Source organism: Leptodactylus fuscus, chromosome 1 (genome assembly GCF_031893055.1).
Source record: "Leptodactylus fuscus isolate aLepFus1 chromosome 1, aLepFus1.hap2, whole genome shotgun sequence".
Lineage (NCBI taxonomy): Eukaryota > Metazoa > Chordata > Amphibia > Anura > Leptodactylidae > Leptodactylus > Leptodactylus fuscus.
In genome coordinates this window covers 127,599,920-127,744,098 of record NC_134265.1, presented here as the reverse complement: position 1 = coordinate 127,744,098, position 144,179 = coordinate 127,599,920, and the positions used below count along the sequence as shown (strand labels likewise).

Genomic DNA, 144,179 nt, shown 5'->3' with positions numbered 1-144,179 from the left:
TTCAGAAGATCAAGGATGAGTGGAAAGGGATACTTTTAAACATGTTTGCCATCATGTGTTTACTTTGGGGTCAAAATTGAAGGTGACAGATTCCCTTTAGGCTAAGGCCCCACGTTGCAGAAAAGCTGCTTCTTTTGTTGCAGATTTTGCTGCGGCTTTTTGAGTCAAACCTAGGAGTGGCTACAAAAGGAATGGGAAATATAAAGGAGTTCTCCTTTATGCTCAACCTTGGCTCCTGGCCTTGGCTCAAAAAACTGCAGCAAAATCTGCAACAAAACCAGCTGTGTTTCTGCAACATGGGGCCTTAGCCTTAAGTGGTTATCTAAGGCACAACAGCATTTAGAGTGTTCATACAAATTTGAGCTCTCATTTATAAGCAGGAAGTATCCAATCTTACTTTAAAAGAGAAAACGACTTTAGATTGGTTAAAACAACAGTCACATCTGGTGATAAAAAAGGCCGACAAAGGCGGCAATGCCGTCATAATGAGTCGGGATTACTATCTAAAAGAGGCCGAAAGACAGCTAGGTGACCAGCGTACATATAAATTATTGGATAAAAATCCTATTCCTGCCATAAATAAAAAAATACATAATCTTTTAAGATATGGAGTTGATAAAAAGGTCATATCGAAAAAAACAGCTGAAAAGTTATTTGTTGTTTTCCCTAAAAAACCATCGTGGTATTTTTTACCCAAAATACACAAAAATTTAAAACATCCGCCCGGTAGACCTATTGTGGCAGGTATCGGTTCTGCTACTGAACCCGTTTCACAATTCTTAGATTGGTTACTTCAACCCCTCCTCCCTATGATACCTTCCTATCTAAAAGATACTAATGATTTTCTTAAACGAATTAACGAAGTCTCTCTTGAGAGCAATATAAAACTGGCGTCTATCGATGTAGAAAGCTTATATACCCGTATTCCACAACAACAGGGGGTTAATTCAATTATTAAGATCTTGAAACATGCACAGAAAGATGATGATTTAATAGAATTTATCAAACGGGGTACCGAAACTGTATTGGGTAATAATGCGTTCGTGTTCAACGAACGCTGGTATGCCCAAATTAATGGCACGGCAATGGGTACGCCCTTAGCTTGCACTTTTGCAAACATTTTTCTTGCTGATTTCGAGGATGAGTATGTGTACTCCATAAAGAATAGATTTTTAAAATTTATTCGGCTCTATCTACGGTATGTGGATGATGTTTTTTTATTATGGTCAGGCTCAGAAGATGATTTTTTTGAGTTTGTTAACTATCTCAATACTAACCACATGAATATGAGATTTACAAAATTAATAATGACACCCTTGAATTTCTAGATGTTTTGGTCAAAAAAACTAAAAACGGTATTTCTACGGAAGTTTATAGGAAACCCACAGCGACAAATGCATTGTTGCACTATAAGAGCTTTCATGCACAATCTGTAAAAAATTCCGTTCCTTATGGCCAATTCATCCGTTTGAAAAGGATAAATAGTGAGGTCGAAGTTTTTGAAAAACAGGCTGAATCTCTAAAAAAACGCCTGAAATTAAGAGGTTACCCCGACCATGCTATTGAAAAAGCATATACTAAATCAAAAGATTTGGACAGAAGTAAATTATTGAAAGGTCCAAATAAATGTAATAAAACTCAGAATAGGTTCACCTTTACCTTTAAGTATAGTCCTATGGAAAAACAGATTCGATCAGCCATCTATCGCAATTGGAATATAGTTCAGAGTGATGCCACCTTGGCATCAAAAGCAGGAATGAAACCTCTGATTAGTTTCAAGCGGTGTAGAACTGTAAAAGATACATTAGTGTCTAGTCGTCTGTCGTCCCAAAAAGACCTCAATTGGCTGGAGAAATCATGTCCAAAAGGCAATTTTTCATGCGGACAATGTAAATACTGTCGCTATAATTTAAAAAAACGTATATTACCTTTAGGCAAAATGGAATATATAGTAAATCAGTTTTTGACTTGTAAAACAAAATTTGTGGTTTATGTAGTTTATTGTCCGTGTGGGCATTACTACATTGGAAAAACTATTAGACCTCTCTATGTGAGGTTTCGAGAACACTTTAAATCCATTTCTACTAAAAAAGGCTCCCCACGTTTAATACAACATATTACTGATTCACATAATGGGGATGCAAGCTGTTTGAAGTTTGCTGGAATAGAAAAGGTGAATTTACCCCCTCAGGGAGGAGATCATAATAAATTATTGCTTCAATGTGAAGCAAAATGGATTTTACGAACTAATGCGACTGGCCCTTTAGGGTTAAATGATAGACTGGATATGGGTATCTTTTTGTAAAAATATTCTAAAAACGACCTACCTAAACCATTGTCATTTACTTATACACGATTTTCTTTCTTATCACGTTCTGTATGAAATTGTTTCATTACTCTTGAAAAATGTCATGAAAATATTCTAATTATATTCAGCTGAAAAATTCTTGAATTTTCTTGTTTAGAAATAATAATCAGGCATAGGGGATCTTAATATATTAACAATGTTCTCTTTTGTGAATTTGGTTAGCATAAGTAACTATAGTAACCAAAGAACATATTAATTAAATAACGCAGCAATAGTTTATTAAAAAATATAATATTAACGATTATTAAATATACCAGTATAATGAAACATGATATGTATTGGCATATACCGCAAAAGTAAGCTTATGCCGATGTGTGTTAATGCGCATGCGCATCGGCACTTTTCGTATTGGTTCCTGGCTTCCTACGGCAGTCAATGGACTGCTTATATGTGAGGGATAGTCCTTTATGCTCCAATGCGCATGCGCATCGGCGCTTCTTTAATAGGCGGACTGCCTTAAATCCATATGCTGGAGTATCGTATAAAAGGCGGAGGCGCGCTTGCGCGTAGGCCTTTCTCTTATTGGCTACCTGTTTCATTTGCTGCTTACCCGTGCTTCTCCCTGTTAGATGATTGAGAAGCACGGAGGTTCTTATGCATCACTCTGGCAGCATTTACGCATGAGCATCGGCTCATTGCTAATTGGCTGGAAGGTTTATGAAGTAGTCTTCACTCTGGTCCGCTTGTGCTGGTGTGAGCTCTCAAGGGAGACATTGTGTGCTATTGGTAGAACCCGAAGCTTTTCCAGGAGATTCCTATTATGCCTGATTATCTTAACAGTACTTAGGGCCGTTTTTCTGTCCATCTGTTATTGCATCTTGAGGCTTGAGAAAGCGCACATAGCTGCGCGAAACGGCTGTTGCCTACTTGCCTATATGCTTCATTCCCTCCCTGCACTATTTGTTTTTAAATCATATTGTTACCTTAATAAAAGAGTATTTTATGAAGATGAGCCTGGATGTGGGTGAGTGCCCTTCCTAATTTTTCTACAATTTTTCTACTTTGCTTATATTGCTTTTTTTGGTTGTTGAGCACCCCCACGACGCTCTATACATAGAGTTGTGATCCTCATGTTTACCTTCTGTTTATTGGGACTTTAATTGATGTTTTCCTCAGTGCCATCCTATATTTTCTTTTTTTCTGTTTTTTTCTACATGACTTCTTCGAAAGGATAGAGCACGTGGCACAAAATATCTTGTTATACAATATCGTATACGTTTCCAAAAAGGATTCGTTTTCCCATATTTCCCACATTTTTTGTGGATGTTTTTTTGCATTAAGCTAACATGGAGGTTGATAAGGAGGCAACCATGTGCAATTGGAGGGAAGATGCTTTGGCATTTTTTAATTTATGCAACCAAAAGGACGAATTGCAAGTCCTAAGTGTTAAGACGTTAGAACAAAAAATTCTAACACTTGCTGAACGTGAAACAAGATTATTTTGGACAATTAATTCATTACATTCTTACGATGCTTGTGGTCGTGTTCCAAGAGGTTTACGCATATACAAAGAACCTTCCATTTTTCAAAATGACGATAAGTTTATGAATGAGTGGAAACGTCTACATTTAGAGCATTCACAAAACATCCTCAGATTGGTTCTGAAGAGAAATGAAGTGGAGTATGAAACAGTCACCTCAGAACTCTGTAAGGCTAAGACAGAATTAAGAACTCGCTTGACAGAACAACAATATACTGTAACTTCAAAAAAAAATTTGATAAAAAAATCTCAACAGTACAAGCTGAGGTTAAAGAAAGAAAACGTGATAAATATATACGTGACAAACATGATTTTGAGCAAGGAAAAATATTTAATTGGAATGACAAGAAAAAACAACAACAGCAACATCATTTTAGAAGAAGAAGAAGACCCTCCGGTCAGTCCATTAATGAGAAATCTGGATCAGCTACCCCTGTAAAAAAATCGAAAGTAAAAGAGTACTGGACTTCGGATACAGAATCTAACACCTCAGATGATCAAGCCAACGTTCCTATTGTTAATATGCAACAACAAAAAAAGTTCAGTCAAGCCGTCCCTTTAGAAAAAGAACAGTCCGAAGAGGACGCCGTGGAAGAACTACGCATCGGGACGAAAAGGAAACACGTATCCTGGAAGACCTAGAAGCAGAGAAGAATAAAGTGGTTAATCTGACGGACACTCCATTGAATGACGCTTGCGTGTCCCTTTTGTCAAAGGGCTTGAATTTTTGCCTCGTTGACCCCTTTGATGAGGTCGACTTTGAGGTCGACCTCTTCAGAGGGGTCAGGAAACTTGCTCTGTTTAAACATTTTTCAGATAAGTCTAATGATAATATAAACTTAGAGGAGTATAGTGGTGAAACACCTTGCACTATTGGCCCTTTGGGTTTTTTCGTTAATCACCCATTAGAAAAAGAAGAGGAAAATATACTTTTAGATTTAGCTGATTGGTCCGATGATAACCCTGTAATCTCTGATAATACGAAAAAATTTTTTGATAAAGGGGTTAAATCTACTTTCAATCCACCTATTCAACCGGGTAGCGCAATAGATCTGTTCTATCATCAAGTACTTAGGGACGTAAAAGCTCTCATTTATAAGCAGGAAGTATCCAATCTTACTTTAAAAGAGAAAACGGCTTTAGATTGGTTAAAACAACAGTCACATCTGGTGATAAAAAAGGCCGACAAAGGCGGCAATGCCGTCATAATGAGTCGGGATTACTATCTAAAAGAGGCCGAAAGACAGCTAGGTGACCAGCGTACATATAAATTATTGGATAAAAATCCTATTCCTGCCATAAATAAAAAAATACATAATCTTTTAAGATATGGAGTTGATAAAAAGGTCATATCGAAAAAAACAGCTGAAAAGTTATTTGTTGTTTTCCCTAAAAAACCATCGTGGTATTTTTTACCCAAAATACACAAAAATTTAAAACATCCGCCCGGTAGACCTATTGTGGCAGGTATCGGTTCTGCTACTGAACCCGTTTCACAATTCTTAGATTGGTTACTTCAACCCCTCCTCCCTATGATACCTTCCTATCTAAAAGATACTAATGATTTTCTTAAACGAATTAACGAAGTCTCTCTTGAGAGCAATATAAAACTGGCGTCTATCGATGTAGAAAGCTTATATACCCGTATTCCACAACAACAGGGGGTTAATTCAATTATTAAGATCTTGAAACATGCACAGAAAGATGATGATTTAATAGAATTTATCAAACGGGGTACCGAAACTGTATTGGGTAATAATGCGTTCGTGTTCAACGAACGCTGGTATGCCCAAATTAATGGCACGGCAATGGGTACGCCCTTAGCTTGCACTTTTGCAAACATTTTTCTTGCTGATTTCGAGGATGAGTATGTGTACTCCATAAAGAATAGATTTTTAAAATTTATTCGGCTCTATCTACGGTATGTGGATGATGTTTTTTTATTATGGTCAGGCTCAGAAGATGATTTTTTTGAGTTTGTTAACTATCTCAATACTAACCACATGAATATGAGATTTACAGCGAAAATTAATAATGACACCCTTGAATTTCTAGATGTTTTGGTCAAAAAAACTAAAAACGGTATTTCTACGGAAGTTTATAGGAAACCCACAGCGACAAATGCATTGTTGCACTATAAGAGCTTTCATGCACAATCTGTAAAAAATTCCGTTCCTTATGGCCAATTCATCCGTTTGAAAAGGATAAATAGTGAGGTCGAAGTTTTTGAAAAACAGGCTGAATCTCTAAAAAAACGCCTGAAATTAAGAGGTTACCCCGACCATGCTATTGAAAAAGCATATACTAAATCAAAAGATTTGGACAGAAGTAAATTATTGAAAGGTCCAAATAAATGTAATAAAACTCAGAATAGGTTCACCTTTACCTTTAAGTATAGTCCTATGGAAAAACAGATTCGATCAGCCATCTATCGCAATTGGAATATAGTTCAGAGTGATGCCACCTTGGCATCAAAAGCAGGAATGAAACCTCTGATTAGTTTCAAGCGGTGTAGAACTGTAAAAGATACATTAGTGTCTAGTCGTCTGTCGTCCCAAAAAGACCTCAATTGGCTGGAGAAATCATGTCCAAAAGGCAATTTTTCATGCGGACAATGTAAATACTGTCGCTATAATTTAAAAAAACGTATATTACCTTTAGGCAAAATGGAATATATAGTAAATCAGTTTTTGACTTGTAAAACAAAATTTGTGGTTTATGTAGTTTATTGTCCGTGTGGGCATTACTACATTGGAAAAACTATTAGACCTCTCTATGTGAGGTTTCGAGAACACTTTAAATCCATTTCTACTAAAAAAGGCTCCCCACGTTTAATACAACATATTACTGATTCACATAATGGGGATGCAAGCTGTTTGAAGTTTGCTGGAATAGAAAAGGTGAATTTACCCCCTCAGGGAGGAGATCATAATAAATTATTGCTTCAATGTGAAGCAAAATGGATTTTACGAACTAATGCGACTGGCCCTTTAGGGTTAAATGATAGACTGGATATGGGTATCTTTTTGTAAAAATATTCTAAAAACGACCTACCTAAACCATTGTCATTTACTTATACACGATTTTCTTTCTTATCACGTTCTGTATGAAATTGTTTCATTACTCTTGAAAAATGTCATGAAAATATTCTAATTATATTCAGCTGAAAAATTCTTGAATTTTCTTGTTTAGAAATAATAATCAGGCATAGGGGATCTTAATATATTAACAATGTTCTCTTTTGTGAATTTGGTTAGCATAAGTAACTATAGTAACCAAAGAACATATTAATTAAATAACGCAGCAATAGTTTATTAAAAAATATAATATTAACGATTATTAAATATACCAGTATAATGAAACATGATATGTATTGGCATATACCGCAAAAGTAAGCTTATGCCGATGTGTGTTAATGCGCATGCGCATCGGCACTTTTCGTATTGGTTCCTGGCTTCCTACGGCAGTCAATGGACTGCTTATATGTGAGGGATAGTCCTTTATGCTCCAATGCGCATGCGCATCGGCGCTTCTTTAATAGGCGGACTGCCTTAAATCCATATGCTGGAGTATCGTATAAAAGGCGGAGGCGCGCTTGCGCGTAGGCCTTTCTCTTATTGGCTACCTGTTTCATTTGCTGCTTACCCGTGCTTCTCCCTGTTAGATGATTGAGAAGCACGGAGGTTCTTATGCATCACTCTGGCAGCATTTACGCATGAGCATCGGCTCATTGCTAATTGGCTGGAAGGTTTATGAAGTAGTCTTCACTCTGGTCCGCTTGTGCTGGTGTGAGCTCTCAAGGGAGACATTGTGTGCTATTGGTAGAACCCGAAGCTTTTCCAGGAGATTCCTATTATGCCTGATTATCTTAACAGTACTTAGGGCCGTTTTTCTGTCCATCTGTTATTGCATCTTGAGGCTTGAGAAAGCGCACATAGCTGCGCGAAACGGCTGTTGCCTACTTGCCTATATGCTTCATTCCCTCCCTGCACTATTTGTTTTTAAATCATATTGTTACCTTAATAAAAGAGTATTTTATGAAGATGAGCCTGGATGTGGGTGAGTGCCCTTCCTAATTTTTCTACAATTTTTCTACTTTGCTTATATTGCTTTTTTTGGTTGTTGAGCACCCCCACGACGCTCTATACATAGAGTTGTGATCCTCATGTTTACCTTCTGTTTATTGGGACTTTAATTGATGTTTTCCTCAGTGCCATCCTATATTTTCTTTTTTTCTGTTTTTTTCTACATGACTTCTTCGAAAGGATAGAGCACGTGGCACAAAATATCTTGTTATACAATATCGTATACGTTTCCAAAAAGGATTCGTTTTCCCATATTTCCCACATTTTTTGTGGATGTTTTTTTGCATTAAGCTAACATGGAGGTTGATAAGGAGGCAACCATGTGCAATGGGAGGGAAGATGCTTTGGCATTTTTTAATTTATGCAACCAAAAGGACGAATTGCAAGTCCTAAGTGTTAAGACGTTAGAACAAAAAATTCTAACACTTGCTGAACGTGAAACAAGATTATTTTGGACAATTAATTCATTACATTCTTACGATGCTTGTGGTCGTGTTCCAAGAGGTTTACGCATATACAAAGAACCTTCCATTTTTCAAAATGACGATAAGTTTATGAATGAGTGGAAACGTCTACATTTAGAGCATTCACAAAACATCCTCAGATTGGTTCTGAAGAGAAATGAAGTGGAGTATGAAACAGTCACCTCAGAACTCTGTAAGGCTAAGACAGAATTAAGAACTCGCTTGACAGAACAACAATATACTGTAACTTCAAAAAAATTTGATAAAAAAATCTCAACAGTACAAGCTGAGGTTAAAGAAAGAAAACGTGATAAATATATACGTGACAAACATGATTTTGAGCAAGGAAAAATATTTAATTGGAATGACAAGAAAAAACAACAACAGCAACATCATTTTAGAAGAAGAAGAAGACCCTCCGGTCAGTCCATTAATGAGAAATCTGGATCAGCTACCCCTGTAAAAAAATCGAAAGTAAAAGAGTACTGGACTTCGGATACAGAATCTAACACCTCAGATGATCAAGCCAACGTTCCTATTGTTAATATGCAACAACAAAAAAAGTTCAGTCAAGCCGTCCCTTTAGAAAAAGAACAGTCCGAAGAGGACGCCGTGGAAGAACTACGCATCGGGACGAAAAGGAAACACGTATCCTGGAAGACCTAGAAGCAGAGAAGAATAAAGTGGTTAATCTGACGGACACTCCATTGAATGACGCTTGCGTGTCCCTTTTGTCAAAGGGCTTGAATTTTTGCCTCGTTGACCCCTTTGATGAGGTCGACTTTGAGGTCGACCTCTTCAGAGGGGTCAGGAAACTTGCTCTGTTTAAACATTTTTCAGATAAGTCTAATGATAATATAAACTTAGAGGAGTATAGTGGTGAAACACCTTGCACTATTGGCCCTTTGGGTTTTTTCGTTAATCACCCATTAGAAAAAGAAGAGGAAAATATACTTTTAGATTTAGCTGATTGGTCCGATGATAACCCTGTAATCTCTGATAATACGAAAAAATTTTTTGATAAAGGGGTTAAATCTACTTTCAATCCACCTATTCAACCGGGTAGCGCAATAGATCTGTTCTATCATCAAGTACTTAGGGACGTAAAAGCTCTCATTTATAAGCAGGAAGTATCCAATCTTACTTTAAAAGAGAAAACGGCTTTAGATTGGTTAAAACAACAGTCACATCTGGTGATAAAAAAGGCCGACAAAGGCGGCAATGCCGTCATAATGAGTCGGGATTACTATCTAAAAGAGGCCGAAAGACAGCTAGGTGACCAGCGTACATATAAATTATTGGATAAAAATCCTATTCCTGCCATAAATAAAAAAATACATAATCTTTTAAGATATGGAGTTGATAAAAAGGTCATATCGAAAAAAACAGCTGAAAAGTTATTTGTTGTTTTCCCTAAAAAACCATCGTGGTATTTTTTACCCAAAATACACAAAAATTTAAAACATCCGCCCGGTAGACCTATTGTGGCAGGTATCGGTTCTGCTACTGAACCCGTTTCACAATTCTTAGATTGGTTACTTCAACCCCTCCTCCCTATGATACCTTCCTATCTAAAAGATACTAATGATTTTCTTAAACGAATTAACGAAGTCTCTCTTGAGAGCAATATAAAACTGGCGTCTATCGATGTAGAAAGCTTATATACCCGTATTCCACAACAACAGGGGGTTAATTCAATTATTAAGATCTTGAAACATGCACAGAAAGATGATGATTTAATAGAATTTATCAAACGGGGTACCGAAACTGTATTGGGTAATAATGCGTTCGTGTTCAACGAACGCTGGTATGCCCAAATTAATGGCACGGCAATGGGTACGCCCTTAGCTTGCACTTTTGCAAACATTTTTCTTGCTGATTTCGAGGATGAGTATGTGTACTCCATAAAGAATAGATTTTTAAAATTTATTCGGCTCTATCTACGGTATGTGGATGATGTTTTTTTATTATGGTCAGGCTCAGAAGATGATTTTTTTGAGTTTGTTAACTATCTCAATACTAACCACATGAATATGAGATTTACAGCGAAAATTAATAATGACACCCTTGAATTTCTAGATGTTTTGGTCAAAAAAACTAAAAACGGTATTTCTACGGAAGTTTATAGGAAACCCACAGCGACAAATGCATTGTTGCACTATAAGAGCTTTCATGCACAATCTGTAAAAAATTCCGTTCCTTATGGCCAATTCATCCGTTTGAAAAGGATAAATAGTGAGGTCGAAGTTTTTGAAAAACAGGCTGAATCTCTAAAAAAACGCCTGAAATTAAGAGGTTACCCCGACCATGCTATTGAAAAAGCATATACTAAATCAAAAGATTTGGACAGAAGTAAATTATTGAAAGGTCCAAATAAATGTAATAAAACTCAGAATAGGTTCACCTTTACCTTTAAGTATAGTCCTATGGAAAAACAGATTCGATCAGCCATCTATCGCAATTGGAATATAGTTCAGAGTGATGCCACCTTGGCATCAAAAGCAGGAATGAAACCTCTGATTAGTTTCAAGCGGTGTAGAACTGTAAAAGATACATTAGTGTCTAGTCGTCTGTCGTCCCAAAAAGACCTCAATTGGCTGGAGAAATCATGTCCAAAAGGCAATTTTTCATGCGGACAATGTAAATACTGTCGCTATAATTTAAAAAAACGTATATTACCTTTAGGCAAAATGGAATATATAGTAAATCAGTTTTTGACTTGTAAAACAAAATTTGTGGTTTATGTAGTTTATTGTCCGTGTGGGCATTACTACATTGGAAAAACTATTAGACCTCTCTATGTGAGGTTTCGAGAACACTTTAAATCCATTTCTACTAAAAAAGGCTCCCCACGTTTAATACAACATATTACTGATTCACATAATGGGGATGCAAGCTGTTTGAAGTTTGCTGGAATAGAAAAGGTGAATTTACCCCCTCAGGGAGGAGATCATAATAAATTATTGCTTCAATGTGAAGCAAAATGGATTTTACGAACTAATGCGACTGGCCCTTTAGGGTTAAATGATAGACTGGATATGGGTATCTTTTTGTAAAAATATTCTAAAAACGACCTACCTAAACCATTGTCATTTACTTATACACGATTTTCTTTCTTATCACGTTCTGTATGAAATTGTTTCATTACTCTTGAAAAATGTCATGAAAATATTCTAATTATATTCAGCTGAAAAATTCTTGAATTTTCTTGTTTAGAAATAATAATCAGGCATAGGGGATCTTAATATATTAACAATGTTCTCTTTTGTGAATTTGGTTAGCATAAGTAACTATAGTAACCAAAGAACATATTAATTAAATAACGCAGCAATAGTTTATTAAAAAATATAATATTAACGATTATTAAATATACCAGTATAATGAAACATGATATGTATTGGCATATACCGCAAAAGTAAGCTTATGCCGATGTGTGTTAATGCGCATGCGCATCGGCACTTTTCGTATTGGTTCCTGGCTTCCTACGGCAGTCAATGGACTGCTTATATGTGAGGGATAGTCCTTTATGCTCCAATGCGCATGCGCATCGGCGCTTCTTTAATAGGCGGACTGCCTTAAATCCATATGCTGGAGTATCGTATAAAAGGCGGAGGCGCGCTTGCGCGTAGGCCTTTCTCTTATTGGCTACCTGTTTCATTTGCTGCTTACCCGTGCTTCTCCCTGTTAGATGATTGAGAAGCACGGAGGTTCTTATGCATCACTCTGGCAGCATTTACGCATGAGCATCGGCTCATTGCTAATTGGCTGGAAGGTTTATGAAGTAGTCTTCACTCTGGTCCGCTTGTGCTGGTGTGAGCTCTCAAGGGAGACATTGTGTGCTATTGGTAGAACCCGAAGCTTTTCCAGGAGATTCCTATTATGCCTGATTATCTTAACAGTACTTAGGGCCGTTTTTCTGTCCATCTGTTATTGCATCTTGAGGCTTGAGAAAGCGCACATAGCTGCGCGAAACGGCTGTTGCCTACTTGCCTATATGCTTCATTCCCTCCCTGCACTATTTGTTTTTAAATCATATTGTTACCTTAATAAAAGAGTATTTTATGAAGATGAGCCTGGATGTGGGTGAGTGCCCTTCCTAATTTTTCTACAATTTTTCTACTTTGCTTATATTGCTTTTTTTGGTTGTTGAGCACCCCCACGACGCTCTATACATAGAGTTGTGATCCTCATGTTTACCTTCTGTTTATTGGGACTTTAATTGATGTTTTCCTCAGTGCCATCCTATATTTTCTTTTTTTCTGTTTTTTTCTACAAATTTGATGTAACGTATTGTGGACTGAAATGACATATTTCTGAAAAAATTGCCATTTCTACTTTTCACAATCAGCTGCGCATTCATTTCTGTAAAATAAAAGAATGCAACCCTTGAGGGTTAAACATTTCACTGTACTCCAGGATATATTCCGTGAGGTGTGTAGTTTCCAAAATGAGGTCAAGTGTCACCACCTAACTCACCTAACCCACATATCACATTGTTAAGTACACTATTCTGGGTACAACAGCGTCATAAATATGGGCATACACTGCTGGTAGGCGTACAGCAGGGTGCAGATGTGAAGGATCACTATGTGGATTTTGTAATGCAGATTTACTGTACCTTGTTTGATTTTTGGATACCATGTCACATTTGCAGAGCCGATAAGGTGCCCGGAAAGTGGAATCCCCTAGGAAACGACCCCATATGGAAACTGCAACCCTTAGGGTATGTTCACACGGTGGAAAATGGATTCCGTGAGTGAACATTCCGCACGGCTAGCCGCGACGGAATGCCGATGCAGTGCAGCAGCCTCCCCTCACTGCATTCTGCTCCGGATTAGGCCCGAATGAATGGGCCTAATCGGGAGGGAGTCTCACACTGCAGACGCCGCAGCTGTGTCAGCCGCGGAATCCGTGACAAGATAGGTCATCTCGCTTATTTTTTCCGCTACTAGCTAGCAGAAAAAAGAAGCTAATGGCTCCCATTGAAGTCAATGGAAGCTGTTTTAGCAGGCGGATTCTGTGTCAAAATCTGCTGTCAAAAATCTCTGTGTGAACATACCCTTAAAGAATTTACCAAGGGGCATACAGAGCAGATGTGAATGCACAGCGAAAAGTGAATATGTAAGCTGTGTGGAGTACATTGGGTATACCAAATTCCCTATAATTTCCCCAGCAGGTCCTATCCTGCTCCACGAATACAGATCGGAATGGAACAGAACCCCCATTAGATAGCGCCCTTGGGAGTGGAACAAAGTCCGTCTAGTTAGATGGAAAAGTGACTCCATAAGCCGCTGTCCGTTGTACTATTGCTCTTTATTAATATTTACTCTCGCTTAGCGCAATGTCCTCTACTTTCTTTAGCTTTCGAAAGGATCCCCGGGATGGTCATGCAATAGGCAGACTAACCTGCTGATTCACACAGCAGCCAAAAGTCACTTTTATTAGGTAGGTCTTTGAGATTCTGAATGTTACTTTATTATAGACTTGCATAGAAACCAGGGATGTCTGACTGATGTGGATCGCATGGTCAGTCTGCCAAACACATGACAAGCCATGGGAACCATTTGGAAGCTAAAGCAAGTGAAAGCTGAACTGGGTGAGTGATCTCATCCTTCATTATACTACTATATGCTCTTAACTATAGGGCTGGAGGTGAAAAAAATTAAAAGTGGGGCTTTAATAAAGCTTATGAATTAATCTCATATGAGATCTGGGAGTCCTGAAGTCCTACATACAGCACACTTTCTATCAAGCTAAAAATTACTTCCCTTTCTTCCTTGCACCATCCAAGATGCACTTGCTTCAAAGTAGAATGATTGTCTACTCATGTGGATTACTTTAATAATTTATAATTTGCTTCATATGAAATGTGATGTCAATGTATAGGTGGTTGAAAGAATCAATGGACCATAGGGCAACACATATTAATAAATAATGTTTATGTTATTGACTTACACAGTAATGAATAATTAATGCATAAAGTAGTTCTTACTAGAGATGAGCGAACAGTGTTCTATCGAACTCATGTTCGATCGGATATTAGGCTGTTCGGCATGTTCGAATCGAATCGAACACCGCGTGGTAAAGTGCGCCATTACTCGATTCCCCTCCCACCTTCCCTGGCGCCTTTTTTGCTCCAATAACAGCGCTGGGTAGGTGGGACAGGAACTACGACACCGGTGACGTTGAAAAAAGTAGGCAAAACCCATTGGCTGCCGAAAACATGTGACCTCTAATTTAAAAGAACAGCGACGCCCAGCTTCGCGTCATTCTGAGCTTGCAATTCACCGAGGACGGAGGTTTCCGTCCAGCTAGCTAGGGCTTAGATTCTGGGTAGGCAGGGACAGGCTAGGATAGGAAGGAGAAGACAACCAACAGCTCTTGTAAGAGCTAAATTGCAGGGAGAAGCTTGTCAGTGTAACGTGGCACTGACGGGCTCAATCGCCGCAACCCAGCTTTCCCAGGATCCTGAATGGAATACACTGTCAGTGTATTCCCGTATACCCGATATATACCCCGATACCCGTTCCAACGGTGTGCCCCCCCACCTTCACCCCAGAAATACCCTGCAAGTCCCCTAGCAATAGAATTGGGGCTATATACACCCACAATTTTTACTACTGGTATACAGTGCCATTGTCTGACTGGGAATTCAAAGAATATATTGGGAATACAAATACCCTCATTTCTTGCTACTGCCATATAGTGCCAGTTTCTGACTGGTAATTCAAAGAATATATTGGGGTTACGTGCACCCACAATTTTTACTACTGGTATACAGTGCCATTGTCTGACTGGGAATTCAAAGAATATATTGGGAATACAAATACCCTCATTTCTTGCTACTGCCATATAGTGCCAGTGTCTGACTGGGAATTCAAAGAATATATTGGGGTTACGTGCACCCACAATTTTTACTACTGGTATACAGTGCCATTGTCTGACTGGGAATTCAAAGAGTATATTGGGAATACAAATACCCTCATTTCTTGCTACTGCCATATAGTGCCAGTTTCTGACTGGGAATTCAAAGAATATATTGGGGTTACGTGCACCCACAATTTTTACTACTGGTATACAGTGCCATTGTCTGACTGGGAATTCAAAGAATATATTGGGAATACAAATACCCTCATTTCTTGCTACTGCCATATAGTGCCAGTTTCTGACTGGTAATTCAAAGAATATATTGGGGTTACGTGCACCCACAATTTTTACTACTGGTATACAGTGCCATTGTCTGACTGGGAATTCAAAGAGTATATTGGGAATACAAATACCCTCATTTCTTGCTACTGCCATATAGTGCCAGTGTCTGACTGGGAATTCAAAGAATATATTGGGGTTACGTGCACCCACAATTTTTACTACTGGTATACAGTGCCATTGTCTGACTGGGAATTCAAAGAATATATTGGGAATACAAATACCCTCATTTCTTGCTACTGCCATATAGTGCCAGTTTCTGACTGGGAATTCAAAGAATATATTGGGGTTACGTGCACCCACAATTTTTACTACTGGTATACAGTGCCATTGTCTGACTGGGAATTCAAAGAATATATTGGGGTTATAAATACCCTCATTTCTTGCTACTGCCATATAGTGCCAGTTTCTGACTGGTAATTCAAAGAATATATTGGGGTTACGTGCACCCACAATTTTTACTACTGGTATACAGTGCCATTGTCTGACTGGGAATTCAAAGAATATATTGGGGTTATAAATACCCTCATTTCTTGCTACTGCCATATAGTGCCAGTTTCTGACTGGTAATTCAAAGAATATATTGGGGTTACGTGCACCCACAATTTTTACTACTGGTATACAGTGCCATTGTCTGACTGGGAATTCAAAGAGTATATTGGGAATACAAATACCCTCATTTCTTGCTACTGCCATATAGTGCCAGTGTCTGACTGGGAATTCAAAGAATATATTGGGGTTACGTGCACCCACAATTTTTACTACTGGTATACAGTGCCATTGTCTGACTGGGAATTCAAAGAGTATATTGGGAATACAAATACCCTCATTTCTTGCTACTGCCATATAGTGCCAGTTTCTGACTGGGAATTCAAAGAATATATTGGGGTTACGTGCACCCACAATTTTTACTACTGGTATACAGTGCCATTGTCTGACTGGGAATTCAAAGAGTATATTGGGAATACAAATACCCTCATTTCTTGCTACTGCCATATAGTGCCAGTTTCTGACTGGGAATTCAAAGAATATATTGGGGTTACGTGCACCCACAATTTTTACTACTGGTATACAGTGCCATTGTCTGACTGGGAATTCAAAGAATATATTGGGGTTATAAATACCCTCATTTCTTGCTACTGCCATATAGTGCCAGTTTCTGACTGGTAATTCAAAGAATATATTGGGGTTACGTGCACCCACAATTTTTACTACTGGTATACAGTGCCATTGTCTGACTGGGAATTCAAAGAGTATATTGGGAATACAAATACCCTCATTTCTTGCTACTGCCATATAGTGCCAGTGTCTGACTGGGAATTCAAAGAATATATTGGGGTTACGTGCACCCACAATTTTTACTACTGGTATACAGTGCCATTGTCTGACTGGGAATTCAAAGAGTATATTGGGAATACAAATACCCTCATTTCTTGCTACTGCCATATAGTGCCAGTTTCTGACTGGGAATTCAAAGAATATATTGGGGTTACGTGCACCCACAATTTTTACTACTGGTATACAGTGCCATTGTCTGACTGGGAATTCAAAGAATATATTGGGGTTATAAATACCCTCATTTCTTGCTACTGCCATATAGTGCCAGTTTCTGACTGGGAATTCAAAGAATATATTGGGGTTACGTGCACCCACAATTTTTACTACTGGTATACAGTGCCATTGTCTGACTGGGAATTCAAAGAATATATTGGGGTTATAAATACCCTCATTTCTTGCTACTGCCATATAGTGCCAGTTTCTGACTGGTAATTCAAAGAATATATTGGGGTTACGTGCACCCACAATTTTTACTACTGGTATACAGTGCCATTGTCTGACTGGGAATTCAAAGAGTATATTGGGAATACAAATACCCTCATTTCTTGCTACTGCCATATAGTGCCAGTTTCTGACTGGGAATTCAAAGAATATATTGGGGTTACGTGCACCCACAATTTTTACTACTGGTATACAGTGCCATTGTCTGACTGGGAATTCAAAGAATATATTGGGGTTATAAATACCCTCATTTCTTGCTACTGCCATATAGTGCCAGTTTCTGACTGGTAATTCAAAGAATATATTGGGGTTACGTGCACCCACAATTTTTACTACTGGTATACAGTGCCATTGTCTGACTGGGAATTCAAAGAGTATATTGGGAATACAAATACCCTCATTTCTTGCTACTGCCATATAGTGCCAGTGTCTGACTGGGAATTCAAAGAATATATTGGGGTTACGTGCACCCACAATTTTTACTACTGGTATACAGTGCCATTGTCTGACTGGGAATTCAAAGAGTATATTGGGAATACAAATACCCTCATTTCTTGCTACTGCCATATAGTGCCAGTTTCTGACTGGGAATTCAAAGAATATATTGGGGTTACGTGCACCCACAATTTTTACTACTGGTATACAGTGCCAATTTCTAACTAGGAATTCAAAATGCGCAAGGCTCCCGGAAAGGGACGTGGACGAGGCCGTGGGCGAGGTCGGGGGAATGGTTCTGGGGAGCAAGGTAGCAGTGAAGCCACAGGGCGTCCTGTGCCTACTCCTGTGGGGCAGCAAGCATTGCGCCACTCCACAGTGCCAGGGTTGCTTGCCACATTAACTAAACTGCAGGGTACAAACCTTAGTAGGCCCGAGAACCAGGAACAGGTCTTGCAATGGCTGTCAGAGAACGCTTACAGCACATTGTCCAGCAGCCAGTCAGACTCTGCCTCCTCTCCTCCTATTACCCAACAGTCTTGTCTTCCTTCCTCCCAAAATTCCGAAGCTTTACAGAACAATAACCCAAACTGTCCCTGCTCCCCAGAGCTGTTCTCCGCTCCTTTCATTGTCCCTCAACCTGCCTCTCCACGTCACGATTCCACGAACCTAACAGAGGAGCATCTGTATCCAGATGCTCAAACACTAGAGTCTCCTCCATCTCCGTTCGATTTGGTGGTGGATGACCAGCAACCCACCCTCATCGACGATGATGTGACGCAGTTGCCGTCAGGGCATCCAGTTGACCGGCGCATTGTGCGGGAGGAGGAGATGAGACAGGAGTTGGAAGAGGAAGTGGTGGATGATGAGGACACTGACCCGACCTGGACAGGGGGGATGTCAAGCGGGGAAAGTAGTGTGGATGTTGAGGCAGGTGCAGCACCAAAAAGGGTAGCTAGAGGCAGAGGCAGAGGTCAGCAGCTTAGGCGAAGCCAGGCCACACCCGGAATCTCCCAAGATGTTCCAGTTCGTACCCAGCCCCGAAAAACTCCCACCTCGAGGGCACGTTTCTCGAAGGTGTGGAGTTTTTTCAAGGAATGCGCCGAGGACAGATATAGTGTTGTCTGCACAATTTGCCTCTCGAAATTGATTAGGGGCTCTGAGAAGAGCAACCTGTCCACCACTTCAATGCGCCGTCATTTGGAATCCAAGCACTGGAATCAGTGGCAGGCAGCAACGGCAGGACAAAGGCCGACTGCCGTTCACGCCACTGCCACTGCCTCTGCCTCTGCCTCTGCCACTGCCACTGCTGACTGTGCTGGCGATGCACTCCAGAGGACGAGCCAGGACACCACTTCATCTGCCTCCGCCACTTTGTTGACTTCTACCTCATCCTCCCCTGGTCCTGTCTTATCTCCTTCTCCTGCACCATCAAAGGCACCATCAGGCGTTTCTTTACAACAACCCACCATCTCTCAGACATTGGAGCGGCGGCAGAAATACACTGCTAACCACCCACACGCGCAAGCCTTGAACGCCAACATCGCTAAACTGCTGGCCCAGGAGATGTTGGCGTTCCGGCTTGTTGAAACTCCCGCCTTCCTGGACCTGATGGCAACTGCGGCACCTCGCTATGCCGTCCCTAGCCGTCACTACTTCTCCCGGTGTGCCGTCCCCGCCTTGCACCAGCACGTGTCACTCAACATCAGGCGGGCCCTTAGTTCCGCGCTTTGCACAAAGGTCCACTTGACCACCGACGCGTGGACAAGTGCATGCGGACAGGGACGCTACATTTCACTGACGGCACACTGGGTGAATGTAGTTGAGGCTGGGACTGCTTCCCAAACTGGCCCGGTGTACCTCGTCTCCCCGCCTAACATTCCTGGCAGGGACACGAGAAGAACACCCCCCTCCTCCTCCTCCTCTACCGCCTCCTCCTCCGCCACCGCCTCCTCCTCCGCCACCGCCTCCTCCTCCGCTGTTAGATTGACCCCAGCTACGAGTTGGAAACGTTGCAGCACTGGCGTTGGTAGACGTCAGCAGGCTGTGCTGAAGCTGATCAGCTTGGGGGACAGACAGCACACTGCCTCCGAGGTGAGGGATGCCCTCCTCGATGAGACGGCAATATGGTTTGAGCCGCTGCACCTGGGCCCAGGCATGGTCGTTTGTGATAACGGCCGGAACCTGGTAGCAGCTCTGGAGCTTGCCGGACTCCAACATGTTCCATGCCTGGCCCACGTCTTCAACCTAGTGGTGCAACGTTTCCTAAAGAGCTACCCCAATGTTCCAGAGCTACTGGTGAAAGTGCGGCGCATGTGCGCCCACTTTCGCAAGTCGACAGTAGCCGCTGCTAGCTTAAAATCTCTCCAGCAACGCCTGCATGTGCCACAACACCGGCTTTTGTGCGACGTCCCCACACGCTGGAACTCAACGTTTCAGATGTTGAATAGAGTGGTTGAGCAGCAGAGACCTTTGATGGAATACCAGCTACAAAACCCTAGGGTGCCACAAAGTCAGCTGCCTCAGTTTCACATCCATGAGTGGCCATGGATGAGAGACCTTTGTGACATCCTACGGGTCTTTGAGGAGTCCACAAGGAGGGTGAGCTCTGAGGATGCGATGGTGAGCCTTACAATCCCGCTCTTGTGTGTTCTGAGAGAATCCCTGATTGACATCAGGGATAACTCAGATCACACAGAGGAGTTAGGGATAGCATCCGATCCGTCACAGCTGGAGAGTAGGTCCACACATCTGTCCGCTTCACTGCGTTTAATGGAGGAGGAGGAGGAGGAGGAGGAGGAAGAAGAGTTGTCCGATGATGTGATGGTGATACAGGAGGCTTCCGGGCAACTTCGAATCGTCCCATTGTTGCAGCGCGGATGGGTAGACATGGAGGATGAGGAGGAAATGGAGATTGAACTTTCCGGTGGGGCCAGAGGAGTCATGCCAACTAACACTGTGGCAGACATGGCTGAGTTCATGTTGGGGTGCTTTACAACCGACAAGCGTATTGTCAAAATCATGGAGGACAACCAGTACTGGATCTTTGCTATCCTTGACCCCCGGTATAAAAACAACATCTCGTCTTTTATTCCGGTAGAGGGGAGGGCCAATCGCATCAATGCTTGCCACAGGCAATTGGTGCAGAATATGATGGAGATGTTTCCAGCATGTGACGTTGGCGGCAGGGAGGGCAGTTCCTCCAGTAGGCAACCAAGTTCTCACCGGTCCACACAAACGAGGGGCACACTGTCTAAGGTCTGGGACACCTTGATGGCACCCCCTCGCCAAAGTGCCGCCACGGAGGGTCCTAGTGTCACCAGGCGTGAGAAGTATAGGCGCATGTTGCGGGAATACCTTTCCGACCACAGCCCTGTCCTCTCCGACCCCTCTGCGCCCTACACGTATTGGGTGTCGAAGTTGGACCTGTGGCTTGAACTTGCCCTATATGCCTTGGAGGTGCTGTCCTGTCCTGCCGCCAGCGTCCTATCTGAGAGGGTGTTCAGTGCAGCCGGTGGCATCATCACTGACAAGCGCACCCGTCTGTCAGCTGAGAGTGCCGACCGGCTCACTTTGATAAAAATGAACCACCACTGGGTAGAGCCGTCATTTTTGTGCCCACCTGTGTAAAGCACCCCAACATGAAACTCCATGTCTGTACTCAACCTCTCCAATTCCTCCGGATCCTCATACTCATCCACCATAAGCGTTGCACAATTCTGCTAATACTAGGCTCCCTCCACCCTGATTTCCCCCAACTCTGCTGGTTAGAGGCTCCCTCCACCATGAATTTGCCCAAACTGGGCTGTTTAGAGGCTCCCTCCACCATGAATTGGTCCAAACTGGGGTGGTTAGAGGCTCCCTCCACCATGAATTGGTCCAAACTGGGGTGGTTAGAGGCTCCCTCCACCATTAATTGGTCCAAACTGGGCTGGTTAGAGGCTCCCTCCACAATTAATTGGTCCAAACTGGGCTAATTAGAGGCTCCCTCCACCATGAATTGGTCCAAACTGGGTTTTTTAGAGGCTCCCTCCACCATGAATTTCCCAAAACTTGGCTGTTTAGAGGCTCCCTCCACCATGAATTGGTCCAAACTGGGCTGGTTAGAGGCTCCCTCCACCATGAATTTCCCAAAACTTGGCTGTTTAGAGGCTCCCTCCACCATTAATTGGTCCAAACTGGGCTGGTTAGAGGCTCCCTCCACCATGAATTTGCCCAAACTGGGCTGTTTAGAGGCTCCCTCCACCATGAATTTGCCCAAACTGGGGTGGTTAGAGGCTCCCTCCACCATGAATTGGTCCAAACTGGGCTGGTTAGAGGCTCCCTCCACCATGAATTTGCCCAAACTGGGGTGGTTAGAGGCTCCCTCCACCATTAATTGGTCCAAACTGGGCTGGTTAGAGGCTCCCTCCACCATTAATTTGTCCAAACTGGGCTGGTTAGAGGCTCCCTCCACCATGAATTTGCCCAAACTGGGCTGTTTAGAGGCTCCCTCCACCATGAATTGGTCCAAACTGGGCTGGTTAGAGGCTCCCTCCACCATGAATTTCCCAAAACTTGGCTGTTTAGAGGCTCCCTCCACCATTAATTGGTCCAAACTGGGCTGGTTAGAGGCTCCCTCCACAATTAATTGGTCCAAACTGGGCTAATTAGAGGCTCCCTCCACCATGAATTGGTCCAAACTGGGTTTTTTAGAGGCTCCCTCCACCATGAATTTCCCAAAACTTGGCTGTTTAGAGGCTCCCTCCACCATGAATTGGTCCAAACTGGGCTGGTTAGAGGCTCCCTCCACCATTAATTTGTCCAAACTGGGCTGGTTAGAGGCTCCCTCCACCATGAATTTGCCCAAACTGGGCTGTTTAGAGGCTCCCTCCACCATGAATTGGTCCAAACTGGGCTGGTTAGAGGCTCCCTCCACCATGAATTTCCCAAAACTTGGCTGTTTAGAGGCTCCCTCCACCATTAATTGGTCCAAACTGGGCTGGTTAGAGGCTCCCTCCACAATTAATTGGTCCAAACTGGGCTAATTAGAGGCTCCCTCCACCATGAATTGGTCCAAACTGGGTTTTTTAGAGGCTCCCTCCACCATGAATTTCCCAAAACTTGGCTGTTTAGAGGCTCCCTCCACCATGAATTGGTCCAAACTGGGCTGGTTAGAGGCTCCCTCCACCATGAATTTCCCAAAACTTGGCTGTTTAGAGGCTCCCTCCACCATTAATTGGTCCAAACTGGGCTGGTTAGAGGCTCCCTCCACCATGAATTTGCCCAAACTGGGCTGTTTAGAGGCTCCCTCCACCATGAATTTGCCCAAACTGGGGTGGTTAGAGGCTCCCTCCACCATGAATTGGTCCAAACTGGGCTGGTTAGAGGCTCCCTCCACCATGAATTTGCCCAAACTGGGGTGGTTAGAGGCTCCCTCCACCATTAATTGGTCCAAACTGGGCTGGTTAGAGGCTCCCTCCACCATTAATTTGTCCAAACTGGGCTGGTTAGAGGCTCCCTCCACCATGAATTTGCCCAAACTGGGCTGTTTAGAGGCTCCCTCCACCATGAATTGGTCCAAACTGGGCTGGTTAGAGGCTCCCTCCACCATGAATTTCCCAAAACTTGGCTGTTTAGAGGCTCCCTCCACCATTAATTGGTCCAAACTGGGCTGGTTAGAGGCTCCCTCCACCATTAATTGGTCCAAACTGGGCTGGTTAGAGGCTCCCTCCACCATGAATTTGCCCAAACTGGGCTGTTTAGAGGCTCCCTCCACCATGAATTGGTCCAAACTGGGCTGGTTAGAGGCTCCCTCCACCATGAATTTCCCAAAACTTGGCTGTTTAGAGGCTCCCTCCACCATTAATTGGTCCAAACTGGGCTGGTTAGAGGCTCCCTCCACCATGAATTTGCCCAAACTGGGGTGGTTAGAGGCTCCCTCCACCATTAATTGGTCCAAACTGGGCTGGTTAGAGGCTCCCTCCACAATTAATTGGTCCAAACTGGGCTAATTAGAGGCTCCCTCCACCATGAATTGGTCCAAACTGGGTTTTTTAGAGGCTCCCTCCACCATGAATTTGCCCAAACTGGGCTGTTTAGAGGCTCCCTCCACCATGAATTGGTCCAAACTGGGCTGGTTAGAGGCTCCCTCCACCATGAATTTCCCAAAACTTGGCTGTTTAGAGGCTCCCTCCACCATTAATTGGTCCAAACTGGGCTGGTTAGAGGCTCCCTCCACCATGAATTTGCCCAAACTGGGCTGGTTAGAGGCTCCCTCCACCATGAATTTCCCAAAACTTGGCTGTTTAGAGGCTCCCTCCACCATTAATTGGTCCAAACTGGGCTGGTTAGAGGCTCCCTCCACCATGAATTTGCCCAAACTGGGGTGGTTAGAGGCTCCCTCCACCATTAATTGGTCCAAACTGGGCTGGTTAGAGGCTCCCTCCACAATTAATTGGTCCAAACTGGGCTAATTAGAGGCTCCCTCCACCATGAATTGGTCCAAACTGGGTTTTTTAGAGGCTCCCTCCACCATGAATTTGCCCAAACTGGGCTGTTTAGAGGCTCCCTCCACCATGAATTGGTCCAAACTGGGCTGGTTAGAGGCTCCCTCCACCATGAATTTCCCAAAACTTGGCTGTTTAGAGGCTCCCTCCACCATTAATTGGTCCAAACTGGGCTGGTTAGAGGCTCCCTCCACCATTAATTGGTCCAAACTGGGCTGGTTAGAGGCTCCCTCCACCATTAATTGGTCCAAACTGGGCTGGTTAGAGGCTCCCTCCACCATTAATTGGTCCAAACTGGGCTGTTTAGAGGCTCCCTCCACCATTAATTGGTCCAAACTGGGCTGGTTAGAGGCTCCCTCCACCATGAATTTGCCCAAACTGGGCTGTTTAGAGGCTCCCTCCACCATGAATTGGTCCAAACTGGGGTGGTTAGAGGCTCCCTCCACCATTAATTGGTCCAAACTGGGCTGGTTAGAGGCTCCCTCCACCATTAATTGGTCCAAACTGGGCTGGTTAGAGGCTCCCTCCACCATGAATTTGCCCAAACTGGGCTGGTTAGAGGCTCCCTCCACCATGAATTGGTCCAAACTGGGTTTTTTAGAGGCTCCCTCCACCATGAATTTGCCCAAACTGGGCTGGTTAGAGGCTCCCTCCACCATGAATTGGTCCAAACTGGGGTTTTTAGAGGCTCCCTCCACCATGAATTTGCCCAAACTCTGCTGGTTAGAGGCTCAATCCACCCTGATTTTCAAAACAAATGTTGGTGCCAACCTCAACTTACTACAAGGGCCAAATTCACTGCTGGTGACAAGCTCTCCTCACTGCAAGTGCCAAATACACATGTTTCAAGGTGTTTTCCTACTGTCAGAGAGGTGGTATTGAGTGTGTAAAGTGTGTAGTTGTTAGGCTGTGATGTTGGGGTAATAGAGGGTCTTTGGTGTGTTAGATGCCCCCAGACATGCTTCCCCTGCTGTCCCAGTGTCATTCCAGAGGTGTTGGCATCATTTCCTGGGGTGTCATAGTGGACTTGGTGACCCTCCAGACACGGATTTGGGTTTCCCCCTTAACGAGTATCTGTTCCCCATAGACTATAATGGGGTTCGAAACCCGTTCGAACACACGAACATTGAGCGGCTGTTCGAATCGAATTTCGAACCTCGAACATTTTAGTGTTCGCTCATCTCTAGTTCTTACTATACATATTAGAATAATAATCTTGTGAATTATATCATAAGGTGTAATGTGCTTGAGATGCTTTAAGCTATCTACAGGTATGCAGAGCTAATAAGTAACCAATAAGCATAGTGTAGACAGGCAGAGGGAAAAATTGTAGATGGCAGGTACCTTCCATTGAGGTGGCTGGTGTCTACATGGTGACTGGCTGGTGTGTGGGTCCGGGATTTAGGAATTGTTGCAAACCCAGGCCTATACTCCAGTCCTGGTTATGCTGGGTTACCCAAAAATGTTCAGCCATTAATGAGTTGAGACTGCCCCAGGGAACTGGGTATGGCTTTCTCTTGCATGAGGAAGCTGGCGTACACATTGCCCTGTGTGTCTGGAGGAGAAAGACATAGAAAATCACCTTGTGCATTGGTGAGAAAATCTTGGAGACTTACGTTCTTTGTATCATGATGTAAAGACTGTTTATGTTAGTTGATTTTGTTCCTTCTTGCCGAAGAAAGCCACTTTGATTTATCTTTATGCTGAAGCAAGCTATTTTGGTTTATATATTGCTGGACTGTGTGAACTGCTACCAATAAAGCTACAACTGTGAGCTGAAATCTTTGCCTCTGTCTGATTGACCTAGCACCAGCCTACTCTGAAGGTTCTACATGTACAATGGTTACAGCATTTTACATATTCACCAATGTACTTTATTGTGCACATCAACAGTATACACTTACATAGTTACATAGTACGCTTGACAGTGGTACAACTACAGTCTTGTGGGCCCAAGTGCAAACTTTGACCAGGGCCCTCACCCTCTGCCTACAGCGTATTCTTGATAATGACAGTTATGCTTACTGCAGATATCACAGATACTTGAAAGGGATACAACTATGGTACCCAAAACTGCAGTTATCCTATTAATATTATAAATGTGAAATGTTTGTGGGTTTGTGACTTTCAATCATGCAAAACCCGCTCCACCGATTTGGCTGAAATTTTCCACAAACATAGTTAATACACCCGATTGCGCAATAGGCTACTTTTGAACACAATAACACACATACGTTTTTCACATGAACCTCACAAAAAACAAACTGACATCACCATCTCTGCAATCTCACATACTTTGGACCATAGCAAGCCCCTAAACTTCACATTACCCCCTACAGCCTAGCCCCTAACCCCACACACTCACATTCACATATACTTTCCCACTTTCACCCTCACCTTCACCATCCTGCAGGAGGCTACCTCTGTCACTCTCCGGACCAGCCATGTTTGCCGACCCCCACCGCTGGGAGGATCCACTGCACCGACCACCACACTACTCCACTAGCTTCACAGGAGCATGCGCACCTTGCACACATAAACAACGTGTTACTAGCACGCCACCATTTTGCGCCTCCACCTTAGGCCGCAGCACACGAAATCCTGCCTCCAGCCCGCAACAGTACCCGACGCCGCTATCACCTCCCTGCTGTTTCCTCTGCATGATTAATCCACCAGCCCGACACTGGTAAGTTCACGTACCACTCTAACACTGCCAGGACCTCTGCCCTCTCTACTCCGCTGTGCCAACACCTTACACTCCATAATAACCTTACCCTCTCCCTCAGTGCCCTATCCTTCCACTTCTCCTCCGCAAACACACCTCACAGTCACTTGCACCTCACTTCACCCCCCTTGCTACGGCCCATGCCGCTTATGTTCCTATGGCAACCCGCCGCCATAGCCGACGCTTCCTTGCACACCACCACTCACACTGCCTCTGCTCTCAGCCGCCATACCCCCTTGTACTACGGCGCATGCAGGCACTTTCCGTCTGCCAGGTGGCCAGTAGCCGTACGCCCACCATAGCCCTTCCCTTGCACAATCGCGCATACACTGCGCTACCCCTGTCATCGGTTCCTGCCAACTTTGCATCCTCCACCGCCTTCTCTTACCTGTCCCGCGGCTCCCATCTGTCCCTCGCTGCACGGAGGCATCCTCCTGCTCATCTCCGCCGCCTACACTGGGCTAGGCTGCCACCGTGAAGGTTCCTATAGCAGCCGCTAGCTCTGCCACGTCTCCCACACAGCTCAGTGTCTCCAGGCTGCTGCAGGCTATATTATGTAGCCTGCAATAGCACTGGCACGATTATGCAATACATAGCAATACATTACGATTGCAATGCATTGCATTGTTCAGGACACCCCCTGCGGTGTACAACGGTATTGTTTTGTAAGCTGCTGGATGCAGCCTGCAAACCTGATTAGCATTAAAATAAAAAATAAATAAATAAAAAAACAAAAAAAACAATACTGTGAAACACACACATTACCTATCCCCGCCTCCAAAATCCCCCACTCTACTAACTGAACTAAACATTGCGCCTGCATACACTCACACTATTAGGCAATGCATTGCAATACATTACTATTGCAATGCATTGCATTATTCAGCGCACCCCTTGCTCTCCTTCACACCCACTAAACACCCATGTATTTGCTGAAAATACACGTCTACAAATACACGTGTAAGGGTCCATTCACACGGCGTAACGCGGCGCTCATTTTGTGCTTATTTTTACGCCGAGCGCCGCGTTACGGGAGCGTTTGCGCCGCGATATTTACGGTGCGCATTAACGGTCGCGTGTACGTTTACGGTTGCAAACCCGATCGTAAAATTTCACCCACGACTCTATTTACACACTTGTCCAATCAATGCAGACGAAGTCGCGGGTAGCAGCTAGTTAAGAATACAGTGAGTGAGCAGCGTAGCAGCAGCTATGTAAACAATAATGGGAGCTGTGTGCCATAGGAAACATCTGATCTGCAGGGTCCTAACAGTCTAAGAGATCTACGAGATCAGTGGGTATACAACCCCTAAGTACCCTACTGAGCAGCTGTTTGAATGTACTGTGGTGCTTTTGTGTGCACCCTCACCCTTTTACTATTCGCACCCTCGCCCCTTTACTATTCACATTGCAAAGTATCAGTTATATAATGAGCATGTAATGTAATTATAGCCTGTAATAATAGTACACAGCTGCTATAAAACAGATGGCACGTGATGTGGATAGTGAAAGGGCACCACACAGTGTAATATGTTCCCCAAAGCCCCCCCCACACACACACACACACACAATATAATGCTTCACAGTGGTCCGCAGACAATATAATATGATCCACAGTGCCACCTCCCCGCATAGTATAATATGCTCCACAGGGCCCTTACACAGTAAAATACTCTCCACAATGGTTTTCACACAGTATACAATAGTATAATCCACAGTGGCCCTCACAGAGTATGATGCTCTACAGTGCCCTATACACAGTATAATTTGCTCCACAGTGGCCCCCACACAATATAATTTGCTCACAGTGGCTCCCACACAGTTTAATATGATCCTCAATGGCCCCACACATTATGAGCATGGGACCCCAGCACTTGCCCAAGTAAACAGGTTGCTGATGCCAGCCCTGATACATTGCCTGATATATGCAGAGTTATATCTCACACGATACTAAATGACCCTAAATTCCATTCATATAAACTAAGTGCCTGCCTAACAGTATTTCTATCTCTACACTTTTCTGCACAAATACCTTTTCATGAGGAGATTGAAGAGGAAGAAGTTCTTCCGTCTTCATGATCATAGGCAAACCCTTGAATTAGGCCTTCCTACTGAGTACACGGGTGACCACTACAATCTTATGTCTTTGTTAGAAGAGGAGCAGTGCCCTTTGGGGAATGGTCCGTTTTCCACTCTTAAAATACCTCTGCGAGGATACAACAAAAGGGGACGACACTTCCCTCAATGTATTTTTAAAGATGATGATGGACCAGAAACATCAGAAGAGACCACAACATCATAGTAATCCATCTAAGTAGGGAATGCAGGGATTAAAATCCCTGACATCCAATAATGACATCATCATCAAGGAGTATGGTCAGCTACCCACTAATCTCACTGTGGAATTTATAGATTCATCAATTTATCAATAATAGACTAGGCTTCCTAGGGATCTGCTCAGTAGAATGATAATACTAATACATTTTATTTACATAGTGCCAACATATTCCGCAGCAATTTGTAGGGTTCGAATACAGACAAAAAGATACATTACAAAGAAATAGTCATTTCACACACTGGGACTGAGGGCCCTGCTCACAAGAGCTTACAATCTATGAGGTAGAGGGGGTGACACAAGAGGTAGCAGGGGTGGCATCGGAGGTAGCATTGTTTATATAGATAATTTTGTCATTACACAAACATAACGTGCAGATGGTGCCTGGACATAGAAAGTTAGCCTGAAACAGCAACATATCATGTGGGGGAATGTAGGAGCGGGGACAGAGGAGGGTTCATTTTAGGGATTCTAACTATGATACAGAAGGGTTTCACATTAGGAATTGTGATAGGCCTGTCTGAAAAGATGTGTCTTTAGTTTACGCTTGAAGTTGTAGAAATTGGGAATTCATCTGATTATATCTCTCAGATTTGGTGGAAGAACTGAATATGACCAAATATGGCAAGTAACTCATTTACTGAATATCTTTTATCCCAAAGAAACAACCATCACACAATGATGAGGTTGATGAACAAAGCGGTTTCAATATACTGTGTAACAATATTTCTAGAGTTATCCTTGGTTTCTTCTTTAAGATATACTCTAATGGGGTTGGTTATGTGCATAGTATGTGACTGTGTGTGCCTCTTAAGGGGTCCCTAGACGATCAATATTATTGCGCAATATTTTGGTTTGTGCAATATAATTGATCGTATGTGGGCAATATTGAAAGGTTGTGCAATATATTGTGCGATGTTCAAAATCTTGAAAATATATTGTGCAAACGGGATAATATTGTGCCGTCTGTTGGCAATATTGCGCATTTTTTTTGTGTTAGTGTATTTGGGCTTGATAGTGTTCCTTTTACCGATTTCAGGAGTAACCAAAGCGAAGAGTTCATCAAATAATTCTCCGTCCATTCGTACAAAGTTGCGGAAATCATTTGGTTCAATTACTCTCAGTTCATTGAGTAATTTGTCGTGGGTGAACCTCTCCCTATCACTAAACCACTGTTTGGCCCATTTTCTACCTTTCTGCGAGCCTTTTTCTTTCCTTTTTTACGACTTGCGTTCACAGCAATTATCACGCAACACAATTCAGTTTCACTCAACTTGTTGACTTCTGGCAGGGACTGTTTGCACAATGTGGTTGTACGTCTGTGCTCGCATTTGCACAATGTATTGCACAACCTTTAATATTGCCTCCATACGGTACAATCTTTTGTACAAACCAAAATATTGTACAATAGTATTGACCGTCTAGGGGCCACCGTCAAAATACTGTGCAACCCACATTGCACAATAATATTGAACGTCTATGGGCATCTTTAATCTATTCAGGGTCTCTGTCATTTTATTGATCACAGTTTATGTTTTTTAGGCTGCATTCAGACGACTGAAGTGCACAAAGGCCATAAAAAACTTTTCATGGCCATCTTGTGCCTAAAGGGCACCCATTTTCAGGAATCTCCATACATTTGAGTGTCTGGAGGGATCCGTGAAAACAGACAGAAATAGGACATAATTTGTATATTGACAGTCTATGATCTCTTTTGAGGCCTACAAAATAAAAATCCATAAGTAAGGCTTTTAAAATACCAACACTGCATATTAGTGCATAGTGCAGCATATACTAAAGCAATATACATGATGATACATTAAAGGTTAATCCAAAGTAGTTCAGAAAGTCTCAGTCAAGTGAAAAAACTTCAAGGCAGTTTAATGAGATGCCAAGAGGATTCAGCTGTCCCAGTAGAACATGGCTGCAGAATAAGGGGCTCTTAGAATCTTTTTAAGCTGCATTATTCCTGTTCTTCATCTGTGGGTGGCACATCAGCCCCATCAGGATTTGTGGCAGAAGTAAGTCAATTCCATATTCCCAAGAATACACTAAACTATATTTTAGTCAGAAGCTGAAGAGTTTCTCAGTCGCAGTTATTAGATGTATTACATATATTTCGTTTTTTATATCTTAGTCTAGAAATGGCGATACAATATGTAATTTTTCAGAGGCATCTTGGAAATAGTCACAATGGTGTATCGTATTAAGTACAGAAGTTATTATGTAAGATTGTCAGATATAGGAATATAAATACTAATGCTAATTTACATGTGATATTATGCCCAAATACCGTCCTCACGTTGAGAGTTTGGGGATTGTGGCCATACGGAGATGATGTTTGTATTTACACATGAACATAACAATTGCATCCTCTATAAACATCGTACGTATATACACGACAATGTACTCAGCAAGGCCATAGACTGCTGTATGGTGCTGCGAGTGTGTATAGATATATAATCTCTCTTATTATACAGTTCTGTGGAAAATATCAGTGCTATATATATTCCTACAGCTGGGTATTATTATAACACAGCTATAAAAAAGGTGACGTAATGTCGTCCAATATCTGTTTTCCCACATAACCATTATTATTATGATGATCAGAATGTCTTTACCCATCTGGATACTTTACATTAAAACTGAATTATTCTCAATCATTTCCATAGCTGTCTCATATGCTTATATCTTTTATAGCAGAATGCAATGAACACAGTGAGGTACATAATAATCTTTTAGAGTTCATTACATAGACAAAGGAGCCTTTGTCCTGCTGATGAAATAGGCATTAAAGGGGAAAGGGACAGGATGATGGGTATGGTGAACTATAGAACTCTAATGTGTAATAAAACCAAAGGGGAGTATTGGAATAATAATACACAGAAAGCAATGATAGTTCAGGGACAGCGGATTTGTCTTATTCCTCTTCATTTCCTACTCTTAGAATCTGTTTTTTAAAGTCCAGCTGCTATTATGGTTTGGGAATATTGAATATAATGGCTTCATTACAATAGTGTAAGATCACACTGAAAGGGTGGAGAGCGCTGAAGGACTGGAAAGAAAACATTCTTGTTTATGATAATAAAAGGAAATTGGCTTTCAACCAGACGAAGTTTTACAGTAGAGTCGGACAAAGGATGATTTATTCCATGTGCTTGACTCTCTAAATATATTTGTTTCAGCACGGTTTACAACGTACCTGTTACTGCCATGTAAATATATATGGAAAAGTTTAACGACAGGAAATAGTTTTATTCAATGGTGTCATTTTCTGGGAGTTACTAGTAACAAGTTCCACACTCAGAAAATAGAACCATGCATTCCCATGGTAAACGTGCTCTAAAACTAGCACTTAAACCGTATATTCACTTTAGGGCACTATTTTAAACAAATTTGCCTAAAATGTGTGAATAACTTTATGAATATGCTGTATTCCTAGCTCATCCCGCATTACAGCCTGTGGAGAATTCCCATCTCAAGGATCCTATCTATACTTGTAATTTATATAAATTGAAGACTTTTCCTAAATATATTGCTTTTGTAATGCTGCTTTGTTTGCCTGCTATATAAACTTATATATCCCATTGTTTACACAGTGTTTCCATAATGCCAGATCTGTATGATAGGACAAGTAACATCACTCACTGCTCTCAGTGTTATCTACAGCTCTGCCTGCAGGACAATCAGTACAGATAATTGCAGTTTGCTGATAAAGTCCAGTTATCGCTCTATGAAAACACACAGATAACACTGCGTTGTTCTCTACAAGCATGTGCATATTATCTGACCTGCATAATAAGTATGATGATGCTTCATAGTGTCCCATTCAGCAAGCTGTGGGGGGAATAAAGGAAGTGAGAAGAAGAGACAGCAGGCAAACTGCTAAAATAGGGAGATGGAAAAACCCCTTTAATCCAGAGCTGCATTCAGATTTCTGCTGGATAGTAATGGCAATATTTACACAAACCCCTAAAAGTTTGCTTAGTTCCTATAATGAAATTCCTGCAGATTACTGTACTGCGCCTTCCCAAGAAGACAACTATAAAAAGCTCTAAGGGTAAGTTCACACATAGGAATTTGGAAGTAGGGTTTCACCTGAAAATCATCTCCAAATTTTACCCTTTCATTGTTTTCAATGGAGGGCAGCGACAAATAATTGAAATCATTTGACACAAGTTGGCTGTTTAGTCTGCTGGTTGCAGGACCTTTTACACAGGCTAAGGAAAATCACTCCTATGAACACTGGTGTTAAAGATCATAGGGCAGACCTGGGCAATGTACGGCCCGTGGGCCATATCCAGGCCTCTGACTGATTCAGTCCGGCCTGCATAGTTTGACTAGGGAGGCGTGTCTAGGGAGGTGTGTCTAGGGAGGCGTGTCTTAGTGCCATCAGGACGAAGACATGTGTGGTGTGTGTCCTAAAGTACTGAGAGGGGAAGGAGGGGGGATGTGAGATGCAGGGTGGAGAGAGTGTGTGTGTATTTCTCTGTGTGTATCTGTGTGTGTGTGTGTGTGTGTGTGTGTCTGTTTGTAGGTCTCAGTAACCATGGGGCAGAGAGGGAAGGGAAATGTTATACTGGGGCAGAGATGGAGGAGGAGACATGAAACTGGGGACAGATGGAGGTGGGGGCATGAAACGGGGCAGATGGAGGGGGGACATGAAACTGGGGGAGAGATGGATGGGAGACATGAAATGGGTCAGATGAAGGGGGATATGAAACTGGTGGAGAAATGGAGGGGGGACATGAAACTGGGGATAGATGAAGGGGGCACTTAAACTGGGGGGACATTAAACTGGGGACAACTGGAGGGGGCATTAAACCATGGAGGTAGGTGGAGGGGGACCTGTCTGCCTCTAGTTTCCCCCAGTTTAATGTCACCTTCCAGCTACCCCTACAGTTTAATGTCTGCTTCCAGCTGCCCGAGTTTAATGTCCTTCTGTAGTTGCCCCCAGTATAATGTCCTACTTTAGCTGACATTAATTTATTGTTCCCTGCCAACTACCCCTACTGCTAATGTCCCCCTCCAGCTGCTCCAGTTCATGTCCCATCTAGTTTCCCCAGTTTAAACTGGGACACCAGGAGAGGGACTTAATACTGTGGGGCAGTTGGAAGGGAACATTATAATGTGGGGACATATAATGTACAGGTGACTGTAGGAGGATTATACTTTGTGGGGGCACATGGAAGGATGATCGAGAATGGGCGGAGTCAATGTAGAAGTGGGTGGAGCTAAAATTGTCACAGCGCGCATGGCTCTCTAGAATAGTTTCAATTTCTTATGCGGCACCATGGGAAATTAATTGCCCGCCCATGTCCTAGGGGTTATTCGACATAACTTTTATTTTTTTATGAATCTGGGGAAGATGAAAAAAAAACTAAAAACATTTTCACCTGTCTCCAAGCACAGTCCTGCTGCTCTGATGTTTCCTTTGGCCTCAACAGTCAGATGCAGCAGGGGCTTCCACTAAAAGAAGACACCGATGCAGCAGGACAAGCCCGAGCTGGGAGACACCTGGGACAGGACAGTATGTTTTGTTTTGCTTTTTACATACTTAGGTGAATCACATTTGTTTCGATTATGTCTAGAAACTTTATAATGTGATCTAACATATACATTTTATTTCCTAGGTTGAATTGATGTTGTTCACATTTGACGGATTTAACAAGGTAACATTTACTTTCCATTTTGAATTGATAGTTTTATTTCCATAAAATGAACAGATAACATTAGTGATCACACGTAAATAAGTGCAGAAAGCTTGTGTTTTCTAATCTTGGTGAAAGGCCCAGTAAATATCACATCCCTATTCTGTATTGTTCATGCTACAATTATATTAGCATCTATAGGGTTTTATTCATACACTAGGCCCAGGTACATGGTACAGTCATAAATCTTTTAGAATGATTGTGATGGACTAGTACATAAACCTGAAATAAAATAGTATTATTAAAAAATTGCGCTCAATGTAGAAAATAATCATCCAGCATACACTTTTATATGTCATTTTTTTGGCAGGGAAAAATCAGCCATTGCAAGTGTTTGTTTTTTTTCTAGCCGATATGGTCGCTCAGAGTCTAATATGTATGGCCACCTTTAGTCTGAATTACAATATAACGGCAGAAACAAAATAATATTTTCTCCTATGGAGAATCCAAAAAAGTTCATTGCATTCACCCGTCAGAACCGATGTACAAATTCTGCGGTAACACGAAGCCCTGTAATGACCCTGCCAAACACATTCCACCCCACACATGCTACATGGTACTGTACTTACATCTGAGGCCACAACTTAGATATGGCTTGTTGGTAATGGATACCAGGTCATGTTTATTGATACATCTGCTAAACCACTTTTACTGACTCAATAGCAATATACTGTATAGAAGCAATTTACCAGTCTCTGCATTTTCTGTAGTGTGTACAAAGTTCAGCCTGGTTACACGGTCTGCTTTGCATTGTACGCTATGTCCCTGCACATAAGTCATGTACTCATACTTTCCCGCGGTTATAATTAGAATACAATTTGTGCAAATATCAGGTGTCCATCCTGTTTCCTCTCTATTTTTAGTATGGGAAGAGATGTGAAATTCAGGCCATATTCTGCACATAACTCATTGTGCGGGTATTAAGGGGTTTAAGGCCAATGTGATCACTAATCCTAAACCTTTAGGTGAAGGAGGAATATAAAGTGAAAAAGCAACTTACTAGTAAACCTGCATATGCTCCAGAACTACAAGTAATGTCATCTAGGCAAGTGATTGATAAGCTGATATATGGCGTGACCTGGAAGGACACACAGGCTCAAGTGATCATGTTAAATAAACATCCATATTACATGACAGCTATCCTGGGCTGAGAAAGAGTTGTGTGGGTCAGGCCAATATCAGTATTACAGGAAGAGTGAAAGGGAATACAAGTCCATAGAGGTACATAGAGGGAAAATAGAAGGAGAATGAACCCGTAATACTGCTTGCATGGGCCTCTATGATGGACAGTTTTTAGTGATTTTCTGCTTGTGCTGTTAAATGCACCATTTATATGTCTAACTTTTTATCTTTTTATACTATTAACCCTTTAAAGATGGAGGGTAGTTTGTACATTAATATTTGGCGACTTTTTTCATATTTTCCATCAACACCTTCCAAAATTCATAACTTTTTTACTTTTCTGTCAACACAGGGCTTATTCTTTGTGTGACAAGTTGTACTTTCATTAGACACCATTTTGGGGTACATATAATGTTTTGAGTAGCTTTCATGTATGTTTTGTGGGTCCATGTGAAATAACCTACAATTCTCTCATTAGTTTTTGCATTTTTTTTTTACGGAGTTCACAGCTTTGTCCGGCTGGTCATTATAATTACGGTGATACAATATTTATATTGGTTTTATGTTTTACCGCTTTTACAAATAAAATGTCACTTTTTGAAAATTAACGATTTTCCTGGGGTCACTGTATTCTGACACCTATAACTTTTTAATTATATTGGTGACGGAGATATGTCAGGGCTCTTTATTTGCAGGGTGTGTTGGACTTTTTATTGATACCAATGTTTGGTACATATGATTTTTTGATCACTTCTTGTTTATATTTTCCTTGGATAGCAAAGTGACCAAAATATGCGTATTACCATACAGGGAAGGGATAGTGGGGGGTTTCAGCTTAGGGCTCACTGTCTCTTGTGCCCCTTCCTCCAGGGTTCAGCTACAGCACTGGGGAACTGCTGTCCTAGCAATTTCTAACACTGGTGCTCTTTTTTTTACTAAATAAGGCTAAAGCTCCATATAGCGAAAGGCAGCTAAAAGACCCTGCAGAAAAAAAACACAGCAAAATGTATTGCGTTTTTTCCACAGCACTTTACATTGAGTTTTTGCTGTGTTTTTTCAGTTATATACTTACTGTATATCCTATTAATATTATAAATGTGAAAGTTTGTGAGTTTGTGGGTTTGTGTGTTTGTGTGTTTGGATGTTTGCATGTTCGGATGTTTGTTCCTCAATCACGGAAAAACCGCTCCACCGATTTGGCTGAAATTTTCCACAAACATAGTTAATACACCCGATTAAACAATAGGCTACTTTTCGCCACAATAGCACACATACGTTTGTGCCAGGACCCCCACAAAACCCAAACTCACACCACCATCTCTGCAATCTCACACACTTTGGACCATAGCAAGCCACAAAATTCATATTGCCCTCTACAGCCTCGCCCCTAACCCCACACAATCACATATACATATACTTTACCACTTTGCCCCTCACCTTAACGATACTCCAGGAGGCTCTCTTTAGCGCTCCGGAGCAGCCATGTTTGCCGACCCCCACCGCTGTGACAATCCGCGACACCGCCCACCCATGTCAATACCCCTAGGCGGTCTAATAAATGCAAAAAAAAAAAGTTTAAAAAAAGTAAAAAAAATATAAAAAAAAATAATAAAAAGGATTAAAAATTCAAATCACCCCCCTTTCCCTAGAACACATATAAAAGTAGTTAAAAACTGTGAAACACATACATGTTAGGTATCCCTGCGTCCGAAATCGCCCGCTCTACAAAGCTATACAAATATTTTTCCTGTTCGGTAAACGCCGTAGCGGGAAAAATGGTCAAAAGTGCCAAACCGCCATTTTTTCACTGTTTTGATTCTGATAAAAATTTGAATAAAAAGTGATCAAAGCAATAACATTTCCCGAAAATGGTAGAACTACAAAGTACACCCGGTCCCGCAAAAAAATACGCCCTATACATCCCCGTACACGCACGTATAAAAAAGTTACGGCTGTCGGAATATGGCGACTTTTCAAAAAATAATTTTTTAACACCGTTTTGGATTTTTTTTTAAGGGGTCAAAATGTAAATAAAACCATATAGATTTGGTATCCCCGGAATCGTAACGAAACACAGAATACAGGGGACATGTCATTTTGGTTGCACAGTGAACGCCGTAAAACCAAAGCCCGTAAGAAAGTCGCAGAAATGTATTTTTTCTTCAAATCCACCCCATTCTGAATTTTTTCCCTGCTTCCCAGTACATTATATAGAATAAATAATGGTGGCATCATGAAGAAAAATTTGTCCCAGGAAAAATTAAGACCTCATATGGCTCTGGGAGCGGAGAAATAAAAAAGTTATGGGGTTTAGAAGGAGGGGAGTGAAAAAATAAAATAAAAAAATGCCATTGGCGGGAAAGGGTTAATTTCAAATACCTCTGTCCCAAAGTCACTATGTAAAGTTTCTCACAACACCGTATAGCAGCTCTAATACAAATTAACTTCAACACAAAAGTCTCACGTATTCTCTGAAATACAGCAAAAACAAGATACAAAGTTACATTTCATATCCCATCCCTTATACACAGTACGAAAACCTTACCCACGCCTGTATATACACACTTCTACAATCACCGCAGACGAAGTCGCGGGTACCAGCTAGTACACTTATATACGTATTTAAAGGGGCTCTATCATTGGGAAAAGTCATTTTTAGTTTAGCACATACTTGCATAGGCTTTAGAAATGCTATTTCACATCTACCTTTAGTATGTAAATTGCCTCAGTGATTTCTGAATAAGTCTGTTTTTTATTCATATGCTAAGGAGCTTCCAGGCACTACAGGAAGTTCCCAGCAGCCTCCTCTCTGCTATTATTTCCTATGTGTGTGTGCAAACAGGAAGCTGTCATCATCAGCAGCAGCCTGTGCTGTATACACCCATAGGAAACAATAGCAAAGAGGGTGCACGATGCATCATGCACCAGTCTAATTAGCATATGAATAAAAACGGACTTATTCAAAAACCACTGATTCAATTTCCATACTAAAGGTCGTTGTGGAATAGCCTTTCTAAAGCCTATGCAAGGATGTGATTAGTTAATAATGACTTTTCCCAATGATAGAGCCCCTTTAAGATTTCAGTTTTCGAGATGTTGGCTTGCAGTTAGTACATGGAAACCTCTAGTCCAGGGGTAGGCAACCTTTGGCACTCTGGCTGTTGTAAAACTACAACTCCCAGCATGCATACTTGTTCTGCTGTTCTTGGACCTTCCATGGAAGTGAATGGAGCATGTTGGGAGTTGTAGTTTCACAGCAGCTGGAGTGCCAAGGGTTGCTGATCCCTGCCTTAGTCAATACAAATCTGTCCATGCTAATGTAGCGGACACATATACAGAAGGTGCACACTTCATTACAAGGCATAACCTTGATGTTAGATCAGGGGTGGGCAATTAATTTTCCCATGGGGCCGCAAAAGAAATTGAAACTATGCTAGAGGGCCGTACCACGGCAAATTTAGCTCCACCCACTTCTGCATTGACTCCGCCCATTCCCAATCATCTTTCCATATGCCCCCAGAAAGTATAATCCTCCTACAGTCACCTGTACATTATATGCCCCCACATTATAATGTTCCCTTCCAACTGCCCCACAGTATTAAGTCCCTCTCCTGGTGCCCCAGTTTAAACTGGTGGAAACTAGAGGGGACATGAAGCTGGGACAGCTGGAGGGGGACATTAAACAGCGGGGGTAGTTGGAGGGGGACAATAAATTGACAGCTGGAGCGGGACATGAAACTGCTGGCAACTAGAGGGGGACATTAAAATCGGGAAGCTGGAAGTAGACATTAAACCGTAGGGGTAGCTGGAGGGTGACATTAAACTGGGGGCAACTAGAGGCAGACAGGTCCCCCTCCACCTACCTCCATGGTTTAATGCCCCCTCCAGTTGTCCCCATTTTAATGTCCCCCCAGTTTAAGTGCCTTCTTCATCTACCCCCAGTTTCATGTCCCCCCCTCCATGTCTCCCTCAGTTTCATATCCCCTTCATTTGCCTCATTTCATGTCCTCCCTCCATCTCTCCCCCAGCTTCATGTCCCCCTTTCCATCTGCCATCTCTGCCCTAGTATAACATTCCTCTTCCATCTCTGCCCCTAGGTTACTGAGACACACACATACAGATAGACAGACACATACAGACAGACAGACACATACAGACAGACACATACAGACAGACACATATAGACAGACACATACAGGCACACACATACAGACACAGACAGACACATATAGACACACACATACAGACAGACACATACAGACAGACACATATAGACAGACACATACAGGTACACACATACAGACACAGACAGACACATATAGACACACACAGACAGACAGACACATACAGACACATATAGACACACACATACAGACACAGACAGACATACACATATAGACACACACACATACAGACAGACACATATAGACACAGAGACACACATACACATACAGACACAGACAGACACACATACAGACACACACACACACACACACACATACAGACACATATAGACACACACACTCCCCCCTGCATCTCACATTCCCCAGTACCTTATGACACACACCACGTCTCCATCTTCCTGCACTGTCCTGCTGGCACTAAGACACGCTCCCTAGACACACCTCCCTAGACAAGCTGTGCGGGCCGGTCTGAATCAGTCAGAGGGCCGAATATGGCCCGCGGGCCGTGCTTTGCCCAGGTCTGTGTTAGATTGTAATTGTAACATTCTCTGTACCTGTATGGCCATAACACTACCAGAACAGATTTTTAACCCTATCAAGTCATCAATGAAGGATTGTATATATTGACAACAAGCAAAGCTTAAAAAAGTGTTATAATTGAGTCCCAAAGTATATTAGAAAACTTATCATATTCTATATTTTTCTATGATCACCTTCATTTCCTTCCAATCTCACTCTTATTAGTGTGATTACTGTGACATATATTACAAATAATGTAAATAACCTTTAAATGCCCAGGCTTTATTTTAATAGAATTTTAATGCAAGTCTTATCGGTTGTATGCTATAGTAATATAAATGTACTTTATATATTGAATTCATCTCTGCTATGTGTCCAGATGAAAACTGCGAATTACAAGTTTCCAGAAAATCAATCCAATATTGATGAGTTCATCCTCTTGGGATTTACCAATTTTAATATAAAGATTCAGTTATTTCTTTTCCCTCTTTTCCTCTTTATCTACATATTTACTATTCTGGGTAATTTAACAATTATCACCGTGGTCACTCTGGATTCCCTTCTTCACACACCGATGTACTACTTTCTCCGCAACCTCTCTTTCCTTGAAATGTGCTACATTACAGTCACCCTCCCCAAACTGCTCCACACCTTTGTAGCCAAAAAGAAGACAATCTCTTTCTATGCTTGCTGCACACAGATGTATTGCTTCTTCACCCTTGGTGTTACTGAGTGCTTTCTTCTAGCTGTCATGGCATATGACCGCTTTGTGGCCATCTGCAACCCTTTGAGATACTTCTCAGTAATGAACAAAGCTACATGCTTAAAAATGGCCACATTGTCTTGGGTCTCTGGCAACCTTATCTCCCTTGGACAGACTGCTTCTATCTTTTCTCTTCCTTATTGTGGTCCTAACCTTATTAACCATTTCTTCTGTGACATCCCTCCAATGTTGAAGTTGGCCTGCACAGATGTTTCTGCAAATGAGATTGCTGTTTCTGTCACTGGTTTTCTTGTCCTACCGTTACCCTTTTCCCTGGTACTTTACTCCTATGGACGCATCATTGCTGCTATTATGCGCATTAGCACCAGTAAAGGACGAAAGAAAGTCTTCTCTACTTGTGCCTCACACTTTGTCTCAGTCACATTATTCTTTGGAACTGGAGCTTTTACTTATGTTCGGGTGAAGACAAGCGATACACCCGACAATGACAAGCTGCTGTCTCTCCTGTATAGTGTGGTAACCCCACTTCTCAATCCTTTGATATACAGTTTAAGAAATCAGGAAGTTAAAGGAGGACTCAAAAAACTCATACATCAAAAAGTAGGGATCAAGGAAACCAAAACATCTAAAAATGTTAATTCCAAGGATAATGAAGAATGAAATGGTATTTATTTCTAAGTAGAAAGTAATAGTACTACCCTCATACTTGTTTTATTCCAGGTACACCTTCAGTAATATCACTAGGCCTTGCTTGAACATGGGTGCTGTTGTCAGGGAGAATTCACTGCACTCACTCGATATTGCTGCAAACTGAGCATAAATCACAGCCCAACACAGTCTATATACCCAAGATACACCACACCACCACTAGTAGTTTTGATGCATTTACTAGGCATTCCACATTCAGATGCACACGTCTCTCAGTCAGGCCACTATAAATACATACAAATACATTTTTGTATGTATTTAACTAAATCAATAAGAATTGTGTGAAAAATGGTGAATCGGAGAAGTATTAAATAGATATATCTTTTTAAGTACTATATCCTGCAATTTTCACTCTGGCCACCAAGAGTGGGTTCACACTGCTGTTGCTAATGTCCATTGCTGTCATCCATCATAACTGTGCCAGAGTAACTAATGTAGAAAACATGGCACTGTGGTCCGTCAATGTTGTTTACTTTTCTAATAAAAGAAAAAGTCCTCTGCATGCACAACTTTTCTTGGTGTCCTATGATGAATGACAGCAACGGACATTGACAATAGTAGTGTGAACCCACCCTAAGCCTAATAATAGACTGCCAGTTCTGTAAGGATTTTTATTGCGGCAGTTACCTCATTTACATCACAAACAAGAGACATGATCACAATGAAAGATCAATCCTCTGCAGATAACACCACTAGTGACTCATAACATCCACTATTGATAATAGATAATGTCACATCTTATCTACTCCCCTCCCTTCACAGAACATGTCTATCAAACTTCTATTTAAGAGTCAGACTATTGCTGCCTATGGCCATAACTAAATATGTCATGCTGTAAAGCATATCACTAAACGCTGTTATCAGAGCAGAAGATTAGTTTAGGCAAGATGGCAGCCCCCATAATCACGTACAGAACATAGAATAAAAAAATCTAGAAATTTTAAAATACATTAATTGGATAAATAAATTCGAAAAAAAGTGATTTATTTCATCTGCTTTTAATAAATAAATATGGTGATACATTCCTTTAAGGCTAATACATATCTATACTGTATAATACAACGTTTTGCCAACAAATATGTTGGCAAACACAATTTGTTAACAGTAACTTCAAAATGTCTCCCAGCCCATACCACTTGACTGCATCAACCATCACTGCACCAATGGTAGTTCTACTGCATTTAGAACTTATATGGATTCTCCACACTATCCTTGTGCTTTGCTTGTTGGGCTTAGTGGTAACAGTAGCTAAATGTAGCTGATAGAAAATATATCAAATACATTTTTGTTGTTTTCTTTGTCTCAGCAGCCTCAATATCTCCTGCTAGATGGTGCAAAGACACATTTCCAGCATTTCCATTTTTAAAGGCGTTTCTCTTGCTACTATCAGGCTTTGCTCAAAACCTCCATCAGAGATCTTGTCTGATTTGATCTTGTATATCAGTGTATATGGAATCACAATACCACTGTAAATATAACCAGTGTTAGATTGTACATTATTGATCAATACAGAATGTCAGACGTTTTAATATATTATTTACTTAGCCTAATACTATTAGTGTCCCCTTTGTTGAGAATAGCTCCATAACATTCCCGATTCTGACAGGTGGAGCTCACAAACTTACTACATGCTGACAGTTTCTAACCTTGTGTTTGTAAGGGAATTGCTACCCCAGCAATTCCCCAGTAACTGTTTGAATCCTGGGACAGGACACAAGAGACAGTGAGCCCTAAGCTGAAGCCCCCAACTGACCCTTCCTATTGCCAGGCCCTATCCTATGTAATAGGCGGCAACCACAAAGACAGTCCCTCCCTGTATAGGTGAGACACAAAACGCAGACAAGACGGACAACAAGAAAGAGAGGTCAGCTAGCCAAGGGTCAGTAACAGTCGAGCGATGCAGTTCCAAATCGGAGTCAAAAGAATAGTCAGTGAGGAAAGCCAAAGGTCAAGGATAATAGTATAAGCAAAACAGGGACAGTAAGAGCAAGTATGCACACGGCAATAGCAAGCCCTGGTGTGAATGAGAGCCAAGGTTAAATAGGGAGGAAGAACCCGCCCATGGAGTTGACAGGAAGGCAGCTGTCAATCACAGGGCAAGGCCAAATTAACTATTAGAGGAGCAGAGACAAACAAGGGCAGAAGACGGGTGTGGTGCAAATACAATCACAGCATTAGAGCCGTGTTCACACAGTGCGACCAAAAACTTTAAGCCATGAACCAAAGTGCACACGCCTCCTGCGCTGCAGCATGCGAGGGTGGCGCAGAGACCCGAACAGGCAGAGATGTTACAGTGTTCTTATGTGTTCTGATGAGTGGAACCATAAAGTCAGATTCTGAGCTCCAACTGTGAGAGATGTAATTTTTCCATGGCCTTCACCCTGCCATGGAATATGTGATAGAAAAAAACAATTACAGATATGATTATAATGTTTCGCTATCCATGTTCTCACATATTTAAGAAAAATAGCACAAAATATGTAACAAGTAAATCCCCTTAAGGTGTAACCCAGTGACATCCAGTGCCTGGTTAACAAGTATGCTGATGTTTCACTGTAATTTCAGCAATGTCTCGTGACACATGGCATCCAGTATACGGAAACATGATGCTTGCAAAGATATAATACTGTCCTGTCTAAAAGAGAACAATGAGGTTTTTAAACAAACAGTGGAGGAATAGCATGCCAGCGGAGATTATAGACATTAGTACATTAAAGGGTTTTATCATAATTCTAGGTACACACACAACACAGTTATTTAATCCCAGGATCTATTGAATGCTTTCTAATGGAAGTGACATGGGTCCTCAATGCGTTTTGTGCTTGGACTAGGGGTTGTCACTTTCTCAGCCACCTAAGATCTGCCTATGGACAGCAGCGTTGTATGTTGCTGTAAAAATACAACACTGTCTACAACCACATGGAATATTGCCATAGATAAGATGACAGTTTCTCTTTCAAAGATTTTAGTTGTTTTAGAAACCAAAGTTGAATCATATAATATAGAAACATTCTATAAAAAAGATAACTATAAGCAACAAGCGGCAAACTGCAGCTACATGCAGATACCCATGTTCTGAGATTGCAAATAACATCTCGGAGAGAGTCTGACATTTTAAAACATTGAAAGGTAAACCAAGGCCTCAGGAAAATGAAGCCATGAAAAAGTGAACAAATTCAAGTAAGGGCTCATTCACATCTGCGCCCGTACTCCGTTCTGCAGGTTACCATTTCCTGCACAAAGCAGGGGCAGGAGACAGAAACCTGCCGGCATGTTTCAACTCACCGGCGCTTACGGCCGGACTTGGCATGACAGATTTCTGCATGCAGAAGACGGAAACCTGAAAACGGAGATCGAACGCTGGTGTGAACCCAGCGTAAGGCTAGGTTTGCACCTGCTCTTGGATTCCGTTCAGAGTTTCTGACCCCAAATCTGCTTAAAGAGGACCTTTCCCCACTTGGGGCACCTGTGGTTTTATATACTGCTAGAAAGCCGAAAGTGCGATGAATTCAGTGCACTGTCGGCTTTCATGTTCTGTGCCCCAAGTGAAGAGCTATCCATGCCGGTACCGTAGTTATTCACTGTCAGAAGGGCGTTTCTGACAGTCAGTCAAGAATGCCCTTCCTCACAGTAGCGCCTATAGCGCTGTACTGTGAGAGCAGGGAGGAACGCCTCCTTCCCCTCCTGATAGTGCTCGTCCATAGGCGTTCCTCCCCACTCTCACAGTACAGTGCTATAAGTGCTACTGTGAGGAAAGGCGTTCCTGACTAACTGTCAGAAACGCCCTTCTGACGGTGAAGAGCTACAGTACCAGCACCAATAGCTCTTCACCCGGGGCACAGAACATGAAGGCCATGAATTCAGCGCACTGTCAGCTTTCTAATGATATATAAAACCGCATGTGCCCCAAGTGGTGAAAGGTCCTCTTTATGCAGGTCTTTACTCTCTGCACTTTTCTGCATATTTCAGGCGGAAACTGGAGGGAAGCTTATTATAGTCTATGGGGTCCACGGGTTTCTGTGAGTAACTGCTTTATAAGTGGATTATTTTTCGATTCTTCAGGTCCGCAAGAGGACCCGAAGAATGAAAACCCAGATGCAGGTGTGAAACTATAAAGGTAGTCGGCAACGGAGAAAAAGAAATAGAAAAATAAAGAAGAAAGAAGTGGAAAGGTATGGGGAGGTTGCATTTACGGTCCATCCTAGGAGAGGATATTGGAAGGCCAATTTGTGTTGTATGGATAAATTAGGAAAGTATCCATAAAGGTCCTAGAGATGTTAGATTTTTTGATACAAGTGGTGATGTTGCTTACACATTTATCTATTCTAATTTCAATCATGTTAGTGGCAGGACGGCGGCTTCCAAGCTTGTGCTATTGTTTAGTTTGCAGCCAATATGTATGAGAAGTTTGAACTGGGCCTGACTTAGTGATGGGGATTAAAAATGCAACAATGCCATCCAGGGATCCTGTCCCACTTTCTATATTCAACTGTATGAGGTTAAAGAAACATACCCCAGATCGTATTGTTTTTAGACATGTCCACCACATATGTAGAATATCATATATGTAGCAAGTCAAAGGCAACCACTGAAACAATTGGTAAAGTACTCTGGGACTACAAGTGTAGTTCTGCTAGGAATGAAAAATACATTTTCTATTGGCTACTTCTCTGTCAGTTTGAAAGCCAATAGGTTATCTTGTGGTGAGGGGATTTACAATATCTGCCTGGTATATTATAAGTACTGTACTAAGACATCTGAATGACAATAAAGTGTGTTCTCTTCTATGCTTGGAATACTCTAGTATTAAGATGTGCTGGAAGAAGCAGAAACAACCTCACTGAAAGTACAAAACTAAATGATATACCAAGGGTATAATACTTTATTACACCTCTATCTTTATTTGGTAGAGACACCAGTGGCATATACAAACGGATAGTTCTAGAATGAAACAAAACTTATTGGTTTCTCCTCTGCTCCTTCAGCTCTGATGTCACAGTCACTTGGCATTTCTTACTTCAGTGCAGGAGAAGCAGAAGACAAGCAATAACCCATTTTCAGCCAGAAGAAAGGAAAAAGGCTGGAGACCTGACATGAGTTTTAATTTAGACCACTGGGCACTACTACTGATAAATAAGTCTCTTTACGTGATAAAAATATTGATGGCTTTCTGCACTTTTCCCTCCACAGATGATGCTATTTTACACTCAAATGTATAGATATAAAAATAATCCACAGCACACAATAAGGTATAATCCAAATAAGTGAATGCTTTACTCAAGCTGCATATAGTTGCTAGTTCATGTCAGAAAAAGATAGTATATATTCATCCAAAGCTAATACATACAGTATATGTCAGTTTACTTCATTCTCGTATAATGGAATGGAGAATCACTTCCAATGAGCACATTGTAAGAATGTGTGGTACCATCTTAATCGTATCCTAGTCAAAAACACATTTTTGTGGAATGATTGTGTATGTTTCAGAACAAATCCCATTTCTACCTCCAGTTACCTTAATCTTTAGCATATTTGTATCACCTTCTCCTAACTTGAACCCCATGTTACCCATCCTGCTACCAAATAGACTTGTCCCATCACTTTCACTTCTCCGCCATGTGTATGGCACAATCTTCACTTCAATACCTGGAGGTGACTTTGGAGTCAATCACTTGCCACTAGGGCCTATTTCTTATTATTTTGTTCAGAAGTTACCTATTAGATCTTATTAATAATGTATTGAGTGTTCAATGATAACCACAAAGTAAAGCTACATGTTATGTCCAAATGGAGAATGGGCCTCTGACCAATTTTCCGTGGCAGGCCCTTGGAACTCCAGTCCCACAACGTTAGACTGCAAACTCATTTAAGCAAAGATTCCCACCATTGTATTTGTCTGTTTTGCTTATCTGCATTTGTATATTGAATTTTTGTGTTTATGTATTCACCCCCTTTTATGCCACATTGTTCCACTCCAGGGAATATGATGGCACAATACAAAAAACAATAACAATATAACAATATAATAGAGTAGAATGCATTGAGCTGAATAGTGTTCATGCAAGATAATAGAATGATGTATTGATTAACACATCTGATTCTGGTTACAACTTTGGGAAACATTTTCCACACTGGTTAATGTAGTCAAACAAGTACAAAAACAGGTTTCAGAGCCAGTTGAACCGGGCAAAATCCCCATTGCAAAGAAGAGTTTTAGAGACCACCCCCTGTTCCCTCCACCCCTCTCAGAGTTTTGGCATTTTATACAATGGACCAGTTGATGAGATGTTCCAGCTTCTCAATCCCTCAGGATGAGGTTAGCAATGGGGAAGACACAGTAATAAAGCTGTATTGTTCTCTTGCAAATTGTTGACTATGCAAAGAGAATATCATTAGTACAATAGGTTCTGTGCTGAAGAGCTTGCAGTCAATATTTTATGTGTCTAAAAAGTATTTCATATGTTTTATTGCAATATATTCCTACAGTAAATTCTAAAAAATATCAATATCAAATGAAAATCAAAGTTCATGGTTACAAGAGAAATTGTTTTTCTAGTACCTATATAACAGAGCAGAACTAAAAAGAATTTTGTTCCGTAGGTTCAATGTAAAGCTATATAGAATTATATAATAAATTTTATTTATATAATGCCAACGTATTCCGCAGCACTTTACAATTTGTAGGGTTCAAGTACAGACCAAAATATACATTATAAAGAAATAGTCAATTCTCACAATGGGACTGAGGACCAGGCCTGCAAGAGCTTACAATCTATGAGGTAGAGGAGGTGGCACAAGAGGTAGAAACGGTGGTAGCATTGCTTATACAGTGGTCAGAGAGTTCTGTGATAGAGGTTACTTTCATTACACATATTAAAACAGTATGAACCGTCACCAGTCAATGTCCTTTAATGTGCAGATGGTACCAGGACATATAAAGTTGCATCATATCCTTTGAGGTCATGTGGGAGCGCAAACAGAAAAGGGTTTGTTTTAGGGATTCTAACTGTGGAAGGTTTTACATTAGGAATTGTGATAGGCCTGTCTGAAAAGATGTGTCTTTAGTTTGCGCTTGAAGCTGTAGAAATTGAGTGTTAATCTGATTGTCCGGGGTAGAGCATTCCAGAGAAGTAGTGCAACTCGGGAGAAGTCTTGGATATGGGAGGGGGAGGTTCTGATAATAGACAATGTTAATCTTAGGTCATTACGTGAACGGAGAGCACGGGTAGACAGAGATGAGGGTGGTAATGTAGGGATGTGCAGTATTACGGAGAGCCTTGTGGACGAAGGTGATAAGTTTATATTATAATCTGTATTGAATAGGCAGCCAATGTAGTGACTGGCACAGACCAGAGTCACTGTAGTGTCTAGACTGATAGATGAGCCTGGTCGCTGCATTTAGAATAAATTGTAGAGGGGAGAGTTTAGTAAGAGGAAGACCGATTAGTAAGGAGTTACAGTAGTCAAGGCGAGAATGAATCAGAGAAACAATAAGCGTCTTTAATGTATCTCTGGTAAGAAAAGGGCGTATTCTGGAGATGTTTTTGAGGTGGAGATGACATGTGCGTGCAAGTGATTGAATATGGGGGGTGAAGGAAAGGTCTCAGTCAAACATAACCCCAAACAGCGGGCACGTTGCCTAGGAGTTATATTAAGGCCTGAGACTGCAATGGATATATCAGGGACAGATCTATTAGATGGTAGAAACAGCAAAATAAAAAGAGAAAAGTCACCATTAGATTTAGCTGTCAGGAGATCGTTGGAAACTTTTGTAAATGCCATTTTAGTAGAGTGCAGAGTGCGGAAGCCAGATTTGCAAAGGGTCAAGAAGAGTTAGCAGAAAGATAGTTAAAAGTAGAATAGACCAAGTGCTCCAAGATTTTGGAGATGAAGGGGAAGTTAGAAATGGATGTGAAATGTAGAAAACAGGGCACTCACCCGCCACGGGATACATAAAACATTCGTTTTTATTCAATCCTCTTTAAAAAAAAAGGCTTGACGAAGTGCACTAAGCACGAAACGATCGTCGCTGTTTGTTTCTTTGCATCATTCCGTCTTCTGTACCCCGATGGTCAAGGTTTGACCTTTTTTTAAAGAGGATGAAATAAAAACGAATGTTTTATGTATCCCGTGGCGGGTGAGTGCCCTGTTTTCTACATTTCACATCGATATGTCACTGCCTGTCTAGGTTTTTTCAGAGTGAGCACCACCCTGGGATTTAATTTATTCCATGGTTTTTTGGCTGTTACAGCCGGGAATTTTTGCCAATACTGACACAAGATTGTGAATACAAGCGTTGTCGCAGTAGTGCCGCTGACTACTTTTTTCTTTGAAGTTAGAAATGGATCGATAGTTAGCAGCACAGGACGGGTCAAGGGAGGATTTCTTCAATAGCGCGGTTATGACAGCATGTTTGAAAGAAGATGGGAAAAGTCTATAAGAGAGAGGTTGAATTTTTTAGTAAGGTAAGTCATGACAGCAGGCGACAGAGACTGGAGAAGGTGCGAGGGGAAAGGGTCACTTCTGCAGGTCTTAGAGTTAGAAGAAGAAAGTAGCTGGGAGACTTCTTATAAGGAAGTATCGCATAATAATCCTTACCTGTTAGTCCATTTTTGTAAATGAGCTCTGTATTTTAACAGTATAAGAGCAATACTTCTACTTATTTAATCCGTTTCCCTGCTTGTTTTAGAAGTCATAGAGTGGTCAGTAGTAAGAGATAACATCAGCAGCTTCCTATGGAATAAATATTCTGCGCATCCATCAACTACAACTACTGCGTAAATGTTTCTTTTATTTTGCCCTTTGAAAAGCCCCTATCATAGTCCTTTTGGGCGAGAAAGGTTAGGGCTACATGATAACTTGGGGCCACCTAATATTAATATTGCAAATGTTAGGCTGTTTTTATATCTACTATTGCACATAATCATAAATTTTTCTTTCCTAGTTCTTCTGATCACAGGGGCTACATATATTTTTTCAACAAAACATGAGGTTTTATATGGTTTTATATTTAGCGTGACTTATTTTCTGGACCCCCTGCTCCATGTGTAAATTAACCAGTAGGATAGTATAGTAGGGGGTTGTAAACTGCTTGGCTAGGCTCCCTGCTGAGACAGGGCAAATATCCAGGAAGAAGGTAAAGAAACGGGCTGGCAGGGGAGCAAGTTCTGTTTACGCAATTTGAATTGGAAGGCTCATTCACTTTACGATGATCACTATAGGTAAATTTTGTATATAAAATTGGTGATAAAAATCATAAAAGCTTCTCTTATCACAGTATAATTAGGGACAATAACTTCAGCATGGAAATCCTATCAATTATCTCTTATCACTCCTACAGGAGCAGTATTACACACGTAATACATTGAAAGCAATAGGGAAAAAAGCCTCCCATTGATTTCAATGGGGAGCGCACGTATACCGGCTCCCATTCAAGACAATGGGAGCTGCTTTTTATGCGCTCATTCTGAACGTCTTTTTACAATCAGAATGAGCGCAGCGTTACATCGTGTGAAGGCTCCCTAAGGGTTAAGTATGCTATGATCTCTAAAATTACTATTGTTCTTGTACTGGTATATGGTAGATTTATATAGGCACTGATAAGACTAGTGCAAGGGCAGAACTAGAGCTGGACTTAAGGCCCCATTAGACAGGCTCCTAGGAACACTTCATGCCGATAATAGACCTAATAGATCTGTTGACCAGTCGGTCGGCTGACTGCATCTTTCATGCAGATTATCGGCAGTATATCAAACTGTATAAACAGGAACATGCTGCTGACAGTCCATGCAGCCGAATAGGGGAGGAATGGTCGCAGCAGAAATGATTTCTTCCTCATTCAGTTCGTACCAATCTGTCTTAATAAGGCTGATGCAAACAAGTGGCAGTAAAAGTGTTTCTTGTTGAGCAGCACTTGAGGGGCCGAGTTCTAGCTATGTAATATAGCCTTTAGTTTATAAATAAGTAGCATCAGCTTGCTGCCTTAACTTTCCCTGTTTCTCCTCTCCAAAAATGAGAAGGTTTCTGACACATCATATTGGTGCTTTCAAACATAACTGGTGGTCATGTAAAGACTTTGAATGTTAACTTAAGAAATTATGTTTTAATCAAAGAAAACTTTGCCAAAACTTCATTCAACACCTAAACAGGCAAAGTAGTCGTGCTGAGATTACACACATAAAATACCTGGCCAGTTGCCCCATATTGGCAGTAGGACTGCATTGTGTTTGGCTAGTGTTCCAGAGAAAGACAAACATAACTTCACATGTGCATACAATAGAAATGATTTCAGGAAAGGAAAGGCATAGCAGACTTTGCCTCTAGTCTGTATTCATTTCATTACGGGAATGCCTCAGCCATCTCACTATTAACTAATAAGTATACTTTACAAACAGGATTGCTTCAACAAATATAGTTCCCCAGGCTTTGCAAGGGAGTAGTCAGTTTACTTATGTATGTCTACATTGTTGGTGTGTCTATGAGGGCAGATCAAAAATTGGTTTTCCTGATAGACTCTTTTAACTCTGACAAATTAGATTTTATGAAATATAAGACGCACCCAGGTTTTAGAGGAGAAAAATAGGGAAAAAAAATTTTCAGGCAAAAAATGGTAAAATATTTAATATATGGGAGTTGTAGTTTTGGAACAGCTGCAAGACCACATTGACAGGTGACCCTGCAGCTGTACGGGGATGTATAGGGCGTTTTTTTTGTGGGGCCAGGTGTACTTTTTAGTTATACCATTTTGGGGAAATGTTTATTGCTTAGATCACCTTTTATTTAATTCAGAGGCAAAACAGAGAGAAAAACCCCGACGGTTTAGCACTTTTGATTTTGACGTTCACTGTACATAAAAATATTAGTAGACCGGGCATTTTCAGACACAGGGATACCTAATGTATATGTTTCACAGTAATGTTATACTTTTATATGTATTCTAGGGAAAGGAAGTGAACTTTTATTTATTTTATTTTTTATTATATTTTTTTTTAAGTGTTTTTTTTTTTTTTTTTACTATTTTATTATCCCCCGCCTAGGGGGCTTGAACCTGCAATCATTTGATTGCAAGTCCCATACAAGTGTATTGCCGTCTATGGGAGATTCTATACATTACTATCGCGGAGGGTCATAGACCAGCCACGATAGTAATATATATCTATGACAGGCCTGGGAGCCTTCATTAGGCTCCCGGCTGTCATCGGAACAGGTCGGCTCCTGCGGCCTCGCCGTGCAGGAGCCGGCCTGCATCACTGAAGGTATGGGGCCGGTGGGGGGGGGCTAACTGACTGCCGGGACCTGCGGCAGTCAGTTAGGAGGAGCGGATTTACAGCATGCCACCGCTGGTTTTCTTCAGCGGCAGGAACGTGGCAATCTGCAGGCCCCGGCAGCTAAGACAGTCCCCGGCATCTGCTGTAATAGGCCGGCGGATGCCGGGGAGTGTCTTAGCTGCCGGGGCCTGCAGTATTGTCACACTCCTGTCGCTGCAGAAAACCAGCGGTGGCAGTAGCGCGGCAATCTGCAGGCCCCGGCAGCTAAGACACTCCCCGGCATCCGCCGGTCTATTACAGCAGATGCCGTGGACGGTCTTAGCTGCCGGGGCCTGCAGATTGCCGCGCTACTGCCGCTGAAGAAAACCAACGGTGGCAGTAGCGCGGCCATGCTGCAAACCCACTCCTCCACCCACATTCAGACTATAAGACGCACCCTCATTTTCCTCCGAAATTTTGGGGAAAAAAAGTGCGTCTTATAGTCTGAAAAATACGGTATATTCTTATAATTTGATCAAACAAATCAAGCATAGGTCATTATCAGATTGGTGGGTTTATGACACTCGACACCTCCATTGAAAATCTCTTCTCAGCAGCTAATACACAGAGAATTGAGCAGAAAGCAAACAGCTCTCTTCTCTGTGTAAAGGCCAAACCTGTTTACTGCAGGCCAGCTTCAATCCACTGGAATGGGAGCTAAACTGTAGTAAACGAAACAAGAATCCAGCTCCACTCCTTGTGTCCCTTCTGTTTCTTTAAAACATAACTTTTATTTTTTCTTTACATAAAAGTCCAAATTATGTTACAGGCATGATTTATGTAAAGAAAAAATAAAAGTTATGTTTTAAAGAAACAGAAGGGACACAAGGAGTGGAGCTGGATTCTTGTTTCGTTTTGTATGGATTTTCCCCACAGCCGATGGGCAGTATCCGAGAGCAACCTCCGTCCCGGGATTTAAGGATCATCAACTACCAACATTCATTCGTCTGAACATAATTCAAGTAAGTGGGCTGTAGTTTCCCTTCCCTACACCCTAAAACTGTAGTAACCTTGTCTGGCCACTAAACAGAGAACAGAACTGTCTGTTTCCTGCTCCATTCTCTGTGTACCAGGTGATGAAAACACCTGATCAGTGGGGTATTCCCATATTGGAAATTTATGGCATATGTACAGGATACCTACTCCCCCTATCCCAGCAGAATGACCCATGACAAGTCACAGAACATGTCTAGAAAACTTTCCCATAAAAATCATTAAAGCAGTTGGCCACTTTCAGACCAATATTGAGAAACAAATGTTATGGTTGGTATAATAAAAAGTTGTACAATTTTCTGATATATTTTCTTTATCAATCGCTCAGGGTTTTCTAGATCTCTGCTTGCTGTCATTCATTCTGTTACTTCTAGTGGATAAAAGTCTGACCATGGTCATGTGATTTACGGGCCATGGTCATGTGATGAGTACACAGGTGCACAGCTGATTATTAGGCAGATGTCTGATTACTGGGCTGTGACTATAATGAGCGGCACCTGTGTGCTCATCACATGACCATGGGCCGTAAATCACATGATCATGCTCAGAGTTTTATCCTCTAGAAGTAACAGAATGATTTACAGCAAGCAGAGATCTAGAAAACCGTGAGGAATTGATACAGAAAGTATATTGGAAAATTGTAAATCTTTTTATTGTACATTTGTTTCTCAATATTGGTCTGAAAGTGGCCAACCGCTTTAATCTCCAGTCTACTTATGTGCATGGTCCTTGTGGCTGCTGTAAAGCATATCACTAAATGCTGTTAACAGCAGCTCAGGCAAAATGGACACCCATAATAATGTACTGAAAATATAATTTACAAAATAGAAACTTTACAATTACAAGTTAAAAGAATATAGTTTTACTATCTTGTTTCAATTGGTAAAAATGTAAGTGATATGTTCCCTTAAAAGAGGTCCTTCCACCATCTCGACCAACTCCAACTCTTTGTATCCTACAACAGATGCTGTTCCATTGATTCCACAGAAACTATTGAAGAATGCAAAGAGTTGGAGTTGGTCGAAGGTGGTGGAAGGACCTTTTGATGTCTATTAGAGATAAGCGAACAGTGAATTGTTCGAAGTTCGATTCAAGTAGCCACTCAATACTCGATATGCAGGAGCTGACTTTTTCCCATAGGAATGCATTGACCAGCATTGATTGGCTGAATGCCATACAGAGTACAGCATTCGGCCAATCAACTCTGGTTCTGCCGGAGGCTTGTCTGTGAGGAGGCGGAGTCTAAGATCGGACCAGAATGGAGACTGCTGTGGACCGATCTTAGAATCTGCCTCCTCCAGATGAACCAACGTTGATTGGCTGAATGCTGTACTCTGTATGGCATTCGGCCAATCAACGCTGGTCAATGCATTCCTATGCCGAGATGTAGCAGTGCTGGCCGTGCTCTCAGCTCGGCTACTCCAGAGATGCAGCCGAGCTGAGCGCACGGCCAGCACTGCTACACTGGAGATGTGAACCCTGCTGCACACTCAGCTCTGCTGCATCAGAGATGTAGAAAAGCTGAGTGTACGCTGAACCCTGCTGCACACTCAGCTTTTCTGCATCAGAGATGCGATGAACCCTGCTGCACACTCAGCTCTGCTGCATCAGAGATGTAGCAGAGCTGAGTGTGCGCTGAACCCTGCTTCAGACTGAGCTCTTCTGCATCAGAGATGCGCTGAACCCTGCTGCACACTCAGCTCTGCTGCATCAGAGATGTAGCAGAGCTGAGTGTGCACTGAACCCTGCTGCACACTCAGCTCTACTGCATCTCAGCAGAGCTGAGTGTGCAGCACGGTTCGGCGCACACTCCACTCTGCTTCATCTCCAGTGTAGCAGTGCTGAACGCACGGCCAGCAGTGCTACATCTCGGCATAGGAATGCATTGACCAGCGTTGATTGGCCGAATGCCATACAGAGTACAGCATTCGGCCAATCAACGCTGGTTCTGCCAGAGGAGGTGGAGTCTAAGATCGGTCCACAGCAGTCTCCATTCTGGTCCGATCTTAGATTCCACCTCCTCACAGACTAGCCTCCGGCAGAACCAGCATTGTTTGGCCGAATGCTGTACTCTGTATGGCATTCGGCCAATCAACCCTGGTCAATGCATTCCTATGGGAAAAAGTCAGCTCCTGCATATCGCAAGCTGACAGGGATCCCGATCAGATAGAGCCCCAAAGAGCTGGGTGAGTGACACTCCCACCTAAATAAAGGTAATCCCTAGCTAACCCTGCCTTTACATCTGTCCCTGTCTCACAGTCACATAGTTCACAGTCTCATATGAACCGGATGTTAGATCCACTGTTCGTATAAATTGGAGGTGACCTGAATTAGCCAGCCAATTACTTTTTACGATTTTTTTTTCGATGCCTCCACTGTCGTAGTTCCTGTCCCACCTCCTCTGCACAGTTATTGGTGCAAAAAAAGCACCAGAGAAGGTGGGAGGGGAATCAAATTTTTAGTGAGTTTGCCACTTTGTGTTCAACTCAAATCAATATCTGATCGAACATGTACTAGATCGAACGATCATCTCTAATGTCTATCCCTGACTATTTATTTTTCCGATCCTTCAGGGTGCATTAGTGGTTTGCACTGAGAGGTGATAAGAGAGAATGTAGAATGTGGAGACTTAATATGGATCCCAGAACAAGAGAAGATTTGTTTGGGAAAGCTTATTATAAAACAAGTTAAGAGGTATTGAACTTCACTGGTATAGTCAAGCAGTGCAAGACATTAGGAGATCATGTTTTAACTTCTACGTACAACAGGCAGATCTCAGGTTAATGTAACGTACGCTTAATTTGTTTACCAGAGTATCATATTGTTACAAAAGGGAGTGAAGTTTACTTAGCATATACTGGATTGTGTGTCTTGGCTCTTGCAACACAATGTGGAAATAGCAACCCAAGTATACTACAAAATAATAAGTTCTGAAATACACCATATTAATACTGTATAAAGACATGTTAAAATGGTAGGATCCTTAACCTAAATGCTAGATGTAGATGTCTTGCAATGAATGCTTGTATTGCTCCCATTTCCTTCTATTTATTGGAGGTTAAAAATCAGAAAGAAGTAATGATGGCTGTGGGCGCACATAGCTTTCTTAGGAAAACCATGGCATGGTGTGCTGGAAGAACTAGTACTTTCAGAAACAGGTATCTTAAACCTCATGGGTCCCAATGCAAAATCTATAACAGGGACAACATCTACCATATTCCATTTATGACGTTGATGTCATTTTACGTGGGAGATGGGATATTTGAGGTTTTGACCACATAGGTCATGAAATACTTGGGATACTCATGGGCTAGCAAATGGCCATGGTCCTATTTCGCAACCGATGGAGGGGACCATACAGATCAAGCTTTAATACTGTAAAACATATTTTTTACATCTAAATGCTAATAAAGTAACTTCATCGCCCTCATCTCTTTATTATCTGTGGTGGCAGGAATGTACATTTCACCCCCAAAAAAATGCATAAAAACATTTCACATGGATAACAGGAGATGCATATGGAGTGAATATAGTTTAAATGTTGTAAGATTAAGCAAGAAAGAGCAAGATGATGTATTATTTATTATATTTTGTATTATTTCTACTATATGCTTCATTTTTGCCTTTTTATTCAGCACGGATCATGACCTTATATACCCCATGCACTCTTGTTGACTACGGAGAGTTCGGAGGAACGATCTGTACTGACCTGTGAACCCTTACTAGGCAAAACCTTTTCAGGATAAACAAAATTCATTTTTACATAGTAACATTGAAAAAAAATATTACAGATAATTAACAAGATTTTAAGGTAAAAATGAACAGGGTCCTTTTATTGACAGGTACACGAAATAAAATAATCTGATGCTCTACAGAATAATCTATAATATAGCAAATGATACATTTTCAGTGTATTCACCGCACTGGATAAACTTCCTTACTCTTATAGCTGGAGGTCTTCTTGCACCCCGATTAATAGATCTGTAGAGCACGGCAAAGGGACAGAAGTCTTGTTCCTCTGCCTACACTGCTGATGTTCCTACTCTCATTGATATGGTTGACTCTGTTTTACCCTATGTACAAGAAGTAGGGGTTCAACCAGCAGTGTAGCTACTGGGGTGCAGTAATAGCAGTCACTACAAGGCCCATGTGACCCCTCTGCTACATAAAATAAACCTGGACCATGAGTGCCGGCAGAAAAGACTGATGGAGACTTTTGGCACCCCACTGTACAGAAAGGTTTAATTAACTATGCTTTTCTTATGCAAAGGCATCTAGGGCTTTATTAGGCCCGGTTCACATCTGTGTTTGGTATTCTGTTTGGGGAGTCCGCTTAAGAACCCCCCCCCCCCAATGGAATACCGAACGCATTAAAAAGTGGTTAGCAAAGAAACTGCATGGACCCCATAGACCCCATAATGGGGTCTGTGTGGTTTCCGCCCAGTGTCCGCATGAAACATGTGGAGAAAAAAGTACTACAAGAAGTACTTTTCTCTCCGCATGACTCGTGAAGACATCACACGGACCCTATTACAGTCTATGCGGTCCGTGCGGTTTCTTTGCTGTTTTCACATTACTAAAAGATCTACAAAAGATGATCTATTGTACAGTGTAATTTCCAGCAAACAAGTGCAGAGATAGCCAATTAGTAAGTAGTTTATAGCACTTTGTGCGTGGCCTGTGACACAAAGCCATGTTCATAGTTAGTGGGCATTATTCTAAATTATTCAAAATAGATGATTTCCACAAGAAGGACCATTTATTTTTAATCATCTAGATTAGGAAGAAGCTATTAGAGTTTAAAGGGGTTAAGAAGGATTTCAAAACATGGCTGCTTTCTTTTAGTAAAAGCTTCAGTTCCTCTTCCCAGGTAGTGACATAATGTTCATTGGCCACATGGCCATGCTGCAGCCAATCCCATTCATTTGATGAAAATTTGCTGTAAATTTACAGCAAATTTCAAATAATGGCCTCTGAAATTTGCAAAGATGTTCTAATGATAGAAACAATATCTTATTAATAATAAGTGTAAGGTCTTTTATCATACCAGCTCTAGGTTATCAATGGCCTTACTGCTTATTAATGACATAAGACAGTGGGGCCACAGTTCATAAAGATGTGGAAAGCCTCACCTGAAGTCGTGCTCAGCTCAGTTGAAGCACCCCAAGGTACAACACTATCCTCATTCCTATTTGCAGCATACACGTCAGACTTCAGACACGACTCATAGCCATGACATCTGCTGAGGATGGCTTTGTAGTAGTAGGACGCGTACAAGAGCCAGTGAAGAGGAATACATAAAGTCATATCTTTTTTTTAATGTGGATTGTGAGCCCCACATAGAGCTCACAATGTACATTTTTCCATATCAGTATGTCTTTGGAGTATGGGATGGAGATCCATGCAAACATGAGGAGAACATACAAACTCCTTGAAGATGTTTTTTTTCCCTTGGCAGGATTCGAACCCAGGTCTCCAGCATTGCAAGGCTGCAGTGCTAACAACTGAGCCACCAGGAAGTCATATCTGAATTCACCAACTGCAGCAAGAAAAATGAGCTCCAGCTTGATCCCACAAAAACATAGCAAATAGTCATAAGATTCAGCAGGAAACCCCAGGCTGCTGAGCCTATAACAATTGAGGGGCAGGACATAAGGAATAAACTAGACATAATAATGGCACAAAGCTGTCAGTTCAGTGGTCACCTAATCCATCTAAAGTGTGGATCTGGAAGGTTAGACAATCATTTGTACCCACAGCTATAATTCTTTTCACCTCTTTTCAATTCTGTTCAAGTTCTGCAGAAAGGTTAAAGGAGCAAATAGAAACCCAACCACCCATGAAGGTTAAAGATTGAGCCCCAGGAGACAGGGGAACGCAGACTTTCCCAATATTGATTAGGGTGGCCTATCAGGACCCTGAGCCCCCCTCAACAGAGTGTACCCGTGTAATGCCCAATGTAATATCCGTGTATTGTACTCAGCTTTTCCCCCTGCAAACCAATTTCCACTTGGGGTTAATAAAGTTTTATTCTTTTTATAATTGACATATGCACAATGCTGATATAATTAAATAGGTTGTGTCATAAAAAATTATTTATTTTCTATAGGATATAGAATAAATTGTTGATCAGTGAGGGTCCAACCACTGAGACCAACAATGATTCTGAGATCCTCCCATTAAGAACGTAGTGGTGAATGCAGACATGTCCCTGTTCTATTCATCTAAATGAAAGCACTGGAAATAGCGGAACATGGCTATCTCCAGTGCTCCCATTAATGAGGCAAGGATGCATCTAAACCCATATATATATATATATATATATATATATATATATATATATATATATATATATATATATACACTGTATATATTCTTAATGGGTATAAAACACCCCGTTTTCAGGCTCTAAGGTATAACAAAAGGGGTTGTCCCATTAGAGAGAACCCCTTTCACACTGTGGCTCCCAGATGATTTTGTTTGTGGGAAGCCAGGGTCATAGTGGCATTTAGAAGTGTAGTATTGAATGGCTGATGTCTCCTCTGGCTTACACAGGTGAATCTTAAGCTGAGGATTTCCTCTTTGACTTCCACATGCCTAAATAGAATCATGGAAATGGGGTCTCTTCATGACATGATCCTTTTAGCTGCAATTGTGTTTATAATGTCATACTTAAAATAAATATCAAAGTTTAAAGCATACCTCCAGTTAGAAAAACTTTTTAATACATGAACAGTACTGGTTAATATATGAAACTTTGTAATATAGCTTATTAAACAAATAATTGTTACTGTATTCTGAATTCTTTCCATTCTGCTACATTGTAGATAAGAGGCTATAGTACATAGATTGAGGCAAAAAATCAGGAGACTCCTACTCAACCCATCCTTTCTCTACGGAACAGAGGCGTAGTTAGCGGGGGGGGCAGAGGGGGCAGCGGGGAGCCCACCTCTGGACCGCCGCAACACAATTTACATATTAACTGCATTGGCGTCTGCGTGACACAGATGCAGATAAAGTGCATAGTAAAGGAGGAAGCAGTGTGAATATAAGGGGACATTGGGGCAGCATGAATATAAGGGGGCATTGGAGCAGCATTAAAGGGGTTTTCCAGGAAATAATACATTTTACTGGTAAGCTATGGTAACCTTTAATATTCCCTGGATGACCCCCTTAAGGGACAAATTGCAGAAGAGTCCGGGAATGGTGAAACAAACAAAAAAAAAATGATACTCAGTTGTCCCCAGCACTCTGATGTCCACTGCCTGTGTCAAGTGCGTGTTGTGTTTTCCCCACCGTATGTCCTGCTTGTGACCTCAACGGTGGTTGGAAAGGACTTGGTGATGTCACTCATATACATTACTGGGTCCTTTCCTGCTGCCACTGAGGTTACTGTTTGACCTAAGAAGTCACATGTGGCACAGGACTTACAGCAGGAAAGAGATGGCGCATGCTCAAATGGAGAACAGTGCCAGATACCAGAGCACAGGGCACCAGTTTTATTTAGGGAAGTAATATTTATGCACGAGAGCATCAGGGGCATAAGTTATACAAGGAGACATATGACGGTATAACTAATAATAGAGGAATTGGTCAAAATTAAAGGGTTGTCCGCAATGAATAATTACCCTAATTAATAATCTTCTGTGTACCTCCTTAAATCATTAATGCCTGAGTGCCACCTAAAATTAAAGGGATTGTCCGGGCTAACCACTTTTTTAATATGTGGCTGGTGAAGGTGAAAAAGATAAAACCATACTCATCGGTCCTGCTGCGCCAGTGTTTCATTCTGGCAGTCATGTGCAGCAGAAACTTTTTTTTTTTTTCACCTCCCCCAGCCTCATATTAAAAAAGTGGTTATCCCGGACCACTCCATTAATTTTAGGTGGTACTCAGGCATTCGTGATTTAAGGGGGTACCCAGGACAATATTAATTAGGGTCAGGGGCATAACTACCGGGGTAGCAGCGGTAGCGGCTGCCACAGGGCCCGGGACATTATGGGACCTGGCGACAGCCGCTACCACTGTGGTTTTTTTTTTTTTTAATAGGCTGTTAGGGGCCCTATTTACTTACCAATCCTGGCAGGAGCCGGGATCTGTAAGTGACGCCGTGGACCCCACAAGCGGGGGGAGGGCCAGAAGAGGTAAGGGAACATAAAAAAACACTGTTACTTATCTCCCCACAAGCGTGGGGAGGCCCAGAAGAGGTAAGGGAACATAAAAAAACACTGTTACTTATCTCTCCTGTGCTTCAGAAGGCTTCAGGCCTACTAAAGTGACGTCCCGGGTCACATGACGTCCTGGACATCATTGAAGCTGGCTGCCATCAGCAGGGAGTGCTGTGGAGCCAGGGATAGTAACAGTGTTTTTTTATGTTTGTATCCTTCCTGGGTCTCCGATTATTATACTCTGGGGTCTTTGGCGTCGGTTGGGGGGCCCCCTGTCAAAAATTTGCCACAGTGCCATGCCATTCTTAGTTACGCCACTGATTATGGTCATTATTCATTGAGGGGCACTATTATTTAAATAGGGTAGGTGGGGGTATTATCAATTTCCTGGGGATTTTTATATTAAAAATTTTATATCTGGGGTAGCAGCAAGATTGGGACTTTGTGTAGGTAAGAACAATAAGGGTCAGGTGCCTAGAAAAATCAGGAGCCAAAGAAATCTGTACTGCAAATGTTACAGAGACAAGTCATAGCTGGAAGATGTGGTCGTGGCAGTCCAGATGGGAGAGACGGGAAATGTGAACGATCACAGTGAGTGATGTCACCTGTAAGAGACTACATTGTTCTTGTACTGTATTTACCTAAATGGCCTTTACAAACCTGTGTAGAGCCGGTATATACCACTATACGGTCATCCTATAATAATAGTATCGGTATACCTGGGTTGGAGGCCAACTTAGACATGTTCGCCCCCCTGTGCTGATTCCCTAGCTACGTCTTTGCTACATAGCTCTATGTTTAAGGCTGAATACAAAGATGAATATAATGTAAACAATCAGTCAGATTGAAGGTAAGAAGCAGGCTTAATAATGCTGGTTTCACATCTGTGCTCTGAGATTCTGTTCCCCATTCCACTTTAAAAATGTCGAGAGAACAGTCCTGTAAGCAAGACTTTTTCTCTGCATTTTTCAGGCAGAAATCCGGGTAACTGCTTTTCAAGCTGATAGGTTTTCCGAATTTTGGTTCCCCAAGCAGACCCAAAGAACAGAAACCTAAGTGCAGATGTAAACCTAGAGTATGTGGAGAAGGAAACACATCTCCTTAAGAAAATATATTATATCTGAGAAGATGACAGGCAGAGTGCTGTAATCTCGCTATATCCCCCCAGGTTTTTAACTTATATGTGGTCCAGTCCGGGTCTTTATAGGCCTCAGCCCAGGTGAGAGCCCTTGACTCACTACTGGACCAGAAAAAGGCTGCAGATCCTGCACTCATGTGCAGATCCAGGGAGTGAGAGGAGGCAGCTGGGTCTGTTCTGTAACCCTGAGTACAGTGAGACAATATTGTGCTTTTTTTTGTGTGGAGATTGTAAGCCACATGTATAGTTAGGTTATCATTTCTTTTTAGTTAGTTGCTCAGACGAGCAGGATTTTGTTTTGTTTTTGCCTGAAGTTAAGGCTGTATTTTACTTGGCTCATTTTGTGTCTGAAGTCAAGATTTATTTATTTTACTTATTTTTTTCTAAATAAACCTGTTTGCTGCATATTTTGTATCCTTGGCTTTGACTGTTTGGGTCCGCACCTTTGCTGCTACTGAGTTACCTCCCCCACATATATAATAATAATAATAATAATAGTTTCTTATATTCAAATGCACTATTTATTTATGAAAAGTTGTTTATAATTGGTGGTACGCCCTAACTTTCAGCTTTGCTGAGCAAAATTTGTACTTTATGGAGCTACACCAGTTGGCCCTCCTCTGCTACTACAGAATTGAAAATATAACTATTTTGTTAGAATTTGCAACCATTCAAATAGATAAAAACAATCTTTCATATTCATTACTATCATAATTTTTTTTTGTACACTGCCAAAAGTTTCAATTTATTTTGTTTATTTTGTTGGTATTATTTTTGCAATTGCCTAATGAGGTTTACGGTGCTCTTTAAGATATTATGACATCACAGGGGCATTCTGTAAGGCTCCAGTTGGAAGATGATAGATGCACTTGTGTAATGTCACCCCTATTAGTGTGATTTCTACCTTTAGACTTCTCCATTTATGAAAGATTCAGTTGCTGGTTGCTACAACAGACACTTAACACCAATTCATTTCCTTGTAAGTTTGTACATTAGAGTGTGCTTTAGAAAAGGACATCAGCTAAAGGCATGGGAGGAATTTCTGCAGCCAGGCCCCCAGACTATTTAGCATGCTAGCGAAAGCTGAGGCTCCAAAAACCCTTTTGATGGTGGAGAACAGAATGTTAGTCGTACACTTGTACATCAGATTAATTACATAAAATGACTCGCCAAAGGTCAAGACAACTATTTTTATTATGAATAATAGAAGTGTATGTATTAGAATGAATGGTCTAAAACTGAAGAATATGAGCAGTTTCATAAGTCAGTGTCTGGGAGAAGCTGTAACCAGTACTTACATCAGTACTAGTAAATGATATGTGAGGATTATTTTTACTTTTACACCCCCATTATTTCTCTGCTAGTATAATCCTACCTCTCAGTATCACAAAACCAATCCTAGCAGACATGTAAACATGCAATAGTCAGGTGTGCTCTGGAGGGGGCACTGTAACTCTAATGCTTCTGCCAACCTCAATCTATAACATTTCTCTTTAATTGTATTTATTCTGCATTAATGTGTATAACTGTAGTCAATATTTAGATGCCTTACGTGTTTAGGTGTCAGTTTCGCAACCTCCATAACATTAGGAATTTTATTCTATTGTATTCTATTCTATTGTATTCTATTGTATTCTATTGTATAATCTTGTATTTAGTATTTTGTATTTCTGAATGAACAGACATATAAATGATACTTTCAACAGATGAGGACACTTAGGAAATAACTTGTAACTTACTTGAGATGTCTAACTGTGGAATACAGTTATCTGAACAGCATCTTGCATTGTTAGCTGTAACCCTGCTCTTTGCCGATCAGGTTTAAAGGCCTGAAACAGATCTGTGGACAGATGAGTGTCAATGGTTAACTATTTCCAGAGTCAGGTCCTTGCTATGGAGTGAGACGCTGACATACTAGGCAAGTCAAAGCTATTTGCATATGTTTTCCTAGGACTTAGTCCTAACTTCCTTCCACATCTTGCTAGTGTCAGTGTGCCAAAGCATAACGTACCTTAAGTATAAGAAACCTACACAATGAAATCATCACCACAACCCTCATTTTTCTTTAATACTGTTACCTTAGATATCATGCTGAGTGTTTATATGAATATCTAAGGGGTCATTCACATGGAGGAATTTAAATAGGAATTTGAGGTGGTCTTCCAACCCCGGATTCCTCTCCAAATTCTGGGCCCGTGGATCCTACGATGGAAACTTGAAGGAGACCTTTGGCTTCCTGCCACGGGTATGTACACTGACTAGCAAATAGGAGACAGAGTCCAGACAGAATTTGGAGCTGATATGGAGACGGAATCCACCTCAGTATCAGCTCCAAATTTCCCATTGTGAACAGCCCCTAACTGTTTTCTAAAACAATAATAATGGTGGGTTTTTATATTTATTTCATTGTTTTGTGCTATGTTAGATCAAGGTCTTGTATTATTGACCTTACTTAGCTCCTAATTTGTAATCTGTAATGGCACTCTGCAGATGACTTTATGACCAAAAAACATTGGAAGTACATCTGGATTTTTACAAAGATCACAAGATGGAACACAAATACAAGATCTATTAAAACCCATATAGCAGGAATAGTGTTACTTGAAATGTATTGACACCTAGCTTCTTACAATAGAGACTCTCTAGTTTTGTAGCATGTCTTGATTTACAAACTTCGCATTACTTTCTACAGCTCCTATGCAGACAAAGCATTACTGGTGTGCTATGTTAATCTTTTAGTAGGTTAGCAAGAGGTAAAGGGTAGATAGAAGGGATAAACTAGGATCAGGCTGTATGAAGAATGCTGCCATGGAGACACATACAGTACAGACCAAAAGTTTGGACACACCTTCTCATTCAAAGAGTTTTCTGTATTTTCATGACTATGAAAATTGTAGATTCACACTGAAGGCATCTAAACTATGAATTATCACATGTGGAATTATATACTAAACAAAAAAGTGTGACACAACTGAAAATCTGTTTTATATTCTAGGTTCTTCAAAGTAGTCACCTTTTCTTTGATTACTGCTTTGCATACTCTTGGCATTCTCTTGATGAGCTTCGTGAGGTAGTCACCGGAAAGGGCCAACAAGTGCTAAGCATCTCTGGGAACTCCTTCAAGACTGTTGGAAGACCATTTCAGGTGACTACCTTTGGAGGTCATCCAGGGAATGCCAAGAATGTGCAAAGCAGTAATCAAAGCAAAAGGTGGCTACTTTGAAGAACCTAGAATATTTTAATAGAAGATTTTCTGTTGCTTCACACTTTTTTGTTAAGTATATAATTCCACATGTGATAATTCATAGTTTTGATGCCTTCAATGTGAATCTACAATTGTCATAATCATGAAAATACAGAAAACTCTTTGAATGAGAAGTTGTGTCCAAACGTTTGGTCTGTACTGTAGGTCTGTAGTAGAGATGTACAAATAAGATGGGAGGACATTTTTAGTTCTAACCTATGACAAAGTAGTTTTATTTTTCTTTTTACATGCACTAAAACAATTAAACATATGTTTTATATATTTTGCAAAAGTGTACTTATAGTTGCAGAGCTTTTAAAACATACATTATGGAGAAAAAAAAACCAGTCACCGATCCTCTCTTGCACTGGTTTTGTGGAACCTTTCCCTTTATGTGAACCTCACCTTCTATCCTAATCACTTACAAGATGTTATCTGCCATGTTAGAGAAGCAGTGAAGATCCCTGGCCATAGTCAATATGTGTAGAAGTCTTTTAGCTCACAGTATCATATACTTTCCCATATTCCCCCTCCCATTTGTAAATTGCTGTGCTCAGACCCCTCTCACACATTGGAGAGAAATGTCAGCTTGAATCAGTGCCAAATCTTCAATTATAGGACAATACTTTTTTTTAAATCAGATAATTTTTATTAACAAATTTTTCTTTACATAAAATCAAACAATCGACAAGACAACAGCAGCACAACATCAATTCAAAGTAAATATGGAGACACAATCTGACATATAAAGGGGGGGGGGGGGAGTCCATTAGGACCCCCTGCTACATCTCCCGAACCTCCTTTGATTTCCATTCAAAGAATAACACTCAGGGGATCAAGGAAACAGAGAAAGTAGAAGTGAGAGATCTATTCCTAATCAGAGACGGGGAGGGAAGGCCAGGTGTGTCCAACCATGCTCCCCAAATTTTTTTAAATTTAGTTTGGGCCTTTCTCTGTATATATACGCCCCTCTCCAGCCTAATAGTATTATTAACTCTAGATATCAATACCACCAGAGAAGGAGGGCTTGGGTCCAACCAGTGATAAGTTATCAATTTTCTTGCCTGGTATAAAACCCTGGACAACCCTATAAATTCTGGGCTTTCCGCATCCACCTCCTCCCCCAAATGACCTAGGAGGCAAACTAATGGTGAGTGCAGAAGTGTAATAGAATACACCCGGCCAAGCAAGGACAGTATCTGATTCCAGTAATTGGTTAACTCCCGACACTCCCACATCATATGCAGGAGATGTGCGGGTTCCATACTACAGCGGGGGCATTTGGCATCAGAATAGATATGCATACGGAACAGTCTCTGTGGAGTCCTATAGACCCTATGCAAGAGATAAATATGAGACAGTCTCTGTGCTTCACTAGGGGACAGTGTTGGGGTTAGGGCTAACACATCTCGCCAGGTTTCCTCATCCACCGCACCAACATCCCCCTCCCACCTTTCCCTAGTCTTGTCCGGGAAATCCTCCAAGTAGGCCATTAATAACTGTCGGTACAGTGTAGATATCATTCCCTTAGTAATAGATCCCATAAGAGTATGTTGCAGTGCGGGGTGTAGTCCAACTGTCAGGGGGGTGCGTCTATTCTGAACATGGAAGGCATGACGAAGCTGAAGATACTGATAAAACCACACCTGGGGTATAGAAAAATCACTCTGAAGGTCTGCAAAGGTCTTAAATATCCCGTTATCTAAGATATGACTAAGGGACAGGACACCCTTATCCCTCCACCCCTCGAAGCCTGTTAGCACAGTAAATTCAGTCAAGTATTATCATGCCACAGAGGAGTAAATGTAGTAAAGCCACAAGTACCTAACAGTTTCTTCCCCCTATCCCATACCTTGTATAAGAGGGCTAAAGTGGGGAGTCGAGAACGAGCGGTTGGTAGGGGACCAGCCTCCAAAACAGCCACCGGAACAGTCCAAGGGGTATTTTGCACACATAGATGGCCCGATCTCACGGAGCCGAGCGGAAGTTCCCATCCCTGAAGCTGCTGCAATTGCGCTGGCAAAAAGTAAGTCCAGGCATTCAGAACCGCCAAGCCCCCCTCCGTTTTGTCCCGGTGTAGTGCTTATAGGACAATACTAGTTAAAAAGTTTCCTTTGGCTAGTACATTCACATTGCTTTGCCTCTATCTATACTTATGTATCTATCTTTCCATCCATTTCACTCCCTTAGGCCCAGTTCACATCTGTGTTCAGTATTCCGTTTGGGGTGTCCTCTTGGTAACCCCCCTAACGTAATACTGAATGCATTAAAAAGCGGTGAGCAATGAAAACACACGTACCCCATAGACTACAATGGGGTCCATGTGTTTTCCATGCGGTGTCCGCACAAATCATGTGGAGAGAATAGTACTGCTTGAAGTACTTTTGTCTCCACATTATAGTCTATGGGGTCCATGTGTTTTCATTGCTCACAGCTTTTTAATGCATTCAGCATTCCGTTCGGGGATCCCCAAATGGACTCCCCAAATGGAATACTAAATGCAGATGTGAACCAGACCTTAGTAGGGAAGAAGTAACTTCAGTCTCCTTCTATTCTACCTATACTAAATTGAATGGTCTGTGTAGCCTGCAAGTGAATAAAGCTAATAAACCACGTAAAGCTAATAAACCGCTAAATTCTTGAAATAGATTCTAAACCATTTTTTGTTTTGCTTTATCACATCAACAAAATAAAAACCCTTACTGTTAAAAAAAAAACAGGTTGTACGCACTATATTGTGAGGTCCATAGCTTTTCAATTTTTTTGAGGATGGATGGAGCACTGTCTGGGTTCCTTTTTTACAAGACAAGCTGTAGTTTTATTGGTACCATTTTGTGCTTTTATTGGGACCATTTTAGTCCAATTGATTTTACAACCACTTGTACTCATATTTTGGAGGAGAGAAGGTGACTTTCGCATTGTGTATTTTTCTTTACAGTGGTATTGTTCCCTGTATAGGATAATAACATTATATTTTAAGGGCTAGTTCACACGTGGGGCGCCCGCGCGGGTTTTGACACAGAGAGAGAGGGACGCGGTGAGCCACGTCTCTCTCTGATCAAAACCTGCCTGCCATGACCATCACGGTTGCGACTTTCCCCTCCTATGTCGGCTCAAATGAATGAGTCGACACAGGAGGGTGCTGCCGCTAGGCGGAAGCCACGGTCCAGCGCGCCGCGGCTTCCGCCTGAAGAAAGGACGTTGCTTCTTTTCTCTGCTAGCAGCAGCCTGCCGCTATTGGAAAAAAGAAGCCCGGCGGTCTGCATAGACCACCATTGTAAAGGGGCAGATTTTGAAGCGAAATCCGCTGTAAAAATCAACCCCTTTGTTCACATGTGAACGAGCCCTAACTTTACATTTTATTTCAATGTAGCTTTTTGTGGGTACATAAGAGTTATTAATCAATTTTTATTACTTTTTGTTTTTGAGAGGCGAGATTTTCAGAAAACATCAGTTCTGGCATCTGAATTTTAATGTTTATGGTGTTTATTATGGAAAATAAATAACATATTAATCTTATTTAGGGGTTGTTACAAATGTGTTAATACCAATTGTGGTTTTTCTTAATCATTAATAAGGGGGAAATCTATATCTTTTTGTTTTCTGTAAAATGACTTAGTTGCTGTGGTAAGCATTGACCGCAGCATATAAAGGGTTAAATAGCAAGTATGCTTTTGATTGATTGGGTTATCTGATGTGACAAGGACAGGAGAATAATACAATCATATCCTCTTCTCCCTGCACACTGGTTAAAGTGAAGGTGCGAGTATATGTACCTTCACATTAACCAGTGATATCTCTACAGTAAAACTATGTGGGGCACAGACAATATCTTGATTTTATTTTAAAGCCAAGATACTTGAGGAGTTAGAGTCATTTAACGTTGCAGTGTCCCTGAATGTATCCTACTTGGAGTGAATTGTAATTTACTTTATTCAAGCCCCGAGCCCTTCTCATTCACAACTGTATGGGGGTTAGTTATATCTTTTCAAGGATGGCAGCACTAGATCTTTGCACAGTTGGCACATAAGCAGCTTTAGTGTATACACAGTACAGTTGTGTCATAGTGTTTGTTGCATATCTAAGAACCATTTTGAAAGAGATGCAGATTTTACTTCAATCTGTAGAGTTTCTTCAGCTATCACAGGTAAAGCTTATAAAAGAAGGACAAAAGATACAGGAAAGCTGAATGTATTATTGCCACACTAGAAAAAACAACACAGGTGGGACATATATAATGCATCTTAAACAATGGACTGAATTAATGTATAGACAGATGTGAGTGACGTGTGGTATGCACCTAACATGTAACTGAGGCGTGCTGCATGCATGTAGTATATGAGGGATATGTAATAAACAAATGTGACGTGTGCGACATGCATCTAATATGTGAGTAACCTGCGGGATATGTGTGACGTACGTGACTAATATGTGAGTGGTGTGTATAACACATGCATCAATATATTAAACACATGGGGCAATTTAAGATTGGTGTTTCCTCCACCAGTCTTAATGCATTTCTCCGCTAATGCAAGATGACTCCAGCCTCTTAATAATCCTAGTGCATTTCTGGACGTGGTCCAGTGCATCAGAAATGAAATCTACACCCGCCAGTTAGATTTCAGCTACAATTCATGGCAGTTTTCTGGCATCAGTAATAGGAAATCTGATGGCCTGAGGCATCCTTATCCCTGTCTGTCTTGATCCCTGCCCTGGTGAGCTGGGGAGAGACAGGAGAAAGTGATGCATCAATGGCGCACGTCAGCTCCCATGTGCCAAAGAAGCACCATTTCTGCTCCAGTTTTCTAAGGTACATATTGTAGAGTAAATTATCATGTGTTCAAACTGGAATATCTATCTATCTATCTATCTATCTATCTATCTATCTATCTATCTATCTGTCTGTCTGTCTGTCTGTCTGTCTGTCTGTCTGTCTGTCTATCTATCTATCTATCTATCTATCTATCTATCTATCTATCTATCTATCTATCTATACTGTATATTTGTGCAACCTTTTTATGTTGTTGAAGGGGGGCAGACAAACTACTTGCACAGAGCCCTGTGTGTCAGTGCCTGCCCCTGAAGTGAGTTGCACTTCTTTCTAATGCACCACTCTGAGAAACAATTATCCTCTAAATTTTCTAAGCTTTTATTAAGTTTATCTGATGCTATGTTTACTCTAGCATTCTGGTCAACATGCTAGACCTGAAAGATGGAGACCCTGTTCATTTAAAAAGAAGTTACCTGTGGAAACATGGACTATAATGGGGTCTGCCTGGTTTCCACCAGTATACTGAAGCCGGCAGAGAGAAAACTCCTCCTTGCCAAAAATAATTTGTTTTAGACAAAACATAACTTTTTTATTTTCCCATCATTGCGACTCTGTGAGGGCTTGTTTTTGTGGCATCAGATATCGTTTCTATTGGTTCTATTTTTTTTTATGATGTGACCAAAAATAAATACATTTTTATTATTTACTAAATTTTTATTATAGTATGGGTTTTTACAGAAGCACCAAAATCAAATATGGCTATTTCTTTTTATTATTATTTTGTTATTAAAAAAAGATATTGATAAATGGGTTATTTATGTTGTATTTTATTTTTTGATTTTGTAATTCACAACATTTAATTACATTTTTTACATTTGTACTGAGTCCCAAATTGAGACTTGGTGGCACAATTGCTACTATAGTACTTGTCAATGCTTTTGACGCAGAGTCTAAACGGCCATTGGCATTCAGTTGCAGTTTTCCGCTGCTGATGAATGGTTCACCAGGGAGTCTTGAGCCTCGGCATCTATGCTAAAATTTCACAGGACACTTAGGGCTAGTTCACACGGCGGAATTTGCATTCCGCGTGTGAACATTCCGCGCAGCCAGCCGCAAAGGGATGCCAATCAATGGGCCTAGTCGGGAGCAAGTCTCGTGCTGCAGACGCCGTGAATGAATCAGCCGCGGAATCCTTGGCAAGATAGGTCACCTCGCTTCTTTTTTCTGCTAGCAGAAAAAAAACGCTAGCGGAAAAAAGAAGCAAGCAGCTCCCATTGAAGTCAATGGGAGCCATTTTTTGGCGGCAGATTTTGAGGCAGATTCCACATCAAAATCCGCTGCCAAAAAACTCAGTGTGAACACACCGTCACTTTTTCAGTGTCTTGCTGCAATCTCTGTTCCCATTGAAAACAATGGGAGGCAGAATCTGCGACTGATTCCTCCCCCAAAATCAGCATCAAATTCCTACATATGAACAGCCTCTTATAGGTATACTTATGAGAGTGATGTCATATATTTATGAGAATTACAATTTATCAGTGTCCAGAGATCATATCACAGCAGTGCCAATGAGGGGCAAACACAAAGACACCCCTTAGATGCTACCATCATTGCTGATGTAAAAGTATGTCACAGGGTGGCAAGTGGTTAACACTTAAAAGGATAGGCCCACCTTTGTAAAACAATTTTAGGTTTTTTGTTGTTGTTGCAGATTTTGTTAAGCTTTTTTGGGCCAAAGCCTGGAGTGGACTGAGCAAAAGGGAGGCATGAAAAAGCTTCCTATATATTTCCCCTACCTTTTGTAGCAATTTGAGCTTTGGCCCAAAAATTCAGAACTAAATCTGCAACAAACAAAAAAAAGTGTGTTCACAATGTGGAGCTTCAGCCTTATTGTCCAATACACCTACAATGAGAAAAGAAGCAACTCTGCAAATATGGTTACACATGTGCATGTAGCTCTCGTGGAGACCTTTGTATCCGAGAAGCACAAAATGATAAAGATTTGTATTTGTATGCAGTATTTCTGGTTAGTGCACTGAGATGTCTGAGGCAGATGTGAACACAGTCTCATACTGCACTACTTTTTTTCTTGCCTTTCAGGTTACTGGTAATTCCAGTCAGCCCTGATGGTCATATCATATGTTCTATTCCACTACTTCTTTGAGACAAACATCCTGCTTCAAAACTAAAGCCACTCCAGAGAAGATGGCTGATGCCACTACAGGGCCTTTTTCAACTCTCGCATCAGTCATCTTCTTCAGAGTGGCCTGCTAGGGGAGTAGCAACCAACCAGGGATAGGAATAGACTCGACAGGCTGATTAGAAGGGCCATCTCTGTCCTGGGGAGCCCCCTGGACCCAGTACAGGTGGTGGGTGACAGAAGGATACTGTCCGTGGTGGGATCCATGCTGGAGAACAACTCCCATCCCATGTATGAGACCACGACAGCACTGGGCAGTGACCCACTGCTCCACCCTAAGTGTGAGAAGGAGTACTATCGGAAGTCTTTCCTCCCCACTGGGGTTAGGCTGTACAACCACCACCGAACTAAGCAGAGATCATTCCATACAGAGAACTGAAAGATCCTTAAAGGGGGTTGTGCCATAACAAGGATCCTATCTATACTGCTAGTTTATGTGGATTTAAGACTTTTTCTAAATACATTGTTTTATCAAAACTGATTTGTTTGGCCGCTATCTTAATTTATTCACTTCATTGTTTACATGCGTTTCTATGACCACGGCCCCGGACCACGGGCTTATCTGCTCAGTCCCTCAGTGACGTAGCTGCCTGCTCTCAGGGGGGAGGGAGGGGCTGAGTGCTCGGCAGCAGCTCTGAGTTGTGTATGTCTGACAAGTAACGGAGCTCCTCAGATAGAGGAGGGGGAGGTGAGAGCTCCTATCTTCAGCTCTTCCACTTATCAGTTGGTTTAATTGAATTTGGCTGATAAGGGCTGAGATAAGGAGTCCGGTACCTCTGTATCTAATACAAACTGACTCAAATCCAGCTCTGCTACATCAGCTTCTACATTAGCTTCATACTGTGGTAATGCATTTACAACCAATCCCTTATTACTGACTGCAAACATAGCAGATAGCAGAGCAAGTGAAACCCCACCCACCAATGTGCCGAGAAATCCAGGAAGTGAAGAGAGCACAGAGCCTGCAGGTTGGTGAACAAGGGTTATGGGAATACCCCTTTAAGTTTCTGATATCCCTTCTACTTTTTTTTTAGCTTTAACTTTTTATCTATACCTACTGTCCCTGTAATGCCTCTACCGTGGAGATTTTGTATTTGTATTTTGTATTATTATTGTATTATCTATGTAGCTGTAACACAGAGAATTTCCCTATGGTGGGACTACTAAAGAATTATCTTATCTTAAAGGGGTTGTCGCATAAACTGTACACCACAGGACCTTACTCCTGTTCCACATTCAACCTGAGAGGAGCCAGGCTTAATATGGTCGGGACTGGTGGCTTTTGACCACCACCAATCTAACCCACATTCAGACTTCATATATAAAGTCATACTCATATACCCCAATAATGATGCATTGTATTTCCAATCTATTTACAAACATGCTATTTGCAGGAATATAGTCTCACACCTGTAGGAATATAGCCTTACCCCTGCCTTCAGTGGCATAACTAGGAATGGCGGGGCCCCGTGGCGAACTTTTGACATGCCCCCCCCCCCTGACACTGAAGACCTCGACCGACCCCCTCCTACGCATTCCTGTGCGCTCTATTATGCCCCATAGTGACCCCTTCACACAGTATTATCCCCGATAGTGGCCCCTGCACACAGTATTATCCCTCATAGTAGCCCCTCCACACAGTATTATCTGCCATAGTGGCTCCTACACACACTATTATGTCCCTTAGTGGCCCCTGCACACAGTATTATCCCCCATAGTGGCCCCTGCACACAGTATTATGTTCCACTGTGGACACCCCTAAACAATTATTATACTCTGGGGTCTTTTCAGACCCCAGAGTATAATAATCGGAGACCTAGTGGGAGAAAAACATTTAAAAAAACCCCTCTGTTACTCACCTATCTCTCGTCTCCTACGCTGTCGGCCTCCGAAGTAGTCGATCTTCAATGTGGTCAGACGTCACATGACCCGGGCGCAGGCCGGGGTCATGAGACGTCAGACGACTAGGCCAAAGTCTGCACGGATCGTGGAGAGGTAAGTAACAGTGTTTTTTATGTTTCTTACCTCTCCCGGTCCACCAATCATTATACTTGGGGGTCTGAAAAGACCCCCGAGTATAATGATAGCAGCGGTAGCGGCTGTCACCGGGCCCCTAATGTCCCGGGCCCTGTGGCAGCTGCCTCTGCTGCTATGGCGGTAGTTACGCCACTGCCTGCCTTACTGTACTGTTGGCAGTAGATGCCCATCCATGATTGACGCTCCAACCCACACCTGAGTTGGAAACATTAATATTAAGAACATTTGCTATCAGTCTTAAAAGCCCTAAGACGTTGTGGTTTTCTGCATAGCAAGTTTTCTTTTTTATCACTTCAGTGGAATGGCTTTTTTCTACCAACATTGCCATGAAGACCAATTCCTTATAATCCCTATGATGCAGCTAGTTCAGATCTAGATGTTGCAGGACTTGCAGATCTAATATGGGCATAGAAATGTGCCCGTATTATACTTGTGTAAAACTGGTTCTAAGTCTAGCTGGTTTGGAATTAGAAGTCTTGTCAGGCGCATGGCAGCTCACTGCAAGCCTATGTTCATCCACCAAGGGCACAGTAGACATATCAATAATAGCAATGTCACTTTCAGTTACAGCAGTGGGGCATTGTAAAGAAATGTACAATAGAGTTTGATTGCAAGAAAACAATTGACACTCTGTGGACATTTTGACCGTATTTTTAGCCGTTTTATCAGTATACCGTATATGTGTGTCCCAGCTCTGTGCATTTAGGTACATGTCCTTGGAGTGACCTCCATTGCGACATGCAGGAGAGATAAAGTACAGCCTAAAGGTTTTTCACAGTTGCAAGCATTAACCATTTCCTACCCATATAGGGGTATTAGAATATTAATCATGACATGTATTTTTGGAACACTTCTATACAGTGTATTGCCTATGGAGTACATATACTTAACCCCTGTGTTTCTATTTGTTTGATACTATTTATTTTATCAGTTGCTAGTTTCATGTATAATTGTAGTTGTTTCAGAAACTTGAAATGCAATACAATATGCAATGTTTGGTGAATTATATTCTGAATATTTCAGCCCAATTATATCAGGCGTCTTCAGTTGCAATTTTTACGCAATGATTAATATTTTAATGTATTGGCATATTATCTTTGCAGATCACCCACCAAATTAGTGTTGAGTCACCTGGAACAGCTCTTATTGAATCGTATTAATTCAGGGGATATCAGGATGTACAAATGATACAGCTCCAAAGAGTTAAATACAATAAACTTGGCTGTGCTACATATGCAGCATTTGCACAGTAGCTTGCACAGACACTCAGACACACATTCCAGGGCTCAATAACACACAGTACCAAGGCTATGCACAGTAGCGCACATCCAGACACACTGATGTGCTTGAACACACTGTTCTGTGGGGGGTGAGGATGTTGTTTGTCTCTCTGCAGTGTTTCTCTCTTCTCTCCCCATCTGCCCCTCCCTTTTCACCCTCCCGCTTGTCTCCCTCCTCTTCTCTTTTATGCCCTCACCTAACTGACCCCCTCACACCCTCCTCTTCTGTCCTAGATTTAAGAGTTCTGGCTCCATTCCCTGTATTACTTGTTGTGAAAGTCAAGGGAGAGACCGTGGAAAGAGGGAGGAATTGTGAGAGACTGTAAGAAACCCATAGACTGCAACAAATAACTGCAAGAGACAGACACCTGATGTGGCACAGGCAGCAGAAATAAGATCACCATAAAAAGACAAGTTCATTGCCAGCCTGCCAAAATATATTCTCAGCTAGAATAGTACCATGTTAAGTGATACTTATAACAAGTGTGCTAGACTGTAGGATCGCCATGTGGAAGTGACCTTTAAGAATACAATACATCAACTCATCATGTCATTGTAGTGTGAAGCCAGTTTTTCATGCAACTGTTGGTGACTTTTCTTTAGCCAATAAAAAAAAAAGCATAGCAAAAAAGCAATACAATTATCTTTCCCTTTATACTTCTCTTCTGATGATCCAGTCTTGTCTTTACTACAAGTCCAAACAATGGTCCGAAGTTAGCAAGTTGTTGTGGCTTGGATTTTTAAGCAGGTTGTGACACTTGATGCTAGGTTCACATACGCGCTCGGGTTTCCTTTTTTCGGATCCAGAAGCGGTTACCAGTGGAAACCCACTCGCCCCATAGAGTATAATGGAGTCCACCCGAAAAATGCAGAGAGAAAAGTCCTGGAGAAAAATCTCCTGCTTCCAGGACTTTTCTGTGTATTTTTAAAGTGTAATGGGGGACAGAATCCCCAAACGGTGTTTAAATGCAGATGTGAACCCAGCCGCCTGAGACACTTTAGAATTCATTCAGAAGGGATACAGTCTTGTAGCTTGCGCATCACATTTCTCAGTGTCCGAAGATACATGTGCAGATAGTGGCGTAACTAAAGTCTTGTGGGCCCCGATGCAATCTTTTGTCCGGGCCCCCTACCTCATCCCTACAGTGAATTCTTAATAGTAATGGTTAAGGGTGCTAAAGAGTTTAAGCAACCTTGTTGTGGTTAGGGTAATCTGTGGATCTCCTTGGCTTATGGGCCAGATGGAAGTTGCAATCTCAATACTGATGGCAGTGCTTATGAGCCCCCTAAGGCTCCTGGGCCCCGATGTGACTGCACCCTCTGCACCACCTCAAGTTACACCCCCATGTGCAGGTTTCAGAAACCTTTCTCCTGAGCTACTGGACATTTTTACGTACAATCTCTTTTTATTATAAGTTAAAAATACAAAAGTATTATATCACAAAAATTAAGTGTACAGAGGATGCCCGTCACATTATTAGGAAGGTCACTGACATTGCTTTGGATGATGACCCCGCTCCCCCTTCTCCTTTCTATCTTCCCACGTAAGTTTAAGAAGTATACCTGTCATTGTGGAAATCCCTAACGATACCTTGTTTGATTTGTTTTCTGTTCTTAAACAAAACTTTTATACAATTCTTAATGTTAAAAAATAAAATAAGTGTACAGAAGAGTCACATGATACTTTGCTGGCTATTTTTAAAGAGGACCTTTCATCAGATTGGGCACAGGCAGTTCCATATACTGCTGGAAATCAGCACACTATCAGCTTTCCCGATCTGTGCCCCGGGTAAATAGCTATCGGTCCCGGTACCGTAGCGCTTTACAGTCAGAAGGACGTTTCTGACAGTCTGTCAGATACGTCCTTCTCCACAGCAGCGCCTATAGCGCTGTACAGTGTGAGCGGGGAGGAATGCCCTCTCCCCTCCAGATAATACTCGTCTATGGATGAGCACTGTGAGCAGAGGGAGGGGGAGTTCCTCCCCACTCACACTGTACAGCGCGATAGGCGCTGCTGGGGAGGACGTACCTGACAGACTGTCAGAAACGCCCTTCTGACTGTAAAGCACTACGGTACCGGGACCAATAGCTCTTTACCCGGGGCACAGATCGGGAAAGCCGACAGTGCGCTGAATTCACTGTCAGCTTTCCAGCAGTATATGGAGCTGCCTGTGCCCAATCTGATGAAAGGTCCTCTTTAAAGAGATTTTCTGGGATAAAAATATTGATGACCTATCCTAACGACAAGTCATGAATATTAGATCTGTTAGTATCCGACACCCAGTGCAACACCGATCAGCTGTCATCAGCAACCAATACACACATAATGGAGCAGGAAGCAGATAGCACTGGTCTCTGTGTAATGGCTGAATTGAGTCTTCTTAGCTCCTATTTTGGTCACTACATAGAGAACAGCGCTGTCTGCTTTCTGACGCATTCTCTGTGTATCAGCTGCTGAGAACAGCTGATCGGTGAGGTGCTGGATGTACAAACCTCACCAATCTAAATCAAGACAATGACCTTATAATAGTTTTTAAGAATATGTTGAAATTGGAAATTTGGATGTCTTCATCGTATGTTTCTGAGATCCACTTTCAGATTCATTCCTTATTTTAAAGTGCTATTAATTACCATATGAAAAAGGGTCAATGGCATGAGACAAAAAACAGACTGGTAAAGAGGATGAGAGAACCCTGCCCACAAGGGTTTATAATCTACAAGATTGGGAACAGATCCTAGTACAAAGAAGGGAAAGGAAATGTTTGGGAATGTTAACCCTATTGACAGTTTTAGAAAAAAAAATCAAAGGAGTACGGAAAAGTAGATCTCTCATATGTATGTAAAGGTCAATCTATACTACAGTCATCCAAGCCTTTGGATTGTATATTGGTGTAAACCCAACAATTTCCCAACAAAGAATGTTAGGGGTGATGCAAAGACTGAATATGTCGGATATCTGGCATTGGATTACTCCCCTCCTCCCTACTGAAATATACATACATATTCAGATAATCTGAGCATGCATGTTCTGCAAATTGAGGACAAAGTTGGGAAAGATGGCTGTGTGCGTGTTTGGCTGACAGCTGTCACATATATCTGGCAAGCTTTAGTCACTGAGGTCCTTAAAAGTTTATAGAAGACCCATAGGCTGCTGTATAAACTATAGTCTCCAGCTCCAGTTATTATAACTATGTATAAAAAAAGGTGCGTAAAATGATATAATTCTATGACAGATACCCATATTTTCATCAGATTTGAAGAAAACGGATGTCTTCTATAGTTAATCCTTGTCACCATTGCTCTGCTGCCTCTGACGCGCCATCAACTGTCTTTGTCTCAGTACGTCACTCTATGTCCCTGACACATAGCAGGGTCCTATCGGAAATCCATAGCCAAAATCCCCTGTGGCAACATCAGCCCCATTTGCTCATACAACTGTCCTGTTCCCTATGTCTGCGATAGCCCACTCTTTGTGACCTCATATCAGTAGAAGATGTTCATGAGAGTAATTTTAATACTCCGTCCACGCTTTTTAGTATTCGTTTTCTGGAAAATGGACACTGGAAACATTGACATTGAGTTTGCTGTGATGATGTGAAGAATTTACAGGACAGGTAGAACACCTAAATTTATCTCAAGACACTGATAGTGAAAGAGAAGACTGTATACAGGTAAAATAATAAGTATAAGAAGATACACATTCGGAGGCCTGTAAACAACTTCTGAGGACAATCTAAGAGAACGAAACTGAAGACCTGTTCTACAAGGTGAGAAATTCTCGAAAATGTTCCTCTGTCTCTCTTTGCAACCTTTTCCTTTGGTGTCTCTTCCCCTTCCGTCTAAACTGTCTATTTCATAATGAAAGCCAAGATCTCACAGTTGGAAAATAACAAGATGGAAACCAGCCAAAAATGAGAAAGGGAGAGATAGAGAACTTATATTGAACAGCGTGCTAACAATGAACCTGTAATCTTTTATGGCAATTACTAAATGGAGACGGAGACTATCTGGGATACCAGCAGCTCCCTGAAACAACACTTAGGGTATTGTCATTGATCTAAACTATTGCTTTAGGGTAAGCTCATATAAAGAGATATCGAATCAATCCCAGTATTTCAGGAGAGACTGGTATGGTTATCTACCTGTCTAAAGGCATGCAGATTTTACCATAGCTGTATTACAGTGGAGAAATAGTGAGAGCCCTCTGAGGCACTTGTTCATATGACACACCCGCATACCCACAGAAGCAAACTACAGGTGCAGTCTCGTTTGGACGGGCTGTAACCACTATCATCCCCCATTCCCCAGTTGATAGCCCTAGGGAAAGAGCACAAGCCAAATTAAACAAGTAGAGGAAGCAATGCAGCAATATAATCCAGCCCTGCTACACACCCCTAACAAAGATCAACTACTCACATATACTGAATATACTGACTAGTAAACATTTACCTGAATTATTATCTTCGGTTTTACCTTTACATACAAATGAGGGGTAGAAATGCTTACAGTACACTGGTCAAGTAGCCTGCTGCATATAATACACAAAATGTCAGAGAGAATATAATGTACAAATATTAAAAAAGAGAGTAACATTATTAGGGGAAATAAGCCTGGATCGCTGTCTTTAGGGCTAGAGAGGTACCCTGTTTCTCAAAAATAAGCCTAAGGGTGCATTCACACTGAGTAAACGCTAGCTTATTTTGTAGAGTAAAATTACACTTGTAAATTTTGCTATCCCATTGACTTCAATGATATTTTTTTACAAGTGTAAAAATACGCCAGTAAAAAATACGCCTGTAAAAAATACGCCTGTAAAAATACGCCTGTAAAATGTCATTGAAGTCAATGGGATAGCAAAATTTACAAGTGTAATTTTACTCTACAAAATAAGCTAGCGTTTACTCAGTGTGAATGCACCCTTAGGCTCTATTCACACAGAGTAACGCCAGGCGTCATTTGTGTGTAATTTGTGTGTCTTTTACGGCCGTCATAAAACGTTTACATAGAGTTCTATAGGAAAAGACGTCAGTAATTTACGGCCGTCATTACAATGACGGCCGTAAATGACGGCCGTAAATTACGGACGTCTTTTCCTATAGAACTCTATGTAAACGTTTTATGACGGCCGTAAAAGACACACAAATTACACACAAATGACGCCTGGCGTTACTCTGTGTGAACGGAGCCTTAGCTTTATTTTGCAGGGTTTTTGGAGTAGACTTGAAATATAAGCCCTACTACAAAAATAAGCTTTAGTTACGGTCAGCGCCTCCAGTGATAGCTTTTGTCACATGACAACACTGAAATGGAGAATAGGCATATCGTAGCTCCCAACCATTCTGGATAAGTACCTCCCTACCTACCCACAGCAGGGCAAAATCTGCTCATCCGCTCCCAAGTCCCACTCCAGAGTCTGCATTCCGATTGAGGCCTCCTGGCCACTACTATGCAGTAGGCTTGACTTCCTATGTGGCCAGACGTCAGGAGCCACCTCTGCTCGCGTCCACAGAAGCCGCCACTCTACTACAGGAGCTCCCCCTTAGCACAAAGGAAAGGAGATAAAGAGGGCATGGGGCCACTGCCAAACAAAGTGCTTAGAGAGAGAAAATGCCAGTAAGTTTGTTTAAGACCCACTAACCCTGCACCATGAATTGTAAATGTAAGTTAGGATTACTAACCATTTTACAAGATTTGTTGTATCTGAAAAATAAGACCTACCCCGAAAATAAGTCCTAGCTTCTTTTTTTTTTCGGAGAAAAAAGTTATATGAGACCCTGTCTTATTTTTCAGAGAAACATGGGTAGATACACCGACAGGGGTGAACCATGCCTTTCTGCCGCCTGAAGTGGACGTCAGAAAGCTGCCCCCCCCCTTCCTCGGAGGAGGGGGTGGAGCCGAGCGGAAGGGGAGGGGCCGAACGGAGGGGGCAGGGCCGAGCAGAGCGAGTGTCTTTAGCAGGCAGAGAGCAGGCAGGGAGAGGACCTGTTCTCTGCCTGAGCTTGAGGGGCGGCTGCTGGAGCAGCGCTGCTCCAGCAGCCGCCCCAATCCACCTCTCAGTGATGGTGACCCTAAGCCAGTCCAGGACAGCTTGTCCTGGACTGGCTTAGGTCAGCAAAAATGCTGCCCTCCCCGGGGCCCTGGCATAGCACCGCCTGAAGTGGTCACTTCAGGTCGCCTCATGGGAGGTGCGGCACTGTACACCGATAAGCTTGCTCCAGCACGGAAGATTTTAAAACATTGATCTCCATGTAAATGGGTGGCCATCCATTTTTCCATCTGTTAAACAAACCCGCTAAACAGATATGAAAAAATGTGAACTGAATGGAGCCTTATTCTCTTTTAGACAAAGTAAATGAAGGTAACAAACTTAATTCTTAGATTGTCTGACCACTAAACATAATAGGGGAGATTTATCATTCCAATACACCATCAGATTTCTATTCATTGGTGCAGAATCCACCTCAATAACTGACACATCCCTTATTTCTTTTTAAAACAATATGGATTTGAAATCTATAAATGAGGTTAGAACCCCGGGCAACTTTAACCATGGGGCCAATGGTGCACTTGCATCGGGGCCCTATGGTAGTCAGGGCCCTCTTGGGACATTTAGAATGCTGTTCCACTGTACCAGGTCGCCATGTTATTTCACAGCTCCAACTCATCTGTGTCTTGTGGGCGCAGATGAGTTGAGTACAATAGTGAAGCAGAGAGCAGTCTGCTCCCTGCTTCACCATACAGCTGCCATCTCTGCTCCCAATGTACTGCTTAGGAGGAGTTATGCTTGAGAATAACCTGGAAAAAGGACATGATAATGTGGGGTAATTTGGAAAGGGGACATGATAATGTGGAGGACAACCTGAAAAGGGGTCATGATACTGTGTGGATAACCTGGAAAGGGAACATGAAACTGGAGTGTCAACATGGAAAGAGGACATGATAATGTGGGGTCAACATTATATTGTGGGGGCAACCTGGAAAGAGGACATGATACTATGGGGGCAACCTTGATGTAGAAATTGTAATATAATGTTTGAAGGGCCACCGGGGTGGGATAGGTTAATGTCTGATGCCTATGCAGGGGCATTTGATTGCGTGATGGGCCACTGAGGGGCATTATATTGTATGGGACCACTAAGGAAATTATATCATGTGGGAGCCACTTAGGGGTCATTATAATTTGTGCAGGTCAGGTAAGTGGTGGTGATGGAGGAGCCCACTTAGTAAACCTTTGCACTGGGCCCACCAATATGTTAAAATGGACCTGTCTACATCCTTATGAACAGCAACATGGATTCCCAAAAAAGGATGTCTGGATGGAGTCATATTCCACCCTTCTCTCCCCACTTCAACAACCATTCCATATCTTGAATTTTAATATTAACATTCTGTGACATAGTAGCTGCGCCATAACAATACACATACATAGGTTTGTGCCCTTTCTTATCAATGACTTTTATTACTAATGCATATTTAATTTTCTATGAACTATAAATACAATATATTGTCACAAAAGGTCACTATAACCAGGTTCCCTGACATAGTTGTTATGGGAAATCAATTTCTTTATGAATGGCAAGTGATCCAATAATAGAGCGGAAAAGCTCTGCTGTACTCATCACAGTAACTTGTATTCTACTGACAGACCTCCAGGGCAACAATGAGGATCTGTATTTTCTTCATTATTAGATTTCTGCTATATATAGAGGAGGCAAGCCTAAACCAGGAGTGGAGACTACACAGAAACAAGGTATAATGGAAATATTTACACATCTTTAGTGTTTTTTACCTGCTCCTGTTTTTGTTCTGTTTTTTGGCTGATAAATACTGATGCATGTATACTGCTGTATGATGGTGGCCTGAAGTAGAAGTTGTGAGAAGACAGTCAACATTTGGCTCTCACCTTCAGGTGTGTGAACATGCTGGTGGACCCTTAAAAGTCAATATCTAATTGGGGCACCAGGCCCCTGCACCAATCAGTTGCTAGGGGCTACTACTAGGCCATTACTATACAGTGTACAGAGACAGAAGCAGATGGCTCTGTATGTTGTATGGTGCCCAAGCTGTACTATTACAGCTTAGCTCCTATGCATTTAAGTAGAAGAAGAGCTTCAGAAAAAACAAACATCAACTATATAATGTATGTAGCCATCTGCTTCCAGCTCCACAGCCTGTATAGTACTGAGCACAACAACAACAGTTGATCAGTGTTGGAGCCGAGCGTCAGACTCCCACGATCACTACTAATACTGATGACCTATCCCAACAATAGGCCATAAAAAAATTCCAAAATTCCTTGGGAGTGTCAGTGATTTCTTCTGAGTGAAATCTATCATGAGTATAGATCTGGACCACCTAGACTGACCTGTATTTAGAAGAAGACTCACCTGTTACTGAGATACACAAGTTTAACAAGTAAGAGACCAGAGAAACAAGTCACTCTGAATTTGCTAATGGAATGCTCTATATCAAGAAAAAGACATGAAGTCAGGTGGAGACCTCCAGGAGATGGCTCAACAGACATATCTTTGTCCTAGCTCACTTTGTCACTTTCATGGATTCCTTGGCAGAGAGAGCTCTGTGGTCTGCCAGTGTCTCCACTTCATATAGAGCTGGTCTTTTCCTGCATTCTGCAATTCTATGTAATGGACAAGCTGTCTGTTCTTTATTGTAATGTCAAAATGCAGAAAATTCTGTAACAAAGTCATTTCTTAAATCTGGCTGCATATTTGATAAAATGTACTGCATAAATGCCTGGGCCCCTGGTCCTTTGGGATCATTGTCTTGGTCATTTTCTGATCTCCCACATTGAACACTGGGAAACATATTTCAGGCAGATAAGACTATGCATGCAGCGCTGTTTTTGTGTCCCAATTGTGGAAACCTCTTCAGAGCGCTTCACAATGCGCTTCACAATGCAGTATGCAAAATGTATCACTATTAATCTGTGCCTTCATAATTTCCATTCCTCACGCACTCTAAGGCCAATTACATAAACCAGGAGGTACGGACAGGACTTAAGGCTAGTTAACATGTGGGGAGCCCGCGCAGGTTTTGACACAGAGAGAGACGCGGCGAAGCCGCGTTCCAGCGTGCCACGGTTTCCGCCTGAAGATAGGATATGTCGCTTCTTTTCTCCGCTAGCGGTCTGCATAGACCACCGTTGTAAAGGGGCAGATTTTGAAGCGAAATCCGCTGTCAAAATCCGCCCCTTTGTTCACGTGTGAACGAGCCCTTACAGCACACATAGTTTGTTCATAAGAAAAAAAACAAAACAAAAAAAACACGAAATGGGCTACTCATAAACAAACACAATGGAGTTAAACAGAACAATTCCAAACATACGTTAAAACAAATAATGTTTTTTAAATATATTCATATAAACCATAAATCTCACATATAAATGTTAACCACATAATGATGACAAAAAAGAGGGGGGAAGATAACAAGTCACAAAACTGGAAAAATCCACAAGAATAGCAATACAAGCCAGGAGGTTGTTGCCACAGTAGCAGAAAAAACATGTATGCATGTGAATATCAAGTATATTGCTGCCAATGCGGAGGAAATGACTGCCAGCGAAGGTGTGTAATGCAAAAGTATAAATTATTACACCATACCAAGCAAATAAGTAAACCTAAGCATAGGGAGCCCATACTACTATACCCACACAGCAGACAAATAATATCACTGCGTAATTTTCCTGTTTTGTCATCATCATGTGGTTAAAATGTATATATGATATTAATGTTTTTTATCCATATATTTAATAAACATGAATTGTTTTATCCCATGTATGGAATTGTTGTGTTGAACTCTGCTATAGTTTATTTATAGTTTAATATGCAAGTTGATCCCCCCACTTCTTGCTTAGAGTATTTAGGCTGAGGCCCCACGTTGCAGAATAGCTGGGTTTTTTTTGTTAAAGATTTTCATGCGTTTTTTTTGCATGAGGAGTGGTTAGAAAATGAATGAGAAAAAGGAATCACTAAGGGGGCATTCACATGGGGTAACACGGCACTGATTCTGGCACAATAACTTGCATAAGAATCAGCGCTGCAAAATAGAATCCCATTGACTTCAATGGGTTCAGTTTAACGCGCATAACACATTGAAATCAATGGGAGGTTTTTTAACCCATTGATTTCAATGTGTTACGCGCGTTAAACAGTTATCGTGCCAGAATCAGCGCTGTGATACTCCGTGTGAATGCCCCCTTATACTTCTCCCCTGTGCTCAGTCCACTCCAGGCTTTGGCTCAAAAACACACAAAAATCAAAATCTGTAACAAAAAAAGCAGATTTCCGCAATGTGGGGTCTTATCATCCAGCAGATTGACTTATGTAATTTACTGTACTAGTTTAATGGTTTCCTTGCCCAGAATGGTAACCAAAGCATTAAGCATTATCTTAGGGTAAAGCTGGCTATAGAACATTTATCTGATCTGTTCATTTTTGGCAATTTCAGAAATCTAATATCAATAGCACGCTGCCAAGCAGTGCCCTGACCGTCATTGAGTAAATGAGGCATTTTACCCACTCGAAAAGTAATACAATGAAAAAATGAGTTAAAGGGATTCTATTATTAAAATCACATTTTTTGTCGATCACACATAGGAATAGCCTTAAGAAAGGCTATTCTTCTCCTACCTTTAGATGTCTTCTCCGCACCACTGTTCGGTAGAGATCATGGATTTCAACTTTATGTAAATGAGTTCTCTCGCAGCACTGGGGGAAAGTTCCCAGCGCTGAAACAGCACTGGGGGCGTCCCCAATGTTGCGAGAGAAATCTCCAGTGCCACCTCCATCTTCTTCAGGAACGATCTCTCTGCGCCTCTTCTTCCGGAGCTAGGTTCAAATTCTAGGCCTCGGGCCTCATGCAGAGCCGACTGCGTATGCCCACAGGCCGCAAGAAAATGGCCGCTTACAACAGGCGGGCATGCGCAGTCGGCTCTGCCCGAAACCCGAAGGCAGAGTCGACTGGCGCATGTGTAGACATTTCAAGCCAAGACCGGAAGAAGACGCGTGACGAAGCCTTTCCAGAAGGAGATTGAAGAGTCGCTGGAGAGTTCTCTCGCAGCATTGGGGATATCCCCAGTGCAGTTTGAGCGCTGGGGCCCACCCCCAGTACTTCGAGAGAACTCATTTGCATACGAAAGAAAACTGGGATTTCTACTGAATGGCGGCGCGGAGAAGACAACTAAAAGTAGGAGAAGAATAGCCTTTCTTAAGGCTATTCCTATGTGTTAGTCACAAAAAATTGCATTTTAATAATAGGATCCCTTTAATAGTGAGTCAGGGCTAAAAGAAGGGTGTACCATCATTAGGACTGGAAAAACACTGCATATTTCATTGCATGATATTTTTATATTTTTTTTGCAATTCTTTTTTAGTTTTTTCTAGGTTTTTCCATTGGTCTACTCTATAGGACTTGAAAAAGTGAGAAAAATACATGTTATAACTGCTCCAAAATAAAAACAACATCAAAAATTCATTGGTATATTGGCTGAAATTTATGGCGCTTTGCAGAAATGAAATTGTTTTAGTGAAAGGTGCACGGATTATGGTGCGTGCAAATAACTTCTTTACAATTTGCACTGCGCACACCACTAAACAGTTTTCAATGACATTCCCTTTTTTAATTGCCAGAGAGATCTATAAAAACTTTAGCACAAGGCTCCATGTACACGACTGAATGCATTTCCAATGCGGGGTCAAGTTTGCCACAAAATGCACTCAAATGACACTCGGAGTGACATTCAAGTGTCATCCGAGTGCATTCCGTGATGCGTTCAATTCTATGGGGGCTTCAAATTCACTCTGTTCTGATATACACATAGCAGGTTAGGCCCTATAATCATCCATATATCATCCATGTCATCAGAACATAATGGATCGAAAGCCCCATAGATGTGAATGCATTGTGGAATGCACTCGGATGACACTTACGACCCTTAGCTGTCACTTTGAGTGTCATTCGAGTGCATTTCGCAGCAAACTCGGCCTCACACTTGGTCGTGTGGGGTATAAGACCATAACATCTGAGATTGGAGTTATCGCCTATAAATACATGAACTTATACTATTTCTGTTCCTCAGTTGTCCTTGGGGTAGAGGAGGAGACTAGATGCAAATATGTTTCTTATTTATTTATAAAGAGTTAAAGGGGTTGGCCACTTTCAGACAAATATTAAGAGAGAAATTTTATTGTTTGTACAATAAAAAGATATACAATTTTCCAATATACTTTCTGTATGAATTCCTCACGGTTTTCTAGATCTCTGCTTGCTGTCATTCATTCTGTTACTTCTAGTGGATAAAACTCTGACCATGGTCATGTGATTTACGGTCAATGGTCATGTGATTTACGGTCCATGGTCATGTGATGTACACACAGGTGCACAGCTGATTACCAGGCCGATGTCTGATTACTGTGCTGTGGCTATAACGAGCGGCACCTGTGTGCTCATCACATGACCATGGACCGTAAATCACATGACTATGGTCAGACTTGCTGAGGTGTGTAAAGACAAATTAAGACTAAGGGTGCATTCACACTGAGTAAACGCTAGCTTATTCTGAACGTAAAACACGTTCAGAATAAGCGGCGTCTAAAGCAGCTCCATTCATTTCTATGGGAGCGGGGATACGAGCGCTCCCCATAGAAATGAATGGGCTGCTTCTTTCACTCCGTGCAGTCCCATTGAAGTGAATGGGGAGTGCCGGCGTGTACGCTCCGGCATGAGCAGAGCTTGCCGTATACGCCGGCACTCCCCATTCACCTCAATGGGACTGCACGGAGTGAAAGAAGCAGCCCATTCATTTCTATGGGGAGCGCTCGTATCCCCGCTCCCATAGAAATGAATGGAGCTGCTTTAGACGCCGCATATTCTGAACGTGTTTTACGTTCAGAATAAGCTAGCGTTTACTCAGTGTGAATGCACCCTAAGGCCCCACGGGACAATACGCAGCGCTTTAGCAGCGGGAACGCATCGTGGTTCTTCCCGCAGCGCTTTGAACAGAAAGTTCACATAGTTTTCCTCCGCTGACTTTCTGTTACCATTATATCTACGGAAAAGCCGCTGGCGTTTCTGTAGATATAATTGACATGCTGCGATTTCCAAAACCGCGCCGGTTTTGGAAATCGCAGCCTATCCGAACTGCGTTTTATACCGCAGAGTGGGAATTGGATTCGCACAAATCCCATCCACTTTGAAAGTACAGTAAAACACTGCTATTTTTCCCGCAGTGGCAATCGCAGTGTATTTAGCCCGTGGGGCCCCTGCCTAAGTCATCTTTAGTTTTTATGGCAACTTTTAGAGTGCTGGGAATTTCCTGACTGTAGGTTTCACTCAAGCTACAAAACCTCCATTTTGAATAAATTATAAAATGTAGCTGTAGTTGGATTACTTGTGCTCATTCATCATCCATCATTCTGCTTAAAAAAAAACGGCGGACCCCATCATAGTCGATGGGGCCCGCGGGTAACCACTTTTTTAAACGGATTAGGTCTCCATTCATTTATTATGCCCCTTATGACAGTTTTCTGCCAAACAAGGCATAAAAAGTCACATTTTCTATTCAAATTGGCAGTTTGCACAAGCAATACGACTTTAATTTACTTCTGTACTGCCGTGAACGGGGTGTGGCGATGGTGGTTGGGGACATTGGTTGGTGTTCATTTCCTCTCCAGCGCACAGCCAGTGGACGGTGTATGCCATTTATGAGGAGGCGCACCTTCCGCCAACTATAAGGTTATGAAAACTGGTGTTAATACATGTGCCCCAATCTGTCCATTCTACAGTTCATAAAGCATTTGGAAAAGTACTAGTGTCCACAAAAAATATTTGCTTAACGGATTCAGTGAACATTGCTTTAACACTGCACATAGCACACAACTCCATGTCACCTGTATACAGAAAAAAAACAGGGACCTGAACACTAAATACCCGCATGGGGTAAACAGGGATGGGTCAATGGTCTGCATGCTGACATGAAGATAATAATAACAAAGATGTGGACTAGAATGCCAGGATTTGGCTAGGTCTCCATTGGAGATTCCGCTGAAAATCAGAGTAGAAAAAAGTCCTCCACAAAGGACTTTTCTCTTTGCCGATTTCAATATTCAATCATTCATTTATTCATTCTAGTTTATAGGGTCTGTGTGTAACTGCTGTTGTAGTGATCCGTCCCTCTGCCATTCGGGTGCACAGGTGTGAACATAGCCTTTCTGTAGTAGTACTGATAGGAAATGAAAGATTGTGAATGACAATCTGTTTTCCCTTAGCCCAAACAGCAGCACAACTGGGGTATTCCTGCCCCTATGAGCTATTAGGACAGGTGGAATTTTTAATTAGCTAACAGCTTTGACCTCTATAAGAGGCCGGAAGACCAACTCCCCCTTGTATTAGTAGCAAGTATAAAGTACAGCGTATATTTCATAGAAATAATCCAAAAATATTACAACATAGTACAATAATACAGCATAGGGAGGGAGCCTTGTGCTGCTGTTTGGGCTAAGGGAAAACAGATTATCATTCATAATCTTTCATTCCCCCTACGCCCAACAGCAGCACAACTGGGGATTTAGCAAATATAGCTTTTACCCTAGGGTGGGTGATCCTGGCAGGCTGATGCCAACACAGAGTGTCCAAACGCTGTAGACTCCGTCGTCCGCCAATCCAGTCTATAATGTTTAGCAAAAGTTAGATGTGAACTCCAGGAAGCCGCGGCACATATCTGCTCTAAAGAAAAGGAACGCCTTTCGGCCCACGATGTTGACACTGCTCGGGTGGCGTGGGCACAGACAAAGTCTGGTACCGGGAGGTCTTGAGCACGTAGGGAGCAGATGATGGCTTCTCTGATCCATCTTGACAGAGTTGGTTTGGATGTCTTGACACCTGTAGTGTGGCCGAACACATTAACTAGCAAATTCTCTGATTTCAGGAAGGGTGCAGTGCGTTCCAGGTAAATCCATAATGCTCTCACCAAGTCCAGCTTGTGCATCTTCTCCTCCCACTCAGAGGTGAGAGAAGGAAAAGAGGCTGGTAAGACAATTACCTGGTTGATATTTTGAGAAGTGGGGACTTTTGGCAAGAATCCTGGGACGAACCTCAGCTGCACACTGTCTGGGAAGAAGGTTATAAATGGTTCGGAGGCCGCTAGGGCCTGTAGTTCGCCAACCCTCTTGGCGGAGGTTATTGCCAACAGGAAAGCTACCTTGTATGACAGGTACTTCAAATCCACTTCAGCTAGGGGCTCGAAGGGAGGTGCACAGAGCCCCTGTAGGACCACAGCTAGGTCCCAGGTCGGGACGGGAGGCTGCACCTAAGGGCGAAGTCTAGTAGCCCCTCTTAGAAATTGTTTGATTAGAGGATCTAGTGATAACCTGGTCTCCAGGAGAGCGGACAGAGCTGAAACTTGAGCCTTCAGGGTAGCAGGTGCCAGCCCTCTCTCCAGGCCATCTTGTAGGAACTCCAAGACTGCATCCCTGTTTGGGTCACACTGGTTACTTATACACCAGTTCTGGAAGATTCGGGCGACCCTCTGGTAGCTCTGATTAGTTGATTCTGCTCTTGAGTGCGCCAAAGTCCTTAGCACTCCCTGAGACAATCCTCTTCTGCCAGCAAAGGGCTGGTTATCCTCCAGGCAGTGAGGTTGAATCTGTCCAGGCCTGGGTAAGGCCGACTGTTCCGGATTACCAGATTTTGCACTGGTGGAAGCCTCCAGTTGTTCCCCCGACTCATAGTAATGAAGCCGGTGAACCATGCCCTTTTTGACCAGAACGGCCTGTTCACTTCTGCCGAAATCTGGTCCTGCCTGTGTTTCGTCAATACCTACGGAATCCTTGGGAGGGGAGGGAAAACGTAAGTCAGTTTGAACCTCCAAGGTATTGACAGGGCATCCAATGCCAAGGGGTCGGCTTCCCAAGATGGGGAGTAACACCCCTCTATTTTGGCACTGTTTGAGGTGGCCATAAGATCCACCTTGGGGAGACCCCACCTCTTGATAAGATGGTGGAAGGTACCCTGGTCTGGGGACAACTCGCCTGAAGTTGCCAGGACTCTGCTGAGTTAATTCCATAGAATATTGAGGCGACCTGGAATAAGAACCGCCGACAGCTGGGAGCGACTTGTGCGGGTGAAGCTTCTGTTGGCGATCTGTGGAAGAGGGAGAGCCCCGACTTTCTTCTAGTGATGCACTGTCGTAAGGCTGACTGTGTAGATTCTGACTACCTTCTTCCGTGGAAGCAGAACCAACGTCCGAGGATTCCCATGAACTGCAATAAGCTCTTGCCAGCTGGATGAGCGCGTTTTCTCCAGGTAATTCCAGGTGCCTTGTACCCGGGTCTCCCCCAGATGAGCTCCCCATCCTGTGAGGGAGGCATCTGTTGTCAACAGGGTCCAGGTGGACCTGGCTGAGGACATCCCATCGTGCAGACGGGCTTACCGGGCAAGAAATTGCCAGGTGCTGATGGTTACCTGGATAGGCTTGGGTAGTCCCGAAGGACCGTGATTCCAGACTCTCTGGATCTCGCTGTCTGGTAGGCGCATATGCCACAGAGCCCCAGGGATGGTTCCTGTAGAGGGAGATGTTACGCCTAGGACTCTCCTTTCCATTCTGAACGTGACCCTCCTGGTGACGAGGAGATGCTATATAGTCCGAGCAATCCTTCTTTTGTGAGGAATGGGTGCAGAGATCCTCTAGGTAAGAGAGTCTATGGTGAATCCCCAAACTGGATTCGTGTTGATGGAATCACGATTGACCTTGGTAGGTCTAACAGTCAGGTCTGCCGGCTTAAACTGGCTACTACGGTGTGAACCTGCGTGGAAGGGACCTCCTTGATGTGGGCTCTGAGAAGCCAGATGTCCAGCTAGGGGACTTTGAAGCCTCTTTGAAGACGCAGGGTGACAACCAGAGCCACTGCCTACTTGAAGGCATGAGGGGCTGAAGCTTTGCCGTATGGGAGGGTAGAGATCTGAGGATATCGTAGTGCTCCATCTAGATGTCCCATTTCTGTTAGAGGGAGCCTGTGCACAGAAAAGGTAGAATCCTGAGGATATTTGTCTCTTAGGTCCGGGGAACTGAACTGAGGTTTGGGCCGTCGTGAGAGTATCCCCGATCTGAAAAACTTCCAGCGGAACCGAACTCTGCGGATGAACTGGTTCTGGACTCAGAGATCGATGAGCATGCGTCCTCTGCCCGCTGTGTTGGGTACCAAGAAGCCCGGAGAGGAGACTTCCTGGTCGGGTACCTTTAGATGAAGTTGTTTGGGATCCTGAAAAGGGCGAGATGTTAATCCGGCTACCGGAGGAGGGATGGAGTATGTTCTGTAGCCGTCCTGGGTAGCTTGAGAGACTCAAGGAAGATGAATATCCTGGTACCGGGCGTCTAGATGGAGAGCGGGCCCGTCTACTTCTAGAGGACTTAGGACATGAGGGGGCTAGTCAGAGGCCTCTCTTCTGCTCACGGAAACCGCCACGTCCCCTACCCCTGAACTGGGGGGCAGAGCGCCTTTGTCCTCTAGAGCCTCTAGCGGAGGAACCTTGGCCACGAAAGGACGTCCTCCTCCTTTCAGGCGATTGAGGGAGATTTCTCATCTTCGTATCCGTCAGATTCTCCATGATTATATCCAATTCCTTGCCGAAGAGCCTTCCCGGCTCGAACGGCAGCGCACAAAGTCCAAACTTAGAGGTGTTGTCCACCCTCCACGGCTTTAGCCACAAAGGACGCCTGGCCACGGTGGTGAGGGCCATAGATTTGGAAGCTAGTCTTGCCTGCATCCTAGAAACTTCAGTTAGGTGGTCCACCATTAAATTGATGTCGGACATGGCCGACAGGAGGTCGTCCCGGTGGACCCCTGTGTCTATGTCCCTAGCAAGGGACACTAACTCGGCCCGCAGGCCTGAGACCACCTCATTGGTCGATATGGCCACAGAGGCCTGAGTGGAGGCCGTGGAATATGCCAGACTTAAGGACCCATCCACTCGGCGGTCCAATGGATCGCGCAAACTCGACCCATCCTCAGCTGGAAGCACAGTGCGGCAGGACAATTTTGCCACCGCGATATCGACCTTAGGCGGTGGACCCCAGTCGCCCTGTTGGGACTCCGTCACGGGGAAGTGAGCTCTGAATCTGGATGATGGCGTAAAAGCTCTCTCTGGGCGCCTCCATTCTCCCTCCATTATGTGGACCAAGTCCGAGCTGGCCCTAAAGGATTTTACCTTCCGGCTAGGACCTTCGCCAGCTTCCCGGTCTCTGGGCCGGACGGCCCTAAGGAGTCTCCCCATCTTGTCCAGGAGAAAGATCTCCTTCTCCGATTCCTGAATGTCCTCCTCTGAGGACTCCACCTCCCCAATATGCAATCTCTCCAGGGAAGGGAGGGAGGGCTCGGTCACCTCTAGCCGGGGTCTTCCTCATGGAATGGGAGACGAAGTCCCTCACCCATGAGACTACTTCTCTGATGGGGGTAGCCTCGGAGGGGGGAGCCCTGCATCCCTGACAGAACCTGTATTCGCAGGCGTCTGGGAGGGGGATCCTGCACTTAGCGCAAGCTAAATGCTTCCTCTTAGAAGTAGTCTTCCTTCGAGGGAGGGTAGATGAGGATGAGGAAGACATTCTGTAAGAGGAAAAAGAGAGAGAGAGAATAAAAACCCAATACAACATGAGAAACCGTACTCTCCTAAGGCCGGGTTCACACGGAGTATTCTGGCTCGTCATTTGGTACGTAGACGCCACGGGAGGATTTGCGGGCCGTATACGCTCCCATTGTTTTCAATCATGCAAAATCACGGCTGCAAAATAGCGCCATGTGTACGGTACCAGCTCCCATTGAAAACAATGGGAGCGTATACGGCCCGCAAATCCTCCCGCGGTGTCTACATACCAAATGACGAGCCAGAATACTCTGTGTGAACCCGGCCTAAAGCTGCAAGCCCCAACCCCTCCACCAAACCTTAATGAAAGGAATCCAAACTTTGTATGCACTTGAATCCACTTCTGAGGCAGTAGCTCTCAGATGTAGTGCCAGTAACCGGAGCGACAAGCAAAGTGGAGTGGTGGAGGAGGGTTTATGTAGGGACTCATGGGGAAAAGGGGGCGGAAACTATGCCCCCCGGAGCCAATTATGGAACACATCGTCAGGGTTATTTTTTTTTCCTCTTCTTTTTTTTTTTTTTGAAAATACTTTTCCCCCTCTGCTCCATAGGAGGGGGGTATAGGTACATATGCTCACCTGAGCTCTTTTCTTCCAATCGGCGCCGCCGCAGACCTCCCAATGGGTCGCGCGGTCTGCACATGCGTGGCTTACCCGGAAGTGGTCCCCGGCTCGGGCGGAACCTGAGAACTGCGAACAGGTTCCCCCGCTTGCCGGGGAAAGGAAGGTTCCCCTGCCGCAGGAGCCTGCGTCCGACCAGGAGGCTGTCGGCTCTGCACGCCGGGGAGGAGGCACTATCCCGATCTACAGCTGCACCTGCAGGGAGAGACAAAAAGAAAGCGGGAACTCCACGCTCACTTAAGGTAACTAGAGGGGAGAGGGGCCCCTATAAGAGACCGGAGCACCTCTCCCCTACCACCTGTCCTGTCCCACAGGACAGAAAAAAACACAAGGGGGAGTCGGTCTTCCGGCCTCTTATAGAGGTCAAAGCTGTTAGGTAATTAAAAATTCCACCTGTCCTAATAGCTCATAGGGGCAGGAATACCCCAGTTGTGCTGCTGTTGGGCATAGGGGGAATGCCTGCTACAATGCAGGCCTCATTTCCTTCTCAAGGACATAGAATTCCCATACTACAGAAAATTCAGATCAATGATTAACCAATGAATGTCACCCATGGAAAAATGAGTGCTCTCTCCATCTTTCATACAAAGAGATTAAACATTGACTAAGTAGGTTAAGGGGGTTTTGGGCGGTGCACATGGACTGTGCCTCATTCATGTGGCCATTCCTTTAAGGATTATAATTCATAACCAAAAGATTTGTTGAATTGTAAAGGACTAATATGTTGCTATGCACACAAGCCCTGTGGTCTCACCAATTGAACAGTATAAACCTCTAGGGTTAGATGCATGAAAGGGAATTTACGGGAGTTTACATTGCCCTAATTCGCACAATCTTTTAAAATGTTAAGATAAAATAATCCTTAAATAGTCCCCACGATAGGATAAATTCAAACATAATGTCGCATTATGTTTGATAAATTTGATATTGATCCTATGGATCAACTTTTTGATTTCTACATTTTCTATACTTTTTTATTGTCTGTCTGATGCATCCGTGTGCTGTCCGTGATTTTCACAGACCCATAGATCTTCATGGAGCTCCATGGTCTGCAAAATGGAAAATATAACTATTCTCTTTCTGTGGAAGCTGGTCAGTGGAAAATAAACATCTACAAAAATGGTTCAGCAGTGGCTCAGAAAGGTCCACAGAGAACCACGTGAATCCCCAGGTGGGCACCAAGAATGGGGAATGGCACAGTACACTCACTGTTCTACATGCAAACAGACAGCATATGGCATGTCAGTCAGCCTATACACCCACATAACCTGGTGTGAAGGATCTCGCCTCGCCAAAGCCACTTTGACCCAGCCTCTGGCCTACCTGGCCTTGCCAAGGTCAAAACTGTGATCACCTTCTTACCTTTACCGTCCGCTCTCACCCTGAGAGAGGGACTGGGTCTTATAGGATGATATGAGACGAGCTTTCTAAAGTTTTATATTTATTAACCCAAGAGGGTCGATACTAGACAACCAACATACATAGAGATATATGCTAGCGGATACAAGCTTATATGGTTACAGAAAGGTATGTTTACAGTGCAGTAAGATAAAAAGAATAAAAGATTAGAAACAGAAATTTAATACCCAGTTGGGTCTCCGAAGTTCACCTGATGAAATCCAGGGCACAGTCTTTTAGAGTCCATAAGTAGTTAGAGTTCATAAGTAATCCTTAGGTGTTAAGGGTTTGACTACCCCATTAGCAGAATAGTCCAGGGTGCATGGTATCTCCATAGGCAAGAGCCTTAGTCCATGGGATTAGCTTCCAAAGCATCACAGCACTTCTTGACACATTCCAGCAGTCCAGAAAGAACAACAAGAGCCTGGGGTCTTGTCATGTGTGACAATATATCTCCACTCAGCCCCCTCCCAAGATGAGGTCAGCAAGGTGGGCAGCTCTCCCCCTCACCTTGTACCAGTATGACTATATACGGTCATAACTCTTTGAAAGTCTCCTATGGAGTCAGCTTGTCTGCTAAAAGGTGATAGCAAGGCTCTCAGTCCACTGATCCCAGACACCCCCTGCTAAGAATAACGAAGTTAGCACAATCATGACAATGCTATGCCCAGGTTGAGATAAAGGGATGAGCCAAGCTACCTCTAGAGAGAAATTAGGCTTGGACAATTGGACACTATCTCTGGCATCTTGCTAATCAGGTCGAGTAAATTAACAGGGCAAAAGGGAAATATATCTGAGAAGACAATGAAAAAAAACCCATAACTCTGGGCCATTCATCACACCTGGGTAAAGGGGGCCTTAACTTAAGGCAAGGGCTAGGTAGCAGGCTAATGCTGGAAAAAATGGGAAAATGGAAGGCAGGTAATACTTGCATTTATCTGTATAATGGACCCCCAGAATGAATTTCACTGGTGGGCTGTAGGCACCCCAGTCCAACACTTGGTCTGCATGCAGTGCATGATATTCACAGATGTCACACATCCGCAAAATGTATACATATGATTAAAATGCTTACATAATGAATTTAACCAAAACACATCTACACATTGCGGTAAAAAACCCAGCCACAGGGGTTAAATTGGTGGTGAAAAGCAGACTTCACACAAAGGACTGCAACGTGTGGCCCTGGCCTAAAGTAGAGAACTCTTCAACCTTTCAGGCCTCAGTTGAGCATTCTGCCCACAGCCAAGATCCTTTACTGCATTCTATATAAGAAATGTACAGGGAGACTTGTTTATTTAAGAAGGGGTTTTCCACAAGTCAGGGACAGCTGTAACAGCTTCAGTTTTGCTTGTTTCCTTCACCCCATTGGAGGTCATAACATAATATACTTGGATAGTAACTGTATCCTATCTTCAAGGTGATTCCTAATTGAAACTTTTTCAGAGGTCACAAATAACTGTCTTGCACAATAAGAAAGCCTATACATAGAAGACTATAAATCTTTGACTACCACTACTACTATGTCAAAACAGCACAATATACAGAAGATCCCTTGTACATGCAAAGCTTTGCATAAGCGGATTTTGTTAGTAAAAGTATAGATAAGACTAGAAGCCACACAAACCATTCGGGCCTAATCAGGAGCGGAATTCCGCGACGAGATGCCGGTGCACTGCATCGGCATTCCATCGCGGCTAGCCGCGCAGTATGTTCACATTTGGTACTCATTTTCCACCATGTGAACATACCCTAAGTGATTTGTGGGGTATGAGTACCCACTTCACTTATTGTTGAAGGTGCAGCAGCATGTGACATAGAGTCAATTTCATCAAAATAAGACCCCTTATTGACTAATGTAGAAAGTTATATAATAGCTATTAACAGGTTAAAAAGGACCTTTCATGTATCCAAATAAAGAAGACGGCATACCCTACTGGGGGTTTCCAGAGTTTTAATGCTAATGACATATCTTTATGACAGGTCATCAATTTTGGATGGGTAGGGATTCTGACTGCCAGCTTAGCCACCAGTTAGCAGTTTGTGCTCACTGGTCTCTTCTTATGACTAGTTGCAGATGACCGTGTGTATTTTACAGTCAGCTAACTAATAATTAGTCTTCAGTTTTTGCCGGCAGAGTGTCTTCAGTGTGTGTTCATTGTTTCTTTAGCAACAGTGAAGTAGGTCCGCAAAAACTGACTGTCTTCAGTGTGTCATCAGAGTGTGATCCTAGTTTGTGGATCCATCATTAAAAAACACAGAAGACATCTAGTGATATCTGTAGCTTGTCTGTGAAAATGGACAGGACACTGATAACACACTGAGTACATCCGTGTGTCATCCTAGGTTTTTAGTATCTCAAAAGCTTCTATGGACAAGTCCATTCTGCAAAAACAGAACAGAATAGGACCTGTTTAGAGATGAGCGAGTAGTGTTCGATCGAATACTACGGTATTCGAAATACTCGTACTCGATCGAACACTACTAGCTGTTCGAAGTTTAAGGTTCGATGCAGAACCAGCGTTGATTGGCAGAATGCTCTACATTCTGCCAATCAACGCTGGTTCTTCTCTTACCTTTCCGAAGTCTTCTCCGCACTGCGTCCCCGCGTCTTCTTCCGGGTGGAATTCACTCTGCCTAGGCAGAGCCGACTGCGCATGCGCGGGCATGCACGCGCATGCGCAGTCGGCTCTGCTCAGACGTCGGGCCTGGGCAGAGCCGACCGTGCATACGCATGCATGTGCGTGCATGCTCAGTCTTCTCTGCCTAGGCCAGATGCCTAGGCAGAGTGAATTCCACCTGGAAGAAGACGCGGGGACCCTGCGCCGGGAGAAGACTTCAAGCAGAATTCAGCCCAACCGTCACTCGTGGACTTGGTAAGTATGATGTTATCGAATGTTGCCTACCCCTGAAACGAACATTTCCCCCCATAGACAGTGTGCGGCTGTTTGAATCGATTTTCGAACCTCGGACATTTTAGTGTTTGCTCATCTCTAGACATGTGATGCAGTGTGGACTCACGGTTCGCCCATTGATAAGTGAAAAACATGGTCATGTGCCCATACAAATGAATGGGTCAGTGTGCAATCCGCAAAAACAAGGATAGCACACAGATCTTGCCCACGGTCGTCTGCAAGGGGCCTTAGGGCCCCTTCACACGGAGTATACGCTGGCTGATTCTGACGTGTAAATGTTCCGAATCAGCGTCGTTTAAAACAGATCCCATTGCTTTCTATGGGAGTCGGGATACGTGCGCTCCCCATAGAAATGAATGGAAAAAAGCAACCCGTGTGAAGGGGCCCTTAGCCTGTGATGTCACAGCTTACTCTGATTCAAGTGCAAGGGACTGAGCTGCTTTTTAGGGGGACCATTTAGTTAATAAAGACTTTTCTGACTCCACCATAAAAGTGCACACTCTGCTTGGTCACAAATGGGAGATTTCAATAGGGAGAACAGACTCACTGACACTGAATTACCTGCCAGGCAAGAAAGTCCAGTTGCCTCCAGACACATTTGGTGTAATCTGAATGGATACCTAAAGTATCTACCTATTTACACATTTTACACCCGGGTGGCACACAGTACAGTATGTCTACAGAGGAGATGGACTTAGAGACCGTTGAATGAGCTCCAAGTTCGTGTACTCTGCCACAGCGACTGAAATAGTGCAGGCTGAATATTTTTTTTGGTTTGTGTGGAAAAATAGTCGTGTGACTTAAAGCGTTCACTACTGGGTGTCCATGTACAGCTTGTTCTAGACATGGCCGGCACACAGGCTAAAAATATGTTGGTGAATTACCCCTGAACTAGATTCACAATCCCAGAACTCGAACACTCAGATACGATGGACATTTACATCATAACCATCGTCATAGATACAAGGATCACTTTCAGGCGCATGTTCAGTCATACAACGTGGGCCCCAAATACAGCAAAAGCTGTATAATGTTCACTGTAGGACGTGGTCTGTATGTAAAAACGACACCATTCACTCACATAGACCTCACTGCTGTGGTAAAATACTGTCTCATGTGAATCTGGCTGTACAGGATGGATATCCCCCGTGGAGGCTGCTATGGCGGCCATATTAGTTGTCCGTAAGGAACCTCTGAGTTAGATAAACAGCCTGCCAGGAGAGGACATGATGTATACTTCTTACATTACTAGTACATTGGAAATGCCCTGTAAGTGATTGAATCTCCATTACACATTAAGGGTTGTTAAGGTGATCGATATGATCCCTCATGATGGCCGGATAGTAGACTTGTCTCTTCTCTCTATTTGGGTTTATGACCTCCCTAGCCAGCAGTAAATGTTCTGATATGAGGTGCTACAGCCTGCAGATCTGTGTGTATGAAATATATATATATATGTGTGTGTGTGTGTGTGTAATACAGTATATATATATATATATATATATATATATATATATATATGTGTAATACAGTATATATACATATATATATGTGTGTGTGTAATACAGTATATATATATATATATATATGTGTGTGTGTAATACAGTATATATATATGTGTGTGTGTAATACAGTATATATACATATATATATATATGTGTGTGTGTGTGTGTGTGTAATACAGTATATATATATGTGTGTGTGTGTAATACAGTATATATACATATATATGTGTGTGTAATACAGTATATATATATATATATATATGTGTGTAATACAGTATATATACATATATATATATGTGTGTGTGTAATACAGTATATATATATATATGTGTGTAATACAGTATATATATATGTGTGTGTGTAATACAGTATATATACATATATATATATATGTGTGTGTGTGTAATACAGTATATATATATATGTGTGTGTGTGTGTGTAATACAGTATATATATATATGTGTGTAATACAGTATATATATATATATGTGTGTGTGTAATACAGTATATATACATATATATATGTGTGTGTGTAATACAGTATATATACATATATATATATATGTGTGTGTGTAATACAGTATATATATATGTGTGTGTGTAATACAGTATATATACATATATATATATGTGTGTGTGTGTATTTACATACAGACTAGCTTGCTGGATCTGACCCACTTGTGCAGCCCCTCATTGCTAATGCTGCAGGCAGGAGGACATTTTGAGCCCCGTCTCCTAAGCAACCCCTGAAGCTGCTTGTTGATGTGAGGGTCTAATCCTTAGGGCGTCACTCGGGGTGGTAACCTGCAGTCTCCTATCTCTATGTATGGGCAGAGCAGTGGTTAGATGTCTCGGAGCTCTGCCATCACCCCCTCTCTGTGTGCAGCCGTCTCCCTGGCACAGCAGTCTCTCTCCAGCCCTCCCCCTTCAGCCCCTCCCCTAGCTGTCTCTGTCCCGGGGAGTGTCTATGTGTCTTTGTCTGGGTGTCTCTCAGATCTCTCAGACAGCTGAAGAGAGAGGACCCCAGAGACCTAGCAGAGAGAGGCCAGAGCTCCGCTCACAGTGAGTATCCTTGGGCTGCAGTGTGTATGTGAGGTGAGTGGCTGCCGTCTCTTCCTCCATGTATGTATGTGCAGGAATGGCGGCTGTGTGTCTGTCACATGAGCATTGTGTCGGTATTCGCTCCTTCATGTGACAGATGGCCCGTGTGTATCATGTGTGCCGCGCGTCTCTTCACATGTAGCAGATGCTTCGTGTGATTACGGCGTTATTACCATGTGCACGCCGTGTCCTTGTGTGTGTGTAATGTCATAGCATTGCACTGTGTCATTACACTGGCGCCTTACGTGTACTATGGAGATTCCCCCCTCATAGTACAGAGCGCCCCGTGCATGTAAATCTGTATTTGGTGCTTTGTGGCACTATAACCCCCAGCAGGCTGAAGGACGTCTGTACATGTTATACACTAGCGCTCCTAACTAAAATAAACACAGCTCTTCTAGAAGCACAAGCCACGCCCACACCATTACCGTCCATCCCCGAGTAACCACGCCCATGTCGCTGTGGTCACACCCATAAACAGCCTGACACGTCCTGTAGCCCCGCCCTCCCGTGCATTGTCTCCACGTGTAACAACAACAACAACAACCTCACCACAGGGCTGTGCCGAGTGTGCATTCACCTGCGTCCTGTGTGGCGGGGGGACTGAGGATGGGCCCACCCGTCCTAGCTTTCTCTGAGAGGATACTTGTCTCTGTTTACTCCTCTATGGCCATGCTGACCTGCATGGCTGAGGAAGTGAGACTACATCTATTTATATATTACTGGAGATTCATTTAAGCCTCGTTCACACCTCTCACTTGCACAGCTGAACATTTGCCACCAGGGCTTGGATCCAACTAGGAAGTTTCTTCCCTGTTGGGTCACATCCCAGTATAGCCAGTAACCATAGCCGTAGAGATCCGCAGCAGAAGACGAATTAGACAAGGAGTATATTCTAGAGAAATATATGAGGGGTGGGTAAACTCGGCTTACACCCACCGGACTCCTAAAGGGTCACCGGTACTAAAGCTGAATGCAGGGGTCTTCATGCCAGAATACACTCAGTCCTGATTCTTCTACATCCGTTGGGTTCAGTAGTAGTGTGGACCCCCCTATGTTATCTATGTGTCATACTAAAGAGATGAAATATAATTTAGATAACATATACACCTACATGGTGACTTCCACAAACTCCTATATACCGTGTGAGAGTGCCCAGGTGGCATTGTGAAGCTGGCACTAAGCAGAGATATCATTTCTAGCATATGCATGCTATCCGTGGGCTCTGGGGGTGGATTATTGATTTTTCTCTGTCATGAAAAGACTTGGACGACCCGAGTGTTATTTTTCTTCTGAAAGCGGATACGGGGCAGCTGTCCCCAAAGGAATTGTAAACTCTAGAAAAACAAAAAACAAGCTGAGTATTATATACGGTGCATAACATGAAAGATGGAGGTGGATGGGCGTCTTAGCTCCTACCAGTCAGGTTGTAGATCAGCAGCTTGTTGTTGACTGTCCTGTGGGTGTACTCGTGCCTGTTATCTGTATAATTATAATGCAGAATATAGCCCAAGGGGAAGTGAAATGTGATTATCCTAAAGAGCTGCACAAAGTAGGTGACATGATCTATTCTAAAAAACAAAACAAAAAACGTTCTAAAATTAACCTCTTCAACAGTAGGACTAGAAAAAGTGGCCAAAACAGGTTTTCTATAAGAAAATGCAATGTATTTTGGATAAGGTGCTTTCCTGGATAGAGTTCTGTCTTCAGTGTACGGATGACACCCAAATATGTTGTTGTAGCAAAGATGTAACCTAGCAGAAATGCTGATGTCCGAGCAGTCATAGGTGTAATTCTGTAAGCCGTGTAGACTATTTGACTCTTTTGGTGACCCGGGAAAGTAAACAACCAAAATGTTATGTTCTACCTGCAGATCACGTAAGTTGTGAAATCTGCTTTATGCTGGTACCAGTATGAGAAACGAGTATGTGATGGTTGCATTGTTTCAATAGTTTGTGTACTTGTCCTCTTTATGGCGGATATTTAATAACCAGTTTCTCCGTGCTTCTTGACTGAATGAGTGGGGAGTGGTGGACAAGTGTTTTTGCTTTAGGTTCACTTCTATTCTGGCTTGGACTAGAACTGGATGGAAGAGTCACGTAACACAATCGGTCTTGTTACACTTGTTAAACTTCTTTTAGAAAGCAAATAGCTGCTACATAGAGATGGTCATCTCTAGATGTCAAAGCTTTTCAAGGTAGCATTTCTAGACAATTACACCTTGTTTATAGGCCTAATACCTCTGTGTATGTCGGAAAGGTACCATAGTGGCGTCCTAGTGCTGTTACACAGGACTGCATGACTCCTAGGCCTTGTCTGAGTTGGGACAGAAGTCTTCTTTCCTTTGAACATTTGCACACAGTTCACATGTACGTATGTTGTGTTAGTAACACAGCCATTTGTTTTATATATGTGTATACATGGCCGTTTCTCACAGCATTTCTAGGGACAAAAAAAGTTTCTTTCTCTTCTATGGTGGTATTACAGATGCACGAATGAGAAAATGCACTTTTTATAAATAGTGCATTTTTTTGTTTTTGTGTAGTTCTCAGTTTTAGGGGTATTTGGGTCAGTGAAGATTTCACACTGGCAGTTGATGATAAATCTGTAGCCTCCTTTTAGTTGGATTAATTTGAGGCAGAATTTTTGACGCCATTTTGATGCACTATGGTGCATTTAAGCCACACCTCTCTTTTGAGACTCCATACCAAGATATCTAGCAAGTCCAATTTTTAGCCCAAATTCAGATGAGCCAAAGGTATGCCACATTCTCACCAGTGTCTAGTTGAAATTTGGGCCACTGACTTTTAATGGGAGAGTAAGGGCCATGAAAATAGAGCCATGTTTCTGATCCATCAAAAAAATAGAACATTCTCTACTTTTTCATGGAACACGGATAGTACTCTCCTGTGAACGTCAGTAGTGTGAATAGAGCCTTACACTCAAATTGGTGCTTATTAAGCCACATGCACCTCTCTAGCAAGTCAGAACATTTTTAAAATCTCTTCCTTAGAAAGGGACATGGCTGTATATACAGATGTAGCAGCGTTAACCCAATCTTCTGTAACTGGTTACACTACTTCCGCATGATATCTTATCACAGAAGGACACAAAATAACAATGAAAACTAGTTGGAAAATGTTTTGGCAATGACTTTTCTTTGGTTTATGTTGTCTTCCGTGATAAGATATAACACTGCAGAAGTTTGGGTTAACTCTGCTACATCTGTAGATCATGTTAGGGGTGTGTTCATGTCTGTCATTCCATGTTTGTTAATGTCATTTCTATAACAGGATTTTTTAATATCAGATGAACTCAGAAATGAATGTGCCGTTTGTGGCCATACCCTAGTACTTGCACCATGTGTACTAGACATATGGTTTTATAGTATTTCTTGTTATACCACTACCAGCAGGTTGCCGTGCACTTGGCACCAATCCATTACATATAAAATAAATAAATGACATTTTGAGTTTATATTTGATACTATTGGTATTTGTGAGCATACGTTTATCTCATAAACCAAGGGTTAACAACCTGTAACACTCTAGCTGCTGTGAATCTGCAACTCCCATCATTCTCCATTCACTTGTATAAGGTTAGAAAAGCAAGTATACATGTTGGGGGTTGTAGTTTCACAACATCTGGAGTGCCCAAGATTGCTGACTCCCATAGACAGATAGTATATTGTGTGTGTGTGAAATTATCAGTGAAACTAAAGCATATATTCACAATACCGTCAGTGTTATATAGTGTAATTGGAATATTTTAATATATGTAAATGTCTCGGCTGTGCACAAATATGGATTCCTAGTATTGCTAATGTAATAGATTTGCTTTAGTAATGTAGCGAATAGGGACATATGACAGGAACAGATTGCCATCAGTTAACGTTCAAGCTCCATAGTAAAATGTAAGATGCAGAATCCCGGGCAATGTTCCTATCTGCCTTGCTTGGCGTATCTTATCTGAACCTACCTACATCCAGTCTGTAAATCTTGCGCTGTATTATGTTGTGGTGTATCATGACAGATGTGCACATTTGCCTAATGCTCTATATTAGTATGTGCATACATTCTACCAGCCTCTGGCATTGTGTCTGTCATGGGTTTGATCTTGTGACCTTCAAGATTTGAAGGGCAGAAGCTGCGTAACTCCTGGGAGCCTTGCCATAGCTCCAGCCCATGCTGCCTGGGACATACCATTATTTAACGGGGAGTTGATAGGATAGGCCTTTTGTGACTCGAGCATTGCATGTTGAAAGGGAGAAACTACTGTATATCATTGCCGTGTTTATACCAAATGACATGGAGAGAAGGGCGGGTAGAAGTGAAAAATGAATAAGGCCTTCACATAAAAAAAAGCTGGAATACAGTGCAGACTTGTTTAAGGTGTGTCGTACTCATATTACATCTGATCAAAAGATATTCACGGCTTTTATCAACTTGTTTATCTGGTATCACGGTTTGTGTGTTAGCCGTTTTGTTTTGTAATGTGAAGACGACCACGCTTCAGACACTCTATGGCCCCCATCACATTCTCTTGATGTTTTGCATAGCAGCACATTACACATGTAACTTAAGAAAAACACATGCGGAGGCCCCATGTTGCCTATTTTGCTGAGGTTTTTCGAGCCAAAAATAGAAGTATAAATACTTCCGATATAGTTCTCATTAGTTTTCTAGCTATTCCGGTTTGACTCCAAAATTCGCACCAAAATCTGCACCAAAAAACTGCACTTCCACAACCTGGGCACTCAGCCTTAGGGCCCGTTCACACTGGCACAGAGGGGACGGAATCCACATCATAATCCGCCCCCCTCACATGGTGGTCTATGGAGACCGCTAGCGGAAAAAAGAAGTGACATGGCCTTTCTTGAGGCGGAAACCGCGTTACGTTTTTTTTTACGGTACATTCACTGACTGGTAGGGAAAAACTGCGTGGCGTTTTTTGAAGTGATTTTTACCAAAAACCGCTCCAAAAAACGCAACAAGGTAAAAAAAAAAAAAAAACCGCTTCCTAATTAGGAAGCTTTGTTTTTTCCGGACCGAATTTCGCCACGCTGTATGTGAACTTAACCTAAGATTGTTTCCAATTACCTTATTTTGTTTGTAACATGGGTCATATTTTTTTATCTTTTACCATTTGAGGGTATGTGGTTCTATTTAATGTGATGCCCCATTTTTTTTTTTTTACTTAAAAATGTTACATACAAATTATATGCAGTCAAAAGCTAGTTGCAATGGAAACTTCAGAAGTGAACTGGAATTCAACTGCTACTTTTTTTTTTCTCTGTTTCTTGCGCAAACCACACTGGGACTAGTAACATACAGCAGTGAAAATAGAGATCAAAGACATACTGGCAGGGAATCTAGATTGTGAGCAATATATGGGACAGTGTTGACAATATCTGTAAAACGCTGCAGAATATGATGGTGCTTTATAAGGAAGCAAAATAAATAACTGATCCATAAAACCAAAAATAACAAGCAGATCATCACATCAGAATCTTCCAAACTTACCGAGACAGGAACATATCAGTGTATGGGGGGGGGGGGGGGGGGGTTTGTAAACAGGGGAGGGAAAACCTCAGAGATCAGGCTAAGAAAAGGGAAAGCGAGGAGGGAACAAAATCACTCTGACTCAAGGTCAAAGTCTTATGAAGTCTTGGTCCACCTGCCTACCCTGAGACATGGTCCAGGCGGAGATAAAGAAGTTGTGAATGTGTTCCGGAGAGAGTCCACAAGGTACTCCATCCTCTGAATGCTTCCACTTTATATACCCAGTTTGTGTGCATCTAAGTGGGGAGGGGGATACAGGTTCTTGCAGCACTTACAAAATGCTTCAGAGCAGACTTACGGTAGACTGTGAGAGAAGTCAGACATGCAGCTAGAAAAAGGCCGGGGAGTATAGTATGGAGATGTGAGTATGCGATGTACACCCTCACAGTAGGACCTAAGTAAGGGGCATGACCAGATGTGAAAGAGCAGAGAGAGGAGGTGTTTGGAAACCTTTTTCACAACTTAGAGGGGACATGGTGCCAACTTGTTAATAGCCCGCCCCCTATGCGTAAATTCCAAGATTCTACTACATTGGGAGGGGAGACAGATATTTTCAGGGTTTCCTTCCACTTGCGTAGAAAAGGTGGAGTCTACTCATGGGTTGCTGATATTAAGAGGACATAAAATTCCAAAAGGGCATGCTGGTAGGAGCTTGACCCAGAGAGGTGAGGGAGGATGGGAGATGTGTTAACTGTATAACCCTCCAAAGACTCAGTTCTCAGAATTTGGAACATGGGTAATGGGATAGGTGATGTCTGCTCAGTTTCTTATGCACAAGGCCCAGTGCACAGTTTGTTCTACATTATGTGACCTGTGGATAACGGCATGAACCAATAATAGATGCAACAGTTCAGGCTCCATAATAACCAAAAGGGGAATTTATTAATCCTTGCATGACAAATGTCTGGCTTCAGAAAGTCACAAAATAGGGTCATATGGTCTTATCTGAGTATAATATTAGCAACATTTTACATACTTGAGTCACTCGGGGCGTTCACACTTGCGCCTGGTGTCCACATTGAGTTGGGTTTCCATCCTCAGCCCCGAGAAACTGGACAGGGGACAGCTGCCTGGCGGTCGACTTTAAAAACCATTCATTCCCTCTCCACGGGGAAACCTGTTTTTGCATGTCTGACTTTGTTCGAAAAAAAAAACGGTTTCTCTGTGGAGAGGCCGCAGGCAGACACCAGCGGTCACCTTTATAAACCCTTTCAAATGAATGGGCTTTAAAGCTGACCGCCAGGTAGCCGTCCTAGTTCAGTTTCTCGGGGCTGAGGAAGGAAACCCAGCAGAATGGCACTGGGTTGACACCGGGCGCAGGTGTGAACGCCCCCTCACTACACTTTTGCATAGTTGGTGGGATAGTAGGTGTTGAGCTCATGTTACACCAGACTTATCAAATGCGACCTTTCAAAGTCACAAAAAATTGCAGCATCTCACTCCAGTAGGAGAATGGTATAGAAAGTAATCCATTTCAAGTCTAGGGCCCCACCTATACCTATAGGGAAACTGCCGGTGTTTCCGTAGGTATTATTAACATGCTACGATTTCCAAAACTGCAACAGTTTGGACATCGCAGTGTGTCCACTGCATGTATTTTTCCACAATGTTGGATGGGATCTGCCAGAATCCCATCCACCTTTCAGGCACTGCAAAAGGCAGCCTTTTTTTTCCCACCTCAGCCAAAAACGAGGTGTTTAGTGCACGTAGGGCCTAATAGCCAGTTTATTGGTGGTCTGTTAGAGGTATTGCCCTGTGCAAATGAAGTAGTGCCAGGTAGGGTTGCAAAATACATTACTAAACATGCCTGCATTTCTGCTGACTGAGGTATATTCAGCAGGAAAACAGACTTGCATCCTAATATGCAAATGAGCATCAAGCACCCACTTGCTCCCAACCTTGGCAAGGGCTCAGGTCCTTCTCACTATACCCCACCCTGCGTTTGCCCCTTGGTCTGGTTTGACATGAGACACTCCTCCAGGGCTGACTTAGGAGAGCTGAAACATGAATAAAGGTATACAGCTAATGTTCCATTCCTCTCCTTGTTCTAAAGAGATGTCTGACTTTTTGTCCATGCAGAAAAAAAAAAACTGGTTTCCCGACGGAGAGGCTGCATACGGACAACAGTGGTTACTAGAGAAGAGCGAGTAGTACTCGATCGATTAGGTATTCGATCGAATACTACGGTATTCGAAATACTCGTACTCGATCGAGTACCACTCGCTGTTCGAATGGAAAAGTTCGATGCAGAACCAGCATTGATTGGCTGAATGCTATACAGTCGGCCAATCAATGCTGGTTCTTCTCCTACCTTTAGAAGTCTTCTCCGTGCAGCTTCCCCGCGGTGTCTTCTGGCTCTGAATTCACTCTGCCAGGCATCGGGCCTGGGCAGAGCTGACTGCGCATGTTCGCTTGTAGTGCAGACATGCGCAGTCGGCTTTGCCCAGGCCCGATGCCTGGCAGAGTGAATTCAGAGCCGGAAGATGCCGCGGGGACGCTGCACGGAGAAGACTTCTCGGAGGATCCAGCCCGACCCTCACTCGTGGACTTAAGGTAAGTGTAATTTGATTGAACGTTGTCTACCCCTGAAACGAGCATTTTCCCCCATAGACTATAATAGGGTTCGATATTCAATTCGAGTAGTCGAATATTGAGGGGCTACTCAAAACGAATATCGAATCACGAACATTTTACTGTTCACTCATCTCTAGTGGTTACCTTTAAAAACCCATTCAAATGAATGGGTTTTAAAGCTGACCACCGGCAAGCCGTCCCCTGTCCAGTTTCCCTGGAGTTTAGGGCAGAAACCCCTGGGAAGACAGTGGCAGTAGTGTGAACGCTCCCTTACTGGTTTTGTGGCTCTGACAGACTCCCTTTAATATAAATATAGAAATGTACACTCCATGAGATTTTTTTTTTTTTTTCTTCTTTCTTTTTCCGATGGGATAATGGTGGATATCTGCAGCTATACATAACTGTTGCATATGGTCGGTGTCACGTGGTCTCCTTGATACATTCACTTGTAATATAATGCAGACATGTTGATCACTACTGGGGGTTCATGTATAAAAGTCAGCTTGTTGCCTGTAAAAACCAGTTTTGATGCACGAGGTCATGTGTAGCATATATGTATTATTTACATGACACCGATGACTTTCTACAATTTGGCATTGTGACTTTCCATGAAACAATTGGTTAATGAGATGCGAAATTGCATTGACAGGAAAGTGATCTCATTTATTGGGCTGGGAAGTATACATAATTGATGCTACCAAGATGTCATTAGGAGTCTTCCTGTGGCCTGCAGGAAAAACACCGACTTGTAAGATGGAGGTTGTTTATCCCTTGCAGCTTTTTCACATTCTGGCTGCAGCTTTGCACTTGCTCCTCAGGAACGAATTGCAGTTTTCTTTTTGTTATGGCTATTTATAGTATGTTATTAAGTAGCACCAAAAAGAATGTAATATAGCACATAGAAATCTCCCCCACTGAACTTGTGATTGTAATGGGGAACTGTAACACAAGGGTCACTAGTGTTTGAGTCTCTGTACGAGACTTGGTCCCTTATTCTGCTTAAAATCTGTGGAGCTAGAGAAGTCCTGCAAGGAAGACTTATCACTCCTCTGTTTTCTATGGGGTCTGAGGGTAACCACTTTTTTTAAGCAAATATAGCGTTTGTCTTTCGGGTCCCTAAAGCGGACCTGAAGGTCGGAAACCTGAACGCACTTTTGATAAATTATGTTATTTAGAAAGTAGGTGGGGGAGGGTGTTTAGATTAGTGTAGGGATTAGCTTTTATAAGCTTCTTTAAATGTGTATGGACACCTTAGGACCATCTTTTCACAAGTCCTTGCATGGAATGATGCTCCAGGAGAAATATACAAAACTGTAATGACTGTTCCAGTGTCCAGTAAAGTGATAGTGACAGAGCAGAACCAAAGACACCAGGGCGCAGATGTGAAAATGGCGTATGACTGCTAGGCACAAAATCCTCCTATCTGTCAGAATTTCACCCTCTCATGCAGTTCTTCTATGGGGACTCTGTACTTGGTCAGATGGGAGGGCTCTTTGGCAGTCATAGGATGCTTTTTTTTCCTGCACACAGTGGATGTTTTTAATAGATTTGAATAAAATGAATTTTTAACTATTACTTGTCTGGACGCTGGAACATTCACTAAATCTTGCTTTACTCCAACAAGCCTGAGTTTTCTTAAGTCCCAGCTTCTGGGCAGCTCGATGGCTCTTTGTGGGTTAGAGAATCTTCTCGAGTTCCTATGCTTAGTTCAGGACTGTTCCTACTTTATATTCTGTGCCACCTCTCTCCCAGCTCTGTTTGTACATGGAGTGTTTAATGCCAGACTGGCAGGCAGCAGATAATTGTGTCGGGGAAGTGTTTTGTAGTCCTTGGTACAACGGGTCTGTGGGTGGGCAAAGCCAAAAAGGAGGTTGCCAGGTGAGCAAAGCTGCGATTTCTGTTTTCAATACAGGGATTGATATTTTTGTGCTCTTTTCTGTTTCATTGACGTCTTGTTTGCTACAGGCTTAGTCCTATACAGTAACAAATCAACGTAGTGACGCCACATGTGTCCTCTTGCTCAATCTTATTCATTTCCCAAGTATTATTCCTTTGCATACAGGAGGCATTGACCTTGAATGTATCCTGCATCTTAAGATCCACGCATAGACACCATAATAAATGAGACAATAGCATGTATGTGTAAGAGCTATACTATCCACAAATAAACACATTACCGCCAGGGGACTTTATATAGCTCTCAACAGTTAAGTGGATTCCTCTGCTTGAAGAATATTGTCAGATCTCTCTATAAAGTGTCATGCAGGGATTTTCTTCACTATACTGTATAAAACACTATGGACTAGTTATAACCACACAAACACCTTGATGGATTGTTTTTCAATACCAGGCTGTCGTAGAGTAGAAACTTAAAGGAGTATTGGTATTTTGGGCATATTCACAGGACATGGCACATATCTGAGATGGGACTACCCCCATGAGGTACCTATGCACAATAGATGAAAGATGCCTAAACCTGCAGTATTACAGTATATGTAATGTTGTTTGCTGTGTGATTGGGCTTAACCATAGGATATAAAGACTTTGGGGACTTTCTCATACTATAAATTCTGTAAGATTTCAACAGAAAGCCATGTCTCCTAAACTTCTCTAGTTGGAAAGAAGGGGCTGAGAAGAGAAGACATGTTCCCTGGTATCCATACGCCAAAATTCTTATAAAGTTGGGTTCTAGGTCAACAGGGGCACCTGAAGTTAGGTACTTGGCAAGTACAAATAATGATCACAGGTTTGCCTCACTTAGTGTTTGTCTTTCTGTAACATTGCCCACTAGGGATCTCACTATGTGGCACCTTTACCTAACATATCAAATGAATAATATATTAACTATTTCTCTGTGTTTTTAGATCTGGAGATGTCAGAACTACAAGAAGTTCAGATCACGGAGGACAATGCCGCCTTGCAGAGCCCGTTAGAGGTAAGATTGTGGTTTCTCCTTGTGCCTTGTGGTCCCTGTAATATACTATATACTTACCGCCGGTCACTCTCTCTTCTCCATGCAGGCAGCTCAGCTAGCGGCAAAACTGCTTCAAGTACAAGAGCAGGTATACCCGACTTTTACTACCAAGTAAAGAATAACAATACTTTGACGGTAGAATTCTTGTCCTTTGTAAAGGGTAGTGTTTCTTCAACGCATATTGTATAAATATATGTTGGACTCTATTGACTTAGGATAATATTATGCAGAAAGGATAGCACTAGATGCCATGATTTTGTTTCCATGAAATATTATGGAGCCGATAGTGGCGTCTCTTGCACAGATGTGGACACATACTAAAGCGATTATTACATCAGACAACTGCTAGGTTTTCATTTGGATATTTTTTTTTTTTGTTTTGTTTTTTTCCTTTCATGACTGATACTTAGTGATAAGGGTGCAAAAGGGTAGTGATATACCACAAAGGTGCAAGATTTTACATTTGCTGGCTTTATGAGTTTAATAGTTTAATACGAGATGTTGTAGATTTATTTGAATGTCACCGTTGCCCACTTTTATCTGGTTTGCATAGTAGTGTCCCATTGTGCCCTATAAATGGTTTATTCAACTAATCTGCAGTTTTGTTGAGGTTTATGTACTTTTAATGGGTTCTTGCTGTTGTACTGAATAATGTATTCTGAATTAATTTATTTAGCGAGATCCTTTTAGCGACGCTTACGAGACTTGCCTACCTTTGAATTGGCTTGTGGAATTGGAGTTGACATGTTTGTTTGGGAGGTATTGCTAATAGCAATATTAATACTACTTATCTATCAGTTCAGTTATTCTACTTCTCTGTGATATAAAATGAACATAAACGCTTTCTTGTTATATGAATCCAATGAAATCCTGTTCTTACTAGTATCCATTTAGACATTTATCTATAAGGGGGCATTCACGCAGAGTAACGCGAGACGTGTATCACAGCCGTACACACTGGCGTTACGGCAGACTGCCGAACACTTCCCATTCTCTTCAATGGGAGCGCTCGTAAACGCCGCTGTTACGAGCGCTCCCATTGAAGTGAATGGGAAGTGTTCGGCAGTCTGCCATAATGCCAGCGTGTACGGCTGTGATACACGCCCGGCGTTACTCTGTGTGAATGCCCCCTAAGAATCAGGGAAGGTAAAAGATGGTGGTGTAGTGTATAAAATAAAGCTTAACTTTTATTAATATCTATAAAAAAGGCAATATTGGCAAAACTAGTCTAAAAAGTAGGACAAGAAGCCCACAGAGGGTGGCGAATCCCCCTATTTACCACCTCAGGTAGAAATGAAGAAAAAAAAACAAACCATTATACGTGGTCCATATATGTGCCAATCTGCAATTAAATGTGGAGTTAGCTCTTGTGGCCCAGTTGGTTGTAAAATGAAATGCAGTTTTGTGAATATGGGATCCTCCATCCTTTATGGGCTTCTCTCCCTATTTTCTAGGCTAATTTTGCCAATCTTGGTTATTTTATGGATTTTTATTTTTATTTTTTTTAAGCTTTATTTTATTCACTACACTGCCATCTTTTCCCTTCTCTCTTCCCTGATTCTTCAAGTTGTTGTTTTTTTGGTAGTGCACACAAGAGTGGATTAGGAGATTTACATAAAATTGGAGCGTTTATTTGGAGACATAGTATACATACTTACATATATGCTTGAAAATTCTATCTTATTTGTCAACTCCTTTCTTGAACAGTTTCAAAATCATATGCACCATTTCTTGTGTTCAAGTTATATACATAACCTTCATATTGTGACTTTGTGTGCCCTATTGATCTAGTATTGATATTTTTATCTCAGTCTGACTCTTTATGTATCTCATGGTATAGAAACATTCTATCGAAACTCCCTATGGGATGGTGACAGTCACAATTCAGGGCTCCCCCAAACCCAAGAGGCCAGCGATTGTTACATTCCATGATGTGGGGATGGACCGTGAGTATGAGGGCTGTTTGTGTTCATCTGTTCCTTGTTGTGTTTTGTACGTCTTGGCTGTTTGTTGTGGTACTTCTCTGTTTGTCTGTCTCGGACTTGTGGGGTCTTTTCTGTCTTCATGTTTTGTTATCTGTGTAATTTAAGGCCAAATATGTTTATTTTGTAGGACTTTAAAAAGCTCTTGCTCTCATATAGTTTTTGTTCTTGTTGCAACTGTCTAAATTTCTGTTTCCAGTGTAGTGTTGTGTTTTTTTTTTTTTTTTTTTTTTTTTTTTGCCAGTTGTACTATTTTCTAGTGACTTACTAGATTGAGACAGTTGTAATGTGAGAACTAGGATAAGAAGAAAATTAATCCTAGTGTTTGTTGCCATGGTGGACATTTCTGTAGGCTGAATCCCTTCTATATGTGCAGACTTCTAGTCCCTGACCCCTATAAGGGCTAGTTCACACTGAGTTTTATGCAGGCGGATTTTAATTCAGAATCTGCCTGCAAAAAAGGCTCCCATTCATTTTTTTTTTTTTTTTTTTTTTTCCCCCGCTAGTAGGAGAAAGTGACATGCCCTTTCTTCCCGCGGATTCTGAGACGTCAAGAATTACTCACGATTAGGCCCGAATGAATGGGCCTAATTAGGAGCGGGAAGCCAGTGCACTGCGTTGGCATCCTGTCCCGGCTAGCCACGCAGAGAGTTCACATGGCGGAAAAGGTTTCGGTCGTGTGAACATACCCTAATTGTTTTATTCATATTAGGTTCTCACGTTTTCTTTTTTTTTAATTCATTTTCCTCCCTCTCAGATAAACTCTGCTTCAGATTGCTCTTTGAAAATGAGGACATGTATGAGATTGTGAAGAATTTTGTTGTTTGCCACATTGATGCCCCAGGACAGGAGGAGGGGGCAGCTGTCTACCCTGCTGGGTGAGGTTTCTTTCTTTTTCTTTTTTTTCTCTTTAAGCATGGAATTTGGATTGCATCTAAAGATCACTTTACACAGTAGATAGGTGTTGGTCAGTCACTTGGCTCATGTATTAGCCCTAACACATGCAATTTTGTCTTATGTATACTGGTGCTGGGGAAGATAAGGGACTTCTAGCTACTTTTGACACCACTTCTATCCAGAAAAAAAACCCTATTGGGTGGGTAAAGTCTATCCTGTCAGATCCATATTTACCTTGACAACACGCTATGCTTATAGTTCTTATAGTTTAGTTTTTAGGTTATTGGGCGAAGCTCCACAAATGTCAGGATTTGGTTACAAGAATGCATTGTTTGGGTGCAGCTTATAGAAGAGCCCTCTTATTTCCTTGAATCACATCCACTGAAAAAATATGACTTGTCTTACATTAAGATGTATAACATACATAGCACAGTTCTACTTGTATGTGCTTCCTTTTTATTTTCTTATTCTGAATCCCTATTTAGGTACCAATACCCATCACTTGATCAACTGGCTGAAACCATCCCATGTGTGCTGCAGTACCTGAAGTGAGTAGTTGTATAGAAATAAATCTGGATAATGGACACTTTTATGGATTGCATAGAACTGTTCTGTTTTTTCCCACTGCAGTTTCCCCAGTATTATTGGGATTGGTGTTGGTGCTGGTGCTTACGTTTTGGCCCGATACACGGTAATTTTTGCCTTTATAGTCAGAATTCTATAGCTAAGCTAAACAAACTGGATGGAGTCTCTTTAAGATTGTTTCTTGTGTTTTCTTCCCACTGCACATTACATTAATAAAAACGCCAAAACTGTAGGTGTCTCCTACATGAACTAGAAGGTAGTTTAAAAACTGAAAGTTGTATCCAGACTGGCTGTTTTTGGCAACTTCTACACTATTTCATAAATGGACAACAATATGATTTTACTATAGATTTCAACAAATGTTTGAGTGACACCTATGCTTAGAGAGGTACTCTACTTATGCATGATAGGCCTGGAATTGTATGTATTTGTTTTCAATGAGGAGAATATTCTGTTGGGAGATAACTTTGGTAGTGCCTAAATCTCCAATGGGAACAAAAGATCTTGTGTGACAAAATTCAACATGCCCCATCCTTCTCTTCCTCAGCATCATAAGTTGAGTTTGGACACCCCACAGAAAACTGGTGTGAGTTATAATAATGTCGGGCCCTGGTGTACTCGTTTCGCTGTCCACCCACTTTAGTAGAAAGAACATTAGGCAAAAGATGCACCACATAAACACATGTACGCCACAAAAATGCCATATATGCGTTGATAAATTCCTCCCAATGTAGCTTGTCCAATCCCAAACAACATTAATTTTGTAAAATACCTGCCAATGATTTTCAATAGCGCTCTATGTGCTGATAACTATCATGTTTGTGTTGCTAACTGAATAGTAGTCAATGTACTCCAATAAAAATCCATCTAAGGCTGTTTAAGGTGACCTTTAAAGGAGCATGATAGTATGATGCAGTTAGTCTATGTATTTCAATGTAATACTCTTGCTTTGCTCCATCCTCACAGCTGTCTCATCCTAACACAGTGGAAGGTCTAGTTTTGGTTAATATTGATCCAAATGCCAAAGGCTGGATGGACTGGGCAGCACATAAGGTAAGATCAAAGCTCTCTGACATAATGGTGCAACTTGTACAGTACTCTGGAAAAAATTGTGCCCAAAAATGGGCATATATACCATGCACCTCACTAGACCATATTAAATGGGTTGTGCAGGACTTCAACAACATGGCTGCTTTCTTCTCAGATAGTGACATCACTTCTGTTGGTCACATGCTGCATCTCTGTTCCATGGTTAAGTGGAGTTGTAAAATGTGCTGCATGGCCTGACCTACAGTATGATGTAAAATACTGGTCTATAATGAGTTACCCACGAGATGTAAGCGGAAAGTGTCTAAATGATGTATGTCAAAATAAACCAAATCTGTCACAGCGTATGAGCTACTGTGATTAAATTTGGCAGTAATAACTATCTGAAGCATGGACATGTATTTGTGAAAGGTTATGTGCACTTTTTAATCTATAGTTCAGTTTCTTTGCCTTCCCCACTTATACTTTGTGACTTTTTCTTCTCCAGCTTACAGGCCTCACTTCATCCATCCCAGAAATGATTCTGGCACACCTATTCAGCCCAGTAAGTTTGTACCTTGCAGATATTGTGATATTAGGAGTGAAGTGAATAAAATGCTTACTAGTGCTGGATCTGTTTGTACAGGAGGAGCTTTCTGGAAACTCAGATGTCGTGCGCCAGTATAAAAGCGCCATATTAAACTCTCCTATTATCAGCAACAACCACCTATACTGGAACAGCTACAACAGGTAAGCAACACATGGATGTCTCTGTATTTGGATTTCATCATGCGTGTAATTTATCTTGCTGTCATTTCGATACCCACTATGCGTCTACAGTAAGTTAAAGAGGACCTTTCACCAGCTCCTAGTCCAGCGCATAGTTGGAATTTTTTCTGAAACCCCCATTATTACAGAGCAGTTACTTATGGTACCTGATATGCTATTAAGGAGCGTTGTCAGACAGGAGCCAGTCAAGGGGAGTGACTCTGAGCAATGACATTGGTTGCCTATGATTGGAGCTCTGAATCACACCCTCCTGCTTGACACTACCCTATTGACATTACAGAGCTTAAACAGCACATTAGGCAACACAACGGTGCTTGTTGCTCAGGAATGGTAGAGGCTAGATGCTAGGTCACTTGATTGAAACCAGTACCCAGTTCGCTTTGCCTCCTCCTTCCTCTTTTGGTTTCACCACTGGTTACCTGTGCTATACGGATTAGCTTTACTATACGGCCAGCTCCCATAGCACAGGTACCTGTGAAAACTGGAGGGGGCCGGTGCTGGATCTGACATGTGACCCAGGGTCAAGACAAGCCCTGCAGCATCTGAAAACCCCTGGAGGGAGGAAGTAAGTAAGAAGACTCTCTGGTGAAACCCTTCCAATGTAGAAATAAATGCATACAGCCTTGGCATTCTGTGGTGATTTGACCTTTGCTTGTGCAAAAGAAAACATAACTGGCAACGTTTCAGCTGTGGATGTGAGTTAAAGGGTTTTGTAACCTGCTCTAGTTTCCTACTATCCACTTTTGCCGTCAGCATGTAGTGTCTGCACTAACATATTTTAACTTTTGTTGTCTAGAAATATCTGACTAACAAAGGAGTAAGCTGGTGTTTTGTAGATGTTCTGTTATGGGAAAAGATTACTGGAGTCTTTCTACTACTTGGAGGATTCAAGAAAACCAGTCCTCATTATCTTCTGTGTGCAAAATTATTTGTATTTAGAAGAAATAATATAGATTTACATAACATTTTTATGTAAATCATTTTATATGTAAGTGCTAAAATTGACCTAAAGGAGTTATCGTGGCTTTATAAAAATGTGCAAGAATCTTAACTACACAAGGGTGCGTTTTATGGTCTTTGTTTACGTTGACCACTCCAGCCATTGACAGCTTGCAGCAGTGGCTAGTGACTGGAGCAGACGTGTGTGTGTGTGTGTGTGTGTGTGTGTGTGTGTGTGTGTGACCAAACCTCCTTAAATGTAATGAAAATGATTCAGATCAATAATTAATGTTGATTCTTTTATGATAAAACTTTTACCATCTGCTTATTTGCAGTCGCCGAGATCTGAACCTGGAACGTGGAGGGGATGTCACTTTAAAGTGAGCAATATTAACTTGTACAGATGCATTCTTGTCTATACTAACTTAGCTAGCAGTATTCTGACATACCTGCTCCTGACTTGTAGGTGCACTGTGATGCTGGTAGTTGGAGATCAAGCCCCTCATGAGGACGCAGTGGTAAGGATGAATGCATTTGTTAGATGTTCAATTTCTTTTGTGGGTGAATCTGCCATGACACGTGTTGTGCATTACAGGTTGAATGCAACTCAAAACTGGATCCAACACAGACTTCATTCTTGAAGGTGAGTTAGAAGACAAGTTTCATACTCTGGTGCTGGTGACTTCACAAATGTAGTGTTGTAGACTGGTGTGTTACATGAGCTCTTATCCATCAGCTATGTAGCTTTCACTGTGCAATTTGAGGTTATTGTAAACCGCGAGCTAATGGATCCTCCACAAGTCGTGTTCCTGAAGGAAAATCAATTATTTTCTCATCTACTCTGGAAACTGGGACAACTGTCAATTCTATCTTACAAATGGTGAAGAAATGAAAATAGAATAAATACTAAAAGCTTTAGAGTACTGGACTGAGTTCTAGAAAAACTCACCATTATGGTATCAAAGCATTGTGGTTTAGTGTTAGTATATCAAGCCTGACACAACAGATTGTTGCAAAACTTTCTGCAACTCTCATGTTCATCTGAATAGAGTTAGTGGGGAGACTTAGTAAGGGGTTGTGTACAGTGGCGTAGCTATAAAGGTCACAACCAACGACCTCAAAGTCTTTCTGCCAACAGTGTCTCTTTTGATGTCTGGCAGTCTATGTAAGCACAGAGATTTGATACATAGACAATTAACTTTTTAATAGCAAAAGTAGCAGTAAACAGAATATAGATAAGGAAGGGAGGTTGTGGATGTAAATGCAGAAGGCTGTGAAAGGGAAACCATATTCTCATCCCATGTCTGTATGGAAGAGACTTTACTCCATCCCCAACATTACTGTTAGAGATGTACCTACTGAATATAAATATATTGGAATCGCTTCTCATTGGGTGGAATTGGTATCGCACATAAGGCCAGCTCAGCTCTATCAGCAGACCTGGCCGCATAGATGGTAGTTTTCCTGGCACCATATACAGTTCTAAAAAATAAAAAAAAAGTCTCCGCTGCCTAGTTTCCCCACCAACTTATATCCCTGCCTACATTAGATCATATTCTCTACCTTTCTAGCCCTCCCAGGGTTGTTGACACATGTGGGTTTTGTTTACCTCTGGTCACAGTACTTTCTTTCTCAAAACTAGTTTCCAAGGTTCTTTGCACCATCACGAAGAAACACCTCTTAGAATGGTCTCCTGTTCCCAACCATGATACTGCCCCTTGGGGATGTGCTCACTTTCCTCTATCCAGGTCTCATATGACTGCAGTGCTGGGAAAGCTAGCTGCAGCCAACACCCCAGCCCCCTACTCCAGTGAGATCACTGTGCTCTGCTCTAAGCCAGAAGGATATCTAGAGCAGACAACAGAGTGGCATGTCACCAGATCTGGGGAAATTCACTTCTGCCTGGTCACATTGCTGCTGTGGTGTGCTGGGCAACGAAGCCACACGGGGGTGGGGGAGGGAATTGGATTAGAAGAAAAAAAGATAAAGTTAGGCAGAGACTCATCGAAACTATTAACTGCATGTCTTTTAATAAGTAAGGTGTATTTATTTTCTGAAGTATCAAACTAATAGCAAACTAAACCTGTATGAGAACAATTAGTAATACGTGGGGGCTGGATTGTACGTAGAACCTGGGAGGGTGGCTAGAAACAGGTTGCGATTACTGTTGTGTTTGGAGCTTTTATGTTTCTAGTGTTAGGTACTTGGGCTGTTTGCACAATAGTTAAGGGTTCACAGATACACTTTCATGTTGTATAGGCTCCAAATGAGCGAACTCCTTCAGCTTTTATACTTGGTGAGCTTTGACAGCCTATATTTAGGTACTGTAGGTCTGGGGAGGCCCGATTGGCAGATGGCACTACTCATGCTGCCAACAAGAAACACAGAAGTAGAGTTTTTTATATGACTGGGAAGTTGTATGTTTAGATACTTGATGAAACACAGAAATGAATTAGACCTGAGGAGTTTTTTTTACTATAACTGTTTTGTTTTTTGTAGATGGCAGACTCTGGCGGGCAACCTCAGATAACACAGGTAAACTAAATCTTTTACTTCGTAATACTAAAGAAAGTGTAGCCATTCCCAATCTATTGTGGAAATTGGTGAATTGGTGCTGTATCCTTAAGATACATCGATATTAGATTGCTGAGGAAACAATTCTTGGTACAAAAAGTACAGCACATGCAAGCATGGCCCAACCAGCCTGAAACATGATGAAACATGGATAATAAAGGCGGATGTCACACTCAGATGTGCCAAACAGTGCGTTTTATTGAACACCACTTGTGTAAATGGTAGAGCAGAGTGAAAGTTTTTTTGGTCAGGTATCGACCTTCATCAGACTCTTATTTATATATGAAGTGAAGTTTCATCATGTATCACAGAAACCAAACTGGTAAATATAATGATCTCCAGCTCCGTGGACACCCAGGATGTAGGCCTGCAAAGTAGCCAAAAAAGGGAGGAGTAAAGGTCCAGTAATCAGGGTCCGGAGTGCAGAGAAGCAGGACGCCAGAGTTTGCAGTGGGCGCCGCTCTGTCCTGGCATCTGCCACTGCAAACCCTGGCGTCCTGCTTCTCTACACTCCAGACCCTGATTACTGGAGCCTTACTCCCCGCTTTTTTGGCTACTTTGCAGGCCTACATCCTGGGTGTCCAAGGAGCTGGAGATCATTATGTTTACCTGTTTGGTTTCTGTGATACTTGATGAAATTTCACTTCATATATAAATAAGAGTCTGATGAAGGTCGGTACCTGACCAAAAAAACTTTTACTCTGCTCAACCACTTACACAAGTGGTGTTCAATAAAACGCACTGTTTGGCACATCTGAGTGTGACGTCAGTCTTCATTATTCTGAGCAAGGATTGGGACCCTACGTCCACACTACACAGTTGACAACTGTATCCCTCCTCACTACATGATGAAACCTGGAGAGCCTAGTGTTGTGCCCACTTCTATCAGTTGATTGGCATAGGTACTGAAAGTTGGACCCTCACGAATCTACTATTGATGACCTGTCCTAAGAAAATTTCCTGTACCTTCTAGATTGAATATTCTTATTGAATTACTCAATGTCTGTGTGTTGTATGTATTGAATAGCTATCACAATAAACACTAAATGTTTGTTTGACTTTTCATTATTCGTTTTATAGCCTGGAAAACTTGCTGAGGCTTTCAAGTACTTTGTACAGGGAATGGGCTACAGTAAGTATTGTCTACAATTTGTTTTTTCATCTAAAGTAGGCTGAGCCTCACAGATGTCCTGCTAAAATGGTGGCTTTAGAATCAATTGTGGTGCACAGACTTAAGTACTAAGCTGTGCTGCAGGACAGATGTTGGCCTATTCCGGGTCCAGTTGAATTTCAATTACTGCTTGGCAGCAGTCTTCTGGCTGGAATATATGCATTTATATCATGACTATGTACAGCATAGATTCCTTGTCTCATACAGAAAACTGCAGCTTTCTTAGAAGAATGTAATTTGTATACATGTATGAAGACCATTATTGTCACTGGGTAACATTGTACTGACTCTCTATCTTCTCAACAAATGAACATGTATTACCTTAAGTTTTTTTCTGGCAGTACTTGTGTCATTAATAGAGATGAGCGAGTACTGTTCGGATCAGCCGATCCGAACAGCACGCTCCATAGAAATGAATGGATGCACCTGGTACTTCTGCTTTGACGGCGGCCGGCCGCTTAACCCCCCGCGTGCTGGCTACGTCCATTCATTTCTATGCGAGCGTGCTGTTCGGATCGGCTGATCCGAACAGTACTCGCTCATCTCTAGTCATTAATAATCTTTGTAATATTCTTTATGAACACGTTTTTGCTCCTTTCTGTGAAATCTTAATTTCTTTACTCTTTCCCTTGCTTCTGTATTGAAAGCTATACACTGCTTATTATTGTGTACAGAGTATGCAGGAAAAATGACTATTGTTTCTAGTGATGAATGAAAGAAGAGATTCTCATCGTTCATAAGACACCGCGGCATATAAGTATCCCAAACCTGACTGTTTCAACCAGTAATACCATTGTCAATAGTACAGGTAGAACTGCAATGAGAATCTTCTTCATATGACACCAGAAGCCAGTTTGTATGTTTTATAATGTCTGGGATATAACTGTTTGACGTGACCCTCCCCTATCCTCATTTTCTTTTCAATACACAAAAGCCCATACACTGTGAGGATCAAGGGAAAGTATAAAGACATTCAAAACTTCACAGAAAGGAGCCCAAATTTATTATCAAAGTATATTACAAAATATATTAATGACAAAAATATCATCAGAAAATCTAGAATATTTAGTTACTTTAATGCTAAATTTATTTTTTTAACTTGTCGGTAATAAATGTCAACTCTTCATTGTTTTGCTAGTGCTGGTATACAGGTATATTTGCACATGGCAGAGTTGTTGCTTAATCTTTTGCGACTTTCCCATTCATCTCAATGTGGCTTGCAGAAATTCTAGTGCTTGCCACCAAACCAAGTCTCTTCAGCCATATGAATGGGACTTCTTTTCAGTCGCTGAACCTTCCGCAACAATTCTGTGACATGTGAATTCACTCTTATGGTAACTCTGGTTTTTATTTGTACAAGCTAATATATTCCCTCAAATAAAATCTTTTAAAAAAAACATGGAATGACAGTCAAAATAAATTCCCATTACCCTTTTTTATCTGTTGACAAAGCCCAGACTACAGGTGTCTATAGCATTTCTGTGGAGTGAAGGCTACAGGCTGACAGGTGGCTACAAAGCCGATTTGCAATTCCTGAACATATACAGTATGCTCATTCATCTCCAAACTTTATATATGGATTATAGAAGTATAATAAAGCTGTGTAAGGCTTTACAGGCTTGTGAACGAGTTAATGAACAAGTAGAAAAGTGCTTGGTGACTTGTACACTTGCTGCCCCACTGTTAGTATAAACTTCCCAAAATGCTGATTTTTGCAGTTAAAGAAATGATCATTTGGAAGAGGGAAGCACTTCTACTGTTCATCATTTAATGGCTCTTGAAGACTCTTCCCAATCTTTTATTATCTCGGAAGTTAAATGTTAAAAGAAATTCTTATCTCTTAAGGCTCCTTATCACTATATGAAAAGTTCTAATCATACATGTGAACAACCTGCAATCCATAGTGTTCACACACACAGAAATACCCAATGCACGTAGTGGCTTAGTCTAGTTTCTTGCTTTGAAGCAGGTAATAAGTAAATAAATTACTCGGGTGTATTTAGTGCTACCCAACAACCAAGCAAGGATGCTCCCTGCCTAGTATTCACTTAAAAATACAAACTTTAGGACGGTCTAATAAAATGCCAAAACACTAAAGACAGATTTCTCATGTAAGCAAATCTAGTATAATTCCTCTGGAAGAGTGGGTGTTCCTATAATAACCTATATAAGGTTCCTATAGATGCCTGTTCCACTCAGTAGGCTGAAATTACAGGCCCAGTCCTTACTAATGTTCTCAGTAGTTTTCATTTGTCTTGCTATTTCTTCTCCCCAGTCCCCCACATTCTGGATAAGAGGCGCAGTATGGGGTGAAGTATCTTTGAAGAACCTATCAATCCCCCCCGTCCTCCTTCACTGCTCTTGGTCCTTGCACCCTTGTTGCCTCTTCTCACCCAGCTTTTGTCCAGGTGCTTGGGCATGAGACACTCACCTCACCTTTTGTATGCTTATATTGTACTTCTTGTGTGAGCTTACACCTTAATACGTAGCTACAATACCTTTTGTGTCAGATGAGCTAAACTTATTGAAGTTTCTTTTATGGACAATGGAGGAGTTCTTGTGTAGTGGCCGATGACCCTTTAACCTCTTCACCTGTTACCTGTAAGCATGGCTAGCATACTTTAGACCGCTGACCTGTAGTTTCCAAGATCCCACAGCTACACCACGTGTCGTTAGTTTTGTCACTGTGATGTCACTTATTTCTAAAAGTACTATATCTTACATTGTTTACGAGGACGGACTTTCAAAGACCACAGTATCAAGTACCCGGTTCATTTCTTCTACATTTTTAGTAGAATTGTGTCCACGGTTTTATGAGATGTGGTTAAGTGCTCTGGATAAACCTCAAGTGAAGATCCCAATGTCTACTGTACATTCCGTCTCTAATTGTGTGTTTTTTGTTTTTTCTCATTGCAGTGGCGTCCTCCTGCATGACTCGTCTGTCTCGCTCTCGCACCGCCTCTCTATCCAGCGAGGGGAATCGCTCACGCTCTCGTACCCTGTCACAGAGCAGCGAGTCGGGGGGAGGACCACCAGGAACATTCACGGAAGTGACCTGCTGAGAAGCCGTGATGCTGGGGACATGTGATCACCCCCACGCTGTCGGAGGGGAAGGCATTTTAGCAGAGCTAATTATGCTAATTAGAAAACTAAAAAAACAAAAAACAAACAAACCCAGACTTCACATGAGAGATAACAAGATGTCTGTACCTGTCTTTCTTTCTCTCCTCTCTCAAGATTTTTATTACCCTTTTTTCTGATCACTTTGCCTTTTTTTGTTTTATACTTACAGTTCATATATTTGTGTAAAAAAGATTTGCAGGGTTTGCTTAACTTGGAGTAGCGTACAGCTGAATAGACTAACCTGAGATCACAAGGGATATTTAGTTATCTAATGATTCTTTTTCTTCAGTGTATTCTGTAATCGTTTTTCTCTTTCCATTACCCTTCCTTATTTTGATGTCTACAAAGCCAGGCAGACTACAGAACCGTTCTTTACAGTTCCACCTCCATGTATCGCTAGGCCATTGTAATACCCTAACAAGCCCTCCCTGGCACATAATAAGTTATAATGTGGGGTAACCTCCTAACATTATGCCCAAGAGAAATTGAGGGGGGGAACTTGCAGGGAAAGTTCTCAAAGGTCCAACCACTGGAATACTTATCATTTTTGAGGTCACTGTAAAGATTGCAGCACAATGGAGAATCGCGCAAAATTCATGCTACTAAGAAGCTTAAAGCTGCTTTCTTTAGGTAAACTCTGCTTCCTTTCCATGCTTTACCTTGCTGTAGTAGTGTTTTAATGCCTTTTTTATACTTTGCCATAACTCTTCCCCCGCTGCCACTTGCTCAGGGTCGCTTCCGTGAGTCTTAGGGGGAGATTTTACAAGATTAGTATTTGCTTTTCAGTTGTAAAAACATGTAGATAAAGCACAGGTTAGATGCATTATGTTAGGTTTTTTTTTTGTTTATTAATGTGTAGAATGGTCGGGGACATGTATAGTTATAAGATTAAAAGTGTCATGTATTTCCATCTTTATTCAAAATGGCATCCTACCAGTAATGGCCCCATTGTAGATACATGCTGGTGATGTCACTATATATAATTATGCTTAGATGTAAGGTCAAGAAAACATAATTGTAATAGTTAGACTTGGATTGAGAATTACTACTAAGGACATTAATATTTAGCCAGTTTATCAGCTACTCTCTTCTGCACTATGCATTTAAATAACTTTATTGCATTAAAGGATACAATGGATTTTTATATATTAATATTCATAGAGTATGCCTTCATCATGACCATGAACAGCTCAGAATCACTAGTGCCAACTGCAAAGCAAGAAAACAATCAGTATTGTAATATGATTATTGTGCCAACCATACACAGCTTCACTACTTCGCCTTGAGTGTTTCACACGACAACTAATATGTATGTACACAGATATTAGGACAGAAACGTTATGTATATGCTTTCATTAAAGGGCAGAAGCTACTTTATCAACTATTTATACATTCAGCAGAAAATCCGCTTGTCTATGAATTTACGACTTTTAATGGGGGAATTGAGAAATCTTGCTTCTCTTACAGTTACTAAGAGTGGTGCGGAATTTTAACCATGCCTAGTGCTGAATGTCATAGCATATGTCTGTTTCATGTATCCATCATAGTAGTGTAGGCACTGTAAATGCGGGGTTCCCTACTTTTGGTGACTTTGCCTACAAAAATGAAGTCCCCAAGATTTTAAGCAGTGTATACAGTGAGTATGCCAGGTCTTGAAATGTCTGTCTTAAGCCAGTCTTACAAAGTAGATAACTCTCAGCAGATCAATAGACAATTTACTATTCATGGGATAGCCCAACTGCCCTCCACACTTGTACTTGGAGGGGAAAAAAAGCAGATTGGGCATGTATGATCTCAATATGCCAATCTTTTTTTTTTTTTTTTTGGCTTGGTAGCCAAACTGTGACAGATGTGTTCTGGCAGTCGATCATACTCTCTACCTATGGTATTAAACTTGTACACTGACCATTAATCTAGCGCATGGCTAGCTCAACCTGCCTCTTGAGATTCTATTACACTAGTTGTAGACAAGTGGCAATGTTGCAGAAACTGTTTTCGTGTTGCAGACTTTGCTGTGGGGTTATGAGCCAAAGCAAGGAATGGATTTAGCAGAAGTATGAATGCTCTGTTTCCCAATACTTTTCACGCTAATGTTGGCTTCGTATCAAAAAAAACCCCAGCAAAATCTGCAATAAAAATCACAGCTATTTGGTGGTACGTGGGGGTCTGGCTACTTTTTCACATGATCTGTTTTGAGGGCTAGGAAAAACGGATGTTGCACAGCCCAATGGATTTCCTTTTTTGATGTGTCATCCATTTTCTTTAAAAAAAATAAAAATAAAAAAAAAATTTTTTATTCGGATGGCCAACATCAGTAGAGAAAATAATACTGCACACAACTTTTATTTTTTTTTTTCTTGTTGACATTCATGGGGAAAAAAAAAACAAAAACTGATCTTTGAATAGGTCCGTTCACTATAAATTGTCCATGTGCTGGCCACTTCAACACACCACATGGAGAAAAAAAGGTTTGTGAAAGAGTCGTAAACATGACTTCACATAGATCTAGTGTTGGGATTAATGAATGCTGCTGTTGTGTTCCACCAGTAGTCTGACCCCCATGCATCTGTTAAATGGAAGACTTTCAGATTGAGGTACTGCCCTTAAGAGCAAATACACAATGTAGAAGAGTTAGGGCTAGTTCACACGTGGGCAAAGGGGAGGTTTTTGACAGCGGAATTCGCTTCAAAAACCTCTCCTTTAACATGGTGGTCTATGTAGACCACTAGCTTTTTTTTTTCCTCCTAGCGTTTTCCGCCTGAAGAAGCGACATGACCTTTCTTCAGGCGGAAAACGCCTGAAGAATTGCATAGAAGTGAATGGGAGGCGAAAACCGCGCGGTAAAAAACCGCGCGGTTTTTTGCAAAAAACCGCGCGGTTTTCGCCTGCAGTTTCTATAGCACATATAGGAAAAAAAAACCCTAGCGAAAACCGCGTCAAAAACCGCGTGGAATGCAAAAAACAGCGTCAAAAAAACTCCCCGAGGTTTTTTACCTCGCACAAATAAGCTAGGCGGTTTTCACGTGTGAACTGACCCTTAACCTGAACTTCTGCAATGGGTGAAACTGTGGCAGTGCGATATCTTAATAAACATTTTTCAATGACTTTGAGTTTTGTTTTTTGGTTGTCTTTTGTGATAAGATATCTTGCTCTAGCAGATTAATCCGTTACAGAAGTTTGGGTTAGCTCTGCTACATCTGAATATAGGGTTGATATTTTGTGACTACTGACCCTACAGTAAGGTTTTTCCATCTCAGAGAGTTAGCTTCTTCAGGTTTGTATAGAGAATGGCACTACATCACGTTTCAGTTTGGCTGTTCTGAAGGGTTGATGTATAGAAGGGGGCATTCTGTATAGGATTCATTTTGTTGTACTCATATTTTTCTGTTAGGTTTTTTTCCTCACACTGTAAAATAAAATATTAAAGAAATTCTTTGTGTTGTCATTTCTAAAAATCAGAAATATTTTATTTTTAACATTTATTTGGCTTATAAATACAATGTGTAGAAACCATTTCACCTTTTTGATGGGGAAATTCCCATTGAATTTTTAGCTTCTTTTGTACTATACATGGGTAGACAGCTTTGTTTTGGCCAAAAAGGAATGATCTCTTTCGGTGAGTTCTCACACACAGCAACCTCGACCATAAGGAAATAAAATGAATTCAGATTGGTCATTTCTCAATGCCAGTTGCAGAGTGTGACAGGTTGGTGTCATCGTGTGGGCCCTTTTGAGAAAATAGCCAATTGCCACAATATTTAAAAAAAAAAAAAAAAAATAGTGCAATACGGTGGCTCAATGGTTAGCACTGCAGCCTTGCGCTGGAGTCCTGGGTTCGAATCCTGCCAGGAACAACATCTAAGGAGTTTGTATGTTCTCCCCGTATTTGCGTGGAATTCTTCCTATTCCCAAAGACATACTGATAGGAGAAAAAAAAATCTCTATGAGGCTCACAATCTACATTTAAAACAAATGTAAAAAAATAAAATAATCCTATTGTCCAAGTGACCATGTTAAGGATTTCCTTTGCTCAAGGTGAAAGATGGGCTAGAGAATGAGTAAAGAACTTCTATGTTGAGCCCTTACTTTTCTTGACAAATTAGTTTGGACTTTATTTGGATGCAGAAAACTCCTAGCAATGAGTCAGACGGCTTCATTGTGCTATTCGAATGATGATAAATGTGCCTTTTACAATTGCAATTAATTTTGGACGTTGTGTAAAACTAATGAAAACAGAATAGGACTTGCAAATCCTTCTCAACCTATGTCCAAAAAAAGCTGGGACAGAGGCAAGAAAAGACTGGGAAAGTTGGGGAATGCTTAAAAAGCAGCTGTTTGGGGCATTCCAGAGGTGAACAGGTTGATTGGAAAGAGGTGAGTGTCATGATTGGGTATAAAGGGAGCATCTCCATAAAATCTGTTGACAAGCAAGGATGAGGCGAGGGTCATCACTTTGAACAAGTGCATGAGCAAATAGTCAAACAGTTTTAAGAACAATCTTTTTTTTCTCAGCGTACAATTGCAAGGAATAAAGGGATTTCATCATCTACAGTCCATAATATGAAAAGAATCAGAGAATCTGCAAGTAAGCTGCAAGGCTGAAAACCGACATTGAATGCCCATGACCTTCAATCCCTCAGGCGGTACTGCATTAAAAGCTAACATCATTCTGTAACAGATATTACCACATGGGCTCAGGGAACACCTTTACAAGTGCAAGTAAGAATTTACCATGCAGAGTGAAAGAGATATATATATATATATATATATATATATATATATATATATATATATATATATGAAATTTATTTATTCAACAACACCCAGAAGCACTGCAGACTTCTCTGGGCCTGAGCTCATCCAAGATGGCCTGATGCAAAAGTGGAAACGTGTCCAGTTGTGTGACCAGTCCACATTTCAAATTGTTTTTGTTTTTTTTGGGGGGAGGGAGAGGGAATCAAGGACTTTGCGTCCTCTGGGCCAAAGAGGAAAACAAGTGTTATCGGTCCACAGTTCAAAAGTTAGCATCTCTAATCGTATGAGGATGTGTTAGTGCCCATGGCATGGGTAATGTTCAGATTTGTGAGGGCACCATTACTTCTGACAGGCACATACAGGTTTTGGAGTAGCATATGTTTCCATACAAGCGATGTCTTTTCAGGGACGTCCCTGCTTATTTCAGCAAGACAATGCTAAGCCACATTCTGCACGTGTTACAACAGCTCGGCTTCATAGTAAGAAAATGCAGGTACTAGACTGGCCTGCCTGCAGTCCAGACCTGTACCCCATCAAAAATGTGCGCATTGTGAAGCACAAAATACGACAATGGAGACCCCGGACTGTTGAGCAACTGAAGAATTCCACCAACAAAGCTTCAACAATTTGTGTCCACTGTTCCCAAATCATTATTAATTAGTGTTAAAAGGAAAGGTGATGCAACACAGAGGTAAACGTGCCCCATCCCAGCTTTTATTGCCCCTGGCCCAGCATTTTTGGCACGTGTTGCAGGCATCAAATTCAAAATGAGTCAGTATTTGCAAAAAAAACAAAGTTTATCTTTTTCAACATTAAATATCTTGTCTTTGTAGTGTATTGAATATAGGTTGAAAAGGATTTGCAAATGATCATATTCTGATTTTATATATGTTTTACACAACGTTCCCAACTTCATTGGAATTGGGGTTGCAGTTGGTTTACATCTTTTATATACAAAACATGCTAAAAATGTCGGCAGATTTCACACAAATCTGCTTTGACAGCTGTAAATATGGATGTACATCCTAGTGTATTCCGACATAGGATCCATGTCCAATCTGTTTGTCATCCAGGTGTGTGTGGTATTTATTTATTTATTTTTTTTAATGTACCCATAGATTTGCCTGCAGTTATACATTTCCAGCATACTACTGCTTTAGAATGTCATACTTCAAGAAATTACAGTATCCACAAAAAAAAAAAAAAAAACTAGAGAGGCAAGCAATGACCAGATAGAGTTGCGTGTGAAAAGTGTGTCATTTCTTGTCTTCAAATATCCATATAGTATCACAATTGTCCACATAAGGCCAAACAGTGTCCCATGTGCTATACCTTACCCAGATAATCATACCGTTTTCACACAGTGCCCTACTATCCACTCATAAAGTCAAACAATAACCACATAGTCCCAAACAGTGCTATGGACTGCCCATAGCATTTAAAGGACCTAGCGACCAAGGACCTCCCAAGCCACAGAGTAGTTCTTACTTCTCTCTCATGCCTTCACTGTGCAGGTGAGTTTGGGTAAGTTGGGTATGTTTGGGCCTAGTGACCAAGGGCCTCCCAAGCCACAGAGTAGCCGACACTTACTTCCCTCTCATTCCTTCACTGTGCAGGAAAGTTTGGGTAGGTTCTCACAGAATTTTTTTTGCAGGTGTTATCTGCTTCCAAAACATCTCCTAACTCTCCCATTCATTTCAGTGGGAGTCAGGAGCATTTTTTTCCTCTAGAGTTTAAAAAGCCATACTGTTAAGGTAAAATTTTGAATATGCTATGTGTCTGGCTATTATATACCATAAGTGGCACTTGACAATGATCCAGCTGTACATGAAGTGTTACCATCCAGGAAAGGTGGCTTCACCAGTATTCTCAACAAAATAAAAACTCTAGATGAGAACTTAGAATTTTGCTTCCCCCTACGCCCAACAGCAGCACAACTGGGGTATTCCTGCCCCTATGAGCTGTTAGGACAGGTGGAATATTTAATTACCTAACAGCTTTGACCCCTATAAGAGGTCGGAAGACCAACTCCCCTTTGGGTTTTTTTCTGTCCTGTGGGACAGGACAGGTGGACAGGGGAGAGGTGCTCCGGCCACCTATAGGGGGTCCCCTCTCCCCCCTAATCGTACTTTGCTGCGCGGCTCCCTGTCAGCTGTGTCGGGCTGAGCTCACTGTACCACTGTCTGCGTCCTCTGTGCCTTGGTCCGGGTCCCTCGCTGAAGCTCTATGTGCCTACCGCATCCCGGACGTCAGGTCTGTTGCTGTGCCGGCGGGTAGGAACTTCTGTCTTCTGGCGGGGTCTGGGAACCAGTTTGCGGTTCCCAGGTTCCGCCCGAGCCGGGGACCGCTTCCGGGTAAACCGCGCATGTGCAGTCCACGCGACCCGTTCTAGTGGCCGCGGCTGCAATCAGCTCCAAAGAAAGAAGCAGGTAAGATTGCTCCTGGCTGTTTTACCCCCCTCCTGTGCAGGGGGGGGGGGAGATATTTGGGCACACAATAATAAGAAAGGTCGGACCTGGTTAGGGGGCGTGGCCTCCACCCCCTGTACCTCCCCAGCCCGCCTATTTAAACTCCCTTCCACCAGAGTAGGGTACTTGTCACTCCGGTACCTGCTGCCTCAGGATTGGAGTTACCAGTGTTTGGAATCTCAATTCTTATTTTCAAGGTCGGTGAAGGGGACTGGGGCTGGGGCTGTAACTGAGGAGGTCCGAACCCTTATGTTTTTTTCTGTGCATGTCTCTTCTTCTCTCTGCCTCCTTACAGAATGTCCTCCTCATCCTCCTCTACCCTCCCTCGGAGGAAGACCACAGCTAAGAGGAGACATTTGGCTTGTGCCGGTGTAAGATCCCTCTCCCTGATGCCTGTGAGTACAGGTACTGCCAGGGATGCAGAGCCCCCCTTCTGAGGCTACTCCCATTAGGGAAATGGTCTCCTGGGTAAAGGACTCTGTGTCTCATTCTATGAGGAAAATGGATGAGACCATCTCTCACCTCGCCAAGAGACCCCGGCTAGAAACATCTGAGCCCTCCTTCCCGCCTTTGGAAAGGCTTCATATCGGGGAGGTCGACTCCTCGGATGAGGACGTCATAGAGGTGGAAAAGGAGATATTTCCCCTCGATAAGATGAGCAGGCTTTTTACTTTTTAGAGTCATCAGACTAAGAGATCGGGAGGCTGGTGAGGGGCCAAGCAGGAGGGCAAAGTCCTTTAAGGCAATTCAGACCTGATCCAGGTAATGGAGGGAGAGTGGAGGCGTCCAGAGAGAGCATTCACACCTTCCTCAAGGTTTAGGGCTCTCTTCCCGATGTCGGAGTCCCAGCAGGGGGCCTGGGGGCCACCACCCAAGGTTGACGTGTCGGTGGCAAAATTATCCCGCCGAACTGTCCTTCCTGCTGAAGACGGGTCAAGCTTACAGGATCCGTTGGACTGCCGTGTAGAGGGGTCCTTGAGGCGGGCGTATATCTCTTCTCAGGCCTCTGTGGCCATATCGGCAAACGAGGTGGTTGCTGGCCTGCAGGCCAAACTATCATCCCTTGCTAGGGATATAGACACCAGGGTCCACCGGGACGACCTCCTGTCGGCCATGACCGACATCAACTTGTTGGTGGACCACCTGACCTGGTGGACCCCCAGGCCTCCAGGACACAGTTGAAGCTCGCCTCTAAATCTATGGCCCTTACTACCGTGGCCAGGCGACCACTGTGGATCAAACCGTGGAGGGTGGACAACGCTTCTAAACTAGGGCTTTGTACACTTCCCTTTGAGCCAGGTAGGCATTTCGGCAAAGCCCTTGATAAAATCATGGAGGATCTGGCGGACACCAAGTCTAAGAATCTGCCGCAGCCGCCAGAGAGAAGAAGAACCGACTTTCGGGGGCGAGGTTCCTCCACCAGAGGCTTCAGGGGACGTGGGCGCTCCGCTCCCCAGGGCAGAGGCAGGGGATGCGGTGCTTCCCGCGACCGAAAGAGAGATCCCTGACCAATCTGAAACCTGCCATCTTGGGAGAAGACGGGCCCATCCTCCATCTAGGCCCCCGGCGCAAAGGTCCCGGAGTTGCTCAGCACGTCATCTAGACTTCACTGACTGAGACAACATCTTGCCCTCTTTAGGGCCCCAAACAACTTCATCTGTGAGTGCCTGACCAGAAGGACCCTCCTCCGGTTTTCTTGGTACCCAAGACCTTGGGCGAAGGACTCAGGTTCATCATTCTCTACCTAGACCGTTTTCTTCACGGGATGCGGTTTCTCTGAAGGACCTTCAGGCCAGGTATACTCGCAGGATCGCCCGCAGCTCGGTCCAGGACCTTGTATCAAGGGGACGAATACCTAGATGGAAGACCTTGTCCTCAAGTTTCCACCCTCCCAGACGGCAGAACTTCAGCCCCCCTACCTCCAGGGAAGTAGTATCCACAGGTCTTCCCCCAGACCTGCAGTGAGGCTGGGGAGCCCTTTAACTGGGCATAAGGTTTTTCAAAGCCTAGATCAGGGAAGGTTACCTCAGATACATTCAGACCGTAGCCAAAGACCCGTCAGAATTACTTGTGGTTCCATCAGATCGAATCCAGTTCCGGGGATTCACCATAGACTCTCTCACCTGGAGGCACCTTCTCTACGACAAGAAGCTGCGAGTCTGGAATCACTGTCCCTAGGGACTAAAAGAGCCTATCCAGTAGACCATCAGTGCCCGGCCAGTACAAGCCCGGCAGACCCATCTTCGCGATGGCAGGTCCTCGGTCAGGTTTACCTAGACCCTGTTGACCACAGATGCCTCTCCAACTGGGGGAGCTCATCTGGGGGAGACCCTGGTACAAGGCACCTGGTAGTACCTGAAGAGAACGCGCTTACCCAGCTGGCAAGAGTCTATGAACGCTTGAGTGAAACTTCAGACGTTGGCGCCATATTCTCTGGAAGACAGGATCAGGATCCGAGTAGACGACCTGATGACAGCTTACAGCCTTCACGGAAGGAGGAGCAGAGCCTTCCCCACCTTACAGGGCGCCAGCAAGATCCTTATCTAATCAGATCTTTTACTCTCCCAGCTGCCGGCGGTTCAAATTTCAGGTTACTTGCACAGTCTAAGGGACTAACTCACCAGAGTTCGGGCGACCTTAGCCAGGTCGTCCCTAGACCAGGGTGCTTTCCACTATCTAACCAAAAGATGAGGTCTCCCCGAGGTGGATCTGATGGCCACCTCAAACAGCGCCGTAATAGAGGTACACTGCTCCCCTGTCCACTAGGACAGTCCTCTGGCGCTGTATGCCCTGTCAATACCTAGGAGGTTCAAACGGAAGAGCGTTTACCCTCCTCGACGGAGGATTCTGAAGGTATTGACGAAACTCAGGTAGGACCAGAGCTTGGCAAAGAGCACGCCATTCTGGTCAAAAAGGGCATGGTTCACCGTCTTCACTCCCATGAGGCGGAGGAACAACTGGAGGCTTCCACCAGTGCAAAAGCTGGTAATCTGGAACAGTCGGCCCTATAAAGGCCTGAACAGATTCAACCTCACTGCCTGGAGGTCAGCCAGCCTGTAGCTGGCAAAAGAGGATTATCCCAAGGGGTGCTAAGAACTTTGGCGCACTCAAGAGCGGAGTCAACTAACCAGAGCTACCAGAGGGTCGCCCGGATTTTCCAGAACTGGTGTTCAAGTAACCAGCGCGACCCTAACAGGAATGCAGTCTTGGAGTTCCTACAAGATGGCTTGGAAAAGGGGCTAGCACCTGCTACATTGAAGGTCCAGGTCTCAGGCCTGTCCGCTCTTCTGGAGACCAGGTTAGCACTAGATCCTCTAATTAAGCAATTTTTAAGAGGGGCTACTAGACTTCGTCCTCAGGTGCAGCCGCCTGTCCCTAGGTGGGACCTAGCCGCAGTTTTACATGGGCTCTGCGCGCCCCCCTTTGAGCCTCTATCTGAGGTGGATTTGAAGTACCTAGCATACAAGATAACTTTCCTGTTGGCAATAACCTCCGCCAAGAGGGTCAGTGAACTTCAGGCCCTAGCGGCCTCTGAGCCATTTATAACCTTCTTTCCAGACAGAGTACAACTGAGGTTCGTCCCAGGATTCTCGCCAAAGGTACCCACTCCTCAGAATATCAACCAGGCAATCGTCTTACCAGCCTTTTTTCCCTCTCCCACCTCTGAGTGGGAGGAGAGGATGCACAAGTTGGACTTGGTGAGAGCTTTACAGATTTATTTAGAGCGCACTGCGTCCTTTCGGAGATCGGAAAATTTGCTGATCAACGTGTTTGGCCACACTAAAGGTACCAAAGCATTCAAACCAACTCTATCAAGATGGATTAGAGAAGCCATTATCTGCTCCCTACGTGCTCAGGATCTCCCAGTGCCAGACCTTATCCGTGCCCACGCTACCCGAGCGGTAGCAACATCGTGGGCCGAGAGACGTTCTCTTTCCTTGGAGCAGATATGTGCAGCGGCTTCTTGGAGTTCTCAGATAACTTTCGCCAAACATTATAGACTTGAGTGCCGAACGATGGAGTCCACACCATTTGGACACTCGGTATTGGCATCAGCTTGCCAGAATCACCTGCCCTAGGGTAAAGCGATACTTGCTAAATCCCCAGTTGTGCTGCTGTTGGGCGTAGGGGGAACAAAAGATTGTGAATGACAATCTGTTTTCCCTTAGCCCAAACAGCAGCACAAGGCTCCCTCCCTATGCTGTATTTGTACTATTATTTGTACTATGTCAGATTACTTCTGTAAAATATATGTCAAAACTTTACTTGTTAATAACACAAAGGGGAGTTGGTCTTCCGACCTCTTATAGGGGTCAAAGCTGTTAGGTAATTAAATATTCCACCTGTCCTAACAGCTCATAGGGGCAGGAATACCCCAGTTGTGCTGCTGTTTGGGCTAAGGGAAAACAGATTGTCATTCACAATCTTTCGATCTTGCTTTCTCCTGGAAAAGTATAAGCAGATAACTGAGTTACACCCTTCTCCTTGTTAGCGAAGTGTTTCCCAAAACAAGCCCTATCCAGCCAGTACTGACCCTATCAATTTATATGTCTATTTCCAGGAGAAAGAGAGAGTGTTATGCCCGATTCACATCTGGTTTCACGTCATTCCGTTCCTGTATCTGCATAAAAATGCGGAGAGAAGCATTCTGCAAGCAACCTCGAAACTAGTGTTGAGCGAATAGTATTTGAAACCTAGTTTCGAATACCTTGCTCCCATAGGAATGCATTGAATTCATGCATTCCTATGGGAGCGGAAGTATTTGAATCTAGGATTCGAATACTATTCGCTCAACACTACTCGAAATCCATGCGCAGATGTGTACCAGGCCTTAAACACAAAAAATGCTCCAAAATTATTGTTTATCTTTATTAAAACAGATGTCAAGAGCCAACATGTCCTCTTTAGTGAAATTTGAAATTGTGTCTGTTTTAATGTTGTAATTTACAAGTTTGACCAGCAGGTGGCAATGTTGACATAGTTTTTGTTAATACCCTACTGCTTTTATGTAAGCATTTTAAGGTGTTGGCAATCGTTTTAATACTGAGAGCTTATCCCTCAGATAGCTGGATGTCTGACTCTTGGCACTTTGTCCAATCATTTGAAGGGGTCCTACATACCCTTAATTGTTTACAATGGGTACTAACGCTGCAGTTGCCCAGAATGCTGTACTTTTTGTAGTGACTGTTCTGGGGGTTGCAGTGTTGTCCCATCCAAGTAAATGAGACAACACTTCAATACTCAGAATGTCTTCTCTAAGGGTCCTTGTATACAACTGAGTCCCATCCGTGGAAAAGAAGTTTAAGTATGGGTCGCAGTACCCGGGCTGAACCCAGCCATATACCATAGTCAGTTATGATGCAAATAGACAAATTGCTACAGTGATGAACTGAGTTAAGTCAGATCATTACTGTAGAGATTAGACTTATTGTGAGCTCACGGTCTGATAACTGAGAGTGATACAGTGTGGTTTATGTACGCAGCCAAGTTCAGTCCAGGACTCCACGTACTATGAGGGTCTTCCATGAACAGGACTCAGTTGTATGCAAAAGCCCTAAAAGTATGGTGTTGTGAGTACTGCAGAACTGGTACGCAATGTAAACAATTGAAAGGCCAAAGCGCCTTCAATCCCCTTCAGACATCTGAATAATGGGGGTGCTGTGTATGAGACCTGCATCCTCTTGGAAATAGCTGATCGGCAGGGTTGCCAAGATTCAGTTCCCCAGCAATCTAAAATGAATGGCCTATCTTAACCATACCTCCCAACCATCTCGATTTCCGCAGGACAATCACGATTCTGGTGACGTGTCCCGCGGTCCCGGTTGGAGGGAGGTATGTCCCGATTTCAACTCAGATCTGCGTCCAGAGGACGCAGATCTGAGTTGAACACATAAGAAGCTGAAGCCGCTGCACGCCGCCTACTGGCTGTGTAGACGCGATGTGATGACGTGTCTACAACTGTGCGCGAGAGAGAGCGGCGAGGGAACGAGGAGAAGGTAAGTGTAATGTTTACACTGAGGTGGAACGTGAAACTGGGGGCAGATGAAGGAGAGGACGGCATGAATTTGGGGGCAGAGATGGAGGGACATGAATCTGGGGGCAGAGATGGAGGGGGGACATGAATCTGTGGGCAGAGATGGAGGGGGGACATGAATCTGTGAGCAGAGATGGGGGACATGAATCTGGGGGCAGAGATGGAGAGGACATGAATCTGGGAGCAGAGATGGAGGGACATGAATCTGGGGGCAGAGATGGAGGGGGGACATGAATCTGGGGGCAGATATGTGGGGACATGAATCTGGGGACAGAGATGTGGGGACATGAATCTGGGGGCAGAGATGGAGGGACATGAATCTGGGGGCAGAGATGGAGGGGGGACATGAATCTGTGGGCAGAGATGGGGGACATGAATCTGGGGGCAGAGATGGAGAGGACATGAATCTGGGAGCAGAGATGGAGGGACATGAATCTGGGGGCAGAGATGGAGGGGGGACATGAATCTGTGGGCAGAGATGGAGGGGGGACATGAATCTGTGAGCAGAGATGGGGACATGATCTGGGGACAGAGATGGAGGGACATGAAACTGGGCAGAGATGGGGGACATGAATCTGGGGGCAGAGATGGAGGGGGGCCATGAAACTGGGGGCAGATGAAGGGTGTATATGAAACTGGGGCAGAGATGGAGGGGGGACATATAATTTACGGGTGACTGTAGGAGGATTATACTGTGTGCGGGCACATGAAAAATTAATGAGAATGGGCGGAGTCAACACAAAAGTGGGCAGGGCTAAATTTCCCACGGCGTGCTACGCGTGCCGCACATTTTGTCCCTCTTTCAGTTCTTCAAAAGTTGGGAGGTATGTCTTAACCCCTTCTCACTCTGCACCATACATATATAGTGCAGAACCGCACCGCCATATCTACACAGCAAAGGCCCAGCCATAGTGCCCACCAGGGTCGGTCTGGCCCGCCGGGGTACCGGGGAATCCCCCGGTAGGCCCCAGCCTGGACTGTCAGTGCTCATTTCGTCAATGCAGAAGCATTGGTCAGGGGCCCGATCGGGATGTCAGGGGCTGGTTCAGGCCCCTGTCCAATGCATTTGCATTGATAAACTGAGCACTGATAGTGGCAGGGGCCGGATCAGTAAGCTCGGGGCCCCAGGCAGCTGGCAGCACTGTAATTACTAAAGATGCCTGGCTGCCAGCAGTTTCCCAGGGCCCCGGCACTTACACAGAGGGGCCTCCTGCCGGTGCTATACTTTCCCTATTAATATAAGGAAAGTATACATCGGACTAGGGAGCACACCAGGGGCAGCTGCTGTCCCTGCAATCTTTAGAAGTGATCTCTCTGCAAGGCCGGACTTTCCCCCCTCCCCCTCCCAGCAGTGAGTCATCGCTTACATCGGCCCGTGTGGGGACAGAGGAGTCTGCTGCTGCAATGATCCACAAATGTGAGTATATTTTTTCCTTTTTTTTTAGTAAAATGTAATATTTAATATGTATATGTGTACATTTGTTTAACCATTAAGTCCTATCATGGTGTCTATCATACACCATTACCATACACATATCATTATGATAGACACCATGATAGTACTTAAGGGTTAAAGCATGTGTCTTGTATACTGTGTGAGGACTGCATGTTTGTATACAGGTATGTGTGTGTATATACAGTATGCTATAATAATATGTGAGTTTATGTATATATGTGAGTATATATAGTATATGTGAGTATATATAGTATATATGGTATATGAATGTATATAAATGTGTATATGCTAATTATATATATATGTGTGTGTGTGTGTGTGTGTGTGTGTGTGTATATATGAATGTATATGTATGAGTGTGTAGTGTTGCAGTATAGGTATAATGGAAACGAAAAGTCCTCAGACCAAACCTCTGTGGAGTTTCTGAAAAAAGCGCTGCAGGAAAAACTGATATGTTGCCGCCGGGGGTTTTCCCGCAGCGCTTTTTGGCTGTCGGACGCTGTGTTAGGTCTTATCCTTATAGTGTGATGTACAGTATATTGAGATGTTACAGAGGACCTTTCACCTCCTGGGGCACATGCGGTTTTATATACCGCTAGAAAGCCGACAGTGTGCTGAATTCAGTGCAGCTTTCCTGTTCTGTGCCCCCAGTAAAGAGCTATCGGTGTCGGTACCGTAGCTCTTCACTGTCAGAAGAGCATTTCTGACAGTCAGTCAGGAACGTTCTTCTCAGCAGCGCCTATTGCACTGTACTGTGAGATCGGGAGCGTTCCTCACCGCTCAGTGTCATCACTAGGCGGTAAGCAAAGCCCCCTCACACAGTACAGCGCAATAGACGCTACTGTGAGGAAGGGTGTTACTGATTGACTGACATAAACGCCTTTCTAGCGGTGTATTAAACCGCATGTGCCCCAAATGGTGAAAGGTCCTCTTTAAGGATTAGGCACAACAGTGAGACGCAGTGTTTTTCATTGAGCTTTTGGTCCCCAGCACCCCGTTATCCTCCTGCCTGTGTCTGTTCAGTCTCATGGCCTTATTTCTGGAAATCCTGTATCTAATTGGTTTCAGTGGTCCCATGAGGTGCAGGACTCCCAGCAAGGAGGTGCCGGCACGAGACTAAATGGACACTGGCGGCGGACAATGGAGCAATGGGGACAGGTGAAGGCGCTTCTTATTTATTTTTTTATTTTACACCTTCCGTCAGGCACATGGGTTGATCCAATTCCTGGACAAATCTTTAAAGGATCGTTCCATCTTTATAATATTGATGGTCTGTCCTTAGGATAGGCCATCAGTATTACATCTGTGATGATACAACAGCCAGGACCTCTGCAGATCAGCTCTTCCAGGACAGCGTGGCTACAGGTAATGGTAACATTTCTAGAAGCTGCGCTGTTCACTTTCCCTACAGAGTGTAGCGGTAGGTTTAGGTAGTATGTTGTTGCACATTGTATGGCAGGTGAGCAGCATGGCTCCCGAGATGGTATTACCTTTAGCTGCCCTGTCTCGGTATCGCTGGTCTGCAGGGGTCCTGATGGTGGGCCCCTAGAAACAATTGCACTGGTGGGCCCTAGACACCCCAGTCCAACCCTGGTGCCCACAATCAGG

At 42.6% G+C, this 144,179-nt stretch overlaps 2 protein-coding genes across 4 annotated transcripts; both read left to right on the top strand.

Annotated features, from left to right (window-relative positions):
* Positions 1 to 41,280: 41,280 nt before the first annotated feature.
* LOC142194039 (olfactory receptor 10A7-like) lies at positions 41,281 to 42,285 on the top strand. Its single transcript, XM_075263069.1, has one exon. The coding sequence runs from the start codon at positions 41,281 to 41,283 to the stop codon at positions 42,283 to 42,285; it is 1,005 nt and encodes a 334-aa protein (XP_075119170.1).
* A 38,711-nt stretch (positions 42,286 to 80,996) lies between these two features.
* Positions 80,997 to 131,288, top strand: NDRG2 (NDRG family member 2). Of its 3 annotated transcripts, none has more exons than XM_075276661.1 (17): positions 80,997 to 81,237; positions 114,663 to 114,733; positions 114,819 to 114,860; positions 116,613 to 116,718; positions 117,512 to 117,632; positions 118,137 to 118,199; positions 118,282 to 118,342; positions 119,203 to 119,289; positions 119,771 to 119,827; positions 119,909 to 120,012; positions 121,326 to 121,370; positions 121,457 to 121,508; positions 121,586 to 121,633; positions 123,490 to 123,525; positions 124,645 to 124,696; positions 127,011 to 127,044; positions 127,652 to 131,288. In XM_075276661.1, exons 2-17 carry the CDS (start codon positions 114,671 to 114,673, stop codon positions 127,821 to 127,823), a joined length of 1,143 nt encoding a protein of 380 aa, XP_075132762.1. In that variant the 5' UTR covers positions 80,997 to 81,237; positions 114,663 to 114,670; the 3' UTR covers positions 127,824 to 131,288. The 3 variants fall into 3 exon arrangements, with proteins under 3 accessions (XP_075132762.1, XP_075132761.1, XP_075132763.1); XM_075276660.1 differs by lacking the exon at positions 80,997 to 81,237 and adding an exon at positions 103,497 to 103,624; XM_075276662.1 differs by lacking the exons at positions 80,997 to 81,237; positions 127,011 to 127,044 and adding an exon at positions 103,497 to 103,624.
* The last annotated feature ends 12,891 nt before the right edge of the window (positions 131,289 to 144,179 follow it).

Excerpts from the sequence above, each read along its gene's own strand:
- LOC142194039 (XM_075263069.1), top strand. The coding sequence starts at position 41,281 with ATGAAAACTGCGAATTACAAGTTTCCAGAAAATCAATCCAATATTGAT.
- NDRG2 (XM_075276661.1), top strand. The coding sequence starts at position 114,671 with ATGTCAGAACTACAAGAAGTTCAGATCACGGAGGACAATGCCGCCTTG. Across the intron at positions 119,828-119,908 it reads TGGCACACCTATTCAGCCCA|GAGGAGCTTTCTGGAAACTC; the intron begins GTAAGTTTGTAC and ends CTGTTTGTACAG. Across the intron at positions 124,697-127,010 it reads TGTACAGGGAATGGGCTACA|TCCCCCACATTCTGGATAAG; the intron begins GTAAGTATTGTC and ends TCTTCTCCCCAG.